Source organism: Diceros bicornis, chromosome 19 (genome assembly GCF_020826845.1).
Source record: "Diceros bicornis minor isolate mBicDic1 chromosome 19, mDicBic1.mat.cur, whole genome shotgun sequence".
NCBI lineage: Eukaryota > Metazoa > Chordata > Mammalia > Perissodactyla > Rhinocerotidae > Diceros > Diceros bicornis.
In genome coordinates this window covers 50,935,654-51,076,119 of record NC_080758.1, presented here as the reverse complement: position 1 = coordinate 51,076,119, position 140,466 = coordinate 50,935,654, and the positions used below count along the sequence as shown (strand labels likewise).

At 49.1% G+C, this 140,466-nt stretch overlaps 4 protein-coding genes, 1 long non-coding RNA gene and 1 other non-coding gene across 8 annotated transcripts in view; 3 read left to right on the top strand and 3 right to left on the bottom strand.

Annotated features, from left to right (window-relative positions):
* The window catches only part of VSX1 (visual system homeobox 1), a 6,648-nt gene extending 4,102 nt beyond the window's left edge, over nt 1-2,546 (top strand). The window contains exons 4-5 of the mRNA XM_058562214.1: nt 579-759; nt 2,257-2,546. Of these exons, the coding sequence (XP_058418197.1) occupies nt 579-759; nt 2,257-2,546 (471 nt within the window). The remainder of the gene's footprint in view (nt 1-578; nt 760-2,256) is intronic.
* Nucleotides 2,547-20,729: 18,183 nt separating this feature from the next.
* ACSS1 (acyl-CoA synthetase short chain family member 1) lies at nt 20,730-74,919 on the top strand. Its single transcript, XM_058563348.1, has 14 exons — nt 20,730-21,103; nt 30,068-30,164; nt 47,546-47,745; nt 55,423-55,598; nt 55,997-56,149; nt 59,464-59,611; nt 60,882-61,019; nt 65,419-65,511; nt 66,663-66,775; nt 67,179-67,305; nt 68,069-68,196; nt 68,336-68,399; nt 71,925-72,043; nt 73,234-74,919. The coding sequence occupies exons 1-14, from the start codon at nt 20,767-20,769 to the stop codon at nt 73,411-73,413; spliced, it is 2,073 nt and encodes a 690-aa protein (XP_058419331.1). The 5' UTR covers nt 20,730-20,766; the 3' UTR covers nt 73,414-74,919.
* A 1,309-nt stretch (nt 74,920-76,228) lies between these two features.
* On the bottom strand, nt 76,229-86,928 carry LOC131418741 (uncharacterized). The gene is made up of 3 exons (XR_009222989.1): nt 86,733-86,928; nt 84,397-84,459; nt 76,229-80,679 (listed from the first exon to the last, which is right to left on the bottom strand). It is a non-coding gene; the product is annotated as an uncharacterized LOC131418741 (long non-coding RNA).
* Nucleotides 86,929-87,058: 130 nt separating this feature from the next.
* Nucleotides 87,059-118,456, top strand: APMAP (adipocyte plasma membrane associated protein). Of its 2 annotated transcripts, none has more exons than XM_058563350.1 (9): nt 87,059-87,182; nt 95,063-95,179; nt 99,849-99,964; nt 107,971-108,063; nt 109,532-109,627; nt 110,671-110,845; nt 111,422-111,556; nt 111,931-112,123; nt 117,290-118,456. In XM_058563350.1, exons 1-9 carry the CDS (start codon nt 87,091-87,093, stop codon nt 117,497-117,499), a joined length of 1,227 nt encoding a protein of 408 aa, XP_058419333.1. In that variant the 5' UTR covers nt 87,059-87,090; the 3' UTR covers nt 117,500-118,456. The 2 variants fall into 2 exon arrangements, with proteins under 2 accessions (XP_058419333.1, XP_058419332.1); XM_058563349.1 differs by lacking the exon at nt 109,532-109,627 and adding an exon at nt 109,375-109,491 and having other exon boundaries at nt 87,063-87,182.
* Nucleotides 107,434-107,536, bottom strand: LOC131418800 (U6 spliceosomal RNA). Its single transcript, XR_009223041.1, has one exon. It is a non-coding gene; the product is annotated as a U6 spliceosomal RNA (small nuclear RNA).
* A 3,891-nt stretch (nt 118,457-122,347) lies between the features above and the next one.
* Nucleotides 122,348-134,734, bottom strand: CST7 (cystatin F). Of its 2 annotated transcripts, XM_058563352.1 has the most exons (4): nt 134,638-134,734; nt 126,080-126,252; nt 124,096-124,212; nt 122,348-123,459 (listed from the first exon to the last, which is right to left on the bottom strand). In XM_058563352.1, the coding sequence occupies exons 1-4, from the start codon at nt 134,705-134,707 to the stop codon at nt 123,382-123,384; spliced, it is 438 nt and encodes a 145-aa protein (XP_058419335.1). In that variant the 5' UTR covers nt 134,708-134,734; the 3' UTR covers nt 122,348-123,381. The 2 variants fall into 2 exon arrangements, with proteins under 2 accessions (XP_058419335.1, XP_058419334.1); XM_058563351.1 differs by having other exon boundaries at nt 123,367-124,212.
* Nucleotides 134,735-140,466: the final 5,732 nt, after the last annotated feature.

Genomic DNA, 140,466 nt, shown 5'->3' with positions numbered 1-140,466 from the left:
CACACCAATCTCCATGGCATATATTTATCTGGCCCCCCCCAAAAATATATATGTACACAAATACACACATACTCACATATACACATAGAATTTTGTTCTTTGTTTTTACAAAAAGGTATCACGTTATACTCCTTAGCCTCTTTGCTGACAATACACCTTAGCCATTTCTCCAGGCCAGAAGATACGCCGTTACAGTAACTCACCTAAACAATATTCAATGCTATTCTTTTATTAAGATAATGCAATCCAATAACCTGAGATTAGGAGGGGCCGTTGCCCAGGTGAACTATTTCCAATCAATGTGAAAAATGGACTTCTTTACACAATGTGGGAATATTTAGATTCGATGTGTGTCATTCCTGACACTGTGGACAACCTGAGGGGAAACTGGTGGCACAGGACCCCATGAGTGCTGAGTGAGCGGTGGCACAGCTCCTGAAAGGTCTGGGTCCTAGATGTCCCCCTGAGTGGGTAGTTGGCCCTTTTTAGAACTCTGTGCTAGGGACACCGCTAAGCGTCCTTCTTCACCGCCTCTTTCCTCTGTACGCCCCTCTACTTCCCCTCCTGCCTCCAACCAGGTCTGGTTTCAAAACCGGAGGGCCAAGTGGCGGAAGCGGGAGAAGCGCTGGGGCGGCAGCAGCGTGATGGCGGAGTACGGGCTCTACGGGGCCATGGTGCGACACTGCATCCCGCTGCCCGACTCCATCCTCGACTCCGCCAACCGCCGCCTGGTGGGCTCTTGTGCACCCTGGCTCCTAGGTAAGGAAGATTGCCCTGCAGCGAGCATGAGGGCCAGAGATGGGGGGCGGGGGGGGGGGGGGGAGGATGGTCCCACGTAAGGCAGCCATTTGCAAAGCACAGCAATGTAAATTGACTCAGGTTCAGGTCCCAAATATCACATCTGATTTTTAATTAATTACGATGCTTAGATTATCTGGTCAATTGCCTTCTTTTTCTTTCTTTTTTTTTTTTTTTGTGAGGAAGATCAGCCCTGAGTTAACATCCTTGCTAATCCTCCTCTTTTTGCTGAGGAAGACCGGCTCTGAGCTAACATCTATTGCCAATCCTCCTCCTTTTTTTTTTACCCCAAAGCCCCAGTAGATAGTTGTATGTCATAGTTGCACATCCCTCTAGTTGCTGTATGTGGGATGCGGCCTCAGCATGGTCGGAGTCGCGGTGCATCTGTGCGCGCCTGGGATCCGAACCCCCGGCCGCCAGTAGTGGAGCGCGCGCACTTAACCGCTAAGCCACGGGGGCAGCCCAGTTGCCTTATTTTTCACTGGGACTGTGTAGACTGTGTGGAAAGGTCGCATCAGGCCGTGGTTTTAGGAGTGGAATGATATACTTCGATTATGTGAAATATGTTTCCCAAATGTCGAGTGCAAGTAGAATTTTTGGAAACCATACCATTGAGGCCATGGTAATAGGAGACAGGAGAGTGCAGAGCAGTGAAACCTGGAGTTGATGAACCCCTTGCATATGGGAGTCAGGAGGTCAGGTTCCACGGAGCTCTTCTGTCCCTTAGATTTTTGGTGCTATGACAGTCTACGCTGATGAGGTCCGAGCTTAGGGCTGGGCGTTCTGAGGAAGCGGGACCTTATTGGTCTGTTTGTTGTTACCAGAGACCAGCAGGCTTGGAGAAATGAGTCACAAGACAGCACCCCAAGCAGGGAGGGAGACTGGGGTCAGGGGGTTGGGCAGCATCTTAGGTGGGGGATGGGGGAGAGTTTTTGTTCAGCAAATATTTTTTGAGCCCCCTCCCACCAGACACTGTGCTGGGACTGGAGACTCCAGGCATACTATGGTTTTGACTTTGCCCTCAATGATTGAAGAGACTGAGGGAGAGGGTTGGGCGGGGGGCGGAGGAGGAGTGGGCGGGTTGCTAATGGGCACCGGAGGTCTGTGGCCATACAAGAAAGAGGGCCCAGTACTGCTAGACACTCTGACTTTTTGAGAGAAGCTGGAAGTCTGGTTTTTGATGTGCAATCTCTGATTTTAAAATGTTGGCAACGAATTTTAAAATAAAATTTAAAAAATCACCACATCATCCAAACAAGGCACCTTTACTGGCTGCGCATGACTGGCAGAGGCTAGTTTTCAACGCCTCGCGGTGGGAGGCCTCCTGGAGGCCCCGGAGACAAGTGCCGACAGGGGCAGTTCTAATGGGATTTAGAGAAGAATGACAAGGAAGAAATTTACTTAATCGCTGAATTTAGAGATATCTATTTTTATTTTTTCTTTTCCTTTTTTTGCTAGGGATGCATAAAAAATCCACAGGGATGATAAGGAAACCAGGAAGTGAAGAAAAGATGGCAGAACTCTGGGGCTCTGAACACATCAAGGAAGGTTCTAGCAAAAGTCAGGCAGGCTCTCAGAGAGTCTCAGATGAAGGCAGCCCTGAGAACAGCTTGGACGATGTGGCCATTGACCTCTCCAGCTCTGCACGGCAGGAGACCAAGACAGCACACCAGGGGACTGGCTCTCAAGGATGTTCAGACTCCAGGGGGCTGGAGGGGCTCCAGCCCGGGAGAGGGGGAGCTCAATGAGGCCCGCAGGTCCACCCTCCAAGGCTGGGAATTTGTACATTGTTCAAAAGACGAAAGCTGTCGAAGACAAATACTCTCAGTTGTGTTTTCTTCTTATGGTGTCAGGGTAAAATGCAATGCCACTTGCTTTAAGAAGACAAATGGGTGACTTAGGGAAACTCCTATTTCATTCTAGAATGGAAACCATTCCTTAAATGCACTTGAACCAATCAATTTCTTGTAAAATTTTGCTTCTCTTTTGTAGAACTTGAGGAGGGAGGATTTAAAGTTCAAAAAGCCTATTTCCTGCTGGGCATCATTTGAGATTTGGTTCAATATACTGTGTAGATTAATAGGTTAGGTCTGATGTCCTCACTCTGAGTTCAAAAATATAGTTATTTAACCTCCAGAGACTCAGATGTCTTTACAAATAGTGAAGACCCCATACAGACATATGAACGAATTCTTATCTTGACTTTGAACTTGGCTTTGGACATTCCAGTTCTCTTGTCTGGCAATAATTTTGTGTTCTCCCGAGTGTCATTTGATAGGCTATGCATATTGGAACTCAACACAGAAAGCCACACTTTCCCCTTCTCTTCTGAAATAGCGTGGGACCATGTTTAAACAATTGTTGAATATCTATAAACAGTGTTTGAAGGTCAGACGAGGCTTCTTGGTCTCTTAAAATTTATGTTTGAAAGCACTTTAGTGACTCGGATTTCATGAATGTTTCCTTTCCTGTATTTCCTTTGCCACTTATTTATTATTTAACAATAAACATTGTGTGGTGTGTTTGCTTCTCAAGGCACTCCTTCTGTTACACATGTGCGCATCTCCGTTACCACTGAGCCCCTGAGAAGGGCTCCCCTCTGTCATTCCTTTTCAATCGCAGAACATCTAAAGCATTCATTCTTCAGGCCACAGCACTAATCATGTGTAGCTTTGTAAACTCCTGTGGGGCAGCAGCTGTGTCGAATTCACCTTTTAGAGTTCAGAGTCCAGAGAGAGCTTACATCTAGTTGAGGGAAAACGCAGACCTTCATGAAGACAGAGCAGGGAAGGAAACTGGGGAACTGCTACTTTCGAGGCTTCCTCTGGAAATCAGCCCATCCGTAAGGCTGGGCCTGGTTCTCCCATCTCTCCAGATGAGAAAACAGAGGCTCCCTTCTTTTGGCCTATTTTTCTCATCCTATGCTAGTTCCATACTATTGTGAGAATTAAATGTCACCTATTCCTTACTGTAGAATCAGAAAACAAGGAGCCCTACCCTCTTCTCTTCATTCTAGCTAATAGGGATCATGGCTGAAGCCTGAGACTGAATGGTGAAAGAGCCAGTGTTGGACCATCTTCTGCCTCTCAGCCGGTTCTCAGATTCTTGCTGCCATCTCTCTGCCTTAGTTTATCCAGGCTTGAGTTTGGGGAAGGGAGCTAGTAACCTTTGCAACTTATATACATCACACTCATAAAATAAACTATTTTGCAGCCACTAAAAATGATAACAATAAGGCATATTTATTTATGTGGAAAGATGTTCATGAAATGCTGCTGAGTGAAAAACCCCTAAATAAAAGGAAGAAAAGACACAAGTAGAACTAAATATGTAAAGCAGAATAAAAATGAAATAAAGAAACTTAACTGGTTCTGCATAAAAAACATACAAATATTGGACAAATTTCTATGCAATGTTATAAAGAAAAAGGAGAAAACAGGAAGAGGCAAAGAGAAAGGGACTAGAACCAGTAATATAGACCATTTTAAATGTATAAGAAAATACTATTCACAACGGAAATGTATATTAATATGTTTCAAAACTCTCCTACAAATGAATGCATTTTCTGGAAAAATACCTATTACTAACATTGACTCCAGAATAAGCATGACATATGAAAGATCAATAACCAAGAAAGTCATAAAGCGATTATACCGTAAAATGGCTCTGGATCTAGATGGAGTTACACGAGAATTCTTGAACGTTTTCAAGGAAGAGTTCATTTGTGTGGTCCGTACATTGTTCCCGAACACGAAAGAGGTGGGAGAGTTTCTAACACCCACCCAATCCTGGTTCTAAAACCCAACATAGATAGTGCAACCCTCCCCTCAAAACTCGCTGGTTAGCTCCATTAACGGGAATGTGAAATTCCTAAATAAAGTACCCATGTTTACCATTCAATGGTATAATGAAAATGATCTTGAACTACAGAAGGTCTACCCCAGGAATGCAAAGATAATTTAATTTTGTGAAAGGAAATTATTTATACATTTTATTAACAGCTCAAACAAACAAAAGAGCTTATCATAATAGATGTTGAAAGGTATTCAATAAATACTTATTTCTTAAAAAAAATCTTAAAAGGTAGGAATAGAAAGCTGCTTTCTTAACATAAGAGAACTTATTTCAAAACAGCATCTTAATACTTTATAGTTTATACCTACATGCATATGTGTGTGTGTGTGTGTATATATATATGCACAGTTTTTGAGGTGATTTTGTCACCTTCTAGCTGTGTGACCTTGGATGAGTTACATAACCTCTCTGACTTCTCAGTTTTTTCAGTCATAAAATGGGGGTAATACTGGAACATTCTCATTTTCCTGAAGATTAAATGAGGGGACACAAGTAATGTACTTAACACAGTTTCTGGCATGGCAGAGGAAGAGCAAAATAAATATTGACTGTTGTTACTACTATTACTGATACCGGCTCAAGACAAGGTTGACATGAGGGAAGCCATATTGTAGAAAAGAAGCCCTATTGTAACTTTGAATGACCTCTGACAAACTAACCCAGCTGGACATGCACCCTCCAGGAGATCTAACTGCTCTGTAGATTTTACGACCCCTGCTTGTGCATCTATCTCCCAGCTGCGATAAGACGATAACTTTGTTCTTTCAAGTTTCTTAGGAATGTGATGACCCCCGAACAGAGAGTCTATGCTGACAGCCATCATCAGTGAAAACTGAGAGATCTGGTGTGGCGACTCCCAGTCTGTATCACCAGAAGGTCAACATTCCTAACCCCCTCCCCTATAGTCCAATGGCCTATATAACTGCTGTAAGATTTTGTGCCCCCTTAAGATGGTTCTTTGAGACATTAGTCAGCCATCTTCCCCCTTGCTAGCAAGCTGTAATAAACTGCCCTTTCTTTTCCACCATCTTGCCTCTTGACAATTGGCTTTTGTCTTGCGGCCAGCAGATCGTGCCCTTTGTGTGGTAACGTTACTGGCATTCCTATTAACATCAAGACTCAAATGAGAATATTTACTATCCTCATCATTATTAAACAATTTGGGATCCACCAAGTAAATCTTGGAATAATAACTGGCTGGAATGCTTTCTGTAAACAACATTTAGGAAGAGCTCCAGGAACACAGCAGGACACCATCCTAAGGGGAGGGCATGTCAGCTGGGTTGCTCTAAGTACCAAGAGCTCAACAAGTTGTGCCCAATGCAGGAGATGGGTTCACTGTCTCGCATAACTTGAATCTGAAGACTGGGTCTTTTAGCAGCTCAGGCACACCACCCGGAACCCAGGAAGTTTCTGTCCTTCCTGTCTGCCATTTTTAGCTTTTCCCCCACTCAGGCTTGTCCCTGCAAGGTCAGTGGGATGCCTGCAGACCTCCTCTCACTCCTCTTTGGTCAGAACTGCATGTCACGCTCAGGCCTAAACCAGTCACCAGTCAAGCAGCCAGAATTCCTTGTTCGGCTTAGACCAATCAAAATTCACCTCTGGGGCTTGGCTGTGGTCCCACCTCCTCCAAGTACTGCCCTAAAACAAAATCTAACTGGGCTTCTTTTAGCAAAGAAGAAAGGGGAGTGACTACTGACCAGCCAAGGAACAAGGCAGGTCACAGGCAGGCTGTAGAATAGTGTATGTTACATTAAAAAAGAAAAAAAGAAACCTGTGCATAAAAGCAAAAAAACAGATGAAAATCCTTTAAAATATTCATAGCATTTACCTTTGGACCATGGGTAAATGGATACTTTTTTTCCCCATATTTCATAAGTTTTGTAAAATTAGTATATAAAAATAAATTAGCTAGGGGGCTGGCCTGATGGCATAGTGGTTAAGTTAGCGCACTCTGCTTCAGCAGCCCAGGGTTTGTGGGTTCGGATTCTGGGCACAGACCTACGCACCACTTGTCAAGCCATGCTGTGGCAGTGTCCCACGTATAAAGTGGAGGAAGACGGGCATGAATGTTAGCCCAGGGCCAGTCTTCCTCAGCAAAAAGAGGAGGATTGGCAACAGATGTTAGCTCAGGGCTAATCTTCCTCACAAAAAGTAAATAAATAAACAAAATAAAATAGCTATTCGTGGTGTTAATAAAGTAGTGATGCCTCTTTCTCAACTTAGGGTTAAGTTCACACAGAATAAAAACTCTTTTAAAGACACAGTGTGAAAACTTTTTATGATAAAGAGTCCATACTTTGCTTACATCTCCTGTCTGGTTCTCACAAGTGCCAATCTGATAAAGAGGAAACAAGCAGGTGTTTTCCTCATGGTCCTCTTAAATCCTTGCTCAAATCATGCAGCAGGTCAATCTGGAATCTGACCACAGACTGACAGCAGGAGTGAATCATTTCCAGCTTTCAAAATTGTTTGCCAGCTGAAATGTGGCTATAAAAGTCCGAAAGGAGATTTTTTTTTTTTAAGATTTTATTTATTTTATTTTTTCCCCCCAAAGCCCCAGTAGATAGTTGTATGTCATAGCTGCACATCCTTCTAGTTGCTGTATGTGGGACTCGGCCTCAGGATGGACGGAGAAGTGGTGCCTCGATGCGCACCCGGGATCCGAACCCGGGCCGCCAGCATCGCAGCGCGCGCACTTAACCACCAAGCCACAGGGCCGGCCCCCGAAAGGAGATTTTTAAAAATTATAATTTTAGCAAGGTCAATTTGGAAGGATTCCTAATATGAACCAGTCTCGCACACCCAGCTGCCTGTCAGTAACAGGAGGTGACCCCTCACGCATGAGACACATTTGTGAACTCAGGGGATATTTCAGAAATGATAGAAGAACAAGATATAGAGATCAATATTGTTTCCTTAGGTTTAGCAGTATAAATACAATAAACTAAAACTCTATTGTTCCCTGGAGCCTACAAATCATTTCCATATTTATTGTCTTTTTCAGTTCTCCCAGCAGGTGAGAAACTGGGCTGCAGAGAAATTAAGTGAACTTGCTAAGCTGATTCTCACATTTATAAGACTCAGAGCCAGGAAAGCTAAAACACTCTCGAAGAAGGAGGCGGAGGCTTGCTCTACCACATGTCAATACTTTGATAAAGCTGTGATAATTACGTCTGTACAGTATTGACTCGGGGGACAGACAGATCAGTGAGTCAGAATTAAAAGCAAGAATCCCACACACGTGTGGATACAGAGGCTGACCACCAAGGAAAGGGTTGACTTTTTGATAAGTTATTGGGACAATTGTTTATCTATTTGGGGAAAAATGAAATTGAAGCTCGATTTCATACTTTACAGGAAAACACTTCTGGGTGGATTAGACATAAATGTGAAAGGCAAAACTATAAAGCTTTTAAATATTTGGATTTAGAAGATGCTTCAGTTATCCCAAAATTGTGGCTTAAAACAACAATTTTATTTTGCTTGCAACTTTGTGGGTCTGTTTTCAGCTAGGTTCACCAAGCCACAGCACCCCCTTTCTTTCTTTCTATCTATCTACCCATTATACATTTATATATATTTTATATATTTATATATTTTTCTGAACCATTTGCAAGGAAGTTGCTTACATAATCTGCTCCTGTATCTCTCTTTTTTTTCCCAGCTTTATTGAGATATAATTGACATATACTGTTGTGTAAATTTAAGGTGTACAATGTGATGATTTGATACATGTATATGTTATGAAATGTTTACCACAATAAGGTCAGTTAACACATCCTTCACCTCACAGAATTACCATTTTGTTGTTGTTGTTGTTATGGTGAGAACATTAAAGCTATATTCTCACAGCAATTTTCAAGTGTACAGCACAGTATTGGGAACTAGTCACCATGCTGTACCTTGGATCTGGATAATTTACTGATCTTATAACTAAAAGTTTGTACTGTTTGACCATTTCCCCCCACCCCTCAGCCTCTGGCAACCACCAGTCCACCCTCTGTTTCTATGAGTTTGATGTTTTTAGATTCCACATATAAGTGAGATCATACAGTGTTTGTCTTTCTCTGTCTGACTTATTTCATGTAGCGTAATGCCCTCAAGGTCCATCTGTTGCAAACGAAAGGATTTTTTCTTTTTTATGAGCGAATAATATTCCCGTGTGTGTGTGTGTATCACATTTTCTTTATCCATTCATCCATTGATGGACATTTAGGTTGTTTCCATGTCTTGGCTATTGTGAATAATGCTGCAATGAATGTGGGGGTGGAGATGTCTCTTCAAGATAGTGATTTCATCTCCTTCAGATATATACCCAGAAGTGGAACTGCTGGATCATATGGTATTTCTATTTTTAATTTGTTGAGGAACTTCCCTACTGTTTTCCATAGTGGCTGTACCTGCCTCTTTATATCTTAATACTGTGTGTATTTCTTAAGAATAAGGACATTTTCTTACATAACCTGAATAGTTATCAACTTCAGAAAATCTGAATCAGTCCTTTAAATCCGAGTACCATATTCTAAATTGGAATACTATACTTTTATCTCATACAATATGGTATCAATTAGATACAATATATAATACTGAATTAAATACAGCGTTCTAATCTGAATGCAACACTTTTATCAAATAAAACACTGCATTGATTACAATATTCTAAATCTGAAAACAATACAGAATTATAAATCTGAATACAAGACTCATCTAATCCACTATTTATGTTCCAATTTTGCCAATTGACTCAATAATGTCCTTTATAGCAATTTTCTTTTTCCACACAGGATCTAGACTAGAGTCACGTATTGCATTTCTAGAATCATGTATTCCTTCATTTCTAGAATCATGTATTCCTTCAATCTAGAACATTCCTCAACCCTTCTTTGTCTTTCGTGACATTGACATTTCTGAAGAATACAGATCAATTATTTTATAAAATGCCCCCTCAATTTGGGTGTGTCTAATGTATCTTCATGATTAGATTTCAGGTTATACATTTTTGGTGGGAACCACTGAAGTGAGCAGCTGAAAGGATTAAAAAGTTGACTCTGGGTGGAAAGGCTGGGGGTGGGACTCCTGTTTTCTGCTGTACAACCTCCTGCATTATTTGGGTTTTTAACAGGAACATATAATTATCTGATACAGTTTTTTAAAATAAGGGATGCATTGTTGGAAGGCACATATTTTGGAAGTAAGCAGGCATGCTAATTGTGTTTCAAATCCTTTGAGTAGGCCAAAGAGGTTGACAAGGCTATGCCCGATTTGGGAAAGAATTCTTTCTGTCTAGGAGAGTAAGTCACTTTCCTCTACTCAGGCATTCACAAGCTCTTCCAGCTGGTGTCCTAGGAATCTGAGTCGTCAGTGCTTTGGAGGTTGAGAGACTTAGACTTCTTTCTACTCTGTATGTCCCAACGCTGAGCTCATGCTGGGCATGTAATGGTAGCTAATGAACTCTGGGCATCGATTCTGATGCTGCTTTTGAGATTCTTCGGGCCACACTTTAGAAGCTGAGTACGGGCTGCAAAGGTTTTCAGAATCCTGGGAATGGAACCAAGGGTCTTGTCATGGGTGAGGCGATTTCCCCAGTAGCCCCAGGGAGACCTGCCTCTCCAAGAATTGTTGCAAAATACTCTATTTTCTGGTTTTAACTTCTGCTCATCCAGGCCCCTATTTACATGATTTTTTTCAAAGAACAGTCTGCTTCAAACCCTGTTTTGGTGCATGATCACCCTTCAGCTACACCCTCTAATGCTTCTGAAGTTTGCTCCTCGGGGGAATTTCTCATGCAGCTTTGTTCTGCCAAAACAGGCATGCCCATTCCCCTGTGTCATCGCGATGGACCCTGCTATCAGACTGCCCACTTGCAGGGCTCCCAGACATGCAAAACGTCCAACAACCTTAGAACTGGAAGCACTGATCTCCCAAGTTTATTACATTCCTTCTCGTATTTGTTACCTAGTTGATGAGAGTAAAACCATATTCATGACATCTAGGTCCAAGTTACAGATGTAGAAAACTGCTCTTACAGAAACAGCTCTCCGTATTAAAGGGCTTTGTCCATCACTCTGAGGTTCCACACAAGTTCGCTGTCAAGAGGGAACTGTAGATACCCATGGCATGATTCTGACTCTTTTGGATCCCCCCTCCTTAAAAGTTCATCCAAGATTGGCTGCCTTTCTCTCCTCTTTCCAAAGAAAGAATGAGGGAGGGAGAGAGGGAGGGTGAGAGAGAGAGAGGGAAAGAAACATCAAAAATAAGACATAATCACAAATGACACACTGGTGCCACCTGTTGGCAAGTATGTTGATATGCTTTTGCCTTGCCTTGTAGTTCAGCATCCATCTAAATTCACAGCTTGACCATGTTTATGTAGAGGAATTTCTATGTTTTTCTACCCTCGTCCTACCAACTCACCCTCTGAATCACCAGCTGTGGTCATCTCCTCTTTGACCACTGATCTTTGAAATGTCTTTGTTCATGTAACTGCCCCGTCAGCCACCCTTCTGGCCATTCGTTCAGTCTCATATTACCATTTCAGGACTTTTCTTTCACGCCCTTCCACCGAAGACCACGTAGACCACCACTTTTCTCTTTCTCTCTTCAACACACTGTCAGTGACTAAAGTTACATTCTATCCTGAGCAAAGGGATGATGGATGCCGTTGAGGTAGGGTGATTCTGGGATTTCTTTTACTGTCATGTGTAGGGAGCCCCTGGAGGGCCAGGGATTCCATAATAATGACCAATGTAGGACCGATATTGCAAGGGAGTATGTGCATGCGTGTTGGGGGTGTAGAAATCCATTTACTTTACCAAGTAATACAATGAAGAGTCCTCCAAGAAATTTCTGACTGGGACACGCCTGTGCCCCACGTCACATCTTCTCAGACGTCTCTTACTCCTGCTTCAGCAACTGGCTTTGCAAGTCTGGCCACTGCATTGGGTATCTCTTGCTTTCTGCCTGGGCTTCTCAGACATTGAGGTGTGGGTGCTTCTGGGAGCCTGCCTGCTACTCTCACCTGTGAGACATGGAAGTGCAAGGAAGTTCACAGCACATAGGTACTCATGTCCAGTGGAGGTGGAATCTCTGTGGATAAATGCTCCCTTTCCACCTCTGGGCTGGACAACTCTAAAGTGCAGGCTACAAAGCAACTCGAAGGTCTTGGGGGGACCCAGCCCCAGTTGCCACAGGGGTGACAAACTGGAGAATGAACATTTGATTCTCTGTCTCACGCTCCCCAGTTCCCCATTCCTGTTTCCCTGGATCACCTCCCAAACCAGGCCACCTGCTCACATGCCCTCAAGTGTCTCAAGTGGGGTACGGGGTGGGGCAACATTCTTAGCCATGACAGACATATCATGGAATCTGAAAGAACTACTATGATGTAAAATTCTTTCTGCACACACAAACTGGTTTTACTGAACTCAGTTTTGTAAACAAAGCTTGAATCCAATGAAACAGTCACTTTTGTAAATCTAAGTGATATCCAGTCACTCTTCCAATTTCTATGAGATGGTTTTTGGGATTGTGTGTACATGGCCTGAAAATATAATGAGGATGGATTTGTCATTTTCTCCTTGTATTTCTGTCAATTTTTGCTTTATGCTTTTGGAGTTGTATTTTTAGGTATATGCGAGTTAAGAATTCCTGGATCTTCCTCGTGACTATTTATCACACATAATTTCCCTCTTTATCTCTCCTCTTGCATTTTGAATTACTGTGCATTTTGTCTGATATTTAATCCATATTTATTTGGTGAATATTTCCATGCTTTCACTATCAATATCTCTGAATACTTACATTTTAGGTTTAGGTATGTCTCTTGAAGAAGTATCTAGTTAGGACTTTTTATCTATCTCAACAATCTTTATCTTTAACGAGAGAATTTACTCCATTTACGTAGAATATAATTATTGACATTTTGAAATTTACTTTCACTAATTTATTTTTTGTGTCTATTTAAAAAAATTTTCCACCTTTTCTTTTCTTTGTTTCTTTTAAATTTGTTTCTCCTTTCTTTGCATCTCTCAGATCATCAGACTTTTCTTATTCCATTTTTCTCACTGCTAAATTAAAAGTCATATATTCTGTTTTTATTCGTGGTTAATCTAGAAATTTCAACACACATATTTAAATTAAACTTAAAACTATCCCAAGCATTGGAAAGATTATAGGATGCTACTTTTGATTCCTCTCCATCAACTTCTATGCTCTTGTTGTTCAGGATTTTGCCTCTATCTTGTTTCTTTTAATTCCACGGTGAAGACATTATTGTTATAATTTCATATTGCTAATGTCTGTTTAGATTTACCCACAAGTGTAACAATTTCCTTGCTCATTGCCCTTCTTGCATTTCACATCTTCATTTGGGGATGATTTCTCTTCCTCCTGGTCTAGAGGTCCTAGAGCAGAGAACTCTATTGGTTTCTGTATGTCTGAGGTGTATTTTGTACTTGTTCTTGAAAGATGATCTCACTAACTACACTGTTGTTCATGGTTAACAATTATTTTCCCGTAATACTTTAAAGATTTCCCTCCACTGCCAGCTGTCAATGTAATCATCATTCTTGGGTCGGTGATCTGCCTTTTCTTTGACTGTTAAGACCTGCTGTTTGTCTTTGGTTTTCGACAGCTTCACTATGATGTGTAGAGGTGCTGATTTCATCTTATTTAACTGGTTTGGAATTTGTTTACTTTCTGAAACTGAGTATTGTCTTTCATTAATTCTGGAAAACTCGCAGCTTTTAACTCATTGAATATTGCCTCTCCCCACTCTCTCCTTCTGGAACTCCAAACATGTGTGTACGTATTCCATACCCTATGTTTTGTATCCTTTTTTCCAAATATTCTATCCCTTTAACTCTGTGCTACAATTTCTATTTAATGGGGAAATTTGATTAATTCATAGCTATTACTGATATCATGTTTGGATATATCCTTTGATCTTATTTTATATTTTCTAACTTACCATGCTTGCTTGTTCCCTCCCCCATCCCAGCTATTCCTGCCTTTTTTATTTGATTGACCAACTTTAGTTCCATTTTCCTCACCAAAGTTTTTGAAGTTACACACTCTATTTTTAATTTTCGAAGAATTATCCTTAAATTTTAAGCATATATAAATGTGTTTCTATAAATATCTAGAGTTTATCTCATTTCTTCATCCAGACACGAACTTTGGCATGGTTTTCTCTCCTCTCCCCTGACATCTCCCAGACTCCCTACCAGAAAGCCCAATGCTTCCCCAGAGCATCTTCCTGCTGCTCACATCTGGCCTCTCCAAGTCACTTCCAACTTCCACATGTGCTTTGGGCTGTAGCTTCCTTCCTTAATTCCACCCTGTTTGCCTCCCATCTGCCAGGGGCTCCTCCTCAGGATTTCTCTTCAACCAAGGGTTGTGATCGAGTGTTTGTGTCCCCCAAACTCATGCTGAGATCCTACCCCAGTGTGACGGCATTAGGAGGCGGGGCCTTTGGGAGGTGATTGGGTCCTGAGAGTGGAGCCCCACGAATGGGGTTAGTGCCTGTACAGCAGACCGCAGAGAGCTCCCTCGCTTTTCCCCTGTGAGGACACAAAGAAAAGACTGCTGTCTATTAACCAGGAAGCGAGTCCTCACAGACACTGACTCTGCCAGCACTTCGCTCTCGGGCTCCCAGCCTCCAGAACTATGAGAAGTAAATGTCTGCATTTAAGTTGCCCAGTTTATGGTACTTTTTTATAGCAGCCCAAACTGACTAAAACACAAAGGCCTCATCTTCTACCAACTTATCAGATGTTTAAATAAATCTTGTTATTTCACATACCCAGTCCACTGCCTTGATCGAATCTCTCTCTCTCCCGTATATAACAGCTCTCTCATTTCCTTCACCAGAAGGTCCACCCCTTGAGTTCAGGAGTGCCACACTGCCTCGAACACAATCAATCTCTGTTGATCAATTCCCTAAAGAGACAAAGACTATTCCAAGGGCTTCATTATTCAGGAAATGCTCCTGGACTTCACTTGACGATGACATGATGGCCAAGAATGTGTTGTGTTCTCCTTAGATCCCCAGATAGGATAGGAAGTAGCTTTAAAGGTAAAGGTAGAGTCCACTGCCAGGTGGCAGTGTTCGCCAGCTTTAAAATTTATGAAACTCAGTGATGTGAGAAATTCCGCTGATGATGCTAGATTCCTTTTGTTTCCTGTCACTCATCTTTCCCTTCAACAATCAGTCAGCGTTTATGGAGCTCCTGTTCAATCAATACACATCCTCTTGGATCCCCAGATGGTGCTCTTTTTCTGGGCCCTGTTTAATCTCTCTTTGGGACCCACAGGGACTGGCCCCAGAGGAAGCAATGTCGCCACAGGCCCTGCCATGCTCTTTGTCTCAAAGTCCTGCCCCTATCCTAAACCCTCGCACTTGGGTTGATTGAACTGAGAGGCGGGAAGCCCAAGGGTTCCTGAGGCCACAGGCAGAGGTGGCAACAGCAGTTTCAGCTGCCTTGGCTGCCTCGGGGCAGGAGGAGGTGGCCGACAGCTCAGACCTGATCAAAGGCTGCTCCCTGGTTCCCTCCCTCCCCTTGTAGCCTCTTATGGAAGAGCCAAGCAACCAGGGTGATCACTGCCAAACAAACGTGGGAGCAAGGATAGCCGCTGGACTGAGACCTCAAAGAGGACGTGGCGGGCTGCTGGTGGGCATCAGGACCTTTGGCTCAGAGTCAGTGGACTGTACAGGATTCTGCCGATGATGAACCCATAGGATGGACCACGAGGACAAGTGGCCACTGGGCCTTTCTGGAACATGTGGGAAAGCCACATGCTGTTCAGGATGACTCTGTCTTGGTTTGGGAGTTTGCGTCTCTGAGCAGGGTTGAACTTGGCCGTCCCATGCCCTTTGCCATCTAGGGTATAAGCATCCTCCTCCTTCTGTCACCTCCCCACTCTGAGTCGTCATTTGAACTCAAAGGAAATTCCACGAGCAAGCGGAGAGCACCTTTCCTAGCTGTCTACCCCTCAATTTGTTATTTTACGTGAGTCAAAATACAAACCTTCCCAGCCAGAAATGGCTGCCATTCTCAGAAGCTACTGGACCAGAAATCCATCAGACCAACAATCCCTGGTTGCAATGAAGTCCAGGATAAAGTCAGTTCTAGAAGGGCCAGCTTTAAAAGAAAACCACAATGGTTATTCCTGACTGCATCACTCAGCTGTGAGCTCGGGTGGAGATGATGTCTCTGATGGAGCCCTAAAGTAGCGGGAGAAACAGCGGCTGCAGCTGCCCGCAGAGGGGCAGTGGCCATCGGGCAGGGCGGGGGGCATTCTACGGAGATGGAAGCCAAAGAAAGACCACGAATGGGAAGAGGTGGGACCTGAGATCTCCAAAGCTGAGGCGCAACAGTCCTTAAATACATCTGTGGAGTCCCCCACACATCCAGCGAGTCCCCGACACGTCCAGCAAGTCCCAACACGTCCAGGGAGTCCCCCACATGTCCAGCGAGTCCCCCACACGTCCAGCGAGTCCCCCACATGTCCAGCGTGTCCCCATACATCCAGGGAGTCCCCCACACGTCCAGGCAGACCCCCCACGTCCAGCGAGTCCCCCTCACGTCCAGGGAGTCCCGCACATGTCCAGGGAGTCCCGCACACGTCCAGGGAGTCCTCACACATCTAGGGAGTCCCCCACACGTCCAGGGAGTCCCCCACAATCTACAGAGTCCCCCACACATCCAGGGAATCCCCCACACATCTACAGAGTCCCCCACACATCTACGGAGTCCCCCCACACATCTAGGGAGTCCCCTTCACTGGCAGAAGCTGTGATTTTATGGAAACAGAAGAAACTCTGGATATTAAGTCTGGCATGTCCTTATTGGGAGGAATACACCACTTGGAATTTTAGAGCTAAAGGATCCAGAATTTGGCTCCCATTTGTTCATTTTGCAGATGAGAAAACCGAGGCCTGGAGACATCAGGGGACTTGCCACATGGTGGGCTGGGGCTGATTCAAGGTCTAGTCCAGGTCTCCTGGCTCCCTGTCCAGTGGTCTCTGTCCACTAGGCTACTTTGGGGGCTGACAAAGGAAAAAGGCAGAGTTTGATCCACAGTGACAGCAGCCACAGCTTACAGTGCTTCCACCTTGGCCATCGGAGGGCCCCTCATGTGTCTGTGTGATCTTCACTAGTAACGCCAGCCTGGCCTTGAGTGGGAGCAGACTGTGCTGTTGCCACAGCAAGGGTGTCCACTCAGGAGAGGCAGCTTGGAGCCTGAGGAGACAGCGGTGGGGGTCCTTGCTCTGGGTCCCCTTGGCCCTGTGGCCCCAGGGGTTATGGCACTGGTTCTTCCAGGTATCGATGACTACCAGTCATAGGAGATGGCCATTGTCTTCACCAGTGACGTTCTCGACCACTGCAGGCTGCACGGGGTCTCATGCAGGCCACGAGTGAAGCCAAAAGCGATCCGCTTTCTGTGGGTTGTGGACGGATGACTGCCCCAGCCTTTCACGCCTTGGGAGGGCTAAAGCGAGTGAAGAGTCTCCAGGGTTTGGTGCTGATGGATTTAGTTAGCACACTACTGGAGCTTACCGAGAACAGACCCCACCACAAAGTCTGGCTGCTCCACACATGGTGCCACCCTCAGATGGGGGGTGCCCCAGCTCCAGGAGGATGCCCTGTTGCCAGCCCAGTGCTGTCTGAAGTCGGTCCTGGTTTTTACCTCCCGTCTTCCTGCTCTTTGGTGGTGAGCCCTCTGGTCCTGGAGTTGCTGTGCGCTGTTGGGTTCACCTCGCAGAGTGTGGGGTGGAGCATGCACCTCCACAGGGATCTGGTGTGCAACTGTATCAGAATTATGGAGCCCCCACTGCTGAAGCGGATGTACACAAGCCTCTCCACACATCATTGTCACCACTGAGGTCATGGGAACGGAGGGGAAGGTGAGCCCTGTTACCCTGTAAAGCCACTCCCAGACTCCCAGCCAATTGGGTCCTCTCCTTCCTCTGACCCGATTCAAGGCTCTTGTTACGGATTTTTGTTTTGGTTTTGGTTTGCATTTCAGTCACTTGAACTGGCATGTCTCTCTGTTTCCCCACTCTCCCCAAGTGGTGACCTTGAGCTCAGGGAGTGTGTCTGGTTCACCCTTGTCGAGCTGACAGTCCTCAGCGCTGGGCTGTGCACACAGGAGGGGCTGCACAGATATCCTTGTGTGTCATTGAAGGGAAGAAGTGGGAGAATGGAGAGAACAGGAAAGGAAGAGATGTAGGGAAGAGGAAGCGGAGAGCTTTACAGGTTCTCTGAGGCAGCCGACTTTACAGTGAATGGATGTGGTGACTCAACGCTAGGTCTTGCTGACTGGGGGCAGGTGGCTCTCCCAGGAGATCTGTTACCAACAAAGACTGTTTCTTAGGAGCATCCAAGTGCTGCAACTCTCCGAGTAATATGGGTGGTAGGACCTATGAAGGCAAACGGCAAAGGGGTGTTGGAGGACCACACCCCTCAAGCTGGTAAAACTGTAAGCTCTGGAGGCAGAAAGCTAACGCTTCTCCACTTGCTAGCTGTGAGGCCTGGGGTGGGCGACTCTCCTGTCTGTGCTTGTTTTCCCGCACGTGAAGCGAGGACTAGAGCATCTCTCTCCAAGGATTGTGAGGGTCAACAATCGCAGTTGTATCACTGTCTCCAACTTGCACATCAGGCCTGAGATACAAGGTAAGTCCCAGGCTCCTACCGGACACCTCCCAGTCCTTCCCCCTTCTGCACCTGCCAACTTCAGCTTTCAGCACAAGAGGGCTCTGCTCATGCTAAGGCCAGGGGCTTTTTGGGGAGAAACCACGACCAGCACTGCCTGCGTGGCCTGCTGCTCTCTCAGAACTGCTGAGGCCCCACCGGAAGCAGCCCCGTGGACGTGGCTGGGGGTGGGGGTGGGAGTGGGGGTGGGGCGAGGTGTGGCTCCACCTGTTCTAGTTCCGGGAGATCTGCTTCCAAGATGCAGCAGGGACGGCCTTGGCCACAGGGGCTGTGACACTTAGGAGGAAGGTCCTCAGTCGCTTCTTAGGTAACTTGGGCTGCAGGAAGTGCAATTCTGTACCACCTGGTTGGTTCTGAAATGTTTCATGTACACATAATCAATTCTCCTTATCTAAACTGAAGGAAATGGGAACTATGTACTTCTTTATTTTAAAGTACAATGTACTATATACTTTTTTCATTGCTCTCTCTGTGGGGTCTCTTCCTCCAGAAGGCTAGACCAGCACCCTCACAGCATGGCAGCTGGGTTCCGAGAGGGCAGGGGCTGCAGCTGCGGGCCTCACAGGGCCTGGGCCTGTCAGGATGGCCCACCCACCGTGGTCCACGGTAAAGCCATCCTGCCTGCCCAGGTTCAAGGGCAGAGGCAGGCTCCCCTCTTGATGGAGCAGCGTGCTATCACATACGCACGGGGTGGGGGTGGGGCACGGTGAAGTGTCGGTGGCCATCTTGGGGACCTCCTGCCACAGTTATGGTTTTTCTCTGTGTACAATTTTACGTATTCTATTAAAAATGGGAGTTCAGGCCAAGTAGTGAAGTGCGTGTTGAGGCGGGAGCGGGGGTTCCAGCGCTGCTCTTCTGTCAGCCCACTGTGTGCTCTTTACTGAGTCTGTTGATTTGTTTGGGCTCAGTTTTCTCATTTGTTCCACTAGGGCTTGATAACTGGTGGAGTTGATAGCACTAGATAATTTTTAAGCTAAGTAAAAAATGCAGGTAAAGTGCTTGGCACAGAGCAGGGCACATGGCCAGTGCTAGCTATGATCACTGCTTCTCCAGCCTCAAAATCCTCTCTTCTCTGCCAGGAAGGAGGCACTCAACACTCAGGAAGGCCTGGGGCTGACTGACAGCAGAAGCTCCTCTGAACACAGGGTCTTCCCCTCTGCAGATCTCTCAGCTACCAGGAAGGAATCTTTCCCAAACCCAAAGAACTCAACCAACCAGTTTTCCAAAATCTCTCCCCCCACCCCTGTGTACCTTCTTTATCATCTGTTTACTTCTTGGGTGTTGAAATGTTTAAGAATCTGGCTGAGACAAGTTTCCATCTATCCTTCCTGGCTTGACAACAAGAACCTCCCTGCACTATCAAGCTCTCTGTGTGCTCATTCCAGGCCAGGCAGCTCACAGACACCATCTCATTTATTCTTTATTGCAGTCCTAGGGAGAGAGATATTACTCCCATTTTCTAGAAAAGGAAAACAAGACACAGAGACGTTAGGAACCTGCCCAAGGTCATAGGGCTAGAAAAGCCAGGGTTTAAGCCCAGACCACAGATGTTGGAGCAATGGGAGAAAACCCTCATGGCTCCAAATCAGCAGAGATTATTGGCGCGATTGCTTCTCTGTCACACTTTCCCTCCAGGCAGGAGGCGACCCGGCCCGGCAGCTGGGTGACAAGAGCACCGGACCCCAGACCACGCTCCCAGGTCCCCAGAGCCTCCTGGCCCGAGGGCTCCCGATCCGCCCACTTAGGCCACGGGGGCTGCTTGTGGGGGGGGAGGGGGCGGGGGGGAGCCACGCTAGCCTGGCCGCGTGGGGATTCACTCTCAAGGGCACACAAAGGGATGAACACTGACTTCAGCCTCTGAGATGCCGACACAACCTAACTTCGGCGGACCCGGACCCACCCGTGCGCTTCGCTCCACCAGTCGCTGACGTCCTGGGCCGGCTCCTTCCTGAATTCCCGACGGGTCGGGGCGCTGGCCCGAGCCCGCGGCCAGGACGCACGTGTCTCTTCTGTTCCTCGCGCGGCGCAGCTGTCGGAACTTGAAGATGCACAAACTGAAACCAAAACAGCCCGACGCCCAGCGCGAGGGCGGGAGCGCAGCCAAGGGGGGCGCGGAGCAGCCCCGCTGGGGCCGGGGACCCGCTCCGCCCCGCGCTCCCCGGCGCCCCCTCCCTAGGTTGCTCCCCCTCCTCCTTCGCCGTCCCCTTCCCTATGGCGGGAGAAGAAGGGGTGGGGACCGGGGCGGGCTCCTGCAGGCAGCTGCAGACCGGGAAGGGGCCCCGAGGAGTGGGTGGTGGCCGGAGGGCGGGGACGGGGCGGGGCCCGCGGAGACAGAAGGGGGCCCCGGCTCGCCGCCCCGGCTCGGGGCTCAGAGGGACTCGGGGCGTCGGGCGAGATGGCGGCGCGCAGCCTGGGCCGCGGCGTCGGGCGGCTCCTGGGCGGCCTGCGCGGGCGCTCGGGGCAGCTGGTGCGGCCGCCGCGCGGGGGGAGTGTCCCGCGCCGGGCGGCCTCGGGGCTGTGGGACAGCGCCCCCGCGGCCGCCGCCGCCCTCGCCGCGCAGCCCGGCTCCTACCAGGCGCTGAGCGCGCAGGCCGCCCGGGAGCCGGCCGCCTTCTGGGGGCCGCTGGCGCGCGACACGCTAGTGTGGGACACCCCCTACCACACGGTCTGGGACTGCGACTTCAGCAGCGGCAAGATCGGCTGGTTCCTGGGAGGCCGGTTAAATGTGTCTGGTGAGTCTGCTGCGGGGCGCCCCAATTCACGCGTCCCGAAGGGACTCACAGAACCCAGCAGGCGGCAGAGTCCCCGGGCCAGGCGGGTCGCAGCCCCCAGGAGTCCCCTCCTCCGGGATTCTGCCTCTTGCGCTCTAAACCGTGGAGCCACGTCACCCTCGCCCCTTTCCCACCCGGTCCCAGAGGCTCCGGCCCCCACCAGCTGCAACCCCGCGTCCCGACTCCACCTTCCCGGCTCGGGCCGGCGTCAGCTTGGTCGCCCAGCTGCTGGCCTTGCCCCAGCTGGCTTCTCGATCGGCCGACTCCTCCATCGATCGGTCGTGTCCGAAGTTTAACTACCGGGTTCCACCGCACCGCGGAGCGCAACCTGCGGGGAGCGGCGGGTGACACCTGGGCCAGGCTGAGGCAGAAGGCTCAGGGCGCCCGGGGGCCGGGACTTCCCCGCTCCTGTCCCGGGGCCGGAGGCAAAACCCAAAAGCCTCTGTTTGCTGTCTCCGCCAGCTGCCGTGCCGGCGACTCGCCTGGGGAGAAACTGCCCACATAAACATATCGAGCTGCTGCGGCTGGCCGACGGAGGAAAAAACCCGGGGCCAGCAGCTGGAATCGATTCTCTCCTGGCTCCCAGGGCCTTGGGCGGGAAGGGAGGAATGGCACGGCCTCCCAGTTCTCAGTTTCTGCGCCCCCAAGACCCCCGGCTCGCTTTAGACCTGGTGGCCATCGAGATCCCAGAAACCAGTTCCACTAGTCAGTCGATCCTCTGGTATCTGCTGAGACTGAATCCACAACTGTTTCGTTAAGGTTTGGGATTGGGGTGTTGGGGAGAGTATACTGTGTCACCACACAGCTAGGGGAGAATGCCCAAAAACTGGAGGCTGTGTGGCAGGACAGGATAGGCCTGGGGATGGGCGGCCTGGGGAGGAGGGGTGGTCAGAGGGGCTGTGATGTCACCATGAATGGGGTAACCCTTTAGGTGGGGTTTAGGGGGTGTTTAAGGACAGGACCTGCAGATCTTCATGGCAAGGTCGTGCCTGACCAAGCCCTGAACCTGAGGCCTGATCTGGCCTCTCACCCAACTCCACCGTTTAATGGCCCAGGTGTTCCACTCCTCCAGGTCTTAGCCTCCTCCTGTGTAGACTGGGGGTGATAAGCCCACCTGCTAGGCTGGTTGTGAGGACGGAGTGCTGGAAAATATGGCACGGGCGCAGCACTTATTGGTGATCAATAAGTAGTGGTGATTTTTATTTATTATATTCAGAAATAGCCATAAAATTATAGGTAGTGTCTTGCAGTTATTTTTCAAACAAAGAAACTTCAGGGAACTTTGGACCAGATTTTTTTTCATACTCTATATTACTTTGCTGGTTTAATCAAAATGAGTCACTTAGTAGATAAGGGTTTTCTCTAAAATTGAGTCAGCAGCAGGTGTCCTTGAACTGCAGTGGGAAGTGGGAAAAAAAAACAAACTGTTAGGTTTGCAGAGCTGGTGGAATGTGCCCTTGAAGAGGACGAGAGCAACCTGCAGCAGGAAAGGAGCAGAAAGTGTGCAGCTCCTTTGGAAGCTGCCTGGGGCTTGGGAGGCCTGAGGCTGCTGTCAACGATCAAGGTTGGCTCATGCCCACTTGCAATCTCTCACATAAAACAGTGGGGTGGACCTCACGGGGCTGGCAGCAAGGACCTTGTGAGCCGTACTCCGTCAGGGTCAGGTGTGGTCAGCAAGCAATTTTTCTCCCTCCTTTTCCTTTCGCATTTCTCCTGAGGATGCAGCCTTTATGGTTACCTTAGCCAGAAATTGAGCTTCAGAAAACTGCCTTGAAGAAAAACAGCTTTTCGGCAGCATTCTCACTTCGAATGTGTATGCCCACCTGCTCATCTATCAGGAATCTCTCTGCCCTTTGCCAGTGTCTGCAAACCACAGAAGTAATGGTATGAAGAAGGACCAGGCCAGGTGCTGGCTGCCCTGGGACCCCCTAGAAAGTTGTGCAATGGTGGAGGTGTTTTGGCCTGATCAGTCTGTGATAGCGTGATGACGGCTTGTTCCATAGGAGCATCACTCTTGAAACTCTCATTACCCCTTCAGGAAGATCTGTACTAGCGGTTGTCAAAGTGTGGTCCCCAGACTGGCAGCATCAGCATCACCTGGGAAATTTTTAGAAACACAAGTTCGTAGGCGTTGTCCTAGACAGCCAGAACCAGAAACCCTGGGGGTGGGACCCTGCAGTCTGTGTTGACCAAGTCCTCCAGGTGCTCCTGATGCACACTCGAGGTTGAGAACCACTAACCTGAGTACTCCAAACGAGGCGGATCAAGGCACTCCTAACATGGGCAGAATTGGGATTAGTGAACTGGCCATGACTCTATGAAACAAACAAAAATAGGTTATAGGTGGTGCAGTACAGTTTAGTGGTTCCAGGTCTGTCTTCAGAATCACACCTAGGTTTGAATCTTTGCTTTCCTCTTATTGTTCTTTGCATGTGTTTCCTCGTCTGTAAAATAAGGTAATCTGTAACCGAATTCTGTTCTAGTTACTATTGTTGCCTATCAAACAGCTCCCAGGCTTAGCGGCATTAAGACAACAGCCGTTTTATCACTCACAGATTCTGTGGGTCAGGACTTTGGACAGGGCCTGACAGCTCGCCTCAGATGGCTTGCCTCTGCCCTGATTGATGTCTGGGGCGGGGAATTGTCATGTGCCTACTTCTCACTCCCTAGCCTGGGGCCTGGGCTGGGATGCCTGCAGGCTGAGTTCAGCTGGAGCTGTGGCCCAAAGCACCTACCCAGGGCTTCTCCCAGTGTGGCAACTGGGCTGAGGGGACGTCGGCGACCAGAGGTCCCAGAGACCAAGGCAGGCTTGGCTTGGCTTGGCTAGGCTTCTTCTGACCAGCAGTGTATGACTTGGGGATACCTACGGCTGTTGTTAGCATTAAATGAGAAAAGCACTGTGGACTGTCTTTAGCACGTTACTAGCACCTAATCACTGGCCTTTGTTATTTATTAATGAATCGTGGGGGGGGGGGGGCTGTGACCTTGAGCCTGGCCTTCAGCAGTGCTGCTAAGAGTGCTGTTTCCTCTGAACAGGGCCACATGGGTTTGCATTTGATCAGCCTGGGATAGGTGAGAAGCAGGCTCAGAAATGCTGGAGGGGAAGGCCGGAGGGACAACATGGCTCTCAAAGTCCATCCTGGAGCTCTGGGATAGCTGGGTCACCAGGTGCAGTCACAAGGTCAGAGAGCCCATAGGCCAGGGAGGTAGAGCCTCCACCCCTTGCAGTGACTTGCTTCTATTATGTTTATGTAAAACTGCTTTCCAGAGGTATTTGGAGAGCCAGGTTCTATAAAGGATTCTTTCCAGTCGTTGCAATTTGGCTCTGTCCTTTGGAGGGCTGGACAGCTGGTTTTGCTCTGTGGTATGTAAACTCAAGGTGTCAGGAAGTTGCAAGTGCAGAACCGGAGGGTAACGACATGTGTTGCTTTCAAAACACACAACTAAAACTAAACTCTATTTTCTAAACACCAAATTCTGAGTTGATTATTTTTTTTATAATTTTTTATTTATTTATTTTACTTTTCCCCCAAAGCCCCAGCAGATAGTTGTATGTCACAGATGCACATCCTTCTAGTTGCTGTATGTGGGACGCGGCCTCAGCATGGCCGGAGAAGCGGTGCGTCGGCACCCGCCCGGGATCCGAACCCGGGCCGCCAGCAGCAGAGCGCACACACATAACCACTAAGCCACAGGGCCAGCCCTGAGTTGATTTTTTTAAAGTGTGTATATTCTTACTTTCAAGCAAGAGTGTAGAGAAACTATTTTTACCCAAGCATTGTTTCTTGGATGCTTTTTGGAACATTAGTTGAAGCAATGGAAACCATTTTGCTATACCCTTCTCTTCCTTATAACATGCCCCAGTAATTCAGAAGGCAGACACACTGAGAATGGCAAGGTGCTACTCTCCTGGGCTTCATTTTTCTCTCAGTGATTAAAGTAACTTGTGTAAGGTCTCTCAAGGAACTCTAAATGAAAATGTGACCCCAGGTCTCAGGAGGAAAGTCCTCCAAAAGAGTCTGAATGCTCCCCAGTTGTCAGAGGCATGACTTACTTTAAATAGCAAGTGCTTCTGGAAAGTTGGCAAATACAATTTTTGTGACTATGTAATATCTTAAAATGTGCCAGGGAGATTTTCTATTTAAAGAAAACTGATTGTGAATCCTTTTGTGAATATTAACTCCCTCATTTCTTTTGACTAAAATTGAATTTCTGTATGAAGTTTCACTTAAAGTTGGGGAGCAGGAGGGATGTATTTAAACAACCAACAAGAGTTCTTGAAAATTCCTACATAAGTGTGTGCCATCTTTATAGTGAAAATGATAAGCCTCTTGTCATCTTTTTTTAAAAACAAAACGCCAACTCCCTGTACCACCAGCAGGCATCTGCTCAGCTGCTTGCGGGGCCGTGTGGGGCCTGGGTGCAGATCTGCACTTAGGTGAACACGACGGAGCCCCATCTCCTCTTGTCCTCGTGACGCCAACGTGAAGTGGTTGGTGATCCCATTGTACGGATGTGGAAATAAAGCCTCCAACTCATGTATAGTGATGAACAGTGAGAAAATGCCCCAGTGCCACAGAGCCTGCATTCTAATGAAGAGGTGGACCACAAATCAGTAAGGGAGCAAATCCATTCCAGAGTAACTTGTTCAAGGTTTTTACTGCTGCAAGGGGAGAATTATGGTGTCACCCACCCACCCCCCATAATAAAGGAATCGCAGGGACGTGGTTCCTGCCCTTGGGAAGCTCTGCAGTGCAGAGCTTGCATTGTGTCCCAGAATGCGGACTGCTGGGCAGAGTAAGTAGGCGTTTAATAGTGTGAGCCACTGAGGGAGGGAGAGGGAGAGACCATTGTGTGCTAGGAAATTTGGAAAAGGCTTGAAACAGGAGGCGGCGCTTGAGCTGAGCCTTAAATTGCACTTGCTCCTTGCCCAACTCTTCTTGAATGTGCTTAGAAATGGCATTTTCTTGTCCCGCTGTCCAGTTCTTTGGTTGGAGTTACTTTTTAAATGGGGAGATGTAAGAATTTCTTTCCTCCCTCCCTTCTTTTCTCCCTGCAATTGAGGCAATAGCAGGAACTATAAATATGTGTTAAAAGCCAACTCAAACATGGCATTTTAAGGCCCTGTCACCCCAGACCCTGCACTGTGCTTTCTCTAGGTGCCTGTGTCACCTGAGTGTCATTCACGGCAGCAGTGAACTGTTTCCCTTGGGAACACTGCCACACCATCTGACCCCATGACAAGAAACTCTCCAATGGCATCTAATTCCTACAGTCACTCCCAGAGTCAGGAACCGTTACCCCCCACTACGGGTTAGGAAGGAGAGAGTTAGATTACATTACAAGTGCATCGTCCATGGCTAGTGAGTGGTTGGACAGGGGCCAGACTCTGGAGCGTGGTTTCCCCGTGACTCCAGGCTGCCTTCCAGCGAGGGCGTGGCCAGATGTCTTACAGAGCAGGCAAGCGTGTTTAATTACTTCTGTCACCATAAGAAAAGGAAAAACCCGGGCCGGCCAGTGGCGCAGTGGTTAAGTGCATGCGCCCCGCTGCGGCGGCCCGGGGTTCACAGGTTCGGATCCCGGGCGCGCACCGACGCACCGCTTGCTAAGCCATGCTGTGGCGGCGTCCCATATAAAGTAGAGGAGGATGGGCACAGATGTTAGCCCAGGGCCAATCTTCCTCAAGAAAACGGGGAGGATTGGCATCAGATGTTAGCTCAGGGCTAGTCCTCCTCACAAAAAAAAAAGAAAGCAAAAAAAGAAAAGGAAAGACCCTCTGGAATCCGGAGTATACGTGCAAAGTAGATGTGCGTGCAGATGTGTCTGTCTGAGCATGGTCCTGGACCAGCAGCACGGCATCAGTCGGGCCTTGTTAGAGGTGAAGATGCTCAGGCCCACCCCGACCTGCTCAATTGGAGACTCAGGGTGAGGCCTAGCAATCTGTGTGCTAGCAAGCCCTCTGGGAGATTCTGGGGGACTTAGAAGTGCTGATTTAGGCCAAAAAGAGACTTTCTTGAGGGACAAAGCCACAAAGACAAGAAGAGGTGTGTTCCCTCCCCTGGGCGTGGGGGCAACCTGTTGTCATTTAGACCCCAGTATCTCCTTCAGCTCAAGGACTTGAATGTCTGTCCGTCATGCAGAACTATGGTGCTTCATCTGCTCTGTTCTCTGGGTTAGGCTGCACGTATACAAACATGAATGGGACATCTGGCCCTGTCCACAGAGGGGCCGCAAGCTGTGAACATCTCAGGAGAGTTAGAGGGAGGCATGAAGTGCTCACTGGGACAGTGAGGACCTGGAGGCCGGGACCTGCAGGAGGGTGGGAACCAGGTGAGGGGCTGCAGTGGGAGAGTGGGACAGCATCCCTCAGGCAGGGAGAAACCATGCAAAGGCCCGGAGGCAGGAAGGTGCTCACCTGAACGAGCGTGACCAGTGAAGAGAGACAGATCACTGGGGCCTTGGCAGCCACTTGTCCAGCAACTTCTGTGTGCAGGAAAGGCACCTTGGGGACACTGCACCTGGGGCTCAGTGCTGACCTGCCTGGATTCCGGGAAGAGATGGACACATGGCCGGTCTTACTCTGGGTGCCGTCCATTCCTGGAGGCCTTCCCCCTCCACCTTCCACAGCTCTGCCCTTCTACCTGGCGTAAACCAGGTGCAGGATGCCCTGCTGGGCTCCGAGGCTGTGAGGGTCTTGGCTTGAAGTCTGGCGAGAAGCGCGTCCCGGAGCCCCAGCTGCACCTGGGAGCAGGTGATGAGCGGAGATGAGTCCTGGATGAGGCATCACGCGTGTTTTGAGGCCCTTCCTGCTGCTTCCTGGCTGGACTTTGGTCAGGTCACTGGATCACCTGGACCCTGTTTCCTAAGCTATATGTGAGCTGGCCACTTTTCAGTGTCACTAAGATGGTTCACCTCAGAGTGGGAGAAGGTGTGTTGGAGCAGGCGTGTGCGTGCACACGTCTCCGGGGTCTTCTCAGGGCAGGTGTGGGGTGGGGTCAAGGAGCTGATCTGTAACCAGCTCCCCAGTGGTGCTCATGCCACATGGGAGCAGCACCTTCCTCCTGCGGGACCCCTGCTCAGCGCACGGCTATAACCCAGCCTGTTGGTCCTCAGCTGGGCACTCCAAGGCTTGTCATGAGCTGCCCAGGGTCACCACTTCCCGTTCCATCCATCAGGCCCCCAGGGCCAGGCAGCAGTTGGTGGGGGACAGGGCCTGTGCCTGCTGAGGGTTGGTCACCACCTCAGCTCTCAAGCGAGGGTGTGGCCTCATCTGCTGATTGTTCAAGAGAAGCCAGAATCCCTGGTTTTAGTGTGAAAACTCTTGATTTCTAAACTTTGGACCAGTTTGAGTACACACACACACACACACACACACACACACACACACACTGATGTCGGGTTTATTGTGTAAATCCAGGTTTTGCCACCAAGCCCCTTCTTCTCAGTTTGTCTTCTTGCTTTTCCTCTCTTCTATTTTTTGGGCATTTCTTCCCTTTTTCTAGTAATTCAAAGAAGTTTTCTGCTTCAGTAAGTAGTATTAGTAAACTTTTCCATGACATCTATCTTCCTTTATTAAATTTTTTGAGGTATAATTTGTATACCTGTTAGGAGCCATAAAGTTGAAATGAAATTTTTTAAATTAGAAGAGTAAATGATAGATAAAATAACCCAAGAGGGAAAAATGTAATTCACACACACACAGAAGCTAAAGTATGTAAATGTTTTTGTGTGCGCTCACCCTCTCAAGAATGGGGGGAGCCCGTGCTCTTTTACGGATGGGCTCTCCCATAACTTTTGTCAGAACGGCATTCCATCAGGAAATGTTTATGAGAGTCTCTGCAACTCACAGCAGGGATCTCTTAGTTGGTTACAGGACCTGTATTCACTTAACAGCACTTGAACAATCAGTCTTCCGCTTGATCCTGATCATCACAGACATGACAGAGAATGCATCTCCCATTTATATAGTGGAGATTGATTTGGGGAAGATAAGTAACTGCCCTGAAAAGAAAAGAATTATATACCTGGACATTGGGGTGACTCTAAAGACCAGGTGGGCAGATGGCAGCTGGCCCCCAAAGCTATTTCGTAGTGTTTATTTTCCCCACTGATGGGGAAATGGGTGATGAAAACCTGGCTGTGAGGGCTGGTTGGAAGGAGCACTGGCATTAACCAGCTAGAGCTAAGCTCCCTCTGAAATCAAAAGAGTAGTGAGCAGGATATTAGCAAGTGAACATGATCCTACTAATCTTCAGGTTTACAGTAAACTGGCAGAACTGACCTTCTGTGTTTTGTGGGTAGTCATGTGATCTGAGCTTGGGTAGTGGAGGGGGAGAGGAGCAGAGCCTTCCGGAAAACCAGCATGGCACTTCCCCATGGTTGCATCACTTCTTGGAGCAGAGGCTGGTGTAGGGTGCTGTCTGGACACCTGAGAAGGGACGTGGGTCCTTGTCCTAGATTGCACCTCCACCACACTTGAGAGGCCACTGCATGAGCCGCATCCTGAATCAGGGGCGTCCTGTCTGCATGAAGGTTTCTCTCCAACAGCTCAGGCTGCAGCGCTCAGCCCCGGCTGCACAGTCAACCACCAGGGAGCCTTGAAAACCATGCGGCCAACTGGGTCAGGGTCCCCTGGGGTGGCCCAGGTGATGTCAACGTGTGGCCAGGGTTGGGACTACTGGTGTGAAGCACCTGCTTCAGAGTATTCACAGCTCACCCTGCACCTGTGAGGTCATATTTTGTAGGATCGTCTCGTTTTTGCAGGCTCTGACAATCCCCCTTCTTGCAAGGAAGTAGCAACCTTGCCTTTGTCGAGGGAAGGGTCCACCTCAGTGGAGAGTAGCACAGGCTACAGCAAACCAGACCCTCCCTGACTCCGGCTCTGAAAGCACCAAGTTTAATGTCCCTAAACCTGTTTTTGTGCAGTCAACTGCCTGGATCAGCATGTTCAGAAGTCCCCGGAGAGCGTCGCTTTGATCTGGGAGCGAGACGAGCCTGGAACTGAAGTGAGGATCACCTACAGGTACCGTGTGTCCCCTCATGTGGGCGTGGCAGCGCCCGGCAGCGTCTTCTGGGCTTCCGTGTCTTTGTTTGTGATAGATGCCGGAGACAAAGCCCTCTGCAGGGCTGTGAACAGGAGCAGGATTGCCCAGCCCGGAAGAGGCCAGCCTTCTTGGTCACCTTGGCAATACTTGGTGTCTTTAGATCCCCATAGAAGGAAGTGGGTCTTTGGAAACAAGTATGAGGAATGCTCAAGGCATGGGGAGGCTTTGGCACAGTCCTGTGTGCTTGTGTCTGGTTCTGGGCGGGGGTTATCTGAGTACTGGAGGGGATGTTTCAGCTTTGGAAATGTTCTCTGGTCCCAGGAAAAGTAAACGTGAACGCAGGCTGAATAAAACACATGCTGGAGTAATGACAAACAGCCCCCCGCCTCTTACTTGTGGTGTGCTTATGAGAGTGGGACAGTAAATAAGATCGAGTCTTTTAAAGAGGGATATGCCTAACATCTGTATTCTTTGATTCCTTAAATAAATCCTTCACATTCTATGTGCTAAGCACGCTTCTGGATGTTGTGTGCGCATTGGGGGTTGGAACAAACCCAGAGTCCAGGAGCAGTAACCCCCACCTGCCTGAAGCACTGCCTCCTGCCGCAACCGCCTCCCCCAGAGGTCCTGGTGGGCTGTCACTGCAGGGCACTGGTTCCCCTCCATCATGGGTAGAACCCCCTTCGCTTAAGCCTCAGCTTACCTTTATGAGGCTGTCTCAGGCCCACCATGAACCTAAGCTGTGTGTCCTTTATCACCACGCTGCACCCCCATCAAGTGGCATGAGCAGGATTACTCTCCTGGTAGTGGCTTATGGCTTTTCTGGTCCAATCATTCAACAAGTTTCACTGAGTGCCATTGTATCAGTCAGGACAGGCTGGGTTATGTTGTAGTGACAAACAATCCCCCAACACATGGCAGAGTGGGGCTGGGTGATCACTTTAGATTGCAGTAGTCAGAGAGGGCCTCCCTGAGGAGGTGACATTCAAGCTAAAGTCGTATTGACAAGAAGGAACAGCCATGAGAAGATGGGGGAAGAGCATCTGGGCCATCCAGGGCCCTGAGGGGGAGTAAGCATGGGTGTCCTAAGAACAGGGAGAAGGTGCACGTGGCTGAGGCAGTGGGAGTGAGGGGCCCTGGTGGGAGGAGCGGTCAGAGAAGCAGGTCCAGGCCCTGGGGGCCTGAGAACAGCAGTCACCTTGTCACATGGGTGACTTTGGGTCCACTGGGCACCCCAAGTTTCCTGTTTATTTCTCAGACTCAGGTTTTACCACAGACCAAATTCCCCACACCTGGTAAAAGGGTCTTCAAGTCGACTTTTGGTTACAGGAAAGTGATGTTCGTTAACCTGCCGCCACTCCTAGTGGGCACTTCCCTCCTTGTCCCCCCCTCCCAGCAACCCCGGCTGTCACAGTCCATCACAGCCTTGACTGCCAGTCGTGGATCCACCTATCTCCTCCTGGCTGCGTGTGGCCCCCGACCTGCAGCATCGCTGCCTGGGAGCCTCGGGCCCCCGACGATGGAGGCCAATCCCCAGGGCCGCTGCACAGAAGGGCCTTTGGGGAGCGCTGCTCTAATAAACAAACAAGCTAGTATTGGCCCAACTTGATTTCTATGTGATTCTTCAGTACAAGATTAAGATGCTGTGAGTGGGGGTGGAGGAGCTAGCCAACCGGATGCTAGAGATAAAGCAGGTCCAGCGATGGACTAATTTCCTTCCGTTGCTGCCTCCAGCGTACCTGGGCCCTAGGGGCGGGTGGGCCATACGTGATCCCCACCTTGGCCGGACGCCGCCTGTGTGCACATGGAGTCAGTGGTCGGCAGCGTTAGGCAGCGGCAGCCAGCTCCGGCAGGCCTGTAGAGATGTGTGGTTAAATGTAAACACCGGGGGAATTTCAGGACTGCAGCAGCGTGCTCCAGCTAAGAACAACTTCAGTTCCACTGTACCGAAGCAGCCCCGGAAAAGGAACAAACTTATGAGTACAGGCAAAATATCTATTATTGTCTCTCCAAAAATAAATGGACAGCGCAAAGTGGTTTTACAAACCTTAGCCAGGCTTAGTCCCAGGTGACTATTTCTATTTACTGTTTGAGTAAGAAAAGTGTGTGTGCAGGTTGTCTGTAATTGCAGCAAGTTTTGGGGGCACTTGGGTTAATTATTTTCCTGGTCATTTTAGGTTTTTGACGTGCGATTTTCTTCCTCCTCTCTTGGAGGAAAGCCACCTACACACTGGTGCTGGTCGTCCTGCCAGCATACAAACCTCCACTAAAATAAGTGCTTTCCTGCCCGGGGTCTCTTGCAGTGCACCCAAGGTGCCCAGGACGGTCACAGGCCTCATTGGCCTGAAGACCAAGCTCCAGACTCGTAGCCGGAGCCCTTCCGAGACCTCGTGGGGTGCTGGCGGCACTGCTGTCTCCTGGGGACCCTGCCCGCCTCGTCCGTCCGAAGCTCTGGTGACGTGCCTCCCTCCTCAGGTGCCCAGAGCCACTCAGTCCTTGGTCTGCTGAATCTGTTTGTCAAGGCGCGTTTCTGGAGAATCACTGTCGAGCTTGTAAGGTGAACCAACGACTCCTGCCCCTCAACGCTCAGTGGCACCTCCATCCTCTCACGGCAGTAGCCTCTGTTTGCCGTGTGTCTGCGCAGACACACGTGCACACACATGTGTACATATGTCTGTGCACCACGTGCGCTCGCACACGTACATTTTGAACATGTTCCTTCTCCATTTCTACATGTCTACAGCTTGCTCTTTGTGTTCAGGGACCCGTCCCAGCAGCGTTCTCCCAGGCTGCGGGTGCGGCTCTGCCTCCTGTGCCGGGAGCGGCTGTGATGATGTAGCTGGGGCTGTGGTGACTCTCGGGTTCCTTTGAGTGTCTGCTCTTCTGAACACTGGTGTGTATTTGTAACCTCACCTCCCTTGGGTGGGGGAGCCCTGGTGGGATCGGCTGTAGGAACCTTGCAGAGGCCTCGTGTCCTCACCCTGCCCCCACCCTGCCTGCCCCATCAGTTCTTTCCCTTTGCGACACCAGCCGGCACCAGTTCCGAGGAGCCCCCGCCAGACTGCTGAGGCTGCGGGGGGCGCCGGTCGTGTGGCCCTGGAGGGAGGAGAGCCTCGTCGGTTGTGGTCTGTCCAGCTTCCTCCTCCGGAGGTGTGCTGCTCACTTGCCACCGGGGAGCGCAGGGACAGGGGCGCTTTGCTGGGCAGGGGTCGGGCTGGGATGGTCTGTGCACATCTCCCAGGGATGAGGGGTCCTGTGACCTCAGGCTGGAGCCGAGGCCAGAGGGCCTCCCCAGCCCGATTTCTAGCCTTCCTCTGCCCAGAGAGGTGTGTTCAGAGCCGGCCTGAGGAAGCAGTTTTCTCATAGTGAACCAACAGGACTGCGAACCCTGGGCCTCCCTTGTGCTGCCTGAGGCCTCTGAGAGCAGGGTGCAGAGGCCAGGCGGGGTGCAGATAACCTGGGTGGCTCCCCAGGCTGCATGGCCAGATAGCACCCTGGGCACTGCTCCTTCCAACTGTCCACGTGAGCTTCTCCAGCATGGTGCCTGTTTTACGAGATTGTCCTTCACATCCAGTTCGAGTAGGCAGATTCTAGAGGCCCTTGGGGATGGGGGTGTGAAGAAACACACATCCTTATCCTTCAGTAAGGTCGGGGGGGATCTTGGGTAGATTCAGGAGGCTTCAAGACAGCTGCCTGCCTGGAGCCCAGGGCGTAGGGGCCAGGGATTTCCAAATTGGGGAGGGACACAAGGCTTGGAGTGGAGCAGACTGAAGCCCTGTGTGCAGGGATGTGGGGTGTGCATGGGTACCCCGAAACAGAGGAGAGGGCAGGTTGTGGGTGCTGTGCTGAGCGTATTTACCAAAGCTCTGAACCAGCACTTCTTTGGTCTGAGCTTTTCTGACGAGGGTCTGAACTTGAACCTGAGCCCAAATGTGACCCTTTTAATTCAGCTGGAGCAGGTTTTTGCCCTGGCCAGCGCTGAGACCTAGAGGCCCGTCTACTGTGGGCCCTGGCCAGCGCTGAGACCTAGAGGCCCGTCAACCGTGGGCCTCAGCGTCTTCATCTACAAGACGGGGGAGCAGAGGAGACCAGCGCTGTCCCAGCACAGCAGCATGGCTCAGTGCGGGTCACGGCCAGTGTGGTAACCACGGGGCGGCAGAGGTGGGCGTCCACGTGCGGCACCACGATGGGCAGGCCTTGTCCCACAGGCACCTGCAACATGAGCCGAGTGTCGTTTTCACTGTGGGTCGAGCCCCTGCAGGGCGTGATTGCTGGGGTTGTCCCATCTGGGCCTTCTTACTGGGGAGGGGGCATTGTGTACAGTGAGGAACCCTGTCCAGAGGAGCAGAGGGGACTCCAGGACCCCTCCACCCTGCCTGCCTCAGCCCCTCAGTGCACACCGAGGGGACGGCTTTCTCCCTGGGCGTGCCGAGCCAGCCACTGGGTGTCTCTGAGACTCCCTGTGGCCTAGCGCTTCAGTGGAGGGCCCACAGAGAAGAAAAGGTGGGGCCTGGCCCTTTGGGGCACCCTTCTCTCTGGAGCAGCTAGACCAACACACATGGCAGAGGGAGCCAGGATGGCCCTGCAGCCTGGAGGCACCTCCCTAAGAGGCTTGTTTGTGTCCTTGGCCCTGGTGTCTTTAAACGTGGCCATTTATTGAGGTCACAGAAGTGACCGGTCCCTGTGGGCTCCAGCGGTAGGAAGCAGGAAGCCTCACCAGGGACGCCTGGTTGGAGAAGGCCTTGGGGAAGTCCTGTGGAGGGCTGGCTTTTAAGAGGCGGAGGAGGGGCAGGCATGATGCTGAAGGCAGAGGGCGATGGTGGGTGAGCGCACCGTAGGGTGAGGCGGCTAGGGTGGGTGGAAGTGGAGGCCTGTGCTCCGCGCCCGCTCTGCCCCCTGGCTGTGTGACCTGCAGGAGACCCTCCACCTCTCTGACTCTCAGTTTTCTCACTGCAGAATGGAAACATGCTTCTCCTTCACTGAGTGGCTGGGTGTTGAACAGCACGCGGGTGGGGGATGAAAGCCCAGAACGGTGTCTGGCAGGGGATGTGTTTAGCTGTAGGTCGGGGCCAGCTGAAGGGAGACCAGCAGAGGATTTCAGATCTGACCAGGGAAGGCCTCACGATGGCTTTGTGGCTGCTGGGGCCGGGAGGGGATGGGGTGGCGTTTTCAGGGGGAGGACTTCACCTGGGAGAATAATCTCAAGTCAGCTAAAAGATAGCCCCTCCCCTTCTCATGGGCCTGACCCTTGCACCTTGCTCTTCTCCTTACCCCCAAATTAATTACTTTAGTGAGCAAACTCCTTTATTAAAATATCTGGGCAGTTGAGTGGGAGGGTCCTTAACCAGCATATACTGAGGTTGGGTGGGGTGCTGTGAGGTGAACCAGCCCTGGTGATCACCTGTCACGCGGGGCAAAGTCGGCTTGTTCAGTGGGCTCCCCTCGGGAGGAGGAGAGGCCTGTGGCCCTGGGCTCCGGTGCGGTGCCCCAGCTTCCCTGCCTGAGAGGAGGGCAGCACACTGGGCGGGGCTCCTTCCCCTCCGACCTCTGAGTAACTCCGACTGCAAACTTGGTTGGGAACCTGCATGCTCCAGTAGAAGCCCTGGGTTGCTCGGATCGTGCTGCCTTTAAACCAGCATCTGCCTTTTCTTAAGACTTTGGCTGTAGATATTGAAGCTGGGAAGTGTTTTGAATCTTTCTGTACGTGACCACATATTTTTCTTTGTCCTTCTTTTGGGCAAGCTAAGGCTCTTGGAATTTCATGTTTTAGAATGGCCATATCTTGGGACTGCAGCAGGAATGACCCACACTGAGAGAGTCTATTTTATGTCCAGGGAAACCTCCTTGATGGGGACCTGTCTGAGAATTCTCTGGAGACCAAAAGGGACAGAGGTTTACTTCAAGGAGCACACACAAGCAAACGCCTCCCTTGGAGCTGGATCCCTGCTTTTGTGAACCCCTTTCTGCCATGTAGGGGGTACTGGGGGTGGCTGGGTTGTGGGAGCTAGAGTGATGCAGCCTGGGGAGAGGAGATTGCAGGCTCCAAGGAGGGCCTGGGGGAGGGGCCCAGGCTCCTGAGATGGGGGGTCAGTGGGGGTGGGAAGGCTCCCAGAGTGGAGGGGCGCAGCCCTGCAAGGGGAGGCTCGGGGGGTGGGGGTGGAGGACAGGCTCTGTGCAGGCTCCTGAGGAGGGGTGGGCACAGGCTTGTCTCCGGTCGCCTGGAGATGAGTCTTCTGGGACAGGGCTCTGTTGTTCCTGTTTTGTTTTCTCCCTTCTGCTCCTGGAGGGTCAAGACAGCAGGGTAAGCCTGACTCACAGCTTTGCGTGTGGCGTCACACGGCCCTGCCTGGTGTCTGGTCCCTATCAGGGCCTGCCTGGGACAAGGGGCACCAGGAACAACTCCCGGAAGGTTGTAGTAGCCATCCTGTAAGCCGGGCTGGGAACAGGGTATCCCAGCTCTCTGTCCTCCTGAAGTCACGCCTGACCCTGCGGCCTGAGGGGCAGCCCTGGGTTGATGAGGTGGGAGCTGACACGATGATCGTGGTTCATACTCATGGTCATCCTTGGTTTTAACACCCAGGACCTGACGCCCAGCCGGCTTCAGGAGCTCTCCTGCTCACCAGCTGGCAAGGCCAGAAATAGGGTTTGAACTCAGCTTTGCTTGGCTATGGTGATGTGCTGAGGAACCTGTCTTCCATCCCAGCCCGAGGGAGGAGGTGAAGGTGTAAATGGAGCCTGCCGCTCTGCAGCACTAACTCTGTGATGGCCCGAGGCTGGTGGTTCCCCGGGGTGCGTGCACACAATATGCCCTTTTACTGACCAGGGCGATGTGTTCCAGATGTCGGCCCCTGCCCCACCTTGGACAAGCAGACACCCATTAAGTGCTTACACCAGCTGGGGAGGAGGGGGCTCCTCAGTGCCAGAGGCACTGGTGGCCTGGAGGAGGGACAAGGGACAGCTGCAGGAGAAGGCGAGGCCAAGCACTGTGGAGTCTTGGTGTGATTGTGGGACAGCGAGGAGCAGAAAGCCCATGGGCTGGAGTGCCCTGGAGGCAGGGGGGTTCACTGTGTGTGCCAGAGGAAGGGGTGATGGATGGGTGCTGGCTGCTCTTCAGAACAAGGGCTGCCCAGCCTGGAGCTCCTTCACCCTTCATTCTTTCTCCTGACCCTCCCGGTGGCTGTCTTGGACTTCATCTGAATGTGGTAACAGTAGGGGTCGGGCTGGGTGAGAGGTTTGACAATTTCCCATCAGCACATCCAGTTAAACTTTCTCTGAGAAGCCTGGAGCTAGGTTTCTGGGCCACTGGCAGATGGGGTGGATTCGTTTGCTCCCTGTCTGGGCCACCACAGCTTCATTCTCCCTGCTGGTTCTGCTTGAAGGGAGCTTGGGGAGAAAAGCCTTGAGCAAGCTGATGAAGCCGTGTGGGCATGGAATTCAGAAGAGGGCATGTGGGGTCTTAACAGATGCAAACATCTTCAGAAATGGTCTCCACACAGCTGGAGCTGTAGTGAGGTGTTACTCCATGGCATCGAAAGCAGCAACTTCCAGCTCCGGATGTGCCTGAGTCCCCTGGGGAGGTTTCTGACAACATAATACCCAGGCCCAGCTTGGGCCCTGCTGAGTCAGGATCTCCCCGTGGGGCCTGGGAATCTTTATTTAAAGATGCATCTCTGGTAATGTGGCTGCCGGCCCCAGCCAGCAGGAACATATCCATCAGGATTCAGTGGCAGAAAAAGGAAGTCACTGCCGCTCTTTTAAGCAGAAAGCGAGTTTATATAGGGTGCTTACAAAGCCACGGGGCGGAGGAGCAGCCTCTGGGCTGACTCCTAGCCCCCACCTCTGGCACAATCAGAATGGACTCAGGAGACCCCACAGGCACTGCTAAATTTGCAAACTTACCGCTGTGGCTTTGGTCCAGGGGTTAGGAAACCGCGATTATTGCTGGTTCGGTGCCTCTCAGCAGCTAGTGGAACCTCTCCAGGAAAACCCCAGCATCTCCCAACCGTGCTGGATGGCAGCAAGGCAGCAGCATACCTTGCAACCACTCTCACATGCAGCTGTCTGATACCACCAGAGCCACACATAGGTGGCTCAGATGTGAGGTGTCTGAGGTGGAGGATGCACCCTGGGGAGGCTGGACTGGACCAAGTGAGACAATGCCATGGTGACCACAGGCAGTTCTAGTCCAGGGTGAGTTTGTGGACCCAGATTCTGCTTGATGCCTGGGAGGTTGACTGTTACAGTATGGGGACCGGGGCTGTAGCTGCCCAGATCCCAGGCTGCTCCAGTGGGGCCTGGTGGTCCCTCCTCCCAGTGCGGGTGACCAAATCTTCTGAGTCACTCATGTGTGCAAAGGCCTTTGGTCACTGCAGCTGTTCAAGGTCTGCTCTAACGAATAGGCTCCGGTCTTTACCCTGTAACTGTCACCGAGGGTGGGCCCGACTAGATGGAGATTCATTGCAGGCCAGGCTGTTTTCCAAAGGGACAGTCTTCTATTCTCACATTATAAACCAATTATTTTTAGACTTTACAACTAAATTGTGGACAGTTTTCCAGGATGATGTTTCACATGAGAGGCATCTTTGGCATCTTATCAGCTTGTGCAAATGGGGGCACTTTTGTGCCCACATCCACAAAAGTGCCCGTTCCAAAAGGGCATGAGGCCTGGTGTGGACTTCAGTGTCCTGGGGCTAATGCCTTGGGGCAGGGTGGGGCTGCACAGCCATCTGCAGTGTCCCTGGGGACAGGGCTGCCACGGGGTGTGTGTGAGGGTGCTCTCTGCCTTTGTCCTGGGGATGGGAGCGGGAGCCTGTGGAAGCCTAATTTCTGAACTTACGCAGAACTCAGCACATTACACCCCATGTCAGGGGCCTGTGGCCTGGAGGAGGAGGCAACTGGGAGTGTAATAAGAGAGGTGTGCATGTGTTCCTCCCCTTCCTTCCAAGTGAACCACTTTAATTTTTATTAGCAATTATTTATTTATTATTAAATGAATGATTATTAAATAAAATGAATTAAATAATTAGTCAAGAATTATTGTTTTTATGAAGGAAACAATTAATTGAAGTGGCCTTTAAGGACAGCCTCAATGGGGGGGTCACAGGCTGCTTCTGGGGTGCTGAAGGCCCCGGGTCAGGTCTGGTGTCACAGGGCTCCTCCTCCAGCTCCTTGCTCAGTTATTCAGAAAGCCATGCTGGTAGCTGCAAACCGAGCATGGTGGGAGTGCTGACACCACGACAATTGGCTGTTTTCCCTGAGAAAACTAGTTGTTAAACATTTGCTGGCACAGCACTGGCTCCATGTACCTCCGGTTCTTCTCAGCAGTTTCGTGTTTCTTGAGCTGCTACCAAGAGGCCAGGAAAGCAATCTCGGCCGAGGCAGTTGCCCCAATTTCTTGTACCCTCTGAATTCCCCCCGGTGTAGCTGTGTCTCCCTGCTTACTTTCCTCCAGGTGTTAATTTGGAATGTGCTGAGAAATAGGGCAGCCCCCACCTCGTGTCTCATCTGAAACTTCCCGAGTGACCTCGCCCACCTGTGTTTTGTTGTAGCTATTGCAGCCCCATGGACTTGCGTGGAGCAACGCACAGAGACCTGCCAGATGACATGTGGGCATATAAACCTGGAGTGGGACCTGAAAAACATCCTGTGGCTTTTTTTTTTTACCACACGGGAAAGTGATTGTTTTTAGAAGGTTAAATCCATCTTCTTCCAAATTCTGCCAGGGAAAGGACATCACTTCTGTGGTTTTCCCTGGGAGGTAAACAAGTCTGTCCGGCCAGCGGGTGAATGTCCTGCCAGGGCACCAGCTGTTTTCAGGGCTGGTTTCCAGGACTGGAGTCACCAGTGCACTCTCGCCCAGGGCTGCCAGCCTGCAGGAGCCTCTGGGGTTCTTGGTGCGCTGGCTCCTGGCTGCCTCAATGACGCGAGCTGGGCTTTGGGTCTGGAAAGGAAAGAACTTCTTTTCCGGAGACAAGATTCAGGCTGAAGGCCAAGTGCTGAGGTCCAAGGCATTAATTAGGGAAGAGGACAGAGCTTTTCTCAAGTCTGACCGTTACTTCCATTCTATGAGGGCTTGTCTAGAGGCCGGCCGCAGCCTGGGCTGTGTCAGAATGAGAGAGAAATGCTCAGGATGTGGGGTTTGACCTGGACATGCCTAGGGAGATGGACCCTGGGGCAGGAGGTCCTGAGTGTGGAGCCAAAAACCGAATGATGAAGGAAAAGCCCCCCTCCCTCCCTGTTCTCCTCCATCCCGATTATCAGAAACTTTTAACACTTGTCTTGCTAGTTTCCCTTTTGAACACGTTCTGGCTCAGGTCCAGAGCCCTTAGTTTATTCTGAAAATAAATTTACATTAAAAAAATAGGCCAACCCCCCAAAGTGTTACATAAAAAACAATAGAGTTGGCAGATGGCAAAAATCATGCAGTTTGGGAACCTGTGCAATGGAAAGCGAGTTGTTCTGATGCTGAGGGTTATGAGAACTGGTTAAGAGCAAGACCCTTGGAGCCAGGCCTGGGTTCGAATCCTGCCCTGACCCTTTCAGTTGAACAATCTTGAGAAGTCACTTAACTTTTCTGTGCTTCAGTTTCCTCATTTGGAAAATGGGGGTGGGGGGTGATGATAGCTCATAGCCCCAGATATTTCGAGAGTTAAATGGTGCTGAAGGATTCAGAGCAGGCTTGGGCACAGGACATTTGCTGAATCGCTGTTACTGTCGTCCTTCCATAGGAGGGAAACATGAATAGGGGTAGGGAGGCAGGAGGAGGGCATTCTGGATAGTAATACATGGGGGCTGGGGAAGTAACCAGCCCCTTGATGCTGACGAGGTAGGTGACAGTGGCTCTGAAGGTGGCTGTGGCTGGCCTGAGGAGGAGATTCCCTGTGCTCACATTGGGCAGCAAGTGTGGCTGGAGAAGTTGGGGGGGCTGGTGGAGATGGAGGGTGACATAGTGGGTGACAGCCAGGTGGGGTGTGCAGAGTACACGAGGTGGGCCTGCCTTCCTGCAGCCTCTTGGAACCACAGGCCAGGGGCCAGGTGGCTGGACCCTGCAGGCTGGTAGCAGCCCAGGTTGTGGATGATGCATCCTTCTCAAATCCACCCCTGACCCCAAAGCGAGGATTTCCCGCCAGCACCCGCCGCGGGACACAGAGCAGGTGGGCTGTGCAGGCAAGGGCTTCCTGCGAGGCATTTGCATACCCTGTGAGTCTCATCCCCGAGCCAATGCATGGACACCTGAGACTTACATGAACGCAGACTGGCATTTTCATTCTCCCTCCTGAGAAGAGGCCCTGAGATGCCAAACTTATATTAAGGAACCGCCAATTTTCACTAATTTTCTTTTTCTATCATTTCCTGCAATAATTATAGCTATTGCTTGTAGGGTGTCTTTGTATGTGCCTGGGACTTCATATTTGGCCCTTGTCTTAAGTCTGTTCCAGCTGCTATAACAAAACACCACACACTGGGTGGCTTATAAATAACACATACTTATTCCTCACAGTTGTGGAGGCTGGAAGTCCAAGATCAGGGCGCCAGCACAGTTGCATTCTGGGGGGGGCCCTCCTCCTGGGTCATAGCCAGTGCCTTGTCCGTATGTCCTCACATGCGAAAGGGGCGAGGGAGCTCTGTGGGGTCACTTTTATAAGGGCACTAATCCCTTTCATGAGGGCTCCCCCCACATGACCTAAGCACCTCCCAAAGGCCCCCTTCCTGATGCCATCACCTTTGGGGGTTAGGATTTTCACATGTGAGTGTGGAGGGGACACAAACACACAGACCACGTCAGTCCTCACAATTACCTTGGTAGCAGGTCCTATTATTAGGCCATTCTATAGATGAGATAATCAAGGCCCCAGGGGTGTATGGACCTGGGGTGGAACCCCGTCCCTCTGAACAGATGTTTGGCCTCCAATGAGACACTCTCCTGAGAGAAAATCCCTCCAAATCCAGTATTTTCCTCAGAGTATAGCGAAGTCTCAAGGAGAATATACTTCTGTAAGAAATTTAGGAAAATGCAGCTTTTGTGATCCCAAGTTCACGGGTTGACCTGGTGTCACCAGTGGCAATTCACCTTATCTCCTGCAAACCCTAAGTGTGCCTGGGCCCTTCCTTGGCAAACAGCAGCTTTGGGAGTTTTTCTTGTTTAAGTGTGCCTACTACTTTATATTTCACGGCAGCTCCTCTTTGCTAAAGGTCATGGTCACAAAATCACATAATGATGTGTGAGGCATTTCATCCTCGGTTTATGAGCTCGTTCAGCTGATTTAATGGGTTCTGTTCTCTCAGTGGCAGAAAGTAGCAGAGTGAGCAAATTTCATCACCATTAAATCAGATTTAGTGGGTGCAGTAATGTCTGGGTCAGAGGAGTCTGCCTGGAGAGAAGGAGTTCATCCCTAGGCCTGGTTTTGAGACATGATTCATGAGCCATCCACGTGCCCTGCCCGGCCCTCCACACTCTCCCTGTGCAAGAAGGGGTCCCTCTTGTTATGTTCCACTTTCCTAAAGCTGATCCTTTCTTTTCTCACTACCTCTGTCTCCCAGAATGGCTTGCAGAAGAGAATATCAAGTTCTAGAGACAGTGTACCCTGGACAGATGGGTGTCCTTTCACGTTCTGCATCTGGACCATGGAGCAGACACTCCCCTGGCAGCACCGGGGCCTGGAGGAGGGCAGTGACTCTGAAATCTTTGTGTCTGTCACGGGCCTTAACATTCGCACATCAACACGATTACCTGGCTCTACTTCCCTAACTGGCAGAAGAAACTGAAGAGAAAAGTAGCTAGGGGTTGGTATCAGTGGGGATGGTCCTTCCCATTTGCCTCTCAAAGGGCAGGACATTTTTCTGCCACTGTGACGCTGAGGTGATGGCAGCCTCGCCCTCTCTCGAGGAAGATGGAAGGCATCTGCAGAGTGGACGCCCTGCGCCTGCCAGGGCTCTTCTTGTTTCACTCCCTACTGTTCCCATTCATTCAACAGATATTTATGGAGCACCTTCTCCGAGCTGGGCTCAGCTCCAGGCGCTGGGAAGAAAGCAGTAAACCCCCCAATCCCTGTCCGAGGAGAGCTTGTGCTCAGTGGGGCAGACGGACAGTGAAGAAGGTCAGTCTGTCAGCTAGTGTTTATTTAATGAACACTAAGAGCTAGAGTAATTGTAGGAAGTGAGCAAATCATGCTTTCCCAATTTGTTTATGTCTTAAATACAACAACACACACACATGGCTTATCTTATTTCCCTGGGCTGTCATTGAGAAATAGCTAGGAGGGAAAGATACTTTCAAATAGAAACCATGAAAAAACAGCCTTGATTGGAAGATAGATAAATAAATAAATATGAGTGTATTTCTTCCTGTTTTTTCTTCTGAACTCTGTTTCCAGCTGTGTCCTGTGTTGGACTGAGCTCAGTCAGGGGGCCTTTATACCGTCTGAGTTTGGGCAGGTGTCATGTTGGTTACAAATACTTGTGGTCAGATCTGTCTTGAGCATTGGATAAACGTTATTCCCAGTTGATGTCTAAGAGTTGGCTATAGAAGGTCTCCTTCCTTCCTCCAAGGCCAGTTAGCATTTTAGTGGTGCTAAGCACCATGAACACAAGGCCAAATTTATGTATTTGTGCACGTTATTTGCATATGTCTACACTGAAGGGTTGGTCCTGAGGAGTCTACACTGCAGACAAACTTAGGTGTTTTGCTCAGTACCTGAATAACAAATGTTATATTTCTCTTTGCACTTGAAAATGTAACTCTAACTCATTTTAGTGAGGTTATTTCTCAGAAAGCTACATGTCACTGTCCCTTGGAAAGATCCCACAGGCAAGGAGGAAGCCAGTGTTTCCTGCAGCGACAGCCCAAAGCACCAGTCACCAAATGGCTGCATTATCTTTTTGACACAGAAACAGTAGCATTTCGGTTTGTGGAAGTCTTTGAGAAGTCATGAATATCCAAGAACATGCTTTTGAACACTTTTTGAGTACTTGGAATAAGAGGATCACTTGAATAACATTTATTTTTCAGTGATTTGAAGACTTAGGTTTGCTGACCATTTTTTCCATTGGTAGAAGTCTGGAGGTGATTGCTAATGAAAAGCAAAAGTTTAAAATGAATAATCTAAGCTTAAGAAATAATGGGTTAGCTGGAAAGATGAGGAGAAACTGAGATAGACTTAAATAGGGACAAATGGAAAGTCTGCTTTAAAAAAAAAAAATTCCCTAACCATAATATGGGAAAGCCCTGGTTAAAGAGCAGCTGTTCTGTGTACTGGGGTGTGTGTGTGTGTGTGTAGTTGGTGACCTCATGTTGAATTTGAGCCACGTGTATCAGGTATTAAAAAATTAATGTGCTCTTAATTTACAGGGTTAAATATAGAGTTGAAGTCAAGGGTCTGGGTGTACCCATATTCTGCTCTGGGCAGACACCATGGGAATGTGGGGGTCATTTGGTAACCTGGAGGTGTCTAGAGAATGTGAGTGGGGTCCTGGAGGGCTGGACAAGAGAACCTGGGAGTGGAAAGGGCTTATGGGGCAGTGCGGGGGGGAGTATTGAGGAATTTGAAGAGCTGTCATCGAATGACAAATTAGATTTATTTTGGGCAGCTTTAAAGGGCGGAGGTAGGACCAAGGGGTGGAATTTAAACAGCTACAAATCTTGGTCCAATTTTAGGAAGACTGTTTCTCTTCTAAAGTGACAAAGATAGAAGCAGCCCTGTGAGGTGGTAACTTCCAGCAGTGTGATGTTTAAACAGAGGCTGGACTGCTGTGATTAAGATTGCGGCAGCCAGGGAGGCTGCAGTGTCTGACCTTCAAGGATCCCTTCGACCCTGAGGTCTATGGCCTTGGCAGAGCAGATAGGAAGGGGAGTGAGCTCAGAGATTTACCTGGATCAAATTCTTTATCAGAAACTTCTCTGGATGAGGCAGCAAGAGTGTGGGACCCACCTGACCTAGTTCCACCTGGGGTGTACATGTCGAGGCCCCTCAGTCCTCCAGGGAACAATACATGGGCTACCTTGGCTTGGTCTCCAGACACTCCCCCAGGGCTATAGGTCAACTGCCCAGCTGTGACAGCTGGGTGACTTCTGACTCTGTAGGTACAATTAACTCATTCCTTTCTCGTTTGCTGGCTTGTTCCTCTTCCCTGCAGTCAACCTTTCCAGAATGCTCTCCCTGCTGCCCTCAACAGTTGTACCACTGAAGCTGAGGTGATAATGCCCTTCACACTCTCATGCATGTGCCTTCATTTCCCCAGTCAGACCTGTGCTCCTGGAGGATACTCCCTCTCATTTTCTTTGTCTAATGCCCCATTCACCCCCATGGTGCCTAAAACAGAGTGTTTAACATCTTAGGAATTCACCAAAGTGAGTTAGCTGGTTTTAGTCATTTTAGAAAATTATTTCAAATAAAGACATCTGATGGGAAAGATAATACCTACTGAATGTTTGGCAGGGTCCTGGGTGGGTGACGCTTCTCGTTAATACTTATGACACAAGGTGGATGGCGCCTGCTATTTCTCTGGTGATCACGTGGCAGCCGAGAAAGGTAAGCTTCCATGCCTATGCAGCTACTGCAGAAAGCTAACCCAGGCCTCTCTGGACAGTTCACATTTGTTTTGACTTTAAACTGCTGCCTTTGGTCCACAGAATAAGGACTGAATTTCATCACCATTGATGTGTGACACACACTCAAGCCTCTATCTCCTAGAGCACTGCCCTGAGGCGTTAAGTCCTTAGAACTATGAAAATGGCGCCTGCGCTGGACCTGAGTTACTCTTCCGCATTACTGACCGTAGCTGCCTCTTCAGAGGCCATCCCAGCCACCTCCTCTGGAGTAGTAGGAGTGTTTCTGGGCCCTGGATTCTGTGGAGTTTGGTGTTGAGGGCTGTCGAGGGGGGTGCTCTTTCTTTCATCATAAACTTAGCCGAGGGGTGGGTGGGGTATCACTGAATGGCGCCTTTGTCCTTCTTCTTAAAGCTTTACAGAGAAAAGATGAAATTCTGCAGAAGAGGCGCGCTGGAGCCAGCCTGGGCAGGAGTCGCCAGTGGCCAGCGAAGAGCAGGCTGGACTTGTGATCTGGTTCTCATCTGGTCTCCTTGCACGATGGCTTTGGGAAGTAACAAAGGCCCCGTTGAGATCCCTGCCTGCGATGGGGACCGTTCATTTTCATTCCGTTGCGGTTTCCCGGGCGGCCTCTTGTTGAGCTCTGCTTTTCTCCGGAGCCCTTTCCTTGACGACCCTTTGCACACAGGGAAACCATGCAAACACGCTCGTAAGCGCCCTACGGAGCTCGAAGGAGTCTGATCTCCGGCCCGCAAACGAGCATGCAGAGGGCAGGGTGCGGCCTGCGCCAACCAGAGGGAGGTTTCGCCTTATTCTGTCCTTCTTTGTTCTTTTCATTAAATAATAAATTAAAATCAAACCATGTACAGCAAAAATGGGAAGAGAGTTATCTGCAAAGTCCACGTTCGGCAGGACCAGGTGCTAGAACAACGCTGAACCAGCGTCCGGCCGCTCTTGGGCTGCTTTTCTCCACTTTCGGCCCATCCAGACCAGGGCCAGCTCCTGTGGACTTCAGGTTTCCCGGAGAGGACTGTTGTTGGCTCCGGTTGGGCAGTGTTTGGTCGCGTGCCAACCTCTAAGCCAATCAGCTTGTTCAGGGAGATGTGGGGCTCTGATTGGCGGGCAAACCTGGCGATAGTCCAAGGAGAGCGGGAAGGGTCGCGTGGATGCGGGAGTAGTGGGTCAGTGCGTGCCTGGTGGCCGTGCTAGTGCCCTGTCCATCTCCATCCCGCCTGCCGCTTCAGCGTCCAGCACAGAGAGAAGTGGGGTGCTCTCACTACCGCCAGCCCTGCCCTAGCGCTGCAGGGAGGGTGGCTGTCCTGCACCACCTCCCCTCGCGATCCACTGTGGCTTCGCAGCGTTGGGTCTGTTGCCTGAGTCCTGCTCCCGGCCTGGCAGGAGCCTGGCTTGGTGCCACTGCCAGTGCTGATTCAGAAAATTGGGGCCTTACTACCTCGCTAAATGTCTTACTTATGAGATCTTTCTTTCGGAGGCGAATGTTTTCAGAAGTCTCAGGGATATGACCATCTAGGCTGTGGACACTGGTCTCTGAGAAGCCCTGCTCTAGATGGACGCATGGACAGCCATTTTACCTCGGCAGTGTGGCAGTGAATCTCTGTCAATACCAATCTACAAAGTTAAAAACACTGTTTACTGGACAAGAACTTTCCATGCAATAAGTATTTGAGTGCCTGCTGTCCTCCAGGCACTGGCTAGGTGCACAGTACTTGCAGTTTGCAGAATTATTCCACCCCCAATTAGTCTGCGTTTTGGCTCTCCCCGGTGTCTGATAGCCTTCTCTTCTCTGTGCGGCAGGGAACTGCTGGAGACCACATGCCGCCTGGCCAACACGCTGAAGAGGCATGGAGTCTGTCGAGGGGACCGTGTGGCCATTTATATGCCTGTGTCCCCACTAGCTGTGGCTGCAATGCTGGCCTGTGCCAGGATCGGAGCCGTCCACACAGTTGTCTTTGCTGGCTTCAGTGCGGAGTCCTTGGCTGGGAGAATCAATGATGGTGAGCTTGAGGGCAGGGGGAGGGAGGGAGGAACCCGGAATCCCCTGCTCCATGTCCCTTGGGGCCTGGCCATCAGGGACTTAGAGTGGAGACAGACATTAAAGAAAGTCACACAGACAAATGACAGACACTACCAGGGACAGGCAAATGGCTGAATGAGCATATGTTCTGTGAGCTGAAATCTGAGTGTGTGTGTGTTGGATTTAACCAGGTGAAGAAGGGAGGGAAGATTCCAGGTGGAAGGAACAGCCTAGATGCCGTCTGAGTGGTGGGAAGAGCACAGTGTGTGTGAGGGCCTGCAGGAGGCTGGCATGGCTGCAGTGGAGGAGGGAAGAAACATGTAGGGTGAGATGAGTCTAGGGAGGTACAGGGAAGGTCCCATGGGTCAATAGCTGGAAGCTTTCCCTCGTAAAGAGTGATGGGGACCATCTCCGGAGGCCTGGAGTCAGGGTTGGGGGCCTGTGAGGTATCTTGAAGACTTTCTCTCCATAGGTGGGTCAGAGTCTCCTGGACAGTGTGCAGAACAATATGCTTCCTTTTTCTGGTGTCAGAGGGCCCAATGTTGGGGTTGTGCCCCATGTCTGTGCAGTCTGAACTCTGCTCCAGTGAGATTCTAGAGAGAGTTCCTGACCTGGCTCCCCAAGGAGGGTGCCAAGGGGGCCATTGGGAGTTCTTTGTGTCTCGTAGGACTTGCTTTGGGTAGTGGAAAGAGCTACAGGGTGGAGTTCTCAGCCCCCTGCTGACCACCCTCTTTAGACAAGGCTAGGAAACCTTTCCACTCCCTTGCAGTGTTTCTCCCTCCACTTTCAAGTGTTGGTGCTGCTATCCCTCTTTCTGCTTCTTCTCTCTCTTTCTCTCTCTAAACTCTGTAGCACGTCCTATGTGTCCGGCACTGTTCTAAGCACTTTGCAAAAGTCATCTCATTTAACTAACTTAGTCCTCATAAATACTGTATGAGATAGTATTCTTACTATTTCTCTCTCCCTTTTATTACCATTGTAACCATTTTTAAGTGTATACTATAGTGGCATTAAGTACATTCACAATGTTGTGCGCCCATCATCATCACAATGGTCTATTCCAGAACATTTCCATCACCCCAAACGGACTTCTTATACCCAATAAGCAGGTGTTCCCCATTTCCCCCTCCACTCAGCGTCTGGCAACCACTAATCTGCTTTCTGTCTCTATGATTTACCTATTCTGGATATTTCGTATAAATGAACTCAAAACAATATGTGGCCTTTTGTGTTCAGCTTCTTTCACTAAGCCTAATGCTTTCAAGGTTCATCCATGTTGTAGCATGTATCAGTACTTCTTTTCTTTTTATAGCTGAATGGATATACCACATTTGGTTTATCCATTCATCTGTTGATGGACATTTGACTTGTTTCCACTTTTTGGCTGTTGTGACTAGAGCTGCTATGAATGTTTGTGTGCAAGAACACCTGCTTTCGATTTGTTGGGTATATGCCTAGGAGTGGAATTGCTGGCACATATGGTAATTCTATGTTTAACTTACTGAGGAACTGCAAAACTGTTTTCCAAATGAGCTGCTCTGTTTTACATTCCCACTAGTGACGTATGAGAGTTCCAATTTCTCTGAATCCTCATCAACACTTGTTATTTTCTTCAAAAAAAAAATTTAAAAACTGTAGCCATCCTAGTGGGTATGAAGTGGTATCCTAGTGTGGTTTTGATATGCATTTTCCTGTGCTTGTTGAGGGAATATAATTGAGCATCTTTTCCTGTGCTTGTTATCCATTTGTATGTCTTCTTTGGAGAAATGTCTACTTAAGCCCTTTGCCCAATTTTTAATTGGTTGTTTGTCTTTTTGTTGTTGAGTTGTAAGAGTTCTCTGTATATTCTGGTTGCTAGACCTTTATCAGACATATGATTTGCAGTTATCCTCTCCCGTTCTGTCGGTTGTCTTTCCACTCTCCCGATAGTGTCCTTTGATGCAGAAAAGTTTTTAATTGTTGATGAAGTCCAGTTAATTGATTTCTTTTTCTTTTGCTGCTTGTGCTTTTGGTGTATTCTTTAAGAATCCATTGTCAAATCCAACGTCCTAAAGATTTGCCTCTATGTTTTCTTCTAGGAGTTTTATAGTTTTAGCTGGTACATTTAGGTCTTTGATCCATGAGTTAATTTTTGTACATGGTGTGAGGTAAGGGCCCACCTTCATTATTTGGCCTGTGGATATCAGTAGTACCAGCACCATTTGTTGAAAAGACTGTTCTTTCTCCCATTGAATGGTCTTGGCACCCTTGTCAAAAATAATTTGACCATATAGGCAAGGGCTTATTTCTGAATTCTCTATTCTATTATACTGATCTATACATCTGTTCTTATGCAGTACCAAACTGTTTTGATACTTTAGCTTTCTAGTAAGTTTTGAAATCAGGAAGCTTGAGTCTTCCATCTTTGTTCTCCTTTTTTGAGATTGTTTTGGCTATTCTGGGTCTCTTGCATTTCCGTATGAATTTTAGGATCAGCTTTTCCATTTCTGCAAAAAGGCTGTTGGGATTTTCATAGGGATTGCGTTGAATCTGTAAAACAATTTGGAGAGTATTGCCATATTGACAATATTAAGTCTTCCAATCTATGAACATGGATGTCTTTTCATTTATTTATGTCTGCTTTAATTTTTCTCAGCAGTGTTTTGTAGTTTCCAGTGTACAAGTCTTGCACTTCCTTGGTAAAATTTGTTCCTAAGTATTTTATTCTTTTGAAGCTTTTGTAAATGGAATTGTTTTCTTAATTTTTTTTTTTGTGGATTGTTCATTGCTAGTGTATAGAAATACAACTGACTTTTGTGTGTTGATCTTGTATCCTGCAAATTTGTGGAATTTGATAATTAGCTTTAGTAGTTTCTGTGGATTCCTTAGGATTTTCTACATATAAGATCATGTCATCTGTGAACAGAGATAACTTTACTTCTTCCTTTCTAATTTGGATGTCCTTTCTTTTGTTCGTTCTTTCTTTTCTCTGGTTAGGATTTCCATCACAATGTTGAATAGCAGTAGTGAAAATGGGCACCCTTGTCTTGTTCCTGATCATAGGGGGGAAACTTTCAGTCTTTCACTATTGAGTGTGGTGTTATCTGTGGGTTTTCATAGATGCTTTTTATCAGAGGAAGTTCTCTTCTTCTTCTTTTTTTTTTTTTTTGGTGAGGAAGATCAGCCCTGAGCTAACATCCATGCGAATCCTCCTTTTTTCACTGAGGAAGACTGGCCCTCGGCTAACATCCATGCCCATCTTCCTCCACTTTATATGAGATGCCACCACAGCATGGCCTGACAGACAGTGCGTCAGTGCACGCCCGGGATCCGAACCTGGGCCACCAGCAGCGGAGCACACACACTTAACTGCTACACCACGGGGCTGACCCCGGAAGTTCCCTTCTATTCCTAGTTTATTAAGTGGTTTTATCATGAAAGCGTATTGGATTTTGTTAAATGCTTTTTCTGCATCAGTTGAGATGTGGTTTTCGTCCATCATTTTATTAATGTGGTGTATTACATTGATTGATTTTTGTGTGTTGAACCATCCTTGCATTCCAGGAATAAATCCCACTTGGTCATGATGTATAATCCTGTTAATATGCTGCTGGATACAGTTTGTTAGCATTTTGATGGGGATTTTTGCATCAGTGTTCATAAGGGATATTGATCTGTAGTTTTCTTTTCTTTTGATGTGTTTGTCTGACTTTGGTATCAGAGTAATTCTGGCCTCATAGAATGAATTAGAAAGTGTTTCCTCCTCTGCAATTTTTGGGAAGAGTTTGAAAAGGATTGATCTTAATTTCTCTTTAAAAGTTTGGTAGAACTCACTAGTGAAGCCATCTGGTCCTGGACTTTTCTTCATTGGGAGGTTATATTCATTTTTTAAAGACAGTTTTAAAGACAACTGAGACACAGAGATGTTAAGTGACTTGTCCAATGCCACATTATTAGTGACAGAGCCAGGATTTGAATGCAGGCATCCTGCCACAGAGTTCATGGCTTTTAACATTACACTAGGCTGCCCCTTTCCTCTCTTGCTGATGTGGCTGTAGTTACCAAGTGTTTCTGTGAAGATTCTTTGAAACAAGCAATAGCAGTTGACTCTGGGAATTTAGCATATGGAGATTTAGTAGCTGGATGCTGGGGCAGCTCCCAGAACCACAAACCTCAGGAATCCTAAACAACCAGGCCATCAGACCGCAGGGGTCAGGTCAGCTCTGAAGGCCTCTGTAGGGGAACTCCTGTAACTTTTCTGTAGAACTTTGCCATTAAGAGAGTTCTTCCCCAATACCCTTCAGCCTTCATGTCCAGCTATTCAGGTGTCAGGTTCCTGGGGGCAAGACTGTTGGGACAGGATCTGTCTCCTCTTGCCTCAATGAGGGTGCGTTTTGGTTATCTACTGCTGCGTAACAAACTACTCCAAAACTTAGTGCTTAAAACAATAATAAATTTATAATAATAAATATAATGTAATATATAAGTAAATATAATAAAATATAATAATATAAATAACAAAAGAATAAATTTTATTATATTTCATGATTCTGTGGGGAAGGAATCAGATGGGCACAGTGGGAATGGCTTTTTCTATTCTATTTTCTATTCCATGATGTCTGGGATATCAGCTGGGTTGGCTTGAATGGTTGGGGGCTGGCCAGGCATCTCTTTCTCCTCACGTGGCCTCTCCACATGGCTAACTTGGGCTTCCTCACAGCATGGCAACCTCAGATAGTCGGACTTGTTACTTGGTGGCTCATGGCTCCAACAGGAAGAAAGTGGAAATTGCCAGTTGTCTTAAAGGCCAGGCACAGAATACACATAGCATCATTTTCACTACACTGCATTGGTCAAACCAGCCAGGGGCCTTTCCAAATTCAAGGAGAGGGGACCTAGACTCTATTTCTCGATGAGACCCGGTCAAAGAATTTGCAGTTATCTTTAATCTGCCACTGGGAGGGTGGGAGTGTGAACATGGCCACCAGGGGCTCACCATGCGCGGGCAGCCACCTCAGTTAGTATGTACTATTCTAGAGTTCCAGTACTCTAGCCTGGCCTCCAGGCTCTGACCAATTCTCTTCCCTTTATTTTCCCTCTTACTTGAGGCTGTGTGAGGAGTGGAGAGAGACAGAGGGATGGTGGGGATGGTTGGGTCAGAAGAATGGCTCTGAGAGGCATTGTAGGGACAGAATAATGGCCCCCATGAACGTCCATGCTCTAACCCCCCAGCACCTGTGAATATGTTACCTTATTGCAAAAGGGCCTTGCAGATGTGATGGACCTTAAAATCGCCCAATCTAATCACATAAGCCCTTAAAAGTAGAGAACTTCTATGGCTGGAGGCAGAAGACATGTGGCAGAAGGTGAGGTCAGAGAGATTCAAAGTGAGAAGGACTTAACCTGCCACTGCTGGCTTTGAAGGTACAGGAGATCATGAGCCAGGGGATGTAGGTGGCTCTAGAGGCTGAGAATGGTCCCTGGCTGACAGTCAGCAAGTCAGTCCTACAGTCACATGGAACTGAGTTCTGCCAACACCCTGAATAGCCTGGCAGCAGATTCTCCCTGAGAGCCTCCAGATGAGAGCCCAGACCCCTGACACCTTGATTTTGGCCTTGAGACTTTAAGCAAAGACCCCTGCTGAGCTCACCTGGACTACAGAACTGCAAGCTAAAAAATGGGTGTTCTAAGCCACTAAATGTGTGGTAATTAGCTGTGGGAACAATAGAAAACTAATACAGATGCTGATACCTGCTCAAAAACCAGGGAGGTAAAATCAAATCTCTCAGACAAAGCGTCAGGCTGCTCCTGCCTGTGCCGTGATGTTGTGCACTTGCCCTGTATGTGCCGCCACCCTCGGGGAGCCACAGGGTGACACGTGCGCCCCAAGCACCTCTCAGGGGCCAGGTGTGTGCACAGTTTCCTGCACTTGAGAACTACTCAGGTGGAGAGGCCTCAGACAAATGAGTGCCAGGAGTGAGGCATGTGGCACAGGGGGCCAGCGAGGATTCCAGCACCCAGGATGGGCTGGGGCCACTGTGTTCTCCTGGGGGTCCTGACCTGTCTTAGTCTTTCATCCCCTTGAAAAGAGTCCCTTCTACCTGCTGGATCATCTCCCTTCCTCCCTCACAGGGAACTTTCCTGGACCAAATCCATCTCCAGGGATGTAGGCCCAGAAGGTCTCAGACAGGCTCTGCCTGCCTGACTTTGTTTCCCCAGTGTGACGGATTGCCAAGGCCTGAAGAGCAGAGGGTGTGCAGCTGGGGGCCCCTGGTGTGCAAAGCTAGATGACACTGCCCTTGGTGTTCCAGGCAGTCTGGAGTATCTCTCTGACCCCTGATGACCCTCCTGGGTCATCCAACTGCAAAGGCCTGTGCTAGAGAATTCCCAGGTAGCCCTCAAAGCCACATCATCTCTAGGGCTCTTGGGAGGAAGAAAGAGTGTGTGTATGTTGCTGGAAAGCACTTTCAGACTGAAAAGCTGAGGGAGATTGGTGCCTCAGTAGGGCTTCCCCAGAGGCAGACCCTGAGATGAGAGTTCAAGCGTAGGCAGTTCATTTGGGAGGTGGTGCTGGGAAGCACTGTGGGCACTGGGGAGTGAGGCTGGGAAGAAGAATCAAACCAGACCAGCTTCCACAGTGGGTGCCTTGAGCTTAGTCCCACAGGGAAACCCTGCAAGATGATGGGACCACATGCATCCGGATGACCTCCCTAAGGGGCAAGGGAGTTGGGGTACTTACACCCCAGCTCTTGAGAGTCATCAGTTGAGGGCTGCTGGGGTTGGGGTAATCCCCCAGCACTTCTACCTGTGGCTCCAGAAGAAGCCCTTGGTGCAGAGTGATTAAAGCTCTGAGGGATGTGTGTGGGGCCTTGCCAGTCAGTACTACAACTGAATATTTGTTCCAGGCTCTTCCTTAGGGGCCAGCTGTATAATAACCCACTGCAGCCTTGATCTCTCCAGGTCATCCCAGCTTGGGGCACAGTGTGGAGGGTCATTCCTTTGCCTGTGGTCCTGAGGCCCAGTTTGTGGGCCTTGATTCCCTGCTCTGGGCCTTGCCATCGGTTAGCAATGGAAGCTTGGGTCTCCCAGCATCGCCCCAGCCCTGGCTGAGCCTAGCTGGGTCATTGAAGAGCAGGTCTGGAGCCTGGAGGGCCTTCCCCTGAAGATGAGGGTGGGGGCTGGCAGCTCCTGCATCCATGGGGCCTGTGATCTCTGTTCTCTGGGCAGTGAAGGTTCTTGGCCCTGGACAGGGCAAGGACCGCACAGGACATGTTGGGGCTTGGTCTCTGGCTACCCAGTTATCTTGGTCTCTACATCTTGGTGTTGCTCTGCCACTATGGTGGCTGAGGCTGGGGGCAGTGTAATGGCACCTCACCTGGGAAAGCGCCCAGGGCAGGTGGGAGGGAATGGTGGAAGTCTGAAAGAGTTGAGCTTCAAAGTAACGTACCTCCAGTCACTTCCTGCTCTTCCTCAGAGCTGGGAAAAGGCCTGGTGCTTGTACACTGAGCACAGAGATTGCATAGCAGGCAGACCCCTCACTTTTTTGTTGACTCTTTGACTCAAGATTGGACTTTCTCCATCACACTCTTAGGCCTGGAATGTGTGGCTGTCAGTCTGGGCTGTGAGGGTCACAGTGGGGAGGAAACTGACCAGAAATGTCCGTGTTTGTCTCTGTTAGCCAAGTGCAAGGTGGTTATCACCTTCAACCAGGGGATCCGGGGAGGACGAGTGGTAGAGCTGAAGAAGATAGTGGATGAAGCTGTGAAGTACTGCCCAACTGTCCAGCACGTCCTGGTGGCTCACAGGACGGAAAACAAGGTCCACATGGGCGACCTGGACATCCCTCTCGAGCAGGTGGGTTTACCTCGCTTTGTGCAGTTTGGGGAGGAGAGGTTATTATTGGGTTAACTGGGTCTGAGTCTTGTCAGATTTTGGTTCTCAGTCCGGGTCCCGCAGAGGTGCTCAGGGTTCTCTGTGGTTTTTGATGGGCTTACATCCTGGTTGGGAAGATGGAATTCAAAGACCACAAACGTACTGAAACACTTAATGTAACAGAAATGATTAGATCCATCCTTTTATTTTGTGTCTTTTTCACATCTGGAATTGAACTAGGGCAGGCCAGAGAAGGTGAACTCTGAATCTGGTCTGCTGAGTCCTACAGCCGCTGAGGGAGAGGTCTTCTCAGGGAGGCTGAGTGGAGGGGGAGGGGATAACTGCCCTGGATGGGGCTGTTTGTGTCTTCCCCCTTACAGGAAATGGCCAAGGAGGACGCTGTGTGCACCCCAGAGAGCATGGGCAGCGAGGACATGCTCTTCATGCTATACACCTCTGGGAGCACCGGGATGCCCAAGGGACTTGTCCACACCCAGGCAGGCTACCTGCTGTATGCCGCGCTGACACACAGGGTATGGGCCTCTGTGGGGCGGGTGGGTGAGGGTGCATGGTGCCATGGCTCCCTGGCAGGGCTCTGGGCAGGGGGCCAGGTGGGGCTGGATTTAGGGCTAGAACTCCTCCTTCTATAAAATAGTGCCCATGGGTGTGAGGTGCTACTGTTTTCCCATAGCTGTTCACGAGCAGGGCTGCTGTGAGTCGTGGCACTAGCACCGTGGAGTGGGTGGGCGTGAGGGCCATGTTTCTGTCCTCTTTGGAGGAGTCTGAGTCCCAAACCTGAGTCTCACTGCTGACCTGTAGCCTCCTCGTGCCTGTGCCTCTGCTGTCTGTCTGCTTGAGGGCCTGCAGGAGTCGAGCCCTCACCAGGTCTGGCGTGCTCACTGGCAGCTGCGTTCTGATGCTTGGGGCCCCAGGCGCTTTGGCCTTCCTGGGCCCCTTCCTCCATTAAAAAATGTCAGAAATTATATTTTACAACTGCGTTGGTATAAAGATGAAAATATCACTATTATATATTAAAATGCTTTCTTCCTTTTAAAGATCTTCTTTTTCTGATTTTAAAAGAAAGTAAAACATTTTTGTGGGCCCCTAAAAGTATTGTGGCCTCTAGGTCCTGCTCACTGAGGACACATTTTAAAAGTAAAATTTTAAAAAATTATAAAAGATCTACTTTTATAAGGAAACTCAAATTTAGCACATGGAAATTGCATTATAGTGGACCACCCTTTAGGGATTATAAAGAAAATGATATAGCACATTTTTTATTCCAGTAAATGCATTTAAAAATCAGAACTCATTTAAATGTGGTTGGGGGGATTGCAGTTTAAGGTGGCATCCCTAGTCGCCTTGGGGAGTGGTGGACACTTTCCACTTGGGGAATGGGATTGGGTTTTGAGATACCATCTGTGGCCCAGGCTCTCTTTGTTGCAGAAAGCAAAACTCAGCTCCAGCTGGTGCCAGCAGCAAAGGGAACTGACTGGCCGGATGATGGGAAAGCCCAGGCCCATCGAAGCGGGGCTCAGACACTCTCTTGGGTGGTGTATTTTCTCCACCTCAGCCCCCTTCCTCTGTGCCAACCAGGATCCCTACCAGGCTTTGATTCCTCAGTTTGGCTGCCCCAGGGGCTGGAAAGAGCCTCAACAATCCCAGCAAAATCATTGGCGTGGTTGGGGTCTGTGGCCCTATTCTGACCCAGTCACTGTGGCCAGGGGTGGGGGTGGAATGTGCTGATATGCCAGGCTGGGTCACACGGGAGGTGAACCTCTTGGAATGAGCATGGATGAGGAGCGGGTGCTGGGAGGCAGAAACAGCGGGCATGCGCCGGTCCCACTGGTGGCCACTCATGCCCAGCACTAAGGAAGTTGAAAGTGAGGTAGAAAGATGGATGGGGTACAGAACCAGGCTGAGCAGACGAGGTATTACGCTGAACACAAATCTATATTAAAACAGTTGTCCTTTGGCCGCTGGGTGACCTTGAGCATGTCAAAGAGCCTTTCTAGACCTCAGTGTTGTCATCCGGAAAACCCCACCCTTCCTCAGTTCTTGGTGGGGAGGTTGCAAAGATTGACACGTCATGTAAGTAAAATGCTCTGGAAAATGTAATCACTGAGACCAAATACAAAGAAAGTCACAGAATGGATCAAATTGTTTCCATCAATTTATGATAAAATTAACATTAGGGAATCAGTAGATGTGGCAAGATTCTTCATTTTTGTAGGTTTTCAGAGGGTTACAAGGACACTGTCCATATCAGCAAAAGAAGTGGGGATCTAGGATGGGGACCACCTTTGAATTTCTCTTCAGTACACTGAGTTTTTTTAAGCCTTAGGAATAGAAACTTTCAGTCTTCTGTAGATAAAAGTGTGTGTGTGTGCACACGTCTCTGTGAACACATGCATGTGCGCACATACAGAGGGTATGAGGGCTGTTGGCTTCTTCAGGGATGATGGAGTGTAAGCAGATTTTGGAGGTGGGCAGCGGGGTTAGGACGCCAGCTGCCTGCTGGGCCCTGTGGAGAACGGCTGGCCCCAGGCACCTGCTCTCCATCCAAGAACTGCAGGGAGAGAAATCGCCAGCCCCGGGAAAGACCTGGCAATCTGGGTCCGAGTTGTATTAAAAATTCTTTCTGTTTCTGAATGCTGTGGGGCTTTGGGATGTGGGTGTCTTGCCTTACCAGTGCAGGGAAAGTGCCGTCTTCCTTGAAAGAATCCTCTCTCCACCTTGGGGACATGGCCATCTAGAGACCACCACTGTGCCATCTGGCAACTCCTGGAGAATCTCTGTGCTTGTGTCTGGCAGCAGAAGATTGGGGCCACTCATCCAAAGAATTTTTTAAAAATCTGTTTATTGCAAAATAGAACACAGATACAGAAAACCACCCAAATCAAATGTGTGGCTTAATGAGTTATTATAAGGAAAACCCTACTTCAGTTAGGAAATGGAATGTTGCCAGCCTCACAGAAGCCCCTCCATGGCCCCTCCAACCACAGCCCCAGCCCCACTCCTGGCTTTTAGAGCCTCACTGCCTTGTGTTTTCCTTTTTCTAACTGTCACCCAAACGTGTATCTTTGGATACCGTAGTTTACTCTTGTCTACTGACATTTTTTGGATATGTTAAAAGGGGGTCTTTTAAGCCCTTTTTTTAACCTATAGGCTGCCCCCCATCCCCTCCATTTCCTTAAACTTTGTCTTTTGTAGCGTCCAGCTGTCTGCCCCTCTGTCCTCTGTGTTTCCTGCAAAGGGGCAGTTGGATCCAGAGAAGGGGTCAGGCTCAGGTTGGACCCTTTGGAAAGAACGCAGGAAAGAAGCCTCCTCTCAGATTCTTAGAAGCTGATCTTGCTTGAGGCATTTCTTGGTCTTTCTAGCTTTTATTTTTTGTAGTTTTTAAGAGATTTTAAAAATTGTGGCATAATGCAGAAAGATGCTCATATTTTAAACACACGACTAGATGAAGTTTCACCTGTGGGTACTTGTGTGGCCACCAACCGTATCAGGACATGGTGTATTTCCAGCTTCTGAAGGCCCTGGTGTGCCCCTCACAGGCAGTCCCCCAGCAGGCTGGCACTAGCGAAGCCCCTGGCACGCAAATCGGCTTTGTCTGGTTGGGGCTCATACCATATACACTCTCGACTGCGAGAGTCAGCCTGTTGTTGCGTGTATCTGTAACTCATGTTTTCACTGCTGAGGTTGCAGGAAGCCACCGCGGTGCACTTACTCATCCTGCTCTCAGTGGCGACTGAGCGTCTGCGTCTCGCAACTATAGATCACTCTTAGTGACACGTGGGAACGTGGGGCAACAGGCTCCTGATGGCCTCTCCTCCTGTTTCTGCAGCTTGTGTTTGATTACCGGCCAGGCGACATCTTTGGCTGTGTGGCCGACATCGGCTGGATCACAGGACACAGCTACGTAGTGTACGGGCCCCTCTGCAATGGAGCGACCAGCGTCCTTTTTGAGAGCACCCCGGTTTACCCTGATGCTGGTGAGGACTGGGGACCCAAACAGGGTCCCCAGGAGGGAGCGTGAGGAAGGAGGAAGGTTCATAGGAGGGTAGAGCGGAGGCCTGTGCTCTGACCTGGCTGTGGTTCCTGTGGTCCCGTGGCATAGCTGCTGGGTCTTGCACCCTGCCAAGTGGGCTGAAGCCAGGTGCGCAATAGAAGGGGGTCCAATTTGGTGCTGGAAGCCATCTCAGAACCACCCACTCCAGTGTTTCCGTCTCTCTAATGTAGCTGCCTGCCTTCAGCCGTCTCCTCAGCACTGTCCCTCTCACTTCCCTGGCCACCTGACCAGATCCAGCCCTTCCTCAAAGCCCAGGCCAGCTGCCAGCCTCCCCAGGTCTCTCCAGATGGAGGGGGCTTTCCTTGGCCCTGCCACCTGTGCTTTCAGGGCCATTCTGTCAGAAAACGTGTGTGGCCTGGAGCCATCTCCATGAATTGAGATCGCTTCAAGGACGTGGCCATGTCTTGCTCACCTTGGCATCTTCCTCCTATGCAGCACAGTGTCCCCAAGTATTTGTTTTAATGTAATTGAATGGTGGTGGCTCTGCCAGAAGGCTCTTGCCCAAGCATCCCACAGCGCTGCCAGTTATGACCATGGAGCTTGTCACCTCGCCTTGCTCCTCTCCAGCCTCCCGAGAGGACTGCACCCTAGGAAGACTGTATAGGAGGCATAGCTAGGGGATTAAGAGCCATGTCTTAGGTGTGATCTTAGGCACGTCACTTCAGCCACTCAGAGCTCAGCTTCCCATGTGTAGAAGGGATGGTGGTGAGTTGTGGGGTTTATGGGAAATCAGGTGTGTGCTAGGCAGTTGCCCTGCTCCCTGGGGTCATGCAGTGGTGGCTGCCGCTGTCCAGTCACCACTTTAGAGACCATTTAAGTGTGACTGAATACAAGTTCTATGTTAAGGCCACACGGGTTATTTTTAAGATCACAGTACTAGCCCTTTGAACTGATTTCTCGCTATATCATGTGGGATACACCATGTGGATGCAGCCGTCTGGAGCCAGGTGAAGGCTGTTTCCAAATGGGCCAGCCATAGATGGGGTGTGCTGGGAGATGACTGCCACAGGGAATCCTGTCCCAGAGGGCTCCTGCCCCTTTCAGTGATGGAAGTTGAATCCTGGTTTATGAACACATGCAGTTGTTTGCATGTATCCAGCACAGAGCATCTGCTGACTGCTCTCTAAATAGGTTTAAAATAGATAATGTCTGGTGAGCTCTCAGACTGACAGGGAATTTGGGCCTTTTTATAGGTCGGTATTGGGAGACAGTACAGAGGTTAAAGATCAATCAGTTCTACGGTGCCCCAACGGCTGTCCGGCTGTTGCTGAAGTACGGCGATGCCTGGGTGCGGAAGTACGACCGCTCCTCCCTGCGGACCCTGGGGTCAGGTGAGCAGCCTGCTCTGCCGCAGGAGAGGGTGTGCATGCCATGTCAGAGCAATGCAGGCTTCAGAAAGTTTTAATCATGAAAACTCTGTCTCTCGTGATTCAAACAATGCCAGATGCATTGAGTAGAAAGCAGAGGTCCCTCCTGTAAGGCCCTCCCCAGAGCCCACAGTGTTAACCGTCTGGGGCACAATATTCCAGACATTTTCTGTGCCTGAGTTCTGTGCTTCGTCTTTATTATGAGTCCTTACCAACTCCTTAAGGAGCCCTATTCCTTAGTGGCTGCCCAGGATTGCGCTGCAGTAGTCAGTTGTAGTTCACTGTGCACTCCCCTGTGGCTGGGTGTCGATATGCCCAAGTACTGTCATAAATGTCATTCTGCCCTTGTGTGCTGCCCTTACTGTAGACATTTCCACCAGAAAGACGCAAGATCAAAGGTTATCTCCATTTGTAATTTTGATAGCTGCCACCAAGTCACATGATGATAGGGTAACATGGGGTTAGTTCAGACAGTACCAGGAGGTGGAAGGTACCCAGGCCTGTTCTCTCTCCTTTCCCCTGCTGTGTTTCATTTCTGCCCCTACACGTGTTTGTCACGTGTGGTCAGTAGGGAGAACAGGGTGGGGAGGCTCCTTGGGTGAATACGTGGTTCTGCTTGGTGTTTTTTCACGGAGGAAGCATGTGGGGCAGGTAGCACTGGGGATGTGTCTTTCTGCCAAACACGTCCAGGGAAAAGGGAGGTCGGTGACAGTGTGCGTGCGTTCCTTGGTGATGTGGGCATGCAGCGCTGGTACAGGTCTTAGAGCCTGGTTCGCTCTGCTCCCCTTGCCTGCAGTGCCCTGCTGCCGCCTCCCCGCCTCTCAGGATTCCGACTGTCCCTCAGGGCCTTCTCTGTGCCTCTCCTCCCCGTGGATTTCCTTGGTTGCTCTGGCCTCAGGCTCTCCGACGAGCCTGTGCTCCAGTCACAGATATCTGTTCTCGTGCTGACCATCTTGCTGGGTGGGGAGCTCCCAGTCACAGCTGTCTGTGTCCTCGGTACCCCTGTGCCCACACACAGGGAAAGGCAGAGGGTCAGGTGAGGGTTGACTGCTCATTGTGAAGCTGAGCATCTGACCCAGGAGCAGGAGGCCCAGATGCTGTCCTGAGGGCTCCAAACAGAGACTCTGGCTTCTGGAGGACAGTGCTGCCTCCCTATCCAGGACAGGCCTGGGCCCCTGCCGGAGAGACACATTTTCCTGCTCCCAGCTCCTCCCTACTCAGGGCCTGCCTTGTGGTTTAGGTTAGTTTGTGTCTGGATGGCTGAGAATTTTCCAGGTGGGGTCAGCAGAAAGAGTGTTGGGCTCCTTTCTAGATGGTGGTGAGTCTAAGATGCCTCTCTTGGCATGTTGGAGCTTGGAGGGTGAGGCCTGTGTGTTCCTGACTGGGAGCCCATGTAGTTGGAGAGGACCTGCCCTCCACAGCACAGGGGACCTGTGATGTGCCCCTGCCCTCTGGGCCAGGCAGCGCTTGGGGATTGAGAAAAGTGGAGGGGTGGCCAGGGCCACAGAAACTTGCTCAGATCCTGCAGGTATCATCTGCAAGCCACTTGAGTGGGCCTAGGGAGTGAGGTAGGGACAGGGGTGAAGGGTGAGGTCTGAATTTCCAGGTGCACTCACAGGATTCGGTCGCTAAGGAAGACTCACGAAGACCCAAATGACAAGGCACACGCTCTGAGCACGTCAGAAGGAGGTGCTCTGTGGCTGCATTAGAGTGGGGTGCATGCCCCAGCTGAAAGTTCTCAGCCAGGGGTCCCCCGAGGCCCGGTGCAGGCTCCTGTGGTCCTCGCTCCTACGGGCTGTGGCCACATACACTTTCTCTCTTGGGTCAGGCACCACCACCATGTGCATGGAACACCTCTGCACCAGGGAGCCCACACAGAGGCTCAGCTGGGCTCTGTGTATTTTGCTGGTCTTGTGGGCATATTCCTGCCGTGTAATCAGCACCAACAGCAGAGCCCTGCATGGGTTTCCCTGAGACCAGATTATTGATAAACAGTGCTGACACGCAGGTAAAAAGCACCTGGCGACTCCTCAGCTGGGGCACAGAGCAGCGGCGTGGCCCAGGGTGCTTCATGCCTCGGCCAGAGTCAGCAAGGTGCTGGTCTCCTCTTTCGGTGCCACAGCTCAGGCCCATTCGAGGCGGCTGGATTAGCCCTCACAGCACACCAGGCTTTGGGCATGTTGACTTCATTTAATCTTCTCAGTCAGAAGAATCTAGCTTACTCAAGAGTTTTACCCCAAGAGTTGTATTTCTTAAAAAAAAATTTTAAAAACTTTCCATTTCACAAGTAACACATAGATATATTCTTGTTGTGAAAAGAAAAAATTGGAACGTGGAAATGAAAGCTGATGTCCTCTGTGAGCAGTGCTCCAGGGGGCCCTGTTGCTTGTGCACCTTCTGGTGTCTTCTTTGCCGTTAAATTCCTGTGCAAAAGACACAGCTTGGTTCTGAGACGATTTCTTTAACATGAACATCATCACACTGTGCTATTATCCTGTACTGTTTATTTATTTACTTTTGGTGAGGAAGATTAGCCCTGAGCTAACATCTGTTGCCAATCCTCCTCTTTTTGCTGAGGAAGACTGGCCCTGGGCAAACACCTCTGCCCAGCTTCCTCTAGTTTATATGTGGGATGCCTGCCACAGCACGGCTTGATAAGCAGTGCGTAGATCCACTGCCAGGATCCGAACCTGCGAACCCCGGGCTGCCAAAGTAGAGAACTTAACCACTACGCCACCGGGCCAGCCCCTGTAATGTGGATTTTAACTTAACAGTATGCAAAGTTCTCCACATGGTTCTGCCCGGTTGTTTGAAAACTTGCTTATACCCTCCTGTGGGGATTGCTGTGGTCCATGCAGTCACATCCCTGTGGTTGGATATTAGGGCTGTTGGCAGTTTCCCAGCCTATCAACCAGTGCTGCAGTGGCATCTTTTTGCCTCCTTGGGGGTGTATGTGAATGCAGGGGCGAGACACACAACACCCAGCTGCCCTACCAGGACAGGCCTTGGTTAGCTGCTGCATTGTAGGTGGTCCTGAGCAAGAGGCAACCAGTATTGCACCATTTTAGCAAAAGTATATCTCAACTGGTGCATTCTGGCTGAATGGGTGTTTCATTAGGGTAGTGTCTTAGCCGTTCTGGCTGCTATAACACAACACCACAGACTGGGTGGCTTATAAACAACTGGAACTTATTTCTCACAGCTGTAGAGGCTGGGAAGTCCAAGATCAAGGCGCCAGCATGGTTGAGTTCTGGTGAGGGCCTCCTCTTGGTTCACAGATAGGGCCTTCTTACTGTGTCCTCACATGGTGGAAGGGGCGAGAGAGCCTTTGTGATCTCTTTTATAAGAACACTAATCCCATTCCTGAGGGCTCCACTCTCATGACCTAATTGTCTCTCAGAGGTCCCACCTCCTAATACCATCATCTTTGAGGGTTAGGATTTCAACATATGAATTTGGGGGAGAGACAAACATTCAGATCATAGCATGTAGACACTGAGAAGAAGTCAGGCTACAGAGTCAGAGGCCATAAGCACTTCTGTGTATATGTATATACAAATATATAACCACCACCCAGATCAAGCCATGGAAATTCCCAGTCCCCAGAAGGCTCCTATGCCCCCTCCCCGTCAGTAACCCATAACCTTGACCACTGTTTGACTGCTCTCACCATGGATTCATCTTCTTGTTCCTGAACTTCATATACATGGGCTTGTATGGCACGTGCCTCTCTCGTGCCTTCTGCCTATGCTGGGCCGTGACTCTAAGGTGCATCTCTGTTGGCTGTGGCAGCGGTTTGCTCATTTTCATGCTGTATGGTATCCCACTGCATGAAGGAACCGCCATTTATTTCTCCATTCTACTCTTGATAGACAGTTTTAGTTTTTGGCTGCTGTGAACATCTTTGTTCATGTCTACTTTTGGTGGAAACATGCACTTATTTCTGTGGGATATACGCCAGGAGTAACATTTTTGAGTAATAGGATAAACATATCTTTCGAGTCCATCCCAAACAGTTGTCCAAAGTAGTTGTATCGGGTATATACACTTTTAAATATTAAGACATCCAAATTGCTCCCCAAAATTTCTGTACCAAATTATGCTCCCACTGTGTATGTGAGATTTTGTTTCCTCCACATTCTTGTCAATTTTTAGATTTTTGATCCTCTAATGATGAAAGTACCTCATAGTAATTTGTGTTTCTTTGATGGCCATAACACCACGGATCTCATGGCTTTTTCAAGGCTTCTTTTATGTCCTTCGGGAAAATTATAGAGCTGTTTTCCCCTTAAAAATCTATTCCTTTTGGTTTCCAGTTTATTGAGGTTTAGAAATATCTTTTTTCTCTTGTGTGTGGTTTCAGTGGGAGAGCCAATCAACCTCGAGGCCTGGGAGTGGCTCCACAATGTGGTGGGGGACAGCAGATGTACGCTGGTGGACACCTGGTGGCAGACAGGTGAGAGCGTCCCTGAGGAGGAGGGGTCAGGGCACGCCTGGAGAAGCGGGTGCGGGGCTGGCTCCGTGGGACCTCCTGTGACAGCTGTGCTCTCATGTTAGTGAACTGAGATGGTGCAGCTAAGTGCCCAGTCCAGAGGATCAAGTGTGAGGCTATGCAATCCAACTGCCCCTCAGCGTATGTGATTGCTGAAAACCTAGTGTCTGGAGCGAGAAAGCTCAGAGGTGTAAGACTTGGGATGTGTCATGACTGCTCTGAGCCCCGGTTTCCTTGTTTGTAAAAAGGGAGTGCTCACTTACAGGCCCTGGCTGAGGATGGAATGAGATGATGCAACTAATGCGTCTTGCCCCAGGCCTGATGTGTAGTTGGTGCTGAGCTAAATGTCCACCTTCCTTGTAGGGCTGCTTTGTGAACACAGGCACATTGGATGAGCATGGAGTCTGCTGTTTAGGGGACGATGAGTCTTATTTAAATTTTAGTGGGAAAGGAATTTTTTTTGTGCCATTTTCTTTTGATTTGCCCCCTCTTCTCTTGGGTTTCTGACTGGATGTTTGGGGCAAGAGACCACCACTGATGTAGTAAATGTAGCTCTCTGAGGTCTCATCCTTCAAGAAGCCAGAAAGTGAGACATTCCGTATAGCTCAGTTGTCATCCATTCGGGAAGGCACGGGACAGAGATCCTCGACAGCTGAGTCTTATGAGGCATTTCCATGCAGGCTGATAGAGGAAAGTGTTTGGTCTGTGGGGAATGGGTACTGGCCCAGAAGCAATTCTTTTCTTCCATCTTCCTGTGCAAGTAGGTGGGCTCTGCCCTTTCCCACCGAAGGAAGGCTCGACAGGCAGGGACCTTGGATGAGGGGAAGCCAGCAGCCACCCTGCTGGGGAGCACTGCAGCTCCTGGGACTGAACCCCCCACCTCAGGCCCCACCCTCATTTCCACAGTGGAGGGGACCAGAACCCAAGTCTGGTTTTGCCTCAGACAAAGGTCCTTATGTCCCTGCCTGTTTCCTTGCCCCACACAGGGGCAGTTCCACCCACCTCCCACTCTGGGAGAGCACCTGTGTGTCCACCACGGCCCTGCTGACAGCATGGTCTGGATAAATGTGTCACTAGTCCCTAGGCCCACCTGGCGTTTCTTCCCCTTCCTGCAGAAACGGGTGGCATCTGCATAGCACCACGGCCCTCAGAAGAAGGAGCAGAAATCCTCCCCGGCATGGCAATGAGGCCTTTTTTTGGCATCATCCCGGTTCTCATGGATGAGCAGGTGAGTGAGGGCCTCGCAGAGGCATCTCCCTCCTCCGCATGTGCCCTTCCGAGCTACTGTGCTCCTTTCCACTCTCCTGGCCTCCTCTGCCCCCTCCCATGTCGTGCGTGCCCAGGGTCTGGAGGGGTGGAAGGGCAGGCGTCCTCACGCAGCAGTCACTGCGCAGTCTCCTCTCAGAGACACAGTGGATAAAACTGCCATGTGGGCGAGCTCAGGGTCCTCCTCAGAAGCCCTCGGGGGGCGGGTTCCTTGCAGAGGAGAAAGCTCTGGGCAGTTCCTTTTGGGGCACGCTCGTCATTTTTCTGCCTCTGGCCAAGCAGTTAGGAGAAGATGCTGACTGCCAGTTTTCGATTCTCGGTCTGCCCGTTGTCTCACACATCTCACATGTCTCCCGGGTCTGCAGGGGAACGTCGTGGAGGGCGGCGATGTCTCAGGGGCTCTGTGCCTCTCCCAGGCCTGGCCGGGCATGGCCAGGACCATCTACGGAGACCACCAGAGATTCCTGGACACCTACTTCAAGGCTTATCCAGGTGAGCCAGCTGCAGTGGTATCAGGTCACGCCTTTTTGCACCCTGCTGGAATCATGGCCTCAGAGAAACGTCTGAGGTCATGGTGATCGTGAGTGTAGGGCAGCCTCGCGTGAGAACAGGCTCTTTGGAGGACGAGTTTGACTCCTGCCCCCTCCCCTTTACCTCTCTGACTTTCCTTGTCTCTGCAATGGGAACAGTCCCACCTCAGGGAGCTCCCTGGGGTCAGTGGGAGTGCTCGCACAGCCCTTAGCACCTGGCCTGCCGGGGTGTGCACTCCTCAGGCTATTAGGAAAGAAGAGGGAGGAAACCACCTTGGAAGACTGTCGTCATGGCTGCGAGTTTTCTTCTGGTTTACTTCTGATTTTTCCCCCAGTTTGCTTTTGTGTCATTGGGTTGTAAATTCATTTACACAGTGCCTGCTGGAACCAATCATCTCAAGCTTGTAAATGAGACTCACTTTTTGGGAAGCTCAAGCATGCCCCTTGTATATCTTCTGCTCCCCAGACATATGCAGTCTTGAGTCCTCATATTCTGCTGTCTCCAAGCCATCTGCCCTTTCACTAGCACACAGCCAGACAGCACCAACTAGAGGGGTGGCAAGGAGGGCCAGCAGGCAGGAAATCAGCAGGGCACGGGCTTCAGAGCTCTCTTCTGTAGAGTGAGGTCAGGACGTGGGTCCTGTTGTATCTCTCATGGAACAATGGGAGCCCTGCTGGCTCCTAGTTCAAAGGTACTGGTGCTGAATTCCCTTGCTGTGGTGCAGGCTACTACTTTACTGGAGATGGGGCTCACCGAACCGAGGGCGGCTATTACCAGATCACAGGGCGGATGGACGATGTCATCAACATCAGTGGCCACCGGCTGGGCACCGCGGAGATCGAGGATGCGATGGTGAGCACAGGCTAGGCCTTCTCCTTTGCTCCTGTGCCTCCACAAGGCTCTACTGGCCTCAGATTGGAGTGGTAATTTGCATGCTGACTCAGGTGTCTCACCTCCCACGTATTTTGCCTTGTCGTTGTGTTATGCACAGGCTAACCACCCCGCAGTGCCAGAGACCGCTGTCATTGGCTACCCCCACGACATCAAAGGAGAAGGTGAGCATCCACATAAGGAACTCCTCCAATTCCTGGTCTTACACCCTTCAAGGCACCTCTGTAAAAATAACAGACTCCAGAGGATGGACAGGTGGTAGGGTGTTTCTATGGGTCAAGCTGTTGGTTTTCTTCTCTTTCCAGTGGAGGTTTTGGGCGGGAAGGCTGAACAGCACACGTTAGACTAGGGCCAGATTTCTGAAATGCCCTAGCTCTGCTGTCCTTTAAAGACACTCATCCGCAAGCAGCCGTGACCTGTTTGGCCCCCAGCTGAGCTTGAGGTGCCTCTGGCGGCCCTGTTACAGAGGACCTATAATGAAATGCCCTGCCCTGCTCTCAGTGTCTCCTTGCACGTGTTCGGTCACAGCACCTGGTGCCAACTCTGCGGCCGTCACACTGCCAGCAGATTGGAGTGTGCCCTGGAGCAGCTCTTTTGCTGCTCTGGGACTCTTTTTGGAGGAATTTGACCTGTGGTTCCCACGGCACAGCAACACGCCAGGGGAACGCAGAATGAGTGAGCAGAATGGTCTTTACTGAGGACATACTGTTCCAAAGCCTGCTGGTTTCTAAGCGGGTGGGTCTGGGAAGGGGCAGGATCACCTGAGTGTTATAATGAGAGGTGCACAGTGGCCACACTGGCCTGGCTGGTGTGACCCAGACACTCGCTGACCCTATGCTGCACTGCTGGGCAGACTGACCTCTAACGCCCAGCCGAATGGCCTGGGATTGCATGCTCTCCTTCCTGCTGTCAGGGACATCCTGTGTCAAAGTGTGTCCCAAATGTCACTTGGCTTCCTGCCACATTTGTGTGGCATTATTTGTGTTCCATTATTTACTCAAACATTTTCTCTAAATTGACCCACTGTAAAATTTAACATTTAAGTGCTTTAAAAAAAGCATTTTCAGTTGCCATGAGAAGGATGTGCCCATGAGGGGGTTGTCCATTTGTTAACGGGAGACTGGGATGTGTGGGAGAGCTGTTAGAGATTGGAAGGGGCCAGAGATGGGAACAGGTCCTCACGTGGGACTCTTAGAGGCCTTGGGCCACTTCATGCTCACATCAGCAGCTCTTAGCACCTCTTCCCTGCATCCTAAGCAACTCTAGTATTGCCAGGTCTTAATGTCTGCCAGGCTGGTGGGGGAGAATTTGTATATCATGGGTATGATGATATGCATTTTCCTGATTTCTAACAAACTTGAGCATCTATCCATTTTAATACAAGAGCAACCCATTAACAGTTCTTGGTGAGCTCTGAAGCCCTCTGCAAAGGCTGTCGTGTATTTATTTGTCCCCACTCTGTTTGTTTGCACTTGATTTGACCGATGTGCTGTGCCTCTGCCATTGGCCTGTCTCAGCAGTCCCTGAGCTCAGCCTTGTGCACCTCCTCCTGGTTCTCAGCCGGCTCCTCCTCCCATGTCGAGGCTTTCCTGACGCATCTCTGCTCTCACAACTCAACAATCCAGGCCCACTTCCAGTCTCATCTCATTAGAGATACAAGTGACTGCCAGGGAAGGGCACCAATTAGAGATGAGGGGGAAACACGGCAGGGCAGCATGTCCATTGTGACCCCAGTAGGGTTTAAAAGGTGGTTGTATATGCCTAGAAATTAAGTTTAAAATTTGGGTCTGGGGATAGCAGCCAGCAGCCCTGAGAACCTGCTCAGTGTGGGCCCCGTGCAGGCGCTGTCACCATTCAATCCTGACATGCAGCCGTGAGGCAGGTACTGTCAGCTCCCCATCTTACCAGCAGAAAACTGCAGCACAGAGTGGTTAAGTGGCTTGCCCAAGGTCACACAGCTAGCAAGTGGCAGAGCCAGGATTTGGAGCCAGAGCAGTCCCTCCTAACCATTATACCACACTGCCTCTCAGGGGAGGGATGAAAGGAGAGAGGCAGGGAGGGGAGGTGCAGTTTTATTTTATATACTTCTACAGTGTTTTAATTTTTGGTAATATGTGTTGCTTTGGTGGTTTTTACACTTTAATTAAATTTGGTTAGACCCACGGCAGACCTCTCGGTTGGCCTTCCCAGCCAGCTCAGGTGTTGGCTTCGCCCCCTTCCTCTGAGCCCCTGTGTATGGACCTAGACTGCCTGGCATCTCAACTCCCAAGATGAAAAAATGCAGCTCTTTCCCTAAAGATCTCACAACCTAGTGGAGTGGGCACTCCACTAGGGGGGACCAACAACCATTTACACACAGCAAGTGCCACAGCTCAATTCATGGACAGAGTCAGAAAAGGTAGCTGAACACAGAGTGTAAGGCAGCTGAACTGGGACTTGAGGGATGAATAGGAGTTTGCCAGGTAGAAATGGGGGGGCCTTCAGGCAAAGGCTCTAGGTCTTTACAGACTGTAGCTTATTCAGGAAACAGGCATCTACTGATGCAGTTAGCCAGCACTTGTTGAGCACCTACTCTGTTCCAGGCACAGTTCTGGATGCTGGGGACATAGCAGTGAGTGAAACAGACAAAAGTCCCTGCTCCGTAGAGCTGACATGCTGGAGGGTCAGGAAGCAGAGGGGAGAGACAGTCAATCAACCATAACATGATCAGTGAGGACACTACCAGCGTGTTAGGTGATATGTGCCAGGGGAGAATTAGATGGGGTGGAACTGACGCAGGAACAAACAGGCTAGTGAACAACAGGAGGGCTGTAGAGATGGAAACTTCATGTGTGAGCGAGGACACTGCAGGTCAGTGGGGAAGGGACAGACTGTCCAAAATGGTGCTGGGACAAGTGACTGCTCATATGGAGAAGAAAATGAAATCAGATCCCTATGTCACACCACATAACGAGATTATCCCAGGTGGATGAAAAAGAAATGTATTTAGAGACCTGTGGGAGCCAGGTCTGTAAATTAACAGCCAGCCAGCCTGTAAATCCTTTCTGGAACATGGTAGGATATCAACAAACAAAACACAGTGTCTGTGCTAAAACAGGGGTCAGCCAGCACTGCCCTCAGAGCCCCTGCTGTGACAGAACTGTCCTTCTCTGCCCTCCAGTACAGCAGCCACTAGCTACACGTGGCTCATGCAACTGAGGAATGGCATTTTTAACTCAATTTAAATTTAAATGGCCACTGTGGCCAGTGCTTACCATGTTGGACACGTGCCCACAAGGTTAGTGCCACGTGCCATGTCTCCATGCACTGTCTCATGGGAGCTCTTAGTAAGTCTCCCATCAGCCCACATTCTGGGCTATTTCACAGGTTCGGGGACAGTTAGAGAGGTTAAGTCCCATGTCCAAGGTCACATGCACAGCTGGTCAAGACCATAGGTGCAGTGCCAAGCTCTTGACCACACATGCTCGCCCACCTGGGATATTCAGAGGAGCTGTTAGAATTGCTTCCGGTTTGATGAAAATGATAATGCATCTTTAGGGCTGCCACTAAAGAAACCAGCTGGTACAAGGGCACCAACATTTGGTGCCCAACAAGGGCACCATTTGGATTTAGAGTGATTTGTGTACAGCACTCTGCCTCAGAAGGTAGTTTGGGGTCTGACATGTCCCAAACCTTGGCTTTCCTTCCAGCCGCATTTGCCTTCATCGTGTTGAGAGACAACGCAGGTGACTCTGACGTGGTGGTGAATGAGCTCCGGTTAGCAGTGGCTACCAAGATTGCCAAGTATGCCGTGCCTGATGAGATCCTGGTGAGTGGAACTTCCACCTCAGGTGCGACTGTCCTGCTTGTTTTTAGCCTCCTTTTTCGAGTCCCACAATTAACAAGTAACTGTGATCCCTTCCATAAACAGCAAGACTGACATTAGCTGTTTGGTTTTCTGGGTGGTAGGTGAGGATCGTGGGTTGCTGCATCCTCAGAGAGACAGGGAGTGGTGCAGAGTGACAGCAGCAGTTTACACAACTCACCTGTTTAGGGGATAGTGTTGGGCAAGATGAGATGCTCTCTTTGGTACATGGAGCCTAGTTACAGGACAGGAAGAAAAGTAGAGATTTTAAATAGAGAAACATGTGGGAAGTCCCAGAGTTCTCCAGCCCATGTGGCTTCTGAACACATTTCCTGGTGCCGGTGAGGGAGATACCGCCAGACCCCTATCTGAGGGAGTCTGTGTTGCAGTCAGTTCTGGGGAAGAATTGGGCCACCTTTTTAGCCCTGTTAGTTAGCTCTTTACTCCTTTCTTTGTTAACATTTCCCTCATAGTGTTCTTTGGTTTGGAGATAGTCCTCAGAGGCAGGAGGGGCCCCACCTTCACCTCTTGTCATACAAAGTCAGACTGTCGGCCTGATGACCAGAGTTTCAGGGAGACCTGAACTCCCCTTAGGTCACTATTAAAGACCCCAAACACAGCTCAATGTATTTCCATTGCCACTGAATGGGCTGTGGTTGTTTGAAAAGGTTAAATGCTAAATTTTCAAACACTAAGCAAGACAACCTTTTTCTTGTTAAGTAGCTCTCACCTCTTATGTGAGACAAAACTAACTATGGCCCAGGCCACGGTGTGGAGATGAGGTGCCAGGGCGTGTGCTTGGTTTTGTTGCTGCCTGGGAGCCCTCACTACTATAGCTGAGGAGAGAAACAGATGGATCAGCAGGGAGGGAAACCCACGTATGGGTAGACCCTGCCTGGTGGAGGGCTTCAGCATGACCCATGGTTGATTCTTTCAGTTTGGTAAGAGCTTTAGGTCCAAATTGTAGGAGGATAAAACCAGAGACCCTGGGCCCCCACCATTCTCTGGGGCGGGATCCTATATCGGACATTCATTATTGATTCCCCAGGGAGGGGGTCATCCCAGGGCAGAGCCCTTCTTATCTCAATGCAGTCTGACGCTGGCTGGGAGTCTGGGCCACCCCAGACTCTACTGCTGCACCCTTTCCTTGCCAGGTAGTAAAACGTCTTCCAAAAACTCGGTCTGGAAAAGTAATGCGGCGGCTCCTGAAGAAGATAATCACGGGCGGTGCTCAGGATCTGGGGGACATCACCACCCTGGAGGATCCCAGTGTCATCAGAGAAATACTGAGTGCCTACCAGAAGTACAAAGACAAGAGGGCTGCTGCTCATTGATGCGCTCTTTGACCAAGACCCAGTGCCCAAGCCCCAACTGTCCTAGAACAGAGCTCTTAAGCTGGCTTATTCCTAGACATCCCAGAAGCAGTCCTCCCCCAGCACGTAATCCACACTGTCCCTAAGGTAAAGTCTGTGCTAAAATTCCTTCCTTCTGTTGGAGAACCCATGAAGAGGTACCATTAGACATGGTTAGTATTTGTTCCACTATCCTGAATTTGGTTTCGTCGAATGAAAAGTCATTGTCAGCCGTTTCTGTGTCCTCTCCAGACAACACAGGAAGATGAAACACCTGGTAAAGTGAGCCTGCTCAGATGACTGAGAATTAGAGGCAACCATGTTTTCCCAAATGTTTCTAGATACAAAAGGCAGAGGTTTTATTTTTATACTTTTATATTTTTGAATAATAACGTACACACACACAAGTAATGAGTGGCTTTACTTGTACACATTCTTTTTAACATTTAGAAATATGAAAATCACCTTTTTTGCCTCTGCTCATGGGGAGATGTGGAGAGGATCAGAAGTTGCACTTTTAATTATTGTTTGGCATATTTGGAAGTCTGAATTGGAAATATTTGTACCTCTGTCTAAGCACAGCTATCTTGAGAACTTTCAAGCCTGCAGCATCCTTTTTTGGTGTACATTTCTCTTTGCCTTGGTTTGTGTATATTGAAACTAACTCCTAAAAGTGATGGCATGAATGTGCCCACCTCTTAGTTCTCATGCTACTCCAGTTGTGTGCTCTGTTTCTCAAGCTGTGATCTGGAAAGACTCCCCTCCCCACCTTGGATGCCTTTTGGTAAGAGGTCAACATGCTCCAAACATGTGGAGTCGTTCAGGGAAGCCAATGAAAACTCAGGTGACTTGTTAGAGCACTAATTTGGCTAGAACTGGGTCCCTTTAAACTCTGCCTATCCTTCATTCTGTGGTTGGGGTGGTAAGAACCACTGAGACTTGGAGCTCTGAATCAAGTCTCTCTCTCTCTTTTTAAGGTGACTTAAGTACTCTGAACATTAGCAAGATGATGTGATCATTAGGTTACAAAGTGCTTATTTATTAGACAAGTATACAAGGACGGATGGCATGGAGCACAGGTGAAGGTAGCCTGCTGAGCTGGGTCCTTGAGGACAGAGAAAGATTGTCTTTATCTTTATGCCACAGTATATGGTGCCTTGCAGCTGTGTAGGTGTTCAAGGGGTGGCTGGGGTACTGAACACCTACTGTGGACGGTAGCTGTGCTGGCCTCTCAGCGAGTAGGTGAGTACGCCCATGACACCCAACGGGGTGGCCCTGCTGAAGCACGCAGATACACTGAGTGATCATCTGTTACAGCACTGAGTAACAGAGAACCATGCACCTGGACCTGTCACGTCTGTGCTGGACCTGGAGGACTGTAGTTATGGCGCTATTTATGAAATGACTTAGATATAAACTCGGACAGTGACCAGAGCCTCAGAATAATCTGCAGGGAAGTTCAAATAAAGCTTTATTTTGTTCATTCTCTTCTGTGTGTGGGGATGTTTTTGATCAAATAATGCCATTCTTTGTTGCTAAATATAATCCTAAGGAGAAAACTGGAAGGGGCCTATTCACTCAGAATAGAACACTTAAAAAAAAATCCATTGTCTTACAGGGAGGAAATACACAATAAGAAGTCACCTATCTTAGACTATTATTTGGTAAATTTACCTGCCTCTAGATTGTTGTGCTGTCCAATACACTACTCACATGTGGCTATTTAGAAATAAGTAAAAAAAAATAGAATACAATAAAACAAAATACACAGTTCAGTCACAGTAGCCACAGTGCAAATGCTCAGTAGCTACGCGTGGCCAACAGCTACCAGACTGGACAGCACGGGTAAGAACGTTCCCATCATCGAACATAGTTCTGGCGGTGAGTGCTAGCCTAGAACACAGATGAGAACAAGGAAGCAAAAAAGATCTCTAAGCAGCCAAAATCACTATCACAGACTACATCCGTGAGTGTCTGCCCATCCAAGCTTCACCTGTGCGAGACATCCCATAACCTAGGTTATCCTTACTCTAGTAGGTGGATGAGGCTTTCTGTCTCCACTGAATGGAGAAGCAGACTTTAGGAGAGCATATTGAACTGGTGCCATGAGAGGTGGGATCTGAAAGGCCCAAGTCAGCTCCTACCAAAGCCTAGACCAATGCTGCCTCCAAAGCAGGCGCCGAGAATGGCTGTTCCCAGGGACAGTGTCTGTTCTTGTGCCCCAGGGAGGAGGGGGAGGGAGGTTGGGGAGGGCTCCCAGGGGCAAGCCTGAGGTAGATTCTGAATGCATGGAAAGGAAACTCATTGGGAAAAGACACATTTTTGCACCTCTGGATGCCGTGGGAAGTCACGGCAGGATTGCTCTCTTCCTGGAACAGTGTGTCGCCACACATCCTTCCCCAGGGCAGGGCATCATGAGAGGGTTACAGACAGACTTTCAACAAGTCAGGTTGTCCTGCCCATCCCTCTGCTGGTAAAGCCACCCTGATTTCTGTTGGGGACCATCTTGTAGGGGCTTTGTGATGGTCATTCCCAGCATCACAGTCCCTGGCCTAAATAACATAACAGGTCCAGGCCTGGCCACGTGATACTGTCAGGGCCACCAAGAAACAGACACAAAGACACCTTTGGAAAAGGGGCCATTGCCCACTCACCACTGGATATGTGAGGATGTGGATGTGAGCGACAGCAGCCTCCTGGCTGCCGTGTGCAGGGCCTGACTGAGAGGAGAGCAGCACGTGAGAAATGGAGCCCCAAGGAGACACACAGAGCCCTGGCCCACCCTACCACGGCCTTCACTTCCTGCTTTGGGTTTTCAGCCATAATTGAAATGTCCTGACAAAGACCCAAGTCAGTGGCACTGAGAAGCAGAGAGAAGAGCAGACAGCTATAGTGAAAGCAGAGATGAGACATCTGATGGTATGGAAACACATGGAAAAGGGATAAGACCGGGATTCAGAGAAGGCTCATCTGAACATTAAGTACATCTCCAGGCCAGCGTGATATATTACATTCCTAATAACGATAAGTCCTGAAGGCAAATTATATTCAGATTTAGAAAGAAGCAGTATGCAGTACCTTTTAAAAATTAATTCCCACATAAAGTTGATAAAGTTGTACTCAAAGCGAAAATTCAGCTTTTCCACATGATTAATCCCCAAAGGGAAATATATCCTATTAAATAGAAAAAAGAAATCATGGCTAACGTTCATGATTTGACTGCACAACATTTAACTAAAAGTTAAGATGAGATGCTTCAGGCACACGCTCATTCTTGGGTCACCCGCGGCACTGAGTTATGGTGAAGAAAAGGTAGTATGAACTCTCACCCCATTCCCTTGGCCTGACTGAAGAGTGGAGATTTGGCTGTGGAATTAACAGCCTTTAGTTCTCGCAGAGCTGACGTGCACCTGCTGCGTCAACCGCCGTCATGATACCCAACATTGGAATGACGACAAGAACTTACACTGCTGAGCGCTGTGTACAGGGAGGCTCTGAGCAGGTTCTTGATCCCAGCACCCCATTTCATCCTCACGTCGCCTTCCAAGGCAGATGCTCCACTTTGCAGAAGAGGTGGGAAAAGTGGCAGAGTGGGAGTTTGGATGGAGCCTGTCTGACTTCAGAGCCTGCACCCTTGACTCCCATGCTCAAACCAAAGGCGTGGCCCCTTCCTGAGAGACTTTTGAGGAATATCAACAGCACTGTATTTTGCTTTATTTTTATTATTTATTTAAGGCACCTTGCTGTTGACCTCTGAGTAGCTCTGTGAATTGGTATCTTGGCTAGGGGTAAGCAGCAGCCTAAATCCAGGCCAAGAGGAAGCATGCCTCGAGACAGTGATTTTTGGCGGGGAAGAGAGATGGTGATGCCAATTTGAGTTTTCGTGACCTCTAATCTGAGTTATATAAGTTTTTCTTTCATCATTTGGGAATTCTGCTGCATAAGAGAATTAAAGTAAATATATCATTTCTGGGCCTGTGAATACCAGTTATTTTTGGTTTTTACAGTATTATTTTTTTGTTGACTTGTTTTTATTTATTCTGCTTGGACCCTGCAGGGCTTATAGGATCTGTGGCTTCATGTCCATCTTAACCAGTTTTGGAAATATCTCAATCATTCTCTCAAGCTTTTGCCTGTTCTCTCTTCTTTTTTGAGGACCCCAAACTTCTCATATGTTGGGACTTCTCACATTCTATTTTCTCTCTTCCTGCCTTAGTCTCGATTGCCCTGAAAGCAGAGCCAGATATAAAGGCTTGCATGCAGGTAACTTACTTAGAAATGTGATTCCAGGAACAAGTGTGAGGAACGGGGGTGGGGGTGGGTGTGAAACGGGAAGAAAGAAAACCCAACACAAGCATGTCACTGAGTTGGCCAGCTCTGTGGGCAACTGCTGCTCCATCTGCAGGACTCACGAGGAATCTTATCAAATGTGTCTCCAAACCAACTAACTCAGAACTGGCTGTCAGAAACATGGCTCAGCCTCTCAACTTTCTCCTTTGGAACCTGAAAATGCACTCAGGGAAAAAGTGGCTCCCAACCTGGGCTCAGTCCTTCCTGGATCCTGGTCCAGTAATTCCTCACCACGTTTAGGCTCTCCAGTGTCTTTAAGCGAATGTGTTAAATATTTTGTTCATCACTGTCCCTCTTGACAGTGTGAGGCTCAGTTATCTCATCTGCCATCACATGGAGAGAAAGTCTTGCATAGTGTTCCTAAAATGTGAAAGATTCGGAATTCCACCCAAGCATCTCACAAGTTATTGAGGACCTGTGCGTATTACTTTGTACTTGTTTTTTCCCTCCCAATATAACATGAATATCTCCCCATCAGTACACGGGGACCCATCTTTTTTGTTATGACTGCATATGGCAAGCCACTCAATTTATCTCATCATTATTAATGGATATTTAAGATGATTTCAATTTGTCTATATTAGAAACAAGACTGAAATGGACATCCATGCACATCTTTGCAGCATGGAACAAAAGGTATGCTTGACCACTGCCAAGGACTGGATGTTTGTGTCTCCCCCAAACTCATGTGTTGAAATCCTAACCCATAAGGTGATTGTATGAGGATGTGGGGCCTTTGGGAGTTGATTAGGTCATGAGGGTGGAGCCCTTATGAATGGGATTAGTGCCCTTATAAAAGAGGCCTCAGAGAGCTCTCTTGCTCCTTCTGCCATGTGGGGACATAGCAACAAGATGGCCATCTAAGAACCAAGAAGCGGGCCCTCCTCAGACACCAAATCTGCCAGCTTCTTGATCTTGGCCTTCCCAGCCTCCAGAGCTGTAAGAAATAAACTTCTGTTGTTTATAAGCCCCCAGTCTGTGGTATTTTGTTATAGCAGCCTGAAGAGACTAACACAACTGCTAACCTACAGATGTGGGGTTTTTTGTGGACATAATCCACGAATACAGACTGTACATAGGTTCTTATGCTGTAGAGGTGAGAAATGTAACACAAATAGGAGGAACATTATAATATAAATAAATAAAACCTGGTATAAGATTATCTTGATCCTGAAGCTTAAAGAGCTGGGAATTACTGATAGGGTGTATTATAAATCAGTCATTAGCTATAGAGGTAGATATTAGCCAGTGACAAAATGTAATAGAATAATTTTCAAATTGGGACTTTTCTAGCCATTCCTTGTTTTGGGAACATTTTCTCTAAAGGGTTGTAGTTAAGACTTAATAAAACCTTCAAGATTTGTCTCTATATAGAACTTTGGTTCAGAAATAGCCTTTATGATTTGGTCATATGAAGATATTTTGTATTATTTCCATATTCAAGGGACAAGAGAGACATTTTATTATGAAATTCTCTTCTAAAAAATTATGTTTTGGAAGCAACTTATTGTGTTAACATTTTATTTCCAAACTGTTGGGCTGGATGGAGATTTCTGCTTTCTTGAGTTCAAGTAATTAAGACACCAATAAAAATAAATTCTACTTTTTCTCAAAGCTGGCTCTAAACCAGTTGCATGCCGACTGCTATCCCCAGAATTGTGGATTCTTCGGGTCCAGAGGGGTCTCAAAGTCCAAGTGCCCCACCTGGCCTCTGTTCATGAGATGCTGCTGTCCATGGAGCACGTGGTGGGCACCAGGCAAAGTTTCCAAGGACCAGTACCAGGCTCACCTGGTTGCTCAATGAAAACACAGGTCCTGGGCCCCACCTCAGAACTGCTGAGCTTGACGCTCAGGAGGCTGGAAATCTGAACCTCTAACAATTCCCAGCTGTTTTACACAGTTGGCCACACCCTGATGACCAGCTTTTGGGGATCACTGATGAAGCCCAACAGTAAATGTATTTCCTTCTATTTCAATTTAAGAAAGTGACCTGGATAAAGAGAACTTTCAAGCCAAGCAATAGCTTTTTTTTAGACTTTTTTTGGTGAAATAAAACAAACATAAATAAAAATGTGTACAAAACATAAATGTACAGCTTAACAACTTGATGTAAAACAAAAACTCAGGTAACCTCCAGCAGGTCAGAAGCCACCCCCAGCCATTTCTCCTCATAATCTACGTTCCCAATGCCAGATCACAGCTCTTCAGGGTCCCAGCCCAGAGGAGGGAGTTTCATCAAGTCCCTCCAGCCTCTCTCAGCCCAGAGCTGATGTTTCCTGCAGGTAGGCAGTCCTTCAGGCTGGTGGTGGGGTGATTCTCTCGGTCTCCAATCTTAGGGACACTGGACTCAGACCCCTGCCCCTCCCCCAAACTGGAATGCCAGATGTATTTCTCAGTTTCCGAGATCCCCTCTAAGCAGTGATCCTCAACTTTGGCTTTTACAAGTATCTGGGGAGTTTTAAAACTCCCAATGGTGAAGCCAGACCCCAGACCCATTACATCAAGATTTCTGGGGTGCGATGCAGGGATCAGCATATTTTTAAGGTTCCCAGATGATTCTAACATGCAGCCAAGTTGAGAACCACTGTCTTAAAGTTCGGCACTCTGGGTAACACAATTCATGATGACCAGTTGAGGCATTTGCCACTGCTGCCTAGCACACACATTTATTTTTACCTTCATATAATGCCTTGAGTCGAGTTGCCGACACTGTGAAGGTCACAACACTCCGATTATGGCGTCTAACCACTAGAACAGTCCTCCCGGCATAGGAGACTTAAGAGGAAGCAAACTGGGAAAGCAGCACTGTGGAGTGGGAAGGGAAGGAAGAAGTGCCCATCTGCTTAGTGATGTCTCTGGTGTGTAAATGCTGGACAAAGAGCAGAACGAGAAAATACCCTGGAGAAAAGGTAAATACTTAAAATCAGTTCATGAGTTCAGGAAACCTTCCTTCTGTGAATTCATAAATGCCTTGTATTCTAGACTCGCTTCCCTTTAAGGATTCTGTGGCACTCAGTGAAATAAAAGGGAAGATATTCATAGCTTGTGTCTGCAGTACACACAACCATCAACAATGCAACTAAAACCAACACTAAGACCCCTGCTGAAATGATCTTTCCACTCACATGCAGCTAATGGACTAGGCCTTCATAGGGTCTCAGGAAGCGTTACTCACAACTCAGTGTCAATTGCTTCAATCTTTCACACCCAATGCAAAACAGCAGCTTCCAAACTCCTTGCCTTCTTAGCCCACTGTCGGCCCTCCTCACTTGAAGGTAAGCTCCCTGAGGGAAGGATTCACCTCCTGTTCCCAGTACCTAGATCAGGGCCTGACACACGGCAAGTGCTCCATAACTGTTGAATGAATTAACAGATGTCTTGCTTGCCTAGCCGTGTGGTAAAGAATGGAGCTTTGGATTCCACAGTGGAGAAAGGCACTCTGGAATTCTATAGTGGCATGAGGTGGCAGAGGGGAACCACTGTGAAAGACAGCACAGGCTTGTAAAGAATGCAACGGTTTTGACCAAACCCCTGTGGGCTACCTGTGTGACACAAAAACCCTCCTGCCTGCTGCCTTGGTTCACAAGTATCACAGCAGGGGAATCATTTTGTTTTCACTTACTCTGCTCTCTGGAGGGAAAAGAGGAGGGAAAAAAAAGAAGCTAGGCCTCTATTTCTACATTTGGGGTGGGAAGAAGGGTCACTCTTTTGCTCAACTGCCCAGATTCCTCTTCTCCCTCTATTAAGGATATGGGGAGACTGGGGACACCTCATGCTAGAGGCAAGCTGTGACCCTCCAAAATGCACCACCTGAGGGTTCCATCACAGTGGCTATGGCCAAATGTCAAACTGAAGCCCTGCCTGCACCAGTCTTTATTCCAAGTAGGAGAGATGGAGTTGGTGAGTGCCCCTGGAACCCACACCAAAGGATGCCAACTGTGGCCAAGGAGGTAACTAAACAGAGGGCAAGAATCCTGCTCTAAATAAACCCGGAAGTAGAAAAGGGAAGACAGCTGGATGTTGGCTGTCCTAGAACATGACTAACCAACCAGTAAGTACTAAGGAGTTTAGAAAGCCCATTGGAACAGTCAGCCTGCCAACTTCTCTTGCAACAAGAGAAGCTGTCTAGTCTCCCTGCTCCTGCAGGTCCAAACTTCTGCCAAGCAGCCTTCTGGACAAACAGACACACCTTGGGCTAATTCATTTCCCAAAGAAAGACATCATCTCACCCAACCATGCATCTCTTTATTCCTGAGAGTCAAGGAAACACTTAACGCTGACAAGCATGCATGCATTTGTTCAAAAAGGCAGAGCAGGGGCCGGCCCCGTGGCTTGGCGGTTGGGTGCGCGCGCTCCGCTGCTGGCAGCCCGGGTTCGGATCCCGGGTGCGCACCGGCGCACCGCTTCTCCGGCCATGCTGAGGCCACGTCCCACGTGCAGCAACTGGAAGGATGTGCAGCTGTGACATACAACTATCTACTGGGGCTTTGAGGGAAAAATAAATAAATAAAATCTTTAAAAAAAAAAAAAGGCAGAGCAGGAATCGTCCAAAGAGAAATGATTAGTTGCTTTAAAGAAATGGTTTCTGGGTGTAATGAAACAAGAGGTTAAGGGGTGACTCATGACAACCATGAAATGTCAGTGTTAAGAGTCCCAAGAGAATAACATAAGTTCACTTTTCAACAGAGTAACAATTATGAACGTCCACGCACATGGCAGATGCTGACTGCCGAATGTCTTTCCTACTGAGCACCTTTTCCTACTGAGTCTGGGTTGACCTTAAGAATTCTCATTAGGGCAATTAAGGCAGTTTTCTCTAGTCAACCTATTTATAATCCTTACTTCTATGCCGACCTGCTTTTCACTGGGGCAGACATCATTCAATATGCTGGTCCTGCCCGGCTCACGCTGATATTGCCTCGTCTGCTGTCTTGATTCCTGTCGAATGCTCAGGGGGCCCTGGGATCTTGCCTCCTAACACAAATAATAAGTCAGGCTTGGGCACTTCACCAAAGTTGGGAAAACCAGATTCTCAGTCCAGGAATCAGAGACTGTAGTTAGTTGGTGTGGGAAACTTGAAATGGAAAGTCATGGAGAGCTGGGCTTGCTGCGTTCATTTTCTGCCATGGGCATGTCCAAGCAGAGAATGCTGGCATATCAGACGGAACACATTCAGGCGCAAGCACAAACTGCTCAGCTGACAGTGGCTCAGATGCACAAGGGACTGTTTTCCTCATATAACGAGAAGCCCAGGGTAAGTGGTTGCTGGCAGTGGGTGAGCAGCTCAATGGTCCCATCAAGAACCTAAGGTTTTCTGTTCTGTGTGTTGTCTTTTAGACCTCAAGCGTCACCCAGTCATAAGACACTGCTGCCGCTCTAAGCATAACTCTGGGGTTCAAGGTAGGAGAAGAAAGGGCAAGGCCAGTACCATCTCTCCCTTTTATAGGAAAAGCAAAAACTTTCCTAGAGGTCAAAAGAAATCCCAGGGCTGGCCTGGTGGCATAGTGGTTAAGTTTGCGTGCTCCACTTCGGCAGCCCAGGGTTTGTGGCTTTGGATGCTGGGCGCAGACCTGCACACTGCTCATCAAGTGATGCTGTGACGGCGTCCCACATACAAAAATTGAGGAAGACTGGCAGAGATGTTAGTTCAGGGCCAATCTTCCTCACCAAAAAAAGAAAGAGAAAGAATTCCTAGATTTCTGCTTTCATCTTACTGTCAGAACATTGCCCGTGACCACCTTAGCTTCAAGAGCTGGAAAAGTGACCATGTATCTTTTCTGGCTCTACGGTGGAGGGCAACAAAAGAGAAGGGGGCCAGCCAAGTACCAGGAACTTCCACAGAATCATGGAAGGAATGCAGAGACAACACACGGCGAGGCACCAGGGAGGTAGAGAGGAACTTTGCTCCTGTTTTTCTAGGTCCTCGCTCAGTCCGTGTGAGGCCTGGCTTTACTTTCTGCGCTGGAGTTCCATAAGATAACCCCATATCTTTCCAATAAATCTCTCCCTCATCTTAAGCTGGCTTTTGTGGATGTCTGTTTTTGGCAACTGAATGACCTCTGAGATGCTTTTTCTACTGTGAACAAGCTAGTCTTACATTCTTTAACTTTCCACTGTCCCACCTGAGCTGAAACCAGAGCTGCCCATCACAACTTAGCTTGAAACCCTGTTCAGAGCAAGCCACTCCTTCCTGCCCAAGCCTGACTTATTATTTCTCCTGCTTTCCTGGATTCGGGTGAGGGAGGAAGGTTCAGCCTAGTTCTGCTCCTCTCTGCCCCTTTCAGACAATTCTTCTTCCTTGATTACTTACAACCTTGAAGTTTACCCTGATCATCAACCCTTGTTAGCCAATTCCTGGGCACCCCACGTTTTCCTCTTAGCCTGTTCCTTGTGTTTCCCCATCTCCTCAACCTGCCCCTTATAATACTACTTACCTAAGACCTGGTTCGCAGGGTGCTTTCTCCAAGAAGCCTTCTCTGGTCACTCCCCCCTAATGGGACTCTTCCCTCGCAGCCCCCAAGGCACTCTGCGCTTCTTCTCAGGCACTGTTTTATATTGGTCATAACGCTTCGTAACTCCCCTCCTAGACTGTGATGTACCTGCAGGTTGGCTTACCTCATCTCACCTTTGTTTTGTCACAGCACTTAGCTGAGTACCTGGAAGGCTTTCAGGAGATACCTGTGCAAGAAATGGAAACAACACAGGATTGGGAAAAAGTACTAGACTGGAAGTAGAGAGTATTTCTAGTTTTAGCTGTGGGGCCTTCCCACCATCACTGGCTCTTCTTCCATGCTGGCAGAACTGATTTTGTTGGGACAGATAAATGCCCTCCATGCGGGCCAGAGTTTCAATGCAAGCCCACCTCATCACCAGTCTCAAGGTTGGGGGGTGGGTTCTGGTTGGTCTAACCCAGTGGTTCTCAACCAGGGGCTATTTTGTCCCCCTGGGGATACTTGGCAATGTCTGGAGACATTATTGATTATCATGACTAGGTGGGATACCACTGGCATCCAGTGGGTGGAGGCCAGGGATGCTGCTAAACATCTTACAGTGCACAGGACAGCTTCTCCTCACCTCCCCCAACAAAGAATTATCTGGCCCAAAATGTCAATAGTGCTGAAGTTGGGAAACCTGGTCTAACCAATCATAGCGGTCCCATCCGCCTGCCAATAGCTGGGTGGCAGCTAGGCTGGAGGGTGGGGTGGGGGGACTGAGAACTGAAACAAACCACAACTAGCAAAGCAGACCTCACCATGACTTGCAAACAGAAAAACGGTACTAAACGATGCCATGCAACACAAATGATCTAAGTTCAGATCATTTACCTAATTTAGCTCATTCAGAACATGTGCTCCAAGATAAGACCACAAGCTGATCTCCTAATACCTCTAGATGGACTCATGTGTTCCAGAGATAAGACCACTGACTCCTCCAGCGACTCTCCTAGTTTACAAATTCTGACCCATCCCAGCCAAGACTATCTATAACTAACTCCAGACTCAAACCCCACAAGGAGGCTTCCATAACTCCCCCATCCTGAGGCAACTTGCAGGTCCTCTGGAGCATTCCTTTACTGCAGCAAGTTCAAAATACCTAACTTTATTATTATTATTTTCTTTTTCACATATGTTCCTGGCTATTTTTGGTTGGTAGGCTTCAACACTGGGCATGGAATATCAACAACCCCAATGCAACGTGCTAAGTCTTATAACTGGGGGCATGTTCACTGTGCCTTAGAAACAAAGATGCTCTGCTTGAGCAATTAGGGAAAGTATTTTCAGCAGTGATACCTGAAGTGGGTCCCGAGTGATAAAAACGGTTTTGGCCAAGTGTAGGTGAAGGGAAGCATAACAGAGGAAGAAGAAACAATATGGACAAAAGGAGGAAGGCATAGGGTTAGAGACAGCAAGCAATCACGAGTGCGTGAAACACGGGATACAGTTCAAGAAGGATAATCTAAACAGGCAGGAAGGTGCCAGATCAGGCAGTACTGTTAAAACCATCCCTGATACAGACTGGTTGCGTTAGACACGGAATGAGGTAAAATGTTGCCAAGGCCTGTATTATAACCTGGGATCCCTAGGACCTCTTCACCTCCCTGACGCTGGTTCTTCATCTTTTATGGGAGTCATGTGTGACTCTAGCGCCATCTAGCACCGAGAAGGATAACGGCACGTTGGCAACAGGAATGCCTTCAGGTGCAACAAGGACATCAATTCTCAACATACTTCATTTTGAACATGCCTTTTTAGAGATGATGCAGAGTAACTGGACTTAGTTTCCTCTGCCTGGAAATCCTCCTCCCTGGTTCTTCCCCAAATTCTACTAATCTTTCAGCTCCTTCACCTGTCAAATGCTCTCACAAGACCATGTTATTCCTCTTTAATGCAATTATTACATTTAAAACTTTACATTTATTTTTATAATGATCTGATTAAAGTCGACTCCCTCAGTTTAATTTCCTAAGTGAGGGAGATTGTCCGTGGTTTGCTCACCATCATCTCCAGCACCTAGAAATATACCCGGCTCACTAAAATACTGTTAATGAACGAACTGATGATTGCTTCATGCTTTCTTGGACTTTAGTTATTGTAATTAATGTTAGTTTCTACTTATACACCGGCCTTTACTTCTAAGGGTTACCCTTTTATTAACTTTATCAAACGCCTGTTATAACAAAAATATTTAATACTCAACACCCAGGCCTAACCAAAGGGACATCTTCTAGCCTAAGTTTCCCCCTTAACCGGATCGGTTTGGAAAAGTCATATAGTTTTCAGGCGGGGGTTACTGCACTCCCCTGCCTCCAAGAATACGAACTCCTTATTTTTTACGCTGCCGTGGGAACAGGGGTCTCTGTCACCCAGTAGGCAGCGCCATCCTCTCTAGGACACTAACCCAACACCGCGGCCCAGCAGCGCCGACGCGCACGACGATCACCGTCCTCTCACCGTCAGAAACAGACTGACCGGACGGCGGGACGCGCAAGGGACGGGCCGGGCAAGCCCGGTTCAGCACGCGCGCTCCGGGCCCCAGAGGCCTTGGCGCTCGCTCGGGCTGGTTCCGAGTCCCGCGCCCGGCCGGGAGACCCCAGGTCACGGCCCGCTCGAAGTCACCACGAAGTTCGGGGCGAAAAGCCGCGAAGCGACACCCAGAGGCCGCCTGCCCGCGGCCGGAAAAGGCGGTGCCACTTTACGTCACTTCCCTGCGCGGCCGGCGGAGGCGGGGCCGGCTGCGCGCGTGGCCAGTTCTGAGCCCGCGCTGCTCAGTCCGGGTGGTGGCCGGCTGGGCGGAGGTGGTGTTCGCGCCATGAGCGAGGCGGACGGGCTGCGGCAGCGCCGGCCCCTGCGGCCGCAGGTCGTCACGGACGATGGCCGGGCCCTGGAGGCCAAGGACGGCAGGTAGGCCGAGCCCGCAAACCGGGGTCCCGAGCGGCGGGCGCCCTCCCAGGCCTGACGGCGGCGATAACGGCAGCGGGTACGGGCGGTGCCCAGCGCTGCAGGCTCCCTCCATTTCATCCCCGCGGCACAGCACCTCTTACGGAAGAGGAAACGCTCCGGCCAGCGGGGGCACCTGCCAGGCCCTCCAGCAGCCAGGTCCTCCGGGCGTTATCGCAGCCTTCTTCCCCGGCCCTCGGATGCCCAGGCCGCCTCGCGCCGCGCCCGCCTCTCCTGCCCCTCACTCCCGTCCACCTTCCAGAGCGCTCCCTCTCGCCCGTCCACCACGGCCTTTGTTCGCTCTTCCCCTCCGTGCTGTCCTCCGGCTCATCTTATCTCAGGGGGAGCCTCCTGGCCGCGGCCCTGCGCATCCCCGTCCCCCGCTCTCATTTTCCTGAAAGGAGGTCCGAAAAGATCTGACTCCGGGGCCAGTGGAAAGGTCGGGAATATGCTGCGTATATAGTCCGGACTAGGTGACCAGCCATCCTGGTTTGCCCTGGGCTCAGGGGTTTCCAAGGACGCGGGACTTTCCGCGCTAACCCTGGGCAAACCGAGACAAGTTGGTTACCTTTTCGCTGTGGATGTTGTGAAGTCATCATCTGCTGATGACTGAGGAGCTTTTAGGAAAGGACATGCAAGGACTGGCAGTGCTCTACTACAGAAACCGTGAAAACAAGGCATTGCTACGTACACTGTTACATGAGAAATGAAAGAACACCTGGCCCTGAGTTTGTCAGGAGAGGCAGCCTGTGGAAAACCAGGGCGTACACTACCTGAGGGCACTTGTTGGGTGGGCCCAACTCTCAGCCTGTTCCTTGGACACTCCTGGCCCCAGGGCAGAGGCGCAGAGTTAATTACGTTGCTTTTCAGTTTCTCTGTGGGGATTTCTGACTTAACGGTAGGGTAAATTGGATGTCCCCAAGTCATCATCGGCTGCTGATCTTTTCCAGTGTGGCTTTTACATTGTGTTTAAGATAGGTTGACTTCCCTGTCCATGAACATTGTTCTTACTTTCCTGTGTTTCTCTCTTTCTTGTCTTATTTGTTTGATCCTTTTTCTATATATCTGTAGTGGTCTCTTTCAAAGTGAGGTCTTGTCACCCACTTTCCTTTCTACGTTTATTATTATAACTTTATAGTTATTCTTTCTTATTTTTCTCATGCGATTCTCCTCTATTTTTCATTTCTTTTGTGGTCGTTTCTAGTAGTTCATCTAATTGTCTTCGTGATTACCTTAAAAGTTGAGGGTTTCCCCATAAGACAGGAAAGCATTGTGTATTGTGGGTGAAGTAAAGGAATCTGAAGGAAGTAGAAACGTGACAACTATAGAATAAACTTTAGATGTACTACAGAATAAAGAAGGCCTTGAAAGATCTATTATGCAATTAACAGAACAGAAGTGGGACAATAGATTTTTTAGTGAAAGGGACATCTAGTGATACCTTGGTTGGTCTCCTGGCTCTTGGCATGAAAGGTGGTGTTAGCTCTGTTTTACTGATGAGGTCATTGAGATCTGTGTGAGTGAAGTGGTTTATATAGTTATGAGTAATGGAGTCAAAAGAGACATGAAAATGAATGAAGAAGGATAGAATTGGCAGCTGGACAATGATTGAGAACTATATTTTTTAAATTATGCTTTGGAAATAAGGTTTTATGCCAAAGCTCTTGAATTTCTGTATTTGAGCTATAATGGGGAATTTGGTCGTTAAATCCTTTTATTCGGTGTGGAACGTAGATGAGCTAAGCATTTTAACATACCAGTGCAGGCTTGTAGTTATTATTATTTGGCATCAGTTTCCCTAAATGCTGTAGAAACTTTATTGACAGAATGGTTGTCACACTGAAGTGATTCCTCCTCTTTTGGAACGTAGTTCGTCTGGGAAGAGAGAGCTGTGGTTAACGTTCATCTGTAAGTGTTGAGGAGTGAGGGGTGAATACAGTGAAAATCTGACAGCTGCTTTTTCAGCTTCTAAACTGAAGCTGAAACTTCTAAAAGATATTAGACTAATTAAAAATCTCGGTCCATTTTCCTTTTTTTTTTTGGTGAGGAAAATTGGCCCTGAGCTAACATCCGATGCCAATCCTCTTCTTTTTGCTGACGAAGACTGGCCCTGGGCTAACATCCGTGCCCATCTTCCTCTACTTTATATGGGACACCGCCACAGTATAGCTTGATAAGCGGCGCGTTGGTGTGTGCCCGGGATCCGAACCTGCGAACCCCGGGCCACCGAAGCAGAGCGTGCGCACTTAACTGCTACGGCACAGGGCTGGCCCTCATCCTTTTCCCTTTTTAAGACTGAAGAGTAAGAAAGGCGGTGTGGGGGAACAGGTGGGGCCATCATAAACTCATAGTCATGAGGAGTCAGGAATCCAGAGTTTTCTTCTCAGCCCTTCCCCCAGGTGTGTGTTTTCAGATGCCTCTTTTAGCTTGTTTCTTATTTTCAATGCTAAAATGACATCTGCAGTCTAGGAGCTGCAGTTTCAAGGCGTGTAAAAATAAACAAATTCAAGGTGCAGTCACTTAAAAAGACTGTTTGTTGTTGTTTGATTTTCTTAGGTTTCATGGATCGCCTTGACGCCTGGGGGTCTTGTCCTTTGTGGATTTGGGGCTACAGGTTATCCATATAAATCACAAGATTTTTTGATCTCTCGGAGACTGTTGGTCGGGACTTCAGGCCGTGACGTGAGGCCCTGATGTCCTGTGTGCAGAAGGGGTTAGAGAACCCCCTTCAGATTTGGCTGGTGAAATGATAGGATAGGGATTTTGTAAATCGTGCTGAGCCAACAGCAACTGTCAAATCCTGTTGCATCACCGTGATTGCTCTCTTGCCCTTAGAGGCTGTAAGAAATTTCAGGGTGCAGGGCCGGCCCGGTGGCTTAGCGGTTAAGTGCGCGCGCTCCACTGCTGGCGGCCCAGGTTCGGATCCCGGGCGTGCACCGACGCACCGCTTCTCCGGCCATGCTGAGGCCGCGTCCCACATACAACGACTGGAAGGATGTGCAGCTATGACATGCAGCTATCTGCTGGGGCTTTGGGGGGAAAAATAAATAAATAAAATCTTTAAAAAAAATTAAAAAAAAATAAAAAAGAAATTTCAGGGTGCAGATGTCCTCAAGGAGGTAAACATCACTTGGGGCTCTTCTGAGAGATTGGAGCAAACAAGTTGATTTCCCAGACGGCACCTGGGAAGGAAGTTGCCAGCCTTTCTGGATGCGTCAACTCAGAAGGGAAGGAGAGTATGATGGGAATGCGCAGCACCTTGTCAGTGAAGATGGATGGGGATAAATGGAGTGTGCTTTATTTAAGGTCAGGCAGATGTGCAGAGGCAGGCGGCAGACATGGAGGAATGGTAGAATTGTAGTTGACTGTGAGTTTTCAGGAACCAGCTGTGAGATGGGCCTGCCAAAAAATTAATGAACCTTGGGGTAAAATAAGTGGTGCCCAGAGCACAGTTACTGGAGCCGTCAACGCCGCTCCCACCCCCTGGAACTCTGTACCCCTTGACAGTCACAGACTCAGGTGCCACCAGGGGAGCAGCTGTCCTGCTCCCTACCGTTTACTGAGCACCGTCTGTGTTCCAGGCCCTGGTCTTAGAACTGCACATACGTCAGTCATATTGTTTGGTTCTTACACCAGCCTGATGTGGCTGGGTCTGCAGCAAGTGTGGGGGCTGGGGAGAAGAGGAGAGTGCATGCCCTTCTGAAGAGTGGAAACTGTTGTGCAGCTGCCCTGCAGCTTTGGGTTTTATAGGGCCAGATCTCCCACTTTTTCAAGCAAAGCCGGAAACCCAGATTTTTATGTGAAATCCCCCTATTTTTCAGTTTTGGCAATTAAAACTATTTTGTAGAATGACAGTTTATGGTTTAGGTTAGAACTTTGCTTTGAGTTCTGGGCACCACATGTTTTGGGGGACTTTGGCAAACTGTGAAACAACTAGGAAAGATAATGTTCTGCAAGCCCCACCATCTGAGGAGCTCCTGCAGGACTGGAGATGCTTCACCCAGAGAAGAGAGACCTGAGGGCGGTGTGATGGCGGGCATTGGTCCTGGGGAGGGCTGTCAGGGAGGGCAAGGGTTTGCTGCTCCTGAAAGCAGAACTGGGCTCAGTCAGTGCGAGCAAGGGGAAAGTGTGTTTCTCTGAACATGTGTGAGATGACCTGTGCAACCACGGTTCCCTGAGTAAAGAATTAGGCCAGTGCTCAATGTTTCAGCCTTCGTGGACATCCACCGTGCGAGCTAGCGGGCACTGCCCCGGCCCTCAGGGCTCTGTGGGATCTGCCCCTGGCCCTGACCTGTTCTAGCAGCTTCTCCTCACTCACTCTGCCTTAATCTCCCTGCTGTCGTCATTCCACCTCTGTGGTCAAGGTTTGGAAATGGGGGCTTAAAGTTCAACAACCCCTTAAAGCACGTATTCTTTTTTAACGTCTTTGTTGAGGTCTAATTCACACACCATAAAATTCACCCATTTAAGATGTCCAATTCAGTGGTCTTTAGTATATTCACAGAGTTTTGCACCAGTCACCACAATCTAAGTTTAGAACATTTTCATCACTGTTAACTTTTCTTTTTTGAGGTGAAAGTCACGTAACGTAAAATGAACCACCTCAGAGTGTACGGTTCAGTGATATTTAGTGTTGGGCAACCACTAGCTCTCTCTAGTTTCAAAACTTTTTCATCACCCCACAAAAACACCTTGTACCAGAAGTAATCACTCCCCATTTCCTCTTCCCACCCAAATGTTCGTTAGCAGATGAGTGGATAAGCAAATTGTGGTCTGTACTTAAAATGGAATGTTGCTGAGTCGTAAGAAGAAGTGAAGTACTGGATGCACACTGCAACTTTGGTGAACCTCGAAACGTTATGCCAAGTGACAGAAGCCATTCACAAAGGTCCGTGTCATGTGATTCCATCTATATGAGATGTCCAGAGTAGGCGTATCACCAGCGACTTTGCAGACAGTGTTTCAAACCCCAGCTCCGGGGGCTCTAGGTCCGGGCATCCTCTTCCTGTCCTCTTGTCCTTGGCAGGGGCCGTTGCTGTGGTAACTGCAAGCCTGAAGTCAGACCTGGCTCTTGATCATGTCTTCCAGTTCTGATAGTGGGCTGTGGGCAGCCACTGTGCCTTTCCCTGCCGTCATTTGTAAAGCAGAGAGATGCGTGTTCCGCCTAGTTACCCACATAAAGCACATTGCCTGGCATGTTCTTCTTTTCACTGTTTTTGTCATTTTCCTTCATGGTCCTTACCCCTTTCCCTGCTGCAGACCTCTCAGGTTGCATTAGCCTGCTGTCATGTCAGGTTCATAGCTCATCAGTGCCATGTATGCATTTCCATGCACTGTGTTCTTGTACCCTTGACCGGCCTAAGTCACTCACATTAGAAGAAGGCTGTGTGGCCCTGGGGTTTGGAGACAGGACTGGGAGGTGTAGGGGTTGGCCTGATTTTTCCCTTTGTGGTTGCCTGTCTTCTTCCAGGAGCTTGGGCTCTCTCAGCCTCTCCTAGCCTGGTTTGGGACTCGGACCACCTCCTTTCCCAGCTAGCAAAAGGGGTAAAGACTGACAACTTGGCACTTGACCTGGCTGGGATTGGGTTTTGAACCCTATATGAGAAGGAAGTTAGGAACAAAATTTGTTTTGGGGAGGCTGTTAGAAGGAAAATAAATACAGATTAGGATTCTCAACAGCAAAGGGGAAATGCCAAAGGAAAAAAGAAGTGGTTAGCACTGTCCCCATGACTGTCCTGCTCTGGAGGAGAAAGTAGCGGGAAGAAACCAGGCTGTACCTTCAGCTCTGCTTGGAAATGTCCTCAGTGAAATGTCTTGGTTCATCATTTACGAGTTCTGCTTTCCACATCACTGCAGGGCACAGTTCAGCCAAGCTCTCTGCCACCTGTATCAAGGATCTGCTTTCCTCCAGTATCCAATAACTTGTTCCTGACATCCTTTTCAGCCCTCAGCAGCAGCACCCTCAGTGCCCATAATTCTGCTAACAGTCTGTTCCCGACGATTTAGGTATTCTCTAAGATGATGTATGTTTTCTCTGCCTTGCTTCTCACTTCATTCTGAGCCCTTGCTAGTAGAGCCTTTAACATTCAATTTCTACTAACAGTCTGTTCAAGGAAATCTAGACTTTTTCTATGCTGCTCCTCAAAATTCTTCCATCCTCCATCCACAGCCTGATTCCAAAGCTGCTTCCACATTTTTGGGTATTTGTCACAGTAGCACCCCACTTCCAGGTAGCAAAATTAGTTTAATTAGAAAACTGTATTAGTTTTCTATGGCTGCCGTGACAAATGACCACACTTAGCGGCAACACAATTGATTATCTTACAGTTCTGAAGGTCAGATGTCCTGGACAGGTTTCACTGTGCTGAAATCAAGGTGTCGGCAGGGCCGTATTCCTTTCTGGCAGCTCTAGGGGAGAATATGTTTGCTGCCCATTCTGATTGTTGGCAGAATTCAAGCACTCTTCAGTGGCGCTATCCAAAATGTCGGCAGGGTGCATTCTGAAAGCCTCTCCTTCTCCTCTTCTTTGCCTTTCTTTCCCTTTGCCTTTCATTTCCACCTACCCCAATAGAAACAGAATGATTTATTTTATTTTTTGCTGTATTCATTTCTTAAAATCATGTATGTCCAGAATTGGGCAGGACATTGCAATTACCCTGCCCCAAACCCCGTTTCACAATGGGGAACCCATGGGCTTTGGGTAAAGAAACTCGCCTGAAGTGGCTTGGCTGGTTGTTGGGAAAGTTAGGGCTGGTGCCCAGGCCCCCACATTTCTACATTACCCCGGAACAGGTGTATACAGCAGAAGACTGTCCTGTCAAAAGTCGAACAATACTCTGCTCTCAAATCAAGTTTAAGTGAGTCTTGATTTTTTTCTTTAAAGTCAACTTTTTTTTTTGATAGGAAAGGATTCTCCATCTTAGGAGCTCATGATTTTATTTGCTTTAAGTTAATCTTGATGTCAAGTGTTTAGTAAATTTGAATGCACTTAATGTAAGCAAATAATGATCCTATAAAGTTTATTTAGTAACAAGAGGCTAAATGTACTCACTTGTTTACCTGATAAGTAATGATGTATGCAAGGATTGTTTGAAGGAGATTTTAGTCATTGTTGGTCATTTGTCCAGAAACTTCACACAAGATTCCCAAGGCAGCTTTCAGATCTTTCCAAGGCTCTAGTAGTGATGAATTGGAATTCGAATTTTATAGATTCTTTGTAAATAACTGTCAGTATCTGTCAGACTCCTCCAGGCAGAAGATCTGGGATTTCCTTTTGAGTTCTTAAAGGTGTGATCTGCAAAATGACTGGGGGATTGGATGCTCAGGAAGTAGTTCTCCTTCCATTGGCTCCATGAATTTATCTCTGTCTCTTTTATCCACAAAACCTGAGAGTTTTAGGGGCACACAGTACTGAGTGTTGCTGCCTTGAATCCATATACTAGGAAATAGGGGCTTTTGGGGAACACCTGTCTTGTCTGTAGATGAGTGTCTCCTTTCCCTCAGGGCAACTTTTTCTCTCATTACTTTTTGTGTTCATCAGTTCTTCGAGTTTGCCCTCTTTAAAAACTCTGCTAGAGGAGTCAAGATATAGCCTATCATACTGTTTGGAAAACAACTGATAAGAGTGTCCCACTCAGCTGGAAGATTAAAAAAAAAAGAACAAAGGCATGTTTGCTAATCCTAGCAAACAGTGCTGAAGTTTAATCAGAAGCCATGAAGGTCAGTGGCCTTGTAGTGGAGAAACTGGGTTAAGAGGCCTGCTCTTCTGGAAGGGCTTCCAGACCAGCAGAGCTCTTCCTCTCTGAGCCTCTGCTGATTGCCTATGCATATTTTATTTCCGGCAGCTCCTTTAGCAGCAGAGTTTTCCGAGTGACCTTCTTGATGCTGGCTGTTTCCCTCACTGTTCCCCTGCTTGGAGCCATGATGCTGCTGGATTCTCCCATAGATCCACAGCCTCTCAGGTGAGCTACCCTGGAATTCTTGGAAGTGGTTGCTTGACAAAGTATAATAGGCTGATGGGCCAGCCCCAGTGGTTAAGTTCGGTGCACTCCACTTTGGCGGCCGGGTTTGGTTCCCTGGCATGGACCTGCAGCTCTCGTCTGTCAATGGCCATGCTATGGTGGCGGCTCACATATAAGAAGAGAAGATTGGCAGTGGATGTTAGCTCAGAGCAAATCTTCCTCAGCAAAAAAAAAAAAAAAAAAAAAAGCTGAAATAATTTCCAGCGTATTTAAACCAATCTGATCTGAAAGGTAAGTTACTATGAAAAATAGAGATTTGTGATTTGTTCAGTGCCTGGGTTATGTTAATTAGATGTTACACAGAAAATATGTATGGTAGTCCATGTTATTGTTTCAAAAACAAAACTGTACAAACCAAAAATAAAAATCAGAAAAAACCCAAAGTTTAAGTATTAGATATAATTAACCTGAATTCATTTGAAGTGGCAAAAGCACACACAAATGAAGGTTAAATTTGTTATCTTGTTTAAATTTTGTAAGTAACAGATTTAAAAAAGATAGTGTAATTAGTGTTCTAGTTTGGGAAGTTGCCCTTTATCAGTGGGGGTCTGTGAGTAATGCAGTCCATTATGACTTGACAAAGCAGGGGTCCCATGAAATGTTTTCACGTTTGTAATTCTAGTAATACAGAGCCAGGCTCTTATTGGTGTGATTCATGACACTGATGTCGAGCTGGTGTGAGAGGGTTGTGCAGTCTGGTTCAGTAAGTTCCCTTTTCCACTTGAAATTGCCCAGGGCAGGTGAAGCTGTCTGAAGTTTATTTTAAGTGAGTTAGTCCATATAAGGCTTTAAAAACTTCAGACAAGAACCGGGTCTCATTATAGAGTAAATATAGCATATACAACTGAATAAGATGTTAGTGTTTTATAAATAAAACTTAAGGCTTTATGTTGGATTCAATTCACTAAAAGTGTATTCAGCACCTCCTGTGGTTGAAGTAGGTACCCAGCTGGATACAAAGATACAAAGAAGACAATTCTGACTTTAATTGACATATGTATATGAGTCAACCCTTTGTTGTTGGATTTAGAATTACTAACGACACAAGGTGCTGTAAAAACATGATTAGCTCAGGTTAGTTTGAGAATGAGTGAAGGCCTGTGAGCTCTAGACTTATAACAGTGTTGGCTCTGTAATTCCTGGTGTGCCGGTGGGCTCTTGCATGTGTCTTTCTGCCTGAACTGGGCCTAAGGACATACTGGATGTCCTCTCCGAGGGGGATCCCAGGACACGTTGTGGGGAGGGGCCTCTCTTGCTAACTCCTGTCAACGTGTAGAAGGATGCAACTCAGCCCATCCCAAATAGAAATTGACGTGCGCCTTTCTGGATAATCCAGTTGGCGAGGCAGGCGTGCACTGTGTCCACAGCTGGAGATCAAAGCCTGGGCTGGGGAGCTAGCCTCAGAAAAGAGGAGGAAAGTGGAGAGAGAGGTGAAGACGGAGCTTTTGGGTTGGAGGGAGAGGGTTGGAGCTTCAGTGACTGAAGACCTTTGATCTCAGTAAAGATGAATTTATGTTGGAAAGAGGGGTGAGGAAATTCAGAGGAAAGATGAGTGTGTGTACTCTGATCAGAAGCTGAAGGGAAACGTGGCCCAGTAAGGATTTAAAGTTGTACAAAAAGATTTCTGTCTGTGAAGTAGATGAGCCCGATCAGGACAGAAGGGAGGAGAAACCCAGTGAAGCCAGTGTGACTGACTGTGATCTCTTCCGGGGGCTCAGATTTAGGGAATGACTTGCTCAAAAATTGGAAGCACGGGCCCCCAACATGCAGAACAAAAAGCAGAAGACTGGCAGAAAGTGTAAGAACAGAAATAAACTGAGGTTTGGGGAAAATGCTAATGACAGCAGCAAGAAGGGCTTCTCTAAAACTCTGTTCAGAGCAAGAAAGAGTGAAGAAGGGGGAGACCCGTGTCTGGGGCACGTGGTGCAGTGTTGAGGAGGACAGAAAAGCAGCGCTGTCGGCTTCTGCTCTGCCTCAGTCTTCGTGGTCATCGCAGAGGCGGGGTGCAGTGGTAAACAGGATCAGGCTAACTGGCGGGGCAGGAGGTCAGCTGATGGAGGTGGGGAAGCGGGGAGTCTACCTCCAGGGTGCTGAGTAACCTCCTGTGAGAGCTTAGACTACACATAGAAATCTCTGAGAAATCAGAGAGAACAGAGAGACCTGGAGTGTGACAGCAGACAAAGGGGTGGAAACCCTTCCAGAGTGGATTATTATGCACTGGTTTCAGTTCAAAGCAAAGTTGAACTGAGCCAAGTTACCATGAAGCTGCAGGGCTTTGCCAAAAACCTGCTGTGCAAAGTGATCTTTTCCTTGTTTGGAAGATTGCAGGACTGTCATAGGCACAATGTACATGACATCCTGATTTCCGGAGGATGTTGACCGTGTCTTTCAGGATACATTTCAGGACGCATGGAGTTAGTGGAATTAATGTGAGTTAACAGAAGTTAGCAAGAGTTAACAGGCATTAATATGAGTCAACAGGAGTTCGCTGGCTTGAAACAGAGGCTGCAGGGCCTGGCTGGCCGCGGAGTGCTACTTGGGCTTCCTGGGGCCGCTCTTCCTTGCTGCTTCTACAGCCCAGCTGCAGGAGTGGGGCCCTTTCTTGCCCGTCCTTTGCATTTTCTCCTATGAGGTCTCTTCTTGTCTTCCTATTGAGATAATACTCAGGCTCTTTGTGTGCAGGGACAGTGCTTGATATAGTGGTTAGTTTCAGTCTACAAATGTTTGTTGAGGACTTCCTGTGTGTAGGGAATTAGGCAGGGTCTAAGAACTGGGTGGGAGTGGGTAGCTGAGTGCCAGGTGTGCCGTCCTCTATCCCTGGGCTTTATGTACTTGTGTGTGTTGTTGAATCTTCACACGTGTGTACCTCGGGAGGTGTGACCTCCTCAGGGTCAGAATTTGAACCCAGCTGTGTCCATGTCCATAGCCCAGGCTGTTTTCACCAAAGCATACAGGTTGCAGTCCTGCTCTCCTGCTTTGGAAATAAAACTTACAGTTAAACCAAGAGTGTTTTTTTAAGCAGGTAGAAAGCCACAATTGGGAGGCAGGGTAGAGAGTGAAGGACGGGAATTTAATTCAGGGGGCAGTTGTGCTGACTCAGAGGGGGTGGCAAAGAGGGAAGTAGTTTGCTGGGCGGGGCTGTGGTGGGCAAGGCAGAGAGCTTTTCCATCATTCCACAGCCTCAACTGCCCCCCCCCCCCCTCGGTTCTCTCACTCCCACTCTGGTGGGCTGGCTAGGAAACTGCCTTGCTGGAGGGCAAGGTGAGGAGGGAATTAGAGATGTTCCCCCCACACACGCACAGTGTTTTTTGGGAGCCTCCTGTGTGCCAGGTGCTTGGGATATAGCAGCGAAAAACAGACACAAATCCCTGATCTCACAGGCTGTGTGTTTAGTGGGGACAGACAGACAGTGAACATATCAGAGAAGTGAGAAGCTGAAAAGTCCTGTGGACAAAATAGGGTGGGGTAGGGGCCCTGGCTTTTGGGGGAGGTGTTGAAGATTAACTTGGGTGGTCGCAGCAGGCCTCACTGAAAAGGTGAGAGTGAAGGAAGCAGCAGTGCGAGGACTGGGATGGGAGAGGCCTCTGCGGAACCAGCAGGGAGGAGGGCTATGCAGGCGCACAGTGAACGAGGCAGAGAGGATGTGAGAGAGGCCGGGCCAGCCTGTGTAGCGCCAACAGCCACTGTGAGGACTTTGGCTCTAGGGGCTAGGGGCTGTTGCAGGGCTTTGAGAGACAAATGCCGTGATCTGCCTGTATTTTACAAGGCTCACACGAGCTGCTGGATTGAGAACAGGCGGTGGGAGACGAGGGAGGAAGCAGGGAAGAGAAGATGGTGGCCTGGACCAGGGTGGTAGCAGAGGACATGGGGAGAAGGGGTTCAGCGAGGTCTGTCTTTTGAAGGTGGCATTAGCACAATTTGCTGGTGGATTGGGAGAAACAGCGTAGTTACTCGTGGGTGGCAAGGGCCCATGGAGAGAGAAGAGTTCCTGGAGTTGCTTCTGTGTGAGGGGAGGGATCCGGGGCCCAGGGGAGGCTGGCTTCAGAGAGAAGCGAGAATGGGCCCTGAGAGGGACAGGTGGGAGGCAGAGTGCACATATGCTGGACTATGGGACGGTGGCACCAGTCCCAGGACCGTCTCCTCCAGTTTGTTCTGTCTTCTCCATGAAGCAGGCCGTCAGCTGTGAAATGTCACATGGCTCCCCTCAGTCTTAGTTGCACTTGAGTGGCTGGGCAGCCACGGGGAATATAAACACCAGGGTATGTGAATCATAGGCTGTGTGGAGGTCTAACTTGCCATGAGGCATTGGACGGGTGATGAGGAGCTCAGGTGGGCAGAGGCCCCAGGGTGCTCTGAGGCGGCAGGTGATTGTCAAGGTTCTTGCATTAATCATATTTATATTTTTGTTTTTGTTTTGTGCTGTGGTCTTTTCTGATATCCTAGAAAGTTTTTTCCTTATCATTTGTGTTTCTGGCAACTAAGGATGTTTTGGAATGTGCCCTCTTTATCAAAGAAGGCGAGTTATGCATGTACCTCCTTGTAGGTCCTCAGTAAACACTTTCTTCATGTATTTTTAGTGAAAAATCCCTATAATTGCATTATTTTGCAGCTTCAAAGAACCCCCTCTCTTGCTTGGTGTTCTGCAACCAAATGCGAAGTTACGACAGGCGGAAAGGCTATTTGAAAACCAACTTATTGGACCAGAGTCCATAGCAAATATTGGGGGTAAGTAAGCCCTTTGGACTTCAAGGCTGTCTGTTGCTTGGGTGGGGGATTCTGTGGGAGCAGCTGCAATGGCACCCTGCTCTTGCTGGGAGTGCCCTGGACATCCTTCTTAGCTGCAGGTCCCTGTGCTTGTCGCCCTCTCCAAGTTGCAGGGCACTTTAGTCTGGGCAATTTTGAGTTCATGTCTATAGAGCACTTTCTTCTGCTCAAACTGTTGGACCCATTCAAATGAAAGAAAAAAGGACAAATGGAGACATTGGTGTTTAGTTCATTTATCAAAGTCAGATACGTATTAGTCAACAGTTTGTATAGATTTCATTTGAAAAGAACAGGAACAATTCTCAATATTTCTACTTTTTTCTTTTTTAAGCTCACTTTGGTGGGTACATTTAAGGGTAACTATCTGTTTAAGACTTACCCAAACCTAAGAACTAAAATTGGGTCTGGTTCTAATTCTTGAGTCTCTACCCACCTGGAGCAAGGCATTTTCTGTCTGTTAGAGTGAGAATTAAGCTTAGGAGTCAAAAGAAACAGTTACTGAAAAGGTTGCTGACCTTAAAATGGTGTGAGGAACTCGGCACACTGATCGTCATTCCACAGGACGATGTGTTTCCGTGAAGTGGTTGTGGACACGTGTGTCCGGTGGACTTCTGTTTTGTTTCAAAGGGGGCAGGTCAAGGCTGCCCCTCTGGTGGTAGTGACAAGCTTCTCTTTCCCAGCCCCTGCTGTCTGACGCCCGACTCAAGGACTGGTGCATTTCTGCAATTGTTTGTTTGGCTGGCAAAGTCAAAATTGTTTTAAGAGGCATGGGTATATAGGTATAGGTCTAATAGAACTTTGTATTTCTCTTAAGACATTGACATTTATTAATAAATTTCACAGATTTTGTTTTTTTGGTGACAAATCAAATATTAATATTTATAACTGGAACTTTGAGGAGTTAGAGTAATCTTTTTTTTTTAATCTCTCAATGAGAATGCTTTTCTTTTCCCTTTCCACTTGGTCTGACATCTCATTGTGTTCTGTCACCAGGTCTCCCCTTTTTTCTCTTTGGAGCTGGTTATATTCTCTTAGTGACATTTCTGGTTAGGCACAGTGGGGACCTATCTGGCTACACCCCTGTGGGTGTGGACTGCAGGAAGGCTTCCGGGGACCTGCTGCTGCTGCTGCCTCATCTAGAGGTTGTCCTGGGGGTTAGCTGGCATGTTGCAGACAGTGGAGGGAGGCACTAGCCTCAGGAGAGGCCGGGGAGACTATTCACCAATTAACATGCTTTAATTTTTTTAAATAGACTTTATTTTTTTGAGCAGTTATAGGTTCACAGCAAAATAGAGGGGAAAGTACAGAGATTCACCATATACCCCATACCCCCAGATGCACCTCCCCGCTTATCAACATCCCCCACCAGAGTGATACATTTGTTATAATTGATGAACCTATATTGACACATTATTATCACCCTGAGTCCATAGTTTACATTAGGATTTACTCTTGGTGTTGTATGGTCTGTGGGTTTGGGCAAATGTATAATGACTTGTATCCACCATTATATTATCATACAGAGTAGTTTCACTGCCTTAAAAATCCTCTGTGCCCTATTCATCCCTCCCTGCCCCCAACCCCTGGCAACTTTTACTGTCTCCATAGTTTTACCTTTTCCAGAATGTCATATAGTTGGAATCATACAGCATGTACTCTTTTCAAATTGGCTTTTTTCACTTAGTAATGTGCATTTAAGGTCCTCCATGTCTTTTCATGGCTTTATAGCTCATTCCTTTTTATTGCTGAATGATATTCTCTTGTCAGGATGTACCACAGTTTACATATCCGCTCACCTATTGTGGGATACCTTGGTTGCTTCCAAGTTTTGGCAGTTATGAATAAGGCTACTATAAACATCTGTGGGCACGTTTTTGTGTGGACTTATGTTTTCAACTCATTTGGGTAAATACTAAGCAGCACAATTGTTGAATTGTATTTTAAGAGTGTCTTTAGTTTTATAAGAAACCGGCAAACTGTCTTCCAAAGTGGCTGTACCGTTTTGTGTTCCCCCCAACACGTGAATGAAAGTTCCTGTTGCTTTACATCCTCACCAGCATTTGGTGGTGTTAGTGTTTTAGATTTTTGGCCATTCTGATAGGTGTGTAGTGGTATTTCATTGTTTTAGTTTGCATTTCCCTAATGATGTATGATGCTGAGCATCTTTTCATGTGCTTATTTGCTATCTATATATCTTCCATGGTGAGGCATCTGTTTAAGTCTTTTGGCCATTTTTTTAAATTGGATTGTTCATTTTCTTACTGTTGAGGATGAAGTTTTTTGGATAACAGTCCTTTATCAGATGTATCTTTTGCAAATATTTTCTCCAAGTCTGTGGTTTATCTTTTCATTCTCTTGACAGTATCTTTCACAGAGCAGAAGTTTTTAGGTTTTTCTTTTTGCTGAGGAAGATTTGCCTTGAGCTAATATCTGTTGCCAATCTTCCTCTTTGTTTTTATCTGAGCCACCGCCACAGCATGGCCACTGACAGATGAGTGGTGTAGGCCCATGCCTGGGAACTGAACTCAGGCCACCAAAGTGGAGTGCGCTGAACTTAATCACTAGGCCACCGGGGCTGGCCCGGAAGTTTTTAGTTTTAATGAAGTCCAGCTTATCAATTATTTTTTCATGGATCATGCTCTGGTGTTGTATCTAAAAAGTCATCACCACACCCAAAGTCACCTAAATTTTCTCCTATGTTATCTTCTAGGAGTTTCATAGTTTTGCACTTTACAATTAGGTCTGTGATCCATTTTGAGTTACTTTTTGTGAAGCGTATAAGGTCTGTGTTGGATTCATTTTTTTGCATGTGGCTATCCAGTTGTTCCAGCACTATTTGTGGAAAAGACTGTCTTGGCTCCATTGTATTGCTTTTGCTCCTTTGTTGAAGATCAGTTGACGATATTTATGTGGGTCTGCTTCTGGACTCTGTTCTGTTGCATCCATCTATTTGTCTGTTCTTTTGCTATTACCCTACTGTCTTGATGACTGTATGCTTTATAGTAGGTCTTGAAGTCAGGTAGTGTCAGTTCTCCGGCTTTGTTCTTCTCCTTCAATATTGTGTTGGCTATCCTGGATCTTTTGCTTCTCCATATAAACATTAGAATCAGTTTGTGGATATCTACAAAATAACTTGCTGGGATTTTGATTGGGATTGCTTTGAATCTATAAATCAAGTTGGGAAGAACTGATCCCTTGACAGTATTGAATCTTCTATCCATGAACATGGACTATCTCCATTTATTTAGTTCTTTGATTTCTTTCATCCGAGTTTTGTAGTCTTCCTCATAAAGGTCTTGTACGTATTTTGTTATATTTAGACCTAAATATTTCATTCTTTTGGATGCTAATGTAAATGGTATTCTGTTTTTAATTTGAAATTTCACTTGTTCATTGCAGATATATAGGAAAGTGATTGACTTTTGCATATTATTCTTGTATCTTGCAACCCTGCTATAAATCACTCATTATTAGTTCCAGGAGTTTTTTGTTGTTTTTGATTGTTTGGGATTTTCTACATAGACAATCGTGTCGTCTGTGAACAAAGACAGTTTTATTTCTTCCCTCCCAATCAATATACCTTTTATTTCCTTTTCTTGTCTTAATGCATTAGCTAGGACTTCCAGTACAATATTGTAAAGGAGTGGTGAGAGAAGATATCCTTGCTTTGTTCCTGATCTTAGTGGGAAAGCTTCTAGTTTGTCACCATTAAGTATGATGTTAGCTGTGGGGTTTTTTGTAGATATTCTTTGTCAAGTTGAGGAAATTCCCCTCTATTCTTAGTTTACTGAGTTTTTATCATGAATGGGTGTTAGATTTTGTCAAATGCTGTTTCTGTATCTATTGATATGATCATGTGATTTTTCTTTAGCCTGTTGCTGTTATGGATTACTTAATTGATTTTCAAATGCTGAACTAGCCTTGCATACCTGGGATAAATCCCACTTGGTGAGGTGTATAATTCCTGTTATACAATGTTGGATTCTGTTTGCTAATATTTTGTTAGTTTTTGCGTCTTTGTTCATGAGAGATATTGGTCTGTAGTTTTCTTGTAATGACTTTTTATGGTTTTGATATTAGGGTAAAGCTGGCCTCATAGAATGAGTTAGGAAGTATTCCCTCTGCTTCTATATTCTGCAAGAGATTGCAGAGAATTGATATCATTGCTTCCTTAAATGTTTGGTAGAATTTATCAACCTGGTGCTTTCTGTTTTGGAAGATTATTAATTATTGATTTATTTCTTCAATAGATATAGGCCTATTCAGATCGTCTATTTCTTCTTGTGTGAGCTTTGGCAGATTGTATCTTTCAAGGAATTGGTCCATTTCATCTAGATTATCAAATTTGTGGATGTAGAGTTGTTCATAATATTCCTTTATTGTCCTTTTAATGTCTATGGGGTCTATAGTGATGTTCTCTCTTTCATTTCTGATATTGGTAATTTTCTGTTTTCTCTCTTCTTTTCTTAGTTAACCTGGCTAGAGGATTATTAATTTTATTGATCTTTTCAAAGAACCAGCTTTTGGTGTTACTAATTTTCTCTATTGACTTCCTGTTTTCAATTTCATTGATATCTGCTCTCATTTTATTATTTCTTTCTTCTGCTTACCTTGGGTTTAATTTGCTCTTCATTTTCTAGTTTCCTAAGATGGAAGCTTATATGATTGATTTTAGATCTTTCTTCTTTTCTATTATATGCATTCAATGCTATAAATTTCTCTGTAAGCACTGCTTTCACTGTATCCCACAAATTTTGATAAGTTGTATTTTCTTTTTTTTTAAATTCTTTTCATTGCAGTAACATTGGTTTATAACATTATATAAATTTCAGGTATACATCATTATATTTTGATTTCTGTGTAGATTACATCATGTTCACCACCCAAAGAATAATTACAATCCATCACCACACACATGTGCCTAATTACACTTTTTGCCCTCCTCCCTTCCCCCTTCCCCTCTGGTAACCAGCAGTCCAATCTCTGTCTCTATGTGTGTGTTTGTTGTTGTTTTTATCTTCTACTTGTGAGTAAGATCATATGGTATTGAGCTTTCTCTTCTGACTTAGCATAATACCCTTAAGGTCCATCCATGTTGTCACAAATGGCATCCTTTTTCATGGCTGAGTGGTATTCTATTGTGTGTACATACCACATCTTTTTTATCCATTTGTCCCTTGATGGGCACTTAGGTTGCTTCCAAGTCTTGGCTATTGTGACTAATGCTGCAGTGATCACAGGGGTGCGTGTATCTTTACGCATTGGTGTTTTTGTATTCTTTGGATAAATACCCAGCAGTGGAATAGCTGGATGATATGGTGGTTCTATCCTTAATTTTTTGAGGAATTTCCATACTGTTTTCCATAGTGGCTGCACTAGTTAGCACTTCCACCCGCAGTGTATGAGAGTTCCCTTCTCTCCACATCCTCTCCAACACTTGTTATTTCTTGTCTTGTTAATTATAGCTATTCTGACAAGTGTGAGGTGACATCTCATTGTAGTTTTGATTTGCATTTCCCAGATAATTAGTGATGTTGAACATCTTTTCATGTGTTTGTTTGCCATCTGTGTGTCTTCTCTGGAGAAATGTCTGTTCAGATCTTTTGCCCATTTTTTAATTGGGTTGTTAGTTTTCTTGTTGTTGAGATGTATGAGTTCTTTATATATTTTGGAGATTAACCTCTTAGCGGATATATGGTTTGCAGATATCTTCTCCCAATTGTTAGGTTGTCTTATCGTTTTGTTGATGGTTTCCTTTGCTGTGCAGAAGCTTTTAGTTTGACGTAGTCTGATTTGTTTGTTCTTTCTATTGTTTCCCTTGCCTGGTCAGATACAGTACTTGAAAATATGCTGCTAAGACTGATTTCAAAGAGTGTAGTACTCATGTTTTCTTCTAGAAGTTGCATGGTTTCAGGTCTTACATTCAAGTCTTTAATCCATTTTGAGTTAATTTTTGTGTATAGTGTAAGACAATGGTCTACTTCATTCTTTTGCATGTGGCTGTCCAGTTGTTCAACGCCATTTATTGAAGAGACTTTCCTTTCTCCATTGTATGTTCTTGGCTCCTTTGTGGAAGATTAGTTGTGCATAGATGTGTCAGTTTATTTCTAGGCTCTCAGTTCTGTTCCATTGATCTGTGTGTCTGTTTTTGTACCAGTACCATGCTGTTTTGATTACTGTAGTTTTGTAGTATATTTTGAAATCAGGGAGTGTGATACCTCCAGCTGTGTTCTTTCTTCTCAGGATTCCTTGGGCTATTCAAAGTCTTTTGTTGTTCCATATAAATTTTAGGATTCTTTGTTCTATTTCTGTGAAAAATATAGGGATTGCATTGAATCTGTAGATTGCTTTAGGAAGCATGGACATTTTTAATTCTTCCAATCCAAGAGCATGGTAAGTTGTATTTTCATTTTCATTTAATTCAAAATGTTTTAAAATTTTTCTTGAGATTTCTTCTTTGACCAGTTTGTTATTTAGAAGTGTGTGTTGTTTAATCTCCAAGTATTTGGGGATTTTCCAGCTATCTTTCTGTTATTGATTTTTAGTTTAATTCTATTGTGGTCTGTGAGCAAACATTATATGATTTCTATTCTTTTAAATTTGTTCTGGTGTGTTTTATGACCCACAACGTGATCTATCTTGGTGAATGTTCCACGTGGCCTTGACAAGAATATATATTCTGCTGTATTTAATGCAGTAGTTGATAGATATCAATTATATACAGTTGATCGATGGTACTTTGAGTTCAACTCTGTCTTTACTGATTTTTTGTCTGCCAGATCTGTCCATTTCTTATAGGTGTATGCTGAAGTCTCCAACTCTAATAGTGGGTTTATCTATCACCCCTTGCAGTTCTATCAGTTTTGCCTCATGTGTTTTGACAATTTGTTGTTAGGCACATACATGTTAATGATTGTTATGTCTTCTTAAGAATTGATCCTTTATCGTTATCTAATGCCTTCTTTATCCGTAATAATGTTCCTTGCTCTGAAGTTGGCTCTGTCTGAGATTAATACAGCTACTCTAGCTTTCTTTTGATTAGTGTTAGCACAGTGTAATCTTTCTCCATCGCTTTATTTTTAATCTATATGTGTCTTTATATTTAAAGAGGGTTTCTTATAGAAAACATATAGTTGAGTTTTGTGTTTTTTTGATCGACTCTGACAGTCTCTGTCTTTTAATTGGTGTATTTAGACCATTGATATTTAAAGTCATAGTTGATATAGTTGGATTAATATCTACCATATTTTTTGCTATTTTCTATTCATTGTCTGCTTTTTGTTCCTAATTTTGTCTTCTACTCTCTTTCTGACTTTTGTAGTTTCAGTTGAGCATTTTATATGATTCCATTTTCTCTCTTTTCTCAGCATGTGTTATATTTAAAAAAAAATTTTTTTAGTGGTTGCCCTAGAGTTTGTAATACACATTTAAAAAATAAGGCACATTTCATGAATTTGTGTGTCATCGTTGTGCAGGGCCATGTTAATCTCTGCATTGTTCCAGTTCTAGTATATGTGCTGCTGAAGTGAGCACTTAACGTGTTTTAATTTTATATTGAGGGACTTCCTAGCACTTCTTCCCCTTTAGGTGGATATAATCAGTAGCAGCAGCAGACACTGACGTGAAGCAGACTCGAACATGTGCCCCTGAGTGCTGAGCGTCAGCCTGAGAGTCCATGCTCTTTTGAGAGTAGAACATCTTCACAGTTTTTATCACTCACTGGTGTTTGCTGCACCCTTGCTGCAATCAGGTTCAGGCCCACACCCTGATTCACCAGCCCCCATGGTTTTATTGCTGTGTGATTTAAGGACTTTTTGTTCCCACGCATCACTTCTTCATCTTCAGAACTGCCATTTCCTCTCTGGAGATAAAAACACAAGCCACTTCTGTTATAGAAGAAGATGGTATGATCACAGTTCTTAGACTAACCCAGTAACACTTTTATTTCTTTTTATTTTTTTAAACAGATGTGATGTTTACTGGTACAGCAGATGGCCGTGTTGTAAAACTTGAGAATGGTGAAGTAGAGACCATCGCCCGGTTTGGTTCAGGCCCGTGCAGTAAGTCAGTGACAGTCCCCCCGACTGTGTCTCTTCCAGTCATTCCTAAAAGTGACGAATGGCTGTGTGGAACTTCATTTCCCTTGAAGTCAGGTTCCTTCAGAGAAAAAGAGCCCCTGATCCCCTGGCAGATAGAGCCTGTGTCGGGTGTTACCATGAACTCTTCGTTTGCTGTGTGGTCCCTGGACCTCACGGTGCCTGGTTGTCACCCTGCAGTCACAGTTTCCCGGTAGGTAGTGGCCGTGGCACCTGCTGGTTGCCTCACGGGCCCCACCCCTTGCCATCCGCAGGGGCCTGTGTTGTCAGAGTGCTGCTGTAGAAAAGCACTTGGCTTTGTCATTACTTGGATGCTTAGATGTAATTCCTACATTGGCTTCTCAGGAATTTCAGCAGTGTCATTCAAAGTGACAATACCCTTAAGTCACTCAGGTTTTAGAAAACTAGAGTAGAAGGATCTCATAGTTTAAAAACTGGTAGCCCACAGACTTTTTATTAGTTATCATTTTTTAATAGCTAGAATGTTTTTGTAAAAATGATGCACTTTCATTGTGAAATGTGAACAACACAAAGGTACCAAAAGGAAAGTAAAAATCACCTCAGAGTCTTCTCAGATGTAACTTACTAACATTTTAATGAATGACCTTTCAGATATCTTTCTATTCATGGGTACTCACATCCACATATGGTTTTACATGATGGAATCATACTCTACACTTGGTTATTTAACCTGCTTTTTCCACTCTATATTTGGCTGTAAGTGTCCCTACAGTAAGCACCCTACAGTAAGCACCTTGCAGTAAGTATGCATTGCCACAGCTTTAAAAAGATTCTAGGTAGTAGAGTAGGAGAATTAATCTAAGGAATAAAATAGTAACTCTTCCTTTATGCCAGGTGGAGGGAAAACTGTCATGCTCCTAGACAGGCACAGTATTCAGGTCAGGCTTGTTGGGCTTAAACCCAACTCCTGAGGTTCTGGGGGGATTCTGGAGTTGGGGCCTGGGTCCTGCTGATGTCCCTAAGTTAGCTGTTAAGGCTGGGGATGCAGATGTGAACATGATTCTTGTGTACCAATTGCTGTGCATATGTCCAGCTCCAGATTCTCAGGTGGTCCCTCTGGACATGCTGGACAATCGTCATAAGTTGTAGGGGGCTGGCATGCTGGGGGCCAAGTCTGTCTCTAATACCATGGTCTTTTTTGTTCTCTACAGCACAGTGTATATTTAGGAAGGGATGGATGAGGTGCTTGGACATCAAGGGGGGTACAGGTAGAATCTGGGACTAGCCACTGTTTCCTATCCATTTATTCCCTAGAAACCAGAGATGATGAGCCTGCTTGTGGGAGACCCCTGGGCATCCGGGCAGGGCCCAACGGGACCCTTTTTGTGGCTGATGCATACAAGGGACTATTTGAAGTAAATCCCTGGAAACGTATGTGACAATATCTTGTTTCCTTCTGTGATAATTTCAGATCTTTTAGCCAATATGTGCACAAGTGGATTCAGTAGAGTTTATTCAGTACAGTCTACCGGACACTGTAATGTTTTCTTATTCATTGAAGAGTACTGTAAGTATTGCCTCCCAGTACCAGCCAGTATTAGTGTCATATAACTCTTTCCTCATGACTGCATTTGGTCCATGTCCTAATTTCCTGTGGTGTTTGGGTTTTAGCCAGAAGGTCTCAAAAGAACTCATTGTGAAGGTGTTAGACCTCCTCTTTCCATCTTTATTTTTCTGTGTTTCTCACTATGTCTTGTCTTTCTGTTTGTTTTCTGCCTCTGTCTTCTCTTTTTTCCTCCCCCTTCATCTCTGTCTTCATTTTTTATTTCCTCCAGCTCTTCCTCTCGTTTCTCTCCCCTGACTGGCCATGATGTCACCTTGACCAGTGTTATAATATTTGCTGTATGTGCTTCAGTGGGGGAGAGTCAGGCTATGGAGGAGTTAGTTATGATGGATGGGGCACGGGGCCCTGGGCTTGGGCACCGCAGAATGACCACCTGGGTGGCCGCAGCTCTGCCGTTTGCTGGCTGTGTGACTATGCGAGTTCCTCAGCCTCTCTCTGCCCACTTTCCTCACCCATGGAATAGGAATAATAGTAGTGCCTGCCTTGTGGGATTGTTGTGAGGGTGTAAATGAGAATATTCATGGTAGGAGCTTAGCCCTCCATAAATGTTTGCTCTGCAATTTAAAAAAATTTACTACTGTTCCTATTTCTTTATTTAAAAGCAGATGAGTGGAACATTTTATATTTCTCTCAAGCAAACAAATAGAAAATTCTCTTTTTACCTAAGAATAGATTTTTAAGTCCGTTGGTCTTGATAAAAGAAAGAGTTCCTCATCCTTAGAGGGAGGATTCTGTCTTTAATGAAGTTCGTCTAAAAATATTCATTACCTAACAGATGAAAGAAAGGAAAACACTGTTTTTTACTGTGAGAAGGAATAAATCTTCTGACATATGACATGGAGAAGCTCATTTTAGTTTTTCTTTTTAAATCAGTCAGGCTGATTAATGTTTTGAAATTATTGAGGTACAAGTTCTTAGAGTGAAAACAGGTCTCTCCCTCCTTGCCTTCCTTCTCTCTCTGTCTCCCCCCTCCCCACCTACTTCAGGTGAAGTGAGGCTGCTGCTTTCCTCTGAGACACCCATTGAGGGCAGGAAAATGTCCTTTGTGAATGATCTTACAATAACTCAGGATGGGAGGAAGATTTATTTTACGGATTCTAGCAGCAAATGGCAAAGACGAGATTATCTGCTTCTGGTTATGGAGGGAACGGATGATGGGCGGTGAGTGTTCATTCCAGATCTGTGCGCAGTGAGGTCGTCAGTCGGGCAGGTGACTTCAGCAGAGCTGTTACTTCTAGGAACCACTGGAGTGTTTCTGAGCACAATATTTCAGCTTTTAAGATGAGACCTTCATGGCTTCTGGAAACAGAAGCCATGCGGCAAACGGAGCAAGATGTTCCCAATTTCTCTCTGAGGAAATGAAATGAAAAGAGGCCAAGCCGTCTGAGGGTGTGATTTGGGTGGTCTGGGAGACACCTCACAGGCAGGCCTGGGTTTCAGATCACCCGTCTGAAGGGGGACTCCTGTGAGGCTGAAGACATGGTAGCCCTCCCTGGTGCTGAGATGGCTCCTAGGTCAGTGAGAGAACTGACTGGGGGGTTCTCTGAAGGATGCCTGGGTCTGCTCTGGATGAGAAGGGCCCTCAGGGGCCAGCCTGGAGCCAGGTCTGGGCAGAGGACTCCAGGAGCCCTATCACTCCAGTGTGAGGCTGAGTCCCCTCCACAGGCCCCTGCCCCAGGGCCCAGAGGGGGCCCATGGACTGTCCCCATGTGACCTTTTGCTCTTGGCGCCCCACAGCCTCCTGGAGTACGACACTGAGACCAAGGAGGTGAAGGTCTTATTGGACCGGTTGCGGTTCCCTAATGGCGTGCAGCTCTCTCCTGCAGAGGACTTCGTCCTGGTGGCGGAGACGACCATGGCGAGGATAAGAAGGTGCGTCTGGTGTCAGCCAAGCTGTCAGTGTTTACCAGAGCTCATCCTGGCCCGTGATGGACATGGAGATGCAGCAGGGCGCCTTCTACTTTGTGTAGTAATGATAAAGTAAAATTCAAGGCTGTGCTTTCTTTTCCCATTTCTCCGCCTACCTGAACGTCGTGGCCTGGGAGAGCCTGGATTCCAGGTCCCTTTCCCTGCTAGGTTGGCCTTGGCCTGCCCCTCTCCCCACAACTTCTGTGCCCTGGTTCATGATGGACACATTCGCAGTTGTTTCCATAAACTTGTTGGACCAAGACCAATTTGATGCTTGGCTAAAGTTTTCCTTAAACAGAGGGGCTGCTGCTCACCGCCTGCTTGGGTGAATTTTTCAGATTCTACGTGTCTGGCCTGATGAAGGGCGGGGCTGACCTGTTCGTGGAGAACCTGCCTGGATTCCCAGACAACATCCGGCCCAGCAGCTCTGGGGGCTACTGGGTCGGCATGGCGACCATTCGCTCCAACCCTGGGTTTTCCATGTTGGATTTCTTATCCGAGAGACCCTGTATTAAAAGAATGATTTTTAAGGTAACTATGAAAACTATAATTCCAAAAAACAAAAGGAAAATGCATCTAATTATGATCTGTTTTGACCTTTATAGCTCTAAAAATTCTAGTTCTGCTTATAATATTTAGTACATTTAGTGACTTCTTTAACACGCATTTTATTCTTCAGCCTGAAATGTAAATTTAAACATTTGAACCATTTGATTTTTTTTTTCTTCTGGTTTCCTTGTCTGGGTATTTTTATTGTCACCCTCATCATCATGACATTTTGGGACCTCTACCCTGCCTGTCAGTTTCACTTCTCCGCTCTCTGTGATGGCTATTTCAGATCTTTTCCTCTCTTCTCGAGACCCTGCGACTTATCCTTCCACCACCCCAGCAGATGACAGTGCTTCTCCTCAAATGGTTATCAGGCGCATCTTCCTGTGGGCACACATACAGGCCCACTTACCTTGGCCTCCATCCCTCCTGCTCCCTCCTGCCATCTGGGAACCTTCCTGTCAGTCGCCCTTCTCCATGGGATTCTGCCTTTGACCTCTCAGCAGACTACACTCTTTTCCATTAAAAAAAATCACCCACTTCACCAACGGCCAGCCACAGACCCTTCAACACAGCCTTTAAACATCCCTCATGCTACCATCTTCCAGTGACTTCCATGAAACACCCTGAGTGTAACTCAACACCTTTTACGCTGTGAATGAGTAACTTGCTTCCGTCATGCAGAAATCTTCTTTTCCAACATGCTCCATTTCATGAGCTGAATAGATATTTGAAACTGATATTAAATATTGGAATAAATATTAAAATATTTGTAACTGAAGGTCCTGGAAGGTACCAGGCAGCAATTACTGACTCTGTATGGTTCTGGGCCCCGCTGCGGCCTGCATACACCTACTCAGTCAGGCTGGCCTGCGGCCTTCAGCGTTATTCTGAGTTCAGTGGGTCACTGTGGAAAATCCTAATCCGTTCAGAAATAACACATCCCTCCTCTTTGTCTTGTTGGCTCCAGAGCCAGCATCTGTTCCCGCTGGGACTAGGAGGAGGCAGAATGGTAGAGTGGGCGAGGAGAGAGGTTTTGAAGAAGGCCAGGCTAGCTCTGAGACGCTGGGCAGATGACCTGTGGTCTCTCTGCCTTGATTTCTCCATCTGTCAAGTGGGAAGAATAAAGCATTTCATTAGGTGCTGAAAACATTTAATGAGAATATGCACATAAAGCCCTTAGCTGAGTGCAGTATGTTCAATTTCTGTACCTGTCAGTTTTCCCACAGCAGGGATGTGATCTGTAGGTGATGGTTGTCTGTCTCTCCGCCGGTGGAAAGTGCTGCATCAGGACAGGTATTTTTCTGTTTAGTTCCCTGCTTTGTGCTCAGCACCTAGGACAGTGTCTGGCATACAGTGGCGTCCAGAAATTACCGTTGGATGAGTGAGTCATTAGAGAGCTGAGACTGTTAGTTCGAGAAGGAGCTGGCACAGTGGGACATGTTCCCTGGGCGGAGAGAGCTGGGCATCTCTGTGTGGCCGGGGAGATGGCAGCTGGAGAGCAACGTGGAGAGGACCACAGGCCTTGTAGACCTGAAAAGGAGGGTTAGATGTTATTCAAAATGTGATCGTAGTTATTGAGGATTTTTTGTTTTTTCGTTTTGAGACTATATCAGACTTAGAAAAGTAGCGAGAAGGGTACAAAGAACTTGTTTCCTTGAACTATCTGCAAGTTGCTGACCTGATACCCCATCACCCTCAGATGCTTTAGCATGTTTTTCTTACAACAAGGACATTCTCCCTCATGACCACCCTTCGAAACAGGAAATTCACATGGATATGTTGCGACTGTCCAATCCACAGACCCCTTCAGGTTTCTCCAGTTGCCTCAGTGATGTCCTTCATGCAGGGGACTCCACCCAGGGTGAGGCATGGCCTTTGGTTGTCACGTCTCTCTGTTCTCCTTCAGTCTGGAGCAGCTCTCAGTGTTGATCTCTTTGAGGATTGCAGGTGGTTATGCTGCAGAGTGCCCCTCGGTTTGGGTTGTCTGCTGTTTCTCATGGTCAGATTCAGTTGTGTGTCTCTGGCAGGAAGTCCACGGAAGCGAAGTGTCCTCAGTACGTCCTGTCAGCAGGGGCATGCGGTCAACTTTGTCCTGTGCTGGTGGTGGCAGCATTGGCCGTCTGATTTAGTGGTGAATGCCAGGCTTCTCCACTGTGAAGGCACTCTTTTTCCATTTGTAATTAATTAGTATTTTGTGGGGAGGTACTTTATAACTAAGTAAATATCGGTATGATATCTTGGTTGCCTATTTTATTCAGTGGGTTATAATCTGTTACTATCATTATTTATCTTGATGCTCAAATTGTTCAGCTGTGGCCAGTGGGAGCCCCTTCAGTGTGGCTCCTCGACCTTCGGACAAGTCCCTATCATTCTTGGAGTGACTCCTGGCTTTCTGGCACCACACATTATTCAGGCTCGTCTTGTATTTTCTCTGCCCCAGCTCTGGAATCAACCATTTCCCCAAGGAGCCCTGGTTCCTTCTAGAGGAGAACTGGTGCTAAGTGTGCTCATTGCTTTTGGGGTGTCGCTGCTCCCAGGCCCCCTCAATGGACAAAGCTGGGGAATATATGCATTTGTATTCATTCATATATACATGAATACAACATACATACACATGTTTGCAGCTACATTTATCTATCTGTCATCTGTTTATTTAAAGTAATGCTGGTATCTCTCCTTCCAGTCCCAGACCACAGGATTTATTCTAGTTTTCTTCCCCTTACAAATATGGTACTTCCTTCTCTAATAGCGAGAAACCTGGATCCCATTATCCTTCACACCTATTTGATCAGATTGCCTAAGTGTCACCAATGTGTAGCCATTGTCCCCTGTCACATGGTCCTTGCTAGGGCTCTAGCACCCCACACTGGGCTGCCTTCTTCCTTCCACATGCAGGGGCCTGCCTTTCCCCCTAAGGGCTCTGATACCTACACCAAGCTGTTCCCCAGGTAAACAGTCTCCTCGCCCTGCTTGGGCTCTCACAGCCCGTGCCAGGCCGCCCACTCCGGGGACACTGTCACACCCTTCTTGGGCTCTCACAGCCCATGCCAGGCTGCCCACTGCGGGGACACCATCTTGCCCTTGGACTCTGACACCCTACTCCATGCCGCTGCCCGCTCCCTTCCCCCATTGTGGGCTCAGACTGACTCCCTGGTCTGGGCCACTGGGGTTCCCCCACCCTCTGCACGCACCTACCCTGCTCAGCCTCACAAGCTGCTTCTTGATTGAATTGTTGGGAGGGGAGTGATGTAGTACAGAGAATGTTCTGAGAAGGTACCTGCGGCTGCTGTGTGGAAAGCTTTCTGTAGCAGGCTCCACTGGTGTGGGGACCTGGTGTGGAGGTGGCTGCAGCAGCCAGGAGAGGTGGTGGGGCAGAGCCCAGGGTGGGGGTGGTATATACACAGCAGATGACAAGACCCTGTGGTACTTGGCTTGCAGGCCTTAGACAGACAGGAGTCAAACGTGAGGGCCGGGTTCCTGGCATCAGCAGCTGGTGTCGGGCCCTTTCTCCTGAGCTGGGGAGTCTTGGATTTGAAGGGCTGTTAGAAACCCTGGGTGGAGATGGGTCCCAGGCAGTCAGGAATTTAGCACTGGGGTTGGAAATTGAGGGGGAGATTTGAGAGCTTTCTGGGAAAGTGACTAAAACTGAGAGGGGATGAGATCTCTTAGGGATCAGATAAAGCAGAGAGGGAGGACCTAGGACTGAAGGGAGGTGGCATTTCATGGGTCATGGGAAGCCTTATGGAATATTTTGAGCTATAATGCAACTTTGATACATCGCTGTAAAATCTTCTTGAACACAGTCAAATTTTTCATTTGGTCATTTCCAGTGACTAGGAGACATTATTCATTGAACATTTGGAATTGTTTGGTTATTTTCTCTTACAGTAAAAGGTAGAAATCTGCCTGTTAATTTTTACTCATTGATCTTATGCAGTGGCATACTTTGTCATCATTTCCAGCCTGGAGTCTTTCTGCTCTGCTGGAAATTGTGTATCTCACGATGTGGGTTCTCTGCTTAAAACCCTTCACTAGCCCTGTGTGCCCCTTGCCTAGCTGAGCCAGGGGCTCCTGGAGGGTGCGCTGCTCAGCATGGAGGTGTTCCCTCCCTTTCTAGCTGCTTCACGGAGAGCTGCCTTGTCTCATGGGGCAGGGACACGTTCATTTAACCTGCCCGGGTATTTTTTCCTTAATGTGAACTACTCTCAAATCTCCATCATTTGTACCTTGCACATGTGAAATATTTGAAACCTAATCAGAGGGCGTGGCATTTATTCTAGTTAGGCTGTACTGGTTTTATTCTAGTTAGGCTGTACGAGTTTTAACCTGGCATTCTGGGCTTGACATCACTCTAGGCCTTGACGTGCTGTTCTTCCTCGATTGTGATTTGTGCTTCTCTGTGGTCAGCCAGGTCATCCAGAGAGGCGCCAGTGTTGCGGGTCTGGGGGGCACTGCCACGAGGACTGTTAGATAGCTGCTGTCTTTGTGCTGGGCTAGCCTTGCATCTTTGGATGCAAGTGACAGGAGGCTCCCTGGTGTGGTCTGCACAGGGGCTGGGGAGGCCTGCGGTGGGGCAGGCCCTGTGTGCTGGGAGCTGGGAGCTGGTTTAACCTGGCTTTGCCTTATGTGGCTTCCCTGTCACTGGAGGAGCTGGGCCCTTACTAAGTGGTGAGGGACTGTGGGGTCTGTTAAAAATAAAATTCAACTGAGTAAATGTCAAAGAGCTTATTGGCTTTGTTCAATGATTCATGAATTGGGCAGCATCCAATCCAGCAGACAGAAAGGAGTTCCAAAGCTGTACAAGGCAAGAGACTTTATTGGCAGACAGGAGCAGGATCAAGGATGGTATTCTAGGCAGAGAAGCGGGTTGGTGACTGCAGGTCCCTTTCCTTCAGGGGATGGCAGGGGTCTGTCAGGCAGATCACCTACCTGGTGCAGATCAGGCAGTTGCTGATTGACTGGTTTAAGATTCCATTTCTGGGAGAGCTGAAACTGTAATTAAGTTAAGTCTCGGTTTGGTGTCGTGGGGCTTAGCATAAGCGACTCCATTTTGGGCCTGTTGTCTTGTTTTTAACAGGTCAGATCTGCTCATGTCATTCTCTCAGTCAGAAGGTAAACTCTTCTTGCACTGTGCTTGCCTTCCAGCTGTTTAGTCAGGAGACGGTGATGAAGTTTGTGCCACGGTACAGCCTCGTCCTAGAACTCAGTGACAGTGGGGCGTTCCAGAGAAGCCTGCATGATCCCGACGGGCAGGTGGTCACCTACCTCAGCGAAGTGCACGAGCAGGACGGGCATCTGTACCTGGGCTCCTTCAGGTCCCCTTTCCTCTGCAGACTCAGCCTCCAGTCTGTGTAGCAGCCCCAACCGCAGCTGTGCCAGAGTCGTCACACTGGGCACCACACCTGGTCCAGGAGGCGCCATGGACACAGCCCTGCTCATCTGCCCTGCTGGTCCTGGAATTGTGGTGCAACTTTGTAGGTGTGTGGGTCCTGGCAGGACACCCCTCCACCTGGGTCTGACTTTGCATTTGCAGGGAAGCATAACATCTGCCGTAGGGAAGATAAGTCCACGTAAAGCCATTTTCTCTTTAAAAAAACCTTCTAAGTACAGTAATTCTCTAGGGCTTGGGAGACTTCATACACTTTAACAGGCCTCAGGATTTGGGGATAGAGCAGTAGATGAGCTGTCCGGGGATCTTGTTTCTGCTATTGGCTCTGTCCTGCCAGCTTCATGTCTTTACTCTTCATTTTAATGAAGTAAAACCTTTCTTTGGGGGAGGGACGTGGGAAGGACAAGGAGAGCTCAGTGCATAAGTGCTTGAGGCCAGTGGGCAGAGCTGTGCCAGTGAAGACGTCAGAACTGTGTTCTCCAGAGCTGTGCAGGACACGGGCCCTGGGTCCATGGGCGCTCCCTTCCATAGCTCCCATTACCAGCCTCCCTCCCTACCAGAAGGTTTTCCTGAGTCCCCATCAACACTGAAAGGCAAGGACCTCAGTAAGTGCGTAGGAAAAGCATGTTGATTCCGAGGACTCACTGGGTTTCTCTCTGTGAGCAACCTACCACATGCATTGACGGATCCAATGGCTGGGCACCGCAGGGGTGAATTTAGGGAAGTCCTCTTTGCACACCTTGGTTCCTCACATCTAGACCCACAGACGTGAATAGTGCACGTTAATGTCATCTTTGCTTGACTGTCACAAGCCTGAAGTTGCTGTATATCCTGAGAAATATGTCTGCACACTGGTCCTGATTTTATCAGGGAGACCCGTGTAATAATAATGATTAAATTGATTTTTCTGCTGATTAACCTTTTTTGATGGTGTTGCCTGGGAGTTTCTGCTCTACTTTAATATAATTATTTTAACAGTGACTGAAATTTGATTCCGTCAAGTGTTGACACATGGATTGTTTTTCTTTAGGTCTTGTTTTAGGGACGAGCAGTCCATCTGATTTGCTCAGGACCTCTCCCAGGCCGCTGCCTCTGGCGTGCCTCCCGGTGTTGATGCATTCTTGGGCAAGGTGATACACACTGCTCTCCTGTTTTCCAGCCTGCGAAATGGGGCTAATATCTCTTCCTCTCTTTCCTGGGTGTTTATGAGAATGCACAAGAGATTGTGTCTGGAATTGTTTTTAATAATCTGACAAACACAATATTTTAAACAGTTAATGATATTAAAATTCGAAGAGGTTTGACAGCCTTGGTAAAATCTGAACCATTTGTGACTTGTTGCACTGGCTGGCTGGCAGCAACCCCTTTGCTCCCTTTCCCAGCGGCAGATGTGCTGGTCCAGCCTCATTTTAGGGGAGGAGTCAGATCTGGTGGTTGCTCAGGGCTGGCTTTGTGTGCAGCAGTCGTAAGACAGTCAGATGGGCTTCCGTTTGGTAGACGTGACCCACGTTGTGTCAGACGAACGACTTCGTATTGTTTCGATAACTTGGTAGGAAAGAAATTGCGTGGTGATTATTAAATACTTTTTAACAGATAATGGTGTGCCCCATATATCGAGTATACAGGAATATAAGGTAAAACCTGATCATTCTGCCATAAAAAACAATTTAAATGTGCTGAGCCTATATAGTTGACTTCTTGATTGAGAACAGAAGGCTTTGCTTTTAGTGCTTAATTTTTGCCGATACAAAGAAGCTGGTAAATTGCTTTTCACAGTTTTCAGCAAAGGAGTCTTGATTTTGACTCAGATGTTGATTTTCTGTCTCAAAGTGTCATTTCCTGTGTATTATCTGGTAATTTGCCATGGTGAGGTACAAAATATAGCCTCATTAGGTTTAAATATGTGATATGCTTTTGTTGTAGACATAAAACAGATTTGCTCTAATGTGAATTACTAACGTGCTTTTGAAATTAAATCAAGTGATTCATTCATTTGTGCTTCTTTATTATCTATTACAAGAACTCCATCAGAATTCAGTCTTTGCCTTTTATAGGACAGAGGTCCCATTTTGAGATTTTTATCATCAACATACACTTGCAGAGAGGTCTTTAGTTTTGAAAGTGTTTTCATGTACACCAACCTTTTAATGATGCAAGGAGATATGGCCTTGTTTTACAGATGGGAACTGAGGCTGGGGGAGGGGAGTGATGTGCCCAGAGTCACAGCTGATCCAGCACCCATGCTGTGACTGCAGAATCTGCTGGGGAAGCTGGGACATGAGGAGGAGGCAGGGTGGCATTCCCAGGACCGGGCTCTGTGATGGCCACTGCCCAGTCCAGGGGTCAGACCTTGGCTGCACATCAGAGTCCTCTGGGATGCCCGGGTGTCTGGAGCAGCCCGGGCATCAGTGTAGTTTACAGCTTCACAAGGGCCCCTGTGGGCAGGTGGGGCATTCATCACAGCCTGGGCCCACCAGCAGCCTAAAGGGGCTAGGCTGGGCAGACGTCAGGAGCAGCGGGCAGTGGAGCTGATTCCTGAGAGTCTGTGTACAGCTGGTGAGGAGGTGTGGAGGGGGAGGCCGGGGAAAAGCTCTAAACACTCGGGCAGGGCTGTCTGTTAGAATTTTGACAGGTTTTGGTCAGTCGGAGATCTTGAACAAAAGTGTTTCTTCTTTTTGGTCATAATTCTGGTATGTCTTAGAATCCTGGGTACTTAACTTTACATTTTCTCAGTGACAATGACATTAGATGATGGCACAGCTTCCCTCTGTCAGAATCATTCGCTCTAGTATGAGTAAAGCTGATAGTTTTTTTTAAAAAACAGATAAAATTGCGAGCCAGCCCTGATGGCTACTTTAACCTACTGGTTAAAGTTTGGCGTGCTCACCGTTTCAACGGCCCAGGTTCGTTACCCGCTCGTGGAACCACACCACCTGTCTGCCAGTTGCCATGCTGTGGTGGTGGCTCACATAGAAGAAGTAAAAGGATTTACAACTAGGATATACAACCATGTGCTGGGGCTTTGGGGAGAAAAAACAAAACAAAACAGGTAAAATTGGGTTGGCAATACAGGACTTCAAGTCATCACTGGTTGACGTTTGCTACCTGCGGTAAGTTACGCCATCTCCATGTGGGTGTTTTGTTTCTTTCATTTGAGTCTACTGCGTGGCTCTCTGGCACTTCCTTCTCAGGTGGGCTTTAGTGTACTGAGTGTGGAGAGAACCATCTTTCACAGTGGTCGAAGTCATGATGAGACAAGCTAATGGATTTGGCACAGTCAAGTTAGCACAGTGCCTGCGGGCCTGCTCTTTGGTCAGCTGGAACAAATGTCCACGGTAGTTTGGTTGGTAGATACGGCTCTGCAGAAGGCAAAGGTACGCCCGCTGCAGGCTTCCAGAAATTAGGGTACCCTCACACTGGCTTGCCACCTGGCCCCTTTCCTCCTGGTGTCACCGTAGCTGGTTTGAGTGAGTTGAGGACGAGCCTTTTTTTCTGTGAGGGATAATCCATAAAACAGACTGGGAATAATAAAACAGTGGACTATTAAAAAGTAGAGCTCCTGTCACCTGGAGGTCATGCCCTGAGGGCCCCACGTAAAGAAAGTTTGCAGAAGCCTGAGGTTGGGGACCACACGGCCAACTGGCTTCTGCAGTGGCTAGTTTGCCTTAGTTATAAGATTTCTCTTTGTTTACTTTAAAGGAAGGGATAAATAACTGGCTTCAAATGATCTGAAAATTGTGGGTATAGGTTGATGTTCAAACCTGCGAGTTTTGAGATTAGGATTTGAGGCTTCCTTCTCCCTCCCTTCTGGAGGGAAGGTTAGCCCTGGCTCCTGGCTGGGCAAAGGGGGAGTTCAAACGCAGCTCAGAGTAGGGGTGCTGTGAGGCTGCCCTCCCCAACGAATGGAATGAATGGAATGCATTCGTTCCATTTCTGACCTCTGCCTGTGAGGCCAGGTGGGCTGGATGCATCTGGAGGCCTAAGTATTTTGGCGAAGCCTGACTTTGACGTGCTCTGGTCCGTATTTAAATGTAATTGAGGGTGGATGGGAGCTCAGAGCATGGGGGCCTCCCCTTCTCTTGCTGCATCATCTTGCGTAGGTCATGTGGGCCCCATCCAGCTGTGTCTGAGGCCCTGTCTGGCTCTGAGACTGTCACTCCAGGTGTGCCTGCCATCTTGTTAATGTATGGGGTCAACAGCGCTAGGTGAACTCATTTATCTTGAAAGGATGGCTTTCAGAATCAGCGAATAAATTAAATGTCTGTGGCATGGTTGCCACCGCTGTCACTGAATTAAATGACCAGAAGGAGGCAAGTCAAGGCAGCAAAAATGAATGAGGATTTGGAATTACAGTTACTCTCATCACTGAAGGATGCCAAAAGTAATTCGTTTTGGTTGTTCACATTGATTATGTTTACTACAGTGTGCTCAATTGCCATACATATTTAATGCAGATTTTCTGTTTCCTATGAATTATCAAGTCCATATTTTCTAAAGGCGACAACGTATGTTGTACTAATCCGTAGTCTGAAGAGGGACTGGAGAGGACAAAGTCCCAAGTGAGTGGCCCTTGCATTCGCACTGGTCTTACCAGCACAGCGTATCTGGGCTCTTCTCTCCTCTGAGGGAAGCTCCTGGGCTTCTCCTCTGTGGTTCAGCCTTGCACTGCTTCCAAACAAGTACAAACTCTGTCTTCTCCAGGGACCTTCTAGCTCAGCGGTCTCCTCCTTCCCCAGGGTTCCCAGCACAGCATGTCCATCCTTAACCTTGTTTTTCCTTCGTAGGTGGGGCTACGGGGAGGTTCTCCTTCTCCTGGGTGGGTCTGTGGAAGGATGCTCCCTTTCCTGAGGGGGCTTATGGGGGGTTCTCCCTCTCCTGGGTGGGGCTGTGGGGGGTGCTCCCTCTCTTGGATGGGTCTGTGGGGGGTGCTCCCTCTCTTGGGTGGATTTTTGGGGCAGGCTCCCTCTCCTGGCTGGGTCTGGAGGGGTGGTCCCAGCACCGTCCCACCCCATCTGTCCCAACTATACATATGTTTAGCCTCAAAGGCAGCAGAGAGAACTTGGGTGGACAGCCACCAATCAGAAGAAAGCCCAGCTGGTGGGTGAGTGCCCTCTGAGGTGGGATGCTGCTGGCTCTGCCGGTTCAGGATGTGGATACAGGCTGGCCTGTTTCCGGCTGCCTTGGTCTTGTATCCATTTTAGGTAGTAGCTAACGGCTGGAAAAGCTTCCGAGGGCTTTATGGAAGTAACTTAGACTAGTCAGACCACTCAGTGAGGGAGACTCCTCACAGTGTTCACCTCACCTTCCTGACTCTCCCTTTAATAGGTAGAGCAACAGCCATTGCTTTGAGATGGTCAGTTCTTTGTTCACGTTTATTCATAACTTTATTCATCCACGAAAGGTCAAGATGCTCAATAGCAGACGTGTCTCCCGCCCAGTGCTGTAATGATTACTCACACATGAGGATGGATCTCTGGGCTTTCATCAGCAAGCTTGAGACCACAGGGTAATCGAGTGGGAGGGGGCTCCCTCAGGGGTCAAGAACCCGAATAATTCCCATTGGAGGACTCAGTCCCATATGTTTAGACCCTGAATCAGGTGCACAACATCAGTAAAATTCATTAAGTTTAGAAGAAAATGCAATCTATTTAATCTAGTCACGGGGCGGTGGCTTCCGTCCCAGCTATTCTGTCATGAACCCACGGGCACTTCCATTCTGCTCACTCATGAGATACTATTTCCGAAGGCCCAGAGGGTCTGTGACAGCCGGGAACGGAGCTGGGACTGAGGGCAATAAAGAGCACAGGTGATGCGTGATCATCCCAGCTGCAGTCTTGCTGAGAGGAAGTCAGTGACAAAGGAGAACGGGCACCTCGAACCTCTGGAGCCAAGGGATGACCCAGACTTCAGAGTAGCAGCTCAGAGTCTGAAACAAAGAGGGGCACCTGAGAACTGCCCTGCCTGTCACAGGGGCCGCCCTCCTGATGTACCCTGCAGAGGCCAGTGGCCCGTGCTGCTACCTGTGGGGCAGTGTGTGCGTGTATGCGCATGTGTGCATATGTGTACGTGTGCATTTTCTTTACTGAGGAGTTCTCTCCCTGCCCCGAGTTTTTTCACACCTACAGAAAAGCTGAAAGAATAATTCAAGAATATATACTTTTCACCTATATTTATGATTAAATTTGTCACATTTGCTCTCTCCATGTATGTGTACGTGTGTATATATATTTAATTTCTTATATACATATATACACGATTTCTTATATATATAAGCTCTTTGTTGGCTCGAACCTCCTCCACCTCAAACCCACAGCATTTATTGCCTGGACATGTGCCTCTTGGAGCGAGGGGGCAGGGTGGGTCGTTGGCAGCATTCTCTGGGAGTCTGCCCTCTGTTCTCCCGGGTCTGTGGGCACTGCACCGGGCTGGGAGTCCCGGTCTCCTCAGGAGTGAGAGGGGAACTGGCGGAGAAGTGACCAAGGGGTTCTTCCCAAAGGCCTGGAGAGGGGTGGGGCCGGGACGGCAGCAAGCAGGTCTGAGGAAGACAGACCCCTTTGTTTACCCGCTTTAAGGTGCCGTTGGTTTGGAAGTCGCAGTTGTCCAGACTAGGGTGCTTGGTTTTCTTGCAGGTGGTTCTGCCAATTTCCACGTCGAGCATGTACTTCAGGCCTTTCACTATCTAAAGAGAACAGCGGGCCCGGCAGGGGTTATTTGGTCCAGCACAGAAGGGAAGGGCAGCTCCTCCACCAGCAGGAGGCAGCATGAAGACAGGTGGTAAAGATGCCCAGCTGTGCCCCCTAAAAAGGGAGTGAGCGGTGTGGAGGGAATATCTAGAACTTACCAGAAGAGCTCTGGGAAGGAAGCCACCACTTGGAGCCCAGACCCCTCCCTGTCCCTTCCTTATTCACTCATCTTCTCATTCCTGCTCATGTGCCAGCTCTCTGTTCTGGGGACGAGAGGTGGGCTTTGTGTCTTGTCCTAGGATGTCTCCTTCCTGCCCAGAACTCTCCATCAGGGGGCACATCAGACTAGGGTTGCCTGGCCCCCAGCCAAAGATGAAGTCCTACCCCCACCCCACCCCTGCCCCCGTGCCCTAACCACCACCCTCGGTCTGTGCTGACTGCTAGCCCCTGCCCTGGGTGGCAACGGTGGGTTTGTTGTTTTTGTTTTCAGTTTCAAAATAGCCCTTCTCCACTTGGACATGGGACCAACCTAGGTCATTCTCCTCATTTGTGGTCTCAGAGGAGTTGGAGAAAAATTCCTCAGTTTTTAGTCTCAGTCCCACCAAGTACTAAGTGAAATAAAGTCGTTCCCAACATCACTGAGGGACAACTTCCCGTCCTCCCTCACAAAGCCCTTGCGCCTCGGTCGGGCACAGAGCATCTCATCCTTGCAGCCCTCCTGCAGGAGGGGGAGAGCCTGCGAGCAGAGACCCCATGGTCCTTGGGGCTGAGCCCTTGAGGTGATGACACTTTGGCTCTTTCCGTGGAAAGCCTTATAAAGCCCATCCCACACAAGACTGCCTTTCTACAACATGCTCTTCTAAGTGTAGAAACATACTGCTCTTAAATAGTTTGCAATTGCCAAAAAGCATAAAGATTATAAACATCGCCTGTAATCCTGTGACGGGGGGGGTAACCTTTAGAACATGTCAACACTGTTAGCCACTGCAGCCTCTCCTTCCGTGCTCCACTGCACATCCACGCGAGTGTGTGGGTCCTGTCCCAAGCCAGCCTCCACAGCAATGAATGTGACACTTGCTGTTGAATGGCTGCATGCTATCCCTGGGTTTAGCAAAAGGCAGGGACCGCCGGGTAGCCACCTCCTGATCCCACCTCCTCACTGCTCTGCATCCCATAGCCTGCACTGACCCTGTGTTGTCGGGGAGAGAGGTGACAAGGCCTGCTCTGCCCCCTAAGGTCCCCCTAGGAGGGAGAGTGCCACCCTCTGTAAGAGGTCACTGAGGAGGTGTGGACTTCCCAGTGTGTGCAACTTCACAGGCGTGACATTTGGGCGGGCTGAGGGTTTGTGTGTCGGGGAGGGGGCGCAGCCTGGGCACAGCTCTGCAAAGGGCAAGAACACGGCAGGCCGGGTGGAGAATGGCGAGAAGTCCTGTGGGGCTGTGGTGCAGGCGGGGGCGGGGCAGAGCAGGCAGCTCTGAGGGACCGGGGGCCAGCTCCAGGGTTCACACCTTCCTCAGTTTGGCTCCTCCCCTGCGGCCTTCAGCCCCCACCTACAGTAGCCTGTTCAGCTCCTGCCCTCCTCGGTCCCAGTCCTGTTGTGCTGTGGGCCACTGGCCTGGTGGCTCTGCCCAGGAGAAGCATGGTATACGTAACAGGCTCCGGGCCTTTGTGCTCCACTCTGGGTGACGCTGCTTTTGGCTGCTCACAGGCTATTTGTGGCTGCTGCTGTCAGCCTCCTGGCCCGGGTCTGTGTTCTGGATGGTCCGGGCACTAGACAGGTGGGCCCTGGTAAGATAGGAGGCGCTACAGCCTGGCGTCCTAGGGGTGTCCCCCAGACGCAGGAGGCAGAAGCCAGACCCTCACCTGGACCAGGGCTCTGCTGATGTGGGACTCCTTGAAGAGGAAGATGTCGTCTGTGCAGTTGTTGAACCTTTCAACACTGTGTCTGGCCGCTTTGAGGACTCCTGCGTCATTGGTCTTGATTGTTTTGGGAAATCCTGGCTTCACATCTGAGTTAAGGATCTGGGAACAAAAATCTGAGAGAGAAACACAGAACCAGACAAGAACAATGCTGTTAGCAGGGCCCTCGGTCCAGGAGTCACACCTCATGCCTTGGTGCAGTTTTCCTCCCTGCTCCCAATGTGGCCTCCTGCCCACCCACCCCTGCCTGTCCACCCCTCACCCCAACAGTGCATTTGCTGTGCATACCCATGGTTACACATACGTAGAGCTGAGGACCATGTGCAGTGGGTGCTACAATGATGGATAAGATGTAGTCCCTGTCCCCCTGTCCCTGCTCACACAGCCCCTTTCAGGACCCAGGGTTATTTCCAACATGTGTTAAAGAAAACCTGAACACATCCCCAGGTGGTGGAGCCTCTGGACAAGATGAGGCCTCAAGGTATTAGGAGAGGTCGCCCCAGCTGGCCTTCAAGGCTGCCATCTGGCCCCGACGACTCAGCTTTGTCCCCAAGAAGTGAACTATGAGGAAGTGCCCAAAGGCCCGTCCTGCCTTCTCACTTCTAAGGAGGCTGCTGCCATCCTCCACCTCAGTGACTCTTGTCAGAATCTTCCCAGGTTCCAGGGCAGCCCACCCAGAGGGGCCCCCACTTCCAGAGAACCCTGCTCCCCCAGGGCCTCCACTCCCCGAGGGCCCCTGCTCCCAGAGGACCCCCGCTCCCCAAGAACCCCCGCTCCCCGAGGGCCCCTGCTCCCAGAGGACCCCCGCTCCCCGAGGGCCCCCACTCCCTGACGACCCTGCTCCCCAGCAGCACCATAGCACCTGGTGCCCTGCATGTGCTGCCTCCTGCCATGCTGTTTGGGGTACAAGTCTGTGGATGGAGGCCAGGCCTGGGCGACTTCATCCCACACAGCTCCACTACAGAGTGGGCACTCAGTGGAGGAGGGACAGATGGCTGGATTTCTTCCACCCTTCCATGCTCTTCCTGCTCCGAGGAGGCCCCAATTTGGATAAAAGACGGCGGAAGCAACATGAGGGATTCTCTCCCAACAGTCATGTCACCCAGCATCCGACAGAGCCAGGCAGAACAGGAACCCCATACCCCTCCTCTGCTCTCCATGTCATCCACTCCCAGCTCCACAGAAGCAGAGCCTGGGCAGACCCGAGACCCCTCCCTGAAGAAGCCCTGGACCTCACCCCATCGTCCAGCTCGCTCACAGGTGCGTGCCGGGCCCCGTCTGAGTCCTTGTCCTTGTCCTGCAGGCTCAGGGACGCAGAGGCTCCCGCGGCCTGGAGCTCACGTTCCACATGGAAACAGGCAAGAGAAACATCAGAGCAGCAGGAGAGGCGGGGCAGGAACCGTGTGGGGTCTGTCTGCGGGAACGAGGGTCAGGCTGTGCCATCTGCGCAGATCCCGACGGGGTCTGAGAGCGAGCAGTGGTGTCCAAAGCCTCAGGGGACCAGAGTGCCGAGAGTGAGGCCGGGCCTTGCGTGGGTGTTTGCTAATTCAAGTTATGAACTTTGGATTTTATTATAAAGAAAATAGGATACCAAAAGCCCCACAGACTCTGTGTAGCAACAACTATGGCAGCCTTTTCTGGTTGATGGCTCGTGAGTGACTGGACTTTAGGATTCTCCATGTTTCTCAATTTTTCTACAATGGCCATGGACTACCTGTATATTCAAATAACAAAAAGTTTAAAGCTTTGGGGAAAAATCTAAATAAATTGAGGAGACAAAGAGAATGGGGAAGAGCGTTTTTGGATTTGTAAGCTGCTTCTCTTTACTAAGAATTTCCCCTAGATTCTCCTGAAATATTGGTGTGCCAGAGATGATCCAGAGCTGAGCTGTCCCACAAGGCAGGCACCGGCCAAGTCTGCTGTTTTATTACATAAGTTAAATGGAAGGTAAGGTTCAGCTCCTCAGTGGCACGTGGCCCTGTCTGGTGTAGAGAGGGATGTTGCATCCTTGCAGAGGGTGCCACTGGACTGCACTGCCCTGGAGAACTGCTCTGCTTCCCGTGGCCATGAGGCGGGGCAGCAGCTGTGGCACAGGCCTCTGCGTTCAGTCAGGGAGGCCGGGTTTAGCTCATCTGTGGAGGTGCCACAGCAGCAGGTCGTGGAAACCCGGAGCCTGTGGGCAGCAGCGGCGCTGACCAGACAGGCTTCCAGGCTTAGAGTACGGACAGCAAGGAGATCCCTGTCCCCTCCCCCTCCTCACTGGCAGCCTCTGCTGAGCCTGGAGACCCGGGTGTATTTGGGTTGTAGACACGTACTGTCTGGGAAGATAACGGTGGCAGAGAATTCCAGCTTTCAGGGACTGAGACCCAGCTGGTTCCCTGGGTTGTGAAGAAATGTGAGTGGTAGGCAGGAAAACAGCAGCATGAACTGACAGGGCGCACGGCTTGAACAGAAGTGTTATTCCCGTGGAATGTCCCACTGGGGACAAGCAATCCCCTGTTCACGGGGACTGACAGAAGGGAGCTGAGAGGAATTAGGGGCTGGCAATCAGGGCGGGTGGGCTAGCTAGGGTGGGCACAGGAAGCCTGAACTGCGGGAGGATTTGCCCCCAGCAGGATGGCACTATGTGCCTGCTCTGGCCCGCTGGTAAGGGCTGCGCCTTAGAGCCCTGGGGGGCTGCAGCCTTGGGAGGAGAGAGGCGACAGCTTTATAGATGGGTGCAGGGTCTCTGAAGCAGACTGTCCATATGGTCCCAGGGTGGGGTCAGTCTCTCGGGGAGGGGCCTGGGTGACACGAGTGACAGAACAGGGTGAGATGAGAGGCCCTGCCAGGGTGTAAGATCTTACCAGCTTAGAGAGCAGGGTTCCAGAGGAGGCCATTTCCACCCTCACATGAGGTCTGCCCTCCCTAGAACCTGGACATCTGACCCCGCTGCCCCGAGTGCGAAAGCCAGGACAGTGGGGCATCTGGCTGGCCCATGCACCGCGTAGCCCACTGCCGGTCTCCTCTCCCCTGTGGGCAGTGCAGCAGAAGGAATGCTGGGAGGGGACTGAGGAGGCATGGGTCCAGCTAAGTTCTGCAACCCTGAGGGGCGTCCCACCATCGGGGGAGGGCTGGCACTGCCTGACCAAGCAGGACCGCCTGGCCAACGGGTCTTCCCCAGCTGGTTCCCTGGGCTGGAAGGCAAAAACGTCAGGACCAAGCTCCTGGTTCCTTTGTGAGGCTCCCTATACTTTAGCACCCTGAAGAACCTGGTCCTCTGTCCCCCCTGAAACTAGCACATCACTGGGGCCCTTCCCAACATAGAGGTAAGGCCATCTGCTGGTCTGCATTTTCCCCACAACTTTGTCCCCACAACCATCCTCTGGGATTTCCTTTGCAATAATCCAGCCCTCGTATGACCTCCCCACAGAAGCTAGGCTGAAACCTTCACTCAAGGTCTCTGAAGATGGAAATAAGGAAAAGCGCCAGCAGCCGGGTTAGTCGGGCTGGGTTAGCCCTGGAACCTGCATTTCCCCAGACTCCCCAGGTGGCTCTGACCCAGGTGGCGCTGGGAGGTCTCCTGGTGCCAAGCGTACTGATGCTAACTTGCGGGGACCGGGGCTTACTGACGACAGGAAGCTGAGTGTGGATTTCAGTCTTAACAAAAAATGTTTTGGAAAACAGCTTGGTTTCTGCCCATCACTGTAGTCTGAACAGCTAAGAGAGAAGCCACCTTTGTGGACAGATCGAGCCTTCAGTGTATTGTTGTTAGAGATTAGAGGACCGCCTCCCCGACCCCATGGATTAATATGGCTATTTTTCTTTGTTATAAATTGCATTTATTGCTTTTACTGATTATAAGCTTACCTATTTTGGGTAGGAAATTTGTAAAATACAGAATAGTATAACAAAAACATTAGAAATCCTTGTCAATATCTCATATGGTTCATAGGTAACCACTGTTAACTGTTTTTTTAAAAAAACAGATTAATTTAATTTCACTCGAATTTAACAGAATTAAAAAAATGAAGTGAAACTAGGTTACAGGGAACCTCAAATGAATGTGCTTCCAAACATGTGATGTCAGTTCCTAAGCGATTTCGGTACAGTTACAAAAAGGTTATGAAAAACATCGAAGTTGGTTTACTTTTATTTAACTACATGTTTCCTAAAATGTAGGCTTCACCTCAGTAAAGCCTCATCAGCACAGGTATCTAAACAAACAAGGAAGGCTCCATTTCTAATTTTAAACAAGTTTAAAGGTCAAACCTATTTTTAGGATGGTTCTTCAGGAGAAGTCAACAGGGAAGGCTGATCATGAGGAAATCAGCGTCCCAAAGGGGCAGGTCTCCTTCAGGGACGAGAGCGCTGAGCACATGGAGGGGGCCCTGCCCAGCCCCTCCCACCCCTCAGTGGGGCCTCCCTGTCCTCAGGCACCAGGATCTGGGGTTTGTGCCCGCAGCTGAAGTCTGGGGGCGAGGCGAGTGCGAGCTGTTCTCTGAAGGCCCCTCTGCTTCCCCTTCTTCTCACTCTTCTGCAGGGGCGTGCATGTCCCCATCCTTCAGTTGAGGAAACTGAGGCCTCAAAGGAGTGCAGGGCGGGTTTAAACTCAGGTTGAACTCATTCCAGAGACCACGCTCTTGTTTACTCATTACAGAAGTGTTTCTTGTAGGTGCTGTGGGCAATGCTAAGATGACTCAGAGACAGGAGGAAGGGAGCGCACAGTCCACAAGAGGAGGCGGCCTGTGGACTCAGCGGGGCAGGTTCCAGGAGTGACTCTAACCTGCCTGCACGTGCGTACAGAGAGCTGAGGGAGGGCGGCTGGGGGACCAGTTAGAAAGCAGCGGAGACGACCGAGGTGAGGGGGCAAGAGAGCTGAGCATGGAGGCAGAAGTGACAGGACTCAGTGGGAGGCTGGGTGTGGGGCCAGTGGGGGCCCCGTGACTCAGAGTGGTGGCATGGTGACGGCCTGGGTGACGTGAACAGAGAGGCAATCAGTAGAGGAGTAGCTGTGTGAGAAGAAACAGAAAACTCTTCTGCACAGGAACAGTGCTGGGGTGGGGACAGGACAGGCAGCTCAGAAAGGAGTGAAGGACTGCCAATGAGCAGGACTCCCTCCCTCCCCGCCTGCCCCAGGCCGGCCTACCCGGGACAGCCCACAGAGAAGACATCAGGGCCCCAGGGCCGGAAATGCAGCGCTGAGCCCTCCGGGGGGAGGGACGTGAGCCACACACAGCCACGTCTACCGCCAGTGGGAAGCCCTCTGGGAACAGAGAAGATGGAGGTGGGTAAACCCCGACAGGTGGCCAGGATGGCTCTGTGAGGAAGGAGAGAAGACGCAGGAATTCGCTCCCCAGTGCAGACGCTGCTGGACCAGCCCTGGAGGCGAGACTCTCCACAAAGGACCCCTTTACTGCTCTTAGGGAAGAAACAGCTCTTTAGCTGGTCTTGAAAAAAATGACTCTGATGGCAAGAGATTGGGAGGTCAGTGGACTTGGAGGGAATTTAGGATGACAGCGGTGCTGAGCCAGGCACTGAGCAGGGTACAACCTGCCTGCGATGGAGGTGCCGCCCCCTGGACGCACAGGTGTGACCATAGAGGAGACAGCACAGGGGAGATGCAAGATGCTGAAGGAATTGGAGGGAGGACAGCTGAATTCCAGCGGGTGTAGACCCCTCCCTGGGCTCGTGCATATTGGTGTCCTCAGGCAACAGGCCCAGTAGAGCTGGCACTAAGACCGAAAATGTAGGGGGAATCAGCTACGGAAGGGAGTCTGCAGATCTCCCCGCCCTCCCAGAGAACAGCTCCGCAGGGAGCTGCAGGGACCAGGACGACTGATTGGGGGGGGGGGGCTCCTCCGCTGTTCCGGGCCCTGCACCGATGGATTCTCTGGGCCATCCTCTTCTGTAAAATCACCCCTAGTCCTCTTCAACATTCCATGACTCAAAGAAGTCTAGGGTCACCAGCCTCTCCCTGGTGATCAGAATGGGAAGCAAAGCTTCAAGCAAACATTTTGATATCTCTCCCTTAAAAATGTAAGTTTTCCATCTAAATCACAAATGATTTCTACTCTAACATCCTGTCCTGTTCCTGCTCCACCTCCACACCCCCTTCTTCAGAACTGTAACACTGGTCCCCCGATTCCTGTGCCGGGCTCTGCGGCCCACCTCTGAGGGCTCTGACCCACGTCCTCTCTGAGTGGAGTACTTCATTTACAGACCGGCTAGACTCTTCATGAAAACATCTCTGAGTTTAAATCACATCTGCAGTTGAACAGGTGACTCCAGAGCTTGGGGACACAGCAGGAGCCAGAGTGTTAGTTGCAGCAACAGTTAACTGTTTCTATGCAGATTAAAGAGACTATAATCTGTCCTCCACTTACCACTGAGCCTACAGGCAACTGTCGAATAAGAGGTGTGGGACAAGGACTTCACAGTCAACTGACAAAGAACAGTTGGTAAAATAATCCAGTAGCAAGTGTTTTTGGTAAACATCCCTTAATTTACTTTTCTGAAAAACTATGGCACGCTGTCCTGTGCATGTCCCATAGGAGGGCACTAGAACCTAGGACACTGGCCGTCAGTCCACAGACTGAAGCCAGGCCCTCTAGAAAGGGCCCCTGCCCCCTCCAACCTGCCCCACCCCACAGGGGCCCCACCCCATGAGCTGCCCTGCTGGGGAATTCCTGCATATGGAAGAGAAAGGGGGTGCTCAGGGGAGGCTGGGGTTCCTGCCACCCTCCTCTTTCAGGAGTGTTCTAGATGTGGAGGGAGGCGGAGGAAACCCCAGCTTGTGAAACCATCCCCTAGATGGGAGCCAGGGTGCCCAAGAGCCAAACACTGCCGGTCCCTGCTGGTGCCCCTCCGCACGTCAGTTGGGTGCGCCTTCCCCTGGGGAGCGGCACTTGCCCTTCCCCAAGCAGCGCCAGAGTCATGGAGCCCTTGTCGTGGGCAGGTGCTGGGACTCTGGGGGAGGGCCCGTCGGCCGGCTCCTGGAGCTCACCGTCTAGAGGGCGGTGCCTCAGGACCGGGGTGGTGGGCAGTGAATGTCAAGCCCAGAGGTGCTGGTGTGCACTGTCTGCTCACCTGGAGATGTCGCCCTGCGCCCCTCTCACACAACACCAAAACTCAGTGACTCGGTCGTTGCCATTAATTCTATGGGGCCACACCCACCCAGCTGTGTTCTGGGGGCTCAAGTAATGAGTTAAGCACCTCCTTTCGAGGGCACACAATCCCATACTGTCCCAGCTTTGCTCGGTGAGGAAACTGAGGCAGGCAGAAGGAACTTAGGAATACAACTGACAGTAAGTACAAATGATTACATCCCAGCATGGCTGGGATGCTGTCTCCACATCCCCCCAGCAGACCCCTCACGGAGGTTTTGAGAAGGAGTGCGCTTCTCTGGTTGGAATACCCAGCTTCTTCCCCTGGCTTGTCCCCTCAGACGAGCACTAAGGGAGGGGCACAGGAAAACAGTGGTGTCCCATCAGGACAGGGCCGGGAGGAGAGGCCCTTATGAGGCTGGCAAGAGGGGTCGGGGCTGCCTGCTGTGAGCTGAGAACGATGCTCAGGGAGAGGAAGGAGGCAGGGTGTCCTGCCCCACGGCCCCCGAGCAGCACCCACTCGAGCTGGTCCCGGGACCTGAGGCAATGTCACCACAAGAGGGTGTGACCCCCTCCATGACCGAAAAACTGGAGCTGTCCCCTTGCCACTGGTCGTGCTTGAACACCTTCCACCTGGTCACCTGTGACCAGGCTCCAGCCCCCTTCCCATGAGGGAGGAGGGCAGAAACCAGCCACCTGCACTGTCCCCACTTGCTGGGCAGTGGGCTGTGACTTGAGCAGGTCACTTCAGCCCTCTGGCACCAGCTTCCTCGTTGGTTGAACGAGGTGGGGAAGGGGTCCTCCCAGTCTCCACCAGCATCCGTGGCGGATGCTTCTGGTGCTGGGAGGGCATCAGCGGCCACGTGTGGGGAGCAGGTGCTCACTGGCTGTGTGACATGGTCAAGTCACCTAACTTCACTGTGCCTCAGCTTCCCAGCGCACAGACAGCATCTCCCTTCCTTGCCTTCCCTGCCAGCGCTGGCCTGGCAGGAAGGAAGAAAGTGTCTAATCCTTAGGGTCCCTGGAGCCAAGGCACAGGACAGCAGCCTGAGGCAAGAGGAACGAGCCCTCAGATAGAAGCAGCCTAACCATCATCTCCCTGCGCTGGGTCCCTGCGGAGGGACCCTGGGGGCCTCCCTCAGGGGGCCTGTTCTCAGGTCGCTGTGCAGAACCGGGAGTGGCAGGGAACAGAACACGTTTCCCTCGTCCCCACGCGGTCCCCAGGCCCCCACCCCTGCTCCCCGCAGGCAGCCGAAGCAGGACGAGGACCCCCTGGGGCCGGCGGGTCGGGGATGGCCTGCGCCCCGGCGGGGAGGAGGCTCCAGGCTCCTGGCTCCCGGCGTCGGCCAGTCTCGGGACAGCGCCCGGGGCCGCCGGGGCCCCAGTCCCGGCGGAGGCGCGAGGGGACACTCTTACCTCGGGAAGGGCCTCCCGTGCTGCTCCAGACCAGGCCGCAGAGGGCGAGCAGCGCCCCGGCCGGCCGCATGGCTGCGCGAGGCAGGTCCGCGCTGGGGTCGGCCTGCAGGGCGCGGGGCTGCGCCCCGGGCGCAGTGCTGGGGCCCCGCCCTCCTACCGCCGGCCGGCGGGGGCTGGCGGCCCTGGGCTCGCGGGGGAGGCGGGCTGGTTTCTGGCTGAATCATTTTGACCAGAAGCTCCTCACCTCTACATTTATCGGCTACAAAGTCAACCGCTTCCTTTATAAAAGTTTCCAAACAGCGGTTCTTTGCAGGGGGAGGAGGAAGAAACATAAGACCGTGAACAAAACCCCTTGCGATGTTCTACCCTCGAAACACACATGGGACAGACGTTACGTTAAAAAAAAACCGGCAGAGATTTTCAGAAGCAGCATAACTTGGGTTTCCTTCTCCAAACCGTCCGCTTCTCAGGCCCCAGATACGGGTCTGTGTGGCCCGGGCAGGAGACTGTGGTCTGCCGGTGTGAGGGGCATCCTCAGGGAAGTGGGCAGGAAAGCTGGGTGCAGACTGCAGTTTCAGAAGATGTACATCCGCTCATCAGTGCACACCCTCCGTTGGGGCGATTTCTGCCCCTGGAATGGAGAGAGAGCAGTGTTTGCTGGTTAACGGACTGATCGTCTCCCATCTTAGGCTCCAAGCTGGCACAGGAAGAGAGGGACCAGTGTGTGGCCCAGAGGCCCTGGTGCCCTGGCAGTCTTCTCTACAACCAGCCCAGCGAGTGGGAGTGGGCGCGCTGGAGCCAGATAGTTTGTTGGAATCCAGCTCTGCCTTTTAACATCTGGGTGACTTTAGGTGGGGGACACCCTCTCTGTGCCTCAGTTTCCCCCTGATAGGGCTATGGTGAGGATGTGGGGACTCCCTCAATGTAAATGCTCAAGGCTGGGATAGAGCAAGCTGTTTGGTCTTAGCTTCAGGGCGGTTTGTGCACCCTCCTGACTTCGGGGTTACAGAGGAGGGAGGAAGGATGCCAAGCCTCGAGGCTCCCAGGCCGTCTGGGCCCGCCGACTCTCTGAACCAGGAGCCGCACTTGAACACCTCTAGCGGAAGCTCTGCCCCAAGGGGCTCCTGTGGGGTCGTACTGGATTTCAGACAGGGATGTCTGGGTTTGTGTGGCCTGGACAAGCCACATACACTTTTGGGGCCTCTAGGGTTCCTGGCTACTCAGAGACTGGTTGTTAGGACTGCTGTCAGCGCAGGCGTGGCAGACGGCGGCATCCGATAAACAGTGGCTGTGACCGCCCCATGTTCTGCTGGACCTGCTCTGCCAGTGCCGGGATGCTCACACTTTGGCAGTCATGGGCTGTGAGATGAGGGCTCCAGGGTGGTGTCTCTTCCACAGGCTCTGTGCCTTGATCACTGTGGCACGGCTAGGATTCGTCCCCAGCAGGGGTCTGGGCTGTAGGAGAGGCGGGGTGCCACGGCCTTGGTGTCCCTGCACAGTGCAGGGGCAGGTGATCATTACTGCTTGCTGTTAGCATTGTGGGTTTTCCCGCTTTCAGAGGCACTGGGTGAAGCTCAGAGGGCTTTTGAGTCTTGCCCCAGTCACTGCATCTTCTCTGGGGCTTGGCCTGTCCATCTGTGAATGTGGGTGATGGTCAGCATCGCCTCCCCCAGGCCTGTGGGGTGAACAAGGGCACAAGGAGGCCCTCATTAAGTCACAAAGGGCCTTAGGAAGGAGCTGTTACAACAGCATTGTTACAGGGTTCCCCAGGGGAAGGTATGCACGTGCACGTGTGTGTGCATGGTGTTTCTGTGCAGATGTGTGTGTCTGCATCTATCTGTGTCTGTGTGTGTGTGTGTGTGTGTGTGTGTGTGTCCAGGAATCTATCTTTGTTTCTGTTGTTATGTGTGTCTAAGTGTGAATGTGTGTATGTTTCTCAGTGTGTACGAAATGTATGTATGTGTTTATGTGCATATGTGTGTAAGTATGTGTGTTTGTGTACGTATGCTGTGATGGTTAATTTTATGTGTCAACTTAACTGGGCCATGGGGTGCCCACATATTTGGTTAAACATTACTCTGGGTGTGTCTGCAAGCGTGTTTCTGGATGAGATTAGCATTTCAGTTGGTGGACTGAGTAAAGCAGATTGTCCTCCCCAATGTGGGTGGGCCTCATCCAATCAGTTGAAAGCCTGAGTAAGATAAAAGGCTGAGTAAAAAAGAATTCTCTTGCTGCCTGACTGTCTTCAAGCTGGGACGTTTGTCTCCTCCTACCTTCAGACTGGAACTTACATCGCTGGCTCTTCTGCTTCTCAGGCCTTTGAACTTGGACTGGAGCTATACCATCAGCTCTCCTGGGTCTGGACTTCTCAGCCTCTATAATTGCACGAGCTGATTCCTTATAATAAACCTCTTCACACACAGACACACAAACACACACACACACACACTTATTGGTTCTGTTTCTCTGGAGAACCTTGACTAATACATTTGCGTACATGTGTCTGTGCCTGTATGTGTCTGTGTGTGTGTGTATTGTTTGTATGTCTGTGTCTGTGTGCTTGCACACCTGTATGTTTATATGTGTATGTGTTTCTGTGAGTCTGCGTGAAAGGCTTTGTAATGTCTCTCTGTGCATGTAAGCATGTGTGTGCAAACGTGCATATGTGTGTCTGTGTCTGTCTCTCTGCATGTGTGTGATTGTGTGTACATGTTATGTGCACTATTCCTGTCCCATCCCAGGCATGCCTGGACTGCTGTGGGGTGATGTACCGGGTGTCATTCATTCATTCGTTCATCCTTCATCCATTCGTCACTCATCCATCCTTCAGCCCCTTGCTACTTGAAGTGTGGCCCCTGGACCAGCAGAGTCAGCATTTCCGGGGGACTTGACGGACATGGAGATTCTCAGGCCACACCCCAGACCTTCCGAATCAGACTCTCTGTGAGTGAGGCCCAGGGATCTGTGTTCACCCACTCTCCAGGAGAATTGCCGGCCCCTGAGGTTTGGGAAACACTGACTGGATCCATTGTGTCACTCTTCTCCTCCTCTTTTCCCGCTGGCATGCATGATGTCCTTCTGACCTCCACTCTGTGCCCACTGCTTGGCCACCTGTCACCCACCATGTGACGAGCACAGCTTTGCCCACTAACTGAGCATAAAGCAGGGCTTCTCCATGAGACGCCTGGTCCTCGCGGGTGTGAACGGATGTGGGAGGGACGTGGGGTGGGCCAGGAAGCCTGGTTTGGAGAAGCCGAGGCCGTGTGCGTGCTCTTCCTCTCCAGCATATGTGGCCACGCCCCCAGAGCCGTCATTCTGCTGGTTCTGAAGCCGTTGAGTCTGGTGTTTCCAGCACCTCTGGAGTCAGGACTTTTAAGGCCCAGCCTTCGCTACTGAGGACCCTTCTCTCTCTGGCTCCGGGGACAGGAAGTGCTGGCCATCTCTTTTGAGGAGATCCAGACTTCTAGACCTCGGCAGTGACAGGGTGGTCTATGTCCCCTTCTCCCCGGGGCGGGTCTCCTGGGAGCTCTTCCTGCCCCACCCCCCCCCGGGGAAAAAAGAGCGAGGCACAGCTTAGGGGGCACAGACCCTGGGGGCCCAGTCTCCCCAACTGTCCTCTGACACTTCCTGTTCCTGCCACCCCATCTTCTGCAGCTCATGGGACACAGCTGGAGGCCACCGGGTCAGTTCCACCACACTGAATCTTACTTCAGAGGGCACTGGCGCGAGCCTCCAGCCAGCCCTGCTCTTAGGCTGCTTGACGTGCTGCCTCCACTGTGGGTCTCTCCAATTTGAAAGGAAAAGCAATGAAGCGTATCCCATTATTGGGTTAGTTACTGCTGCTGCATAACGAATAGCACTCAGTGCTTGCAACAGCGCACACTCGTGATCTCACAACGCCTGTGGGTCAGGTGTCGGGCATGGCTTAGCTGGGCCCCTGCTTCAGGGTCTCTCAGGCTGCAGTCCGGGCGCCACTGTGGAAGGCCATATTCTATTGTTTAGAGGCAAGTCGCAGGTCTCACCCTCACTCAAGAGAAGAGGATGACACAGGCCCGAGTACAGGGTGGGCATCGTGGGAGCCACCTTAGAGTCTGGCCGCCACACTTGCTAAGTAAAGGTCAGTACAAACACTTGACTCTCTCCATCGGAGACGCCTTCACAAATGACCAGCCAGGCAGCACTGAGCACCTCTCAATGCAACTTGTCACCAGAATGAACCCAGGCTGCTCAGGGAGACGGCCAACTCCAGGCCAGGGCAGGAAACGTATGTGATGAGCCAGGACGTCTTGTCTTCCCAGGGAGCCAGGAGACCATCCAGGACCACTGGGGTCACATCAAAAGAGCACGGGAGCCAACCCGAAGAGGCTCCCACTAGCCCCAGGGGACAAGTTAGCATCATTAAGAATAACGACTACAGGGAATTGAAACACACCAAATATTTGTAAATGGTGAGTCTATAGTGATACTTATAATGATTGTAATGATAATGATACTCCCTCAGCACCCTTGGAGGGCCGTGGGAACAGTGAGGCCCCTTCTCCCAGCCACTGGTCCCTGCTCCACAGCCCAGCTGTAGCCAGTGCCCTTCCCACCCTCACAGAGCTCCAAGAAGGAGGAGTCCGTGTGCAGAGGTTTCTGCACAGAGGAAACTCCGCAGCCCTCCTTGACCTGCAGAATGCTGTGTTCTCGAGAGGCGATGAGGATGGGGTTTCCTGGTGCTAGCTATGGGACTCTGGGTGGATCACCGAACTTCTCCAAACTCCAGTCTGTTTTTGGCAGTTTTGTCTGTAACGAAAGAAAGAAAGAGAGAGAGAGGTGTGACAGTGTTCACCTCTTAGGCTTCTTGTGGGGTTTAGATGAGGTGATGTGGAGGAGGGCATTATGAGCTGCGAGCTGGCCCACAGAGTGCCCGATGACAACAGGTTGTCAGGCTGTCATCAGAGCTGGAGAGGTGTTTCCCAAACTGCTGGATATGGGTGTGCACCCAAAGGTTTCCTTGTGCAAATATGCACGAGGTATGCGAGACTTCTCAGGGCCTTTAGAAAGCAGGTATAATGTGCACATACTCAGATTTATTTGCAATGGCAAAATGAAGCCACCTCTGCCCAAGGTGTCTCCGACCACCTTGGGTTTGAGGGTCCTAGTGTGGGAAAGGTAGGGGGCCATGGAGACAGGCGACAGGGCAAGGCCAGGAGCCCGGCAGTGAGTTACCGGGGATAACCAGCAGCAGCCGGCCCTGGGGTTTTGGGTTCATGGAGGAGGTGTTCCTAGACGCGGTCACTAGAGGGCTCCTGCCGCACTGGGCACCAAGCAGTTGACCTTGATTGGAGGCGGTGGGAGGCCCGTGGGCCTCGTGGTGGGCGTGTTGGGCTTGAGCTCCGGCCCAGTGGCTTCAGTGACTTCGGCCCGGTAGTGTGGGGGGCTCCCATGGCTTTCCCCCCTGGGAAGGAGCAGAAGAGCAGGCAGCCTTAGTGTCCCGTCCGCAAAAAGTCACAGAGCTTCGCAGAGCGGGGAGTGCAGTGGCCTCAGGAGTCTCGGGGTGTGTGTGTGTGTGCGCGCGCGCGTGTGTGTACCTCAACACTGTATGGAAGACACACAAAACCCGGTCGCCACAGAGAGGATGATCAGGTGGTCTTCTGACACCTTTCTGTTCTGCTTGTCCTTCGTGTTTGAAAGTCGGTGGTGGCTACCTGAGGGGTGGGGCTGAGGACGTGTGTTTGCTTTGATCTTTCTGTCTCCAGAGCTGTCGGGCCGGTGAGGAGAACGTTGTCCACCTGGAGGCACTGTGGTCCGAGAAAGGAGCTCGGCTCACCGAGTGCGAGTTCCCCA

Excerpts from the sequence above, each read along its gene's own strand:
- CST7 (XM_058563351.1), bottom strand. The coding sequence starts at position 134,707 with ATGCGGCCGGCCGGGGCGCTGCTCGCCCTCTGCGGCCTGGTCTGGAGC. Across the intron at positions 126,253-134,637 it reads CACGGGAGGCCCTTCCCGAG|ATTTTTGTTCCCAGATCCTT; the intron begins GTAAGAGTGTCC and ends TTTCTCTCTCAG. Across the intron at positions 124,213-126,079 it reads TCAGCAGAGCCCTGGTCCAG|ATAGTGAAAGGCCTGAAGTA; the intron begins GTGAGGGTCTGG and ends TGTTCTCTTTAG.
- ACSS1 (XM_058563348.1), top strand. The coding sequence starts at position 20,767 with ATGGCGGCGCGCAGCCTGGGCCGCGGCGTCGGGCGGCTCCTGGGCGGC. Across the intron at positions 55,599-55,996 it reads TGGACATCCCTCTCGAGCAG|GAAATGGCCAAGGAGGACGC; the intron begins GTGGGTTTACCT and ends TCCCCCTTACAG. Across the intron at positions 56,150-59,463 it reads ATGCCGCGCTGACACACAGG|CTTGTGTTTGATTACCGGCC; the intron begins GTATGGGCCTCT and ends CTGTTTCTGCAG.
- APMAP (XM_058563349.1), top strand. The coding sequence starts at position 87,091 with ATGAGCGAGGCGGACGGGCTGCGGCAGCGCCGGCCCCTGCGGCCGCAG. Across the intron at positions 95,180-99,848 it reads ATAGATCCACAGCCTCTCAG|CTTCAAAGAACCCCCTCTCT; the intron begins GTGAGCTACCCT and ends ATTATTTTGCAG. Across the intron at positions 99,965-107,970 it reads GTCCATAGCAAATATTGGGG|ATGTGATGTTTACTGGTACA; the intron begins GTAAGTAAGCCC and ends TTTTTTAAACAG.